The sequence below is a fragment of the Zootermopsis nevadensis genome, unplaced genomic scaffold (genome assembly GCF_977971745.1).
Source record: "Zootermopsis nevadensis isolate Lab colony 2312 unplaced genomic scaffold, Znev_1.0 Znev_ptg000008l, whole genome shotgun sequence".
Taxonomy (NCBI): Eukaryota; Metazoa; Arthropoda; class Insecta; order Blattodea; family Termopsidae; genus Zootermopsis; species Zootermopsis nevadensis.
Window position 1 is genome coordinate 14588566 of NW_028259140.1, and position 144179 is coordinate 14732744.

Sequence of the window (144179 nt, forward strand, 5' to 3'; positions counted from 1 at the left end):
AGGCAGGAAAGGAAAGGCAAGGCATGGCAAGGCAAGGCAAGGCAAGGAAAGGAAAGGCAGGGCAAGGCAAGGCAAGGCATGGCTAGGCAAGGCAAGAAAAGGCAAGGCGTAGCTGGGAAAGGCGTGGCTAAGTAAGGGAAGGCGTCGTTAGGCAAGGCAAGGCGTGGCTAGGCAAGGTAAGGTGTAGCAAGACAAGGCGTGGCTAGGCAAAGCAAGGCTAGGCAAGGCAAGGCAGTGCAATGCAGGGCAAGGTAGAGCAAGGCAAGGTAACGCAAAGCAAGGCAGGGCAGGGCACGTCAGGGGAGGGCAGGGTAGGGCAAGGCAGGACAGGGCAAGACAGAGTAAGGCATGTCATGGCAAGGCAGGGCAAGGCAAGGCAAGTAGAGGCAATGCGTGGCTAGGCAACGCAAGGCGTGGCTAGGCAAGCAACGCAAGGCGTCGCTAGTCAAGGCATGTCGTGGCTAGTCCAGGCAAGGCGAGGCTAGGGAAAGCAAGGCGTGGTTAGGCTAAGCAAGGCATGGCTAGGCAAGGCTAGGCGTTTCTAGGCAAGGTAAGGCTTGGCTCTGCAAGGCAAGGCGTGGCTAGGCAAAGCAAGGCGTGGCTAGGCAAAGCAAGGCGTGGCTAGGTAAGCCAAGGCGTGCCTAGGCAAGTCAAGGCGTGGATAGGCAAGGCAAGGCGTGGCTAAGCAAGGCAAGGCAAGGCAATGCAAGGCAAGGCAGGGCAAATCAAGGCAAGACAAAGAGAGGCAAAGCAAGGCAAGGCAAGGCAGGGCAAGGAAGGGCAATACAAGGAAAGACAATGGCCTTCAATTGACTTGCCTTGCCTTGTGTAGCCCTGCCCTGTTCACGATGACCTGCTATGCACTGCCGTGTATTGCCATGCCCCGCCTGAAATAACCTCCCCGGCCTCCCCTGTTCTGACTCGCCCTGCCCCGCCCTGCCCAGCTCTGCTCTGCCTTGTTCCGCCCTGCCTTCCCCTGATCTGCCTTGCCATGCCTTGCCCTGTCTTGCCTTGCCTTGCATTGCCCTTCTTTGCCCAGTTTTGCATTGCCTTGCCTTGCATTTCCTTGCTTTGCCTTGTCTTGCCCTGCCTTTTTTGCTTTGCCAAGCCACTACTTCCCTTACCTTTCCTAGCCACGCCTTGCCTTGCCTAACTACACCTTGCCTTGCATAACTACGCCTTGCCTAGCCACGACATGCCTTGCCTAGTTTCGCCTTGCCTTGCATAGTTACGCCTTGCCACGCCTTGCCTTGCCTTCTCTTGCCTTGCATTGCCATGCCCTGCCTTGCCTTGATTTGTCTTGCCTTGCCATGCCTTGCCTTGCCTTGCCTTGATTTTCGTTGCTCTGCCTTGCCCTGCCTTGCCTTGACTTGCCTAGCCTAGCAACGCCTTTCCTTGCCGAGCCAAGCCTTACCTTGCCTAGCCACGCCTTGCCTTGTCTAGCCACGCCTTTCCTTGCCTTGCCTTGCCTTGACCTGCCTTGCCTTTCCTGGCCTTGCCTTGAACTGACCCGCTTGTCCCGCCCTGCCCCGCCCTGACGCTACCTGCCCTGCCCTGTCCTGCCCTACACTCCCTTGCCTTGCCTAGCCTTGCCTTGCCTAGACTTGCCTTGCCTAGCCACGCCTTGCCTAGCCTTACCATGCGTTGCCTTGCCTTACCTAGCCTTGCCTTGCCTTACCTTGTTTTGCCTCGCCCTGCCCCAAAAGTCCCGCCCTGCCCTGCCCTGCAACGCCCTGAACGCCCTGCCCCGCCCTATTCTCCCCTGCCCTGCCTTGCCTTTCCTAGCCACTCCTTGCCTTGCCTAGCCACAACTTGCCTTGCCTAGCCACGCCTTGCCTTGTCAAACCTCGCCTTGCCTTGCCTGGGCACGCCTTGCCTTGACTTAACTTGCCTGCCTTACCCTGCCTTGCTTTGCCTAATCTTGCCTTGCCTTACCTTTCCCCGCCTTGACCTGCCCCGCCTGTACCGCCCTGCCCCGCCCTGCCCCGCCCTGCCCTCCCCTGAACTGCCTTGCCTTGCCTTGTCTTAACTTACCTTGCCCCGCCCTGTCATACCATGCTCTGCCTTACCTTGCCTTGCACTGCCTTGCATTGCCTTGCATTGACCTCCTTTGCCCTGCCTTGCCTTGTCTTGCTTTGCATTACCCTGCCCCTCCCTGCCCTGCTCTGGCCTGCCCTGTCCTGCCCTGCTCTGCCCTGCCCTGCCCTGCCCTGCCCTTTCCTACCCTGCCCTGCCCTTCCCTGACCTGCTCTGCCCTGCACAGCTTTGCCATGCCCTGCCCTGCCCTGCCCTGTGTTGCCCTGCCTTGAATTGCCTTGCCTTTCCTTGCTTTTCCCTGCCTTTCCCTGCCTTGCCCTGCCTTTCCCTGCCTTGCCCTGCCCTGCCCTGCCTTGCCCTGAATTGCCCTGCCTTGACCTGCCCTGCTCTGCCTTGCCCTGCATTACCCTGCTTTGCCCTCCTCTGCCCTGCCTTCCCTGCCCTGCCTTGTCCTGCCCTGCGTTGCCTTGCCTTGCCTTACATTGCCTTGCTTTCCCAAACCTTGCCTTGCCTTGCCTTATATTGCCTTACATTTCATTGCTCTTCTTTGCCTGCCTTGCCTTGCCTTGCTTATTTTCTTCTATGCCCTGCCCCGCCCCTCACCCCCATGCCCAGCCATGTCTTACCTTGGCCTGCCATGCCTTGCCTTGACCTAACCTGCCTTCACTGCCCTGCCCTGCAACGCCCTGCCCTCCCCTGACCTGCCTTGCCTTGCCTTACCTTAAATTGCCTTGCTTTACCTTGCCCCGCCCTGCCATCTCATGCTCTGCCTTACCTTGCCTTGCACTGCCTTGCATTCCCTTGCATTGCCCTTCTTTGCAATGCCTTGCCTTGCCTTGGTTTGCATTACTCTGCCCTGCCCTGCTCTGGGCTACCCTGCCCTGCCCTGCTCTGCCCTGCCCTGCGCTGCCCTGCCCTTACCTACAATGCTCTGCCCTTCCCTGACCTGCCCTGCCCTGCACTGTCTTGCCATGCCCTGCCCTGTCCTGCGTTGCCCTGCCTTGACTTGCCTTGTTTTCCCTTGCTTTTCCCTGCCTTTCCCTGCCTTGCCCTGCCTTTCCCTGCCTTGCCCTGACTTGCCCTGCCTTGCCCTGCCTTGTCCTGCCTTGCCCTGCCCTGCACTGCACTGCTCTGCCTTGCCCTGCCTTTGCCTGCGTTGCCCTGCTCTGACCTGCCCTGCCCTGCCCTGACTTGCCCAGCCCTGCGTTGCCTTGCCTTGCCTTGCGTTACATTGCCTTGCTTTCCCTTAAATTGCCTTGCCTTGCCTTACATTGCCTTACATTCCATTGCCCTTCTTTCCCTGCCTTGCCTTGCCTTCCTTTTTTTCTTCTATGCCCTGCCCCGCCCCTCACCCCCATGCCCTGCCCTGCCCTCTCCTGCCTTGCCCTGCCTTGCCTTGCCTAGCCACGCCTTACCTTGCCTAGCCACGCCTTGCTTCGCCTTGCCTTGCCCTGCCTTGCTCTGCCTTGCCCTGCCATGACCTGCCTTGCCCTGCCTTACTCTGCCTTGCTCTGACTTGCCCTGAACTGCCCTGTTCTGCCTTGCCCTGCCTTGCTCTGCCTTGCCCTGAACTGCCATGCCCTGCCCTGACTTGCCTTGTCTTGCCTTACCTTGCCTTGCCTTCCCTTACCTTGCCTTGCCTTCCTAGCCACGCCTTGTTTTGCCTAGCCACGCCTTGGCTTGCTTAGCCAAGCCATGCCTTGCCTATCTACGCCTTTCCTTGCCAAGCCACACCTTGACTTGCCTAGAAACGCCTTGTCTTGCCTAGCCACGCCTTGCCTTGAATTTCCTAGATACGCCTTGCCTTGCCTTGCCTTGCCTTGCCTGGCCTTGCCTTGCGATTCCTTACCTTGCCATTCCTTGCCTTGCCTTGTTTTACATTGCTTTGCCTGACCTTGCCTTGCCCTGCCTTGCCTTAACATGCCTTTCCTAGCCACATCTTGCCTTGCCTAGCCACGCCTTGCCTTGCCTATCCACGCCTTGCCTTGCCGAGTCACGCCTTGCATTGCCTTGCCTTGCCTTACCTAGCCACGCCTTGCTCTAAATAGCTCTCAATTCTGTATCAACGGACATCGGCGTGCAGCGATCACACAGTTCGTCGGGGATTCTCGCAGAAATAAAGATGTGTGAGAATATATACGATGCAATCTTATCTACAGACAGACTTGAGTTTTGATGGTTAGTTTGAAGACGACCTATTATATACATGTTTTATATTAAAAACATAATTCATTTGAGCTAATCATTCTTGATGTATCTCGAACAATGTTATCCTTTCAAAATTACATACAAACGTAAAAATACAAACAGTATTTTGTGCACACAGCTCTCAACGGAAAATTCAAAACATAAGTCCACCCGTATATTTCAGTTCATCCAAAAAAAATGTTTTACTTTAAATAAATATATATCTGACCCTACTGTATATGTTTATAATAATTGGAAACGTTTCCCGTCAACATGATGAAACTCCATTTCTGACAGTTTTTGGATGAACTGAAATATACGGGTTTACTAATGTCTTGAATATTGCGTAGTGATCTGTGACACCAAAATACTGTTTGTATATTTACGTTTGTATGTAATTTTGAAAGGATAACATTGTTCGAGGTATATCATGCTTGATTAGCTCAAATGAATTGTGTTTTTAATATATATTATGTATATGATAAGACGTCTTCAAACAACCATCAAAACTCAAGTCTGTCTATATATTCACACACATCATTATTTCTGCGATAATCCCCGACGAACTCTGTGGTCGCTGCACACCGATGTTCCTTGATATAGAATTGTGTGCTATTTAGAGCTGAAAACGCGTAATATGTAAACACAGTAATCTTCTTGTAACTTACATAATATTAATCGAACATAAGTGCTACTTGAAAGCAATTAATATCTATAATAAATATACATGTTTATAATAATTGGAAATATTTCCCTTCAACATTAAGAACCACAACTTCTAAAAGTTTCTATACTACCTGTAATGTACGGATGGTCTAATGTTTTGATTATTGCGATCAGAAAATTGTGCCACTTATTTGTGTTGGTATTTTAACGTTTATATGTTATTTTAAAGGATAACATTGTTCGAGGTATATCATGCTTCATTACCTCAAAAAAATGTGATTTTAATATAAAATATATTTTAGATAAGACGACATCAAAAAACCATCAAAACTCAGATTTGTCTGCAAATATCATTGCTTCGTATATAATCTCAAATATCCATGTAACTGAGATATTCTCAAACATTTCATGTGGTCGCTATAAGGATGAGTTCTTTGATAAAGAATTGTGAGTAATTCAGAGCTGAAAACGAATAGATTGACAACATACTATTTTGCTTGTATCTTAAATAATAATAAACGGAAAAAAGGTTCTCATTAAATAAATGTATATCTAACCCTAATGTATATGTTTATAAAAATTAAAAACATTTCCTGTCAACATTATGAAACTCCATTTCAGACTTTTCTTATACGATCTGAAATATACGGGTGGACAAATGTTAGAATTTCGCGTTGTGAGCTGTATCCGCAAAATAATGTTTGTAATATTAAGTTTGTATGTAATTTTGACAGGATAACATTGTTCGAGGTACATCATGCTTGATTAGCTCAAATGAATTGTGTTTTTAATATAAAACATGTATATGATAAGTCGTCATCAAACTAACCATCAAAACTCAAGTCTGTCTGTAGATAAGATTGGATCGAATATATTCACACACATCTTTATTACTGCGACGATCCCCGACGAACTCTGAGGTCGCTGCCCGCCGATGTTAGTTGATGCAGAATTGAGGGCTACTTAGAGCTAGGCGTGTTTAGACAAGACAAGGCGTAGCTAGGCAAAGCAAGGTGTGGCTAGGCAAGGCAAAGCGTGTCTAGGCAAGGCAAGGCGTTGCTAGGCAAGGCAAGGCAAAGCGTTTATAGGAAAGCAAGGTAATGCAAGGCAAGGCAAGGCGTGACTAGGCAAGGCAAGGCAAGGCGTGGCTAGGCAAGGCAAGGAAAGGAAATGCAAGGCAAAGGAAATGCAAGACAAGGCAAGGCAAGGCGAGGCTAGGCAAGGCAAGGAAAGGCTAGGCAAGGCAAAGCGTGGCTAGGCAATGCAAGGTTTGACTAGGCAAGGTAAGGCTTGGCTCGGCAAGTCAAGGCGTAGCTAGGCAAGGCAAGGCTTGGCTAGGCAAGGCAAGGCAAGGCAAGGCAAGGCAACGCGAGGCAATTCAAGCCAACGCAAGGTAAGGCTGGGCAGGGCAGGGCAGGGCAGGGTAGGGCATAGCAGGGTAAGGCTGGGCAAGACCGGGCAAGGCAGGGCAGGGCAAGGCAGGGCAGGGCAAGGCAGGGCAGTGCAGGGCAGGGAAGGTCATGATAGGGCAGTGTAGGGCAGGGCAGGGCAAGGCAGGGCAAGGAAGGGTAAGGCAGGGCAAGGCAAGGCAGGGCAGGGTAGGGCAGGGCAAAACAAGGCAAGGCAAGGCAGGCCAAGGCAAGGCAAGGCAGAGCATGGGATGGCAGGGCGGGGCAAGGCGGGACATGTCAGGGAAAGGTATGGCATCGCAAGGCAAGGCAGAGCAGGGGAGGGCAGGTTGGGGCAGAGCTGGGCAGGACGGTGCAGGGTGGGTCAGGCGGGGCAGGAAAATGCACGGCAGGGCATATCAGGTCATGAAGAATAGGGCAGGTCGGGGTTGGGCAAGGCAAGACAAGGCAATCGAAGGCTAGGCAGGGCAGGGGAGACCACTTCGGGGAAGGGCAGGACGTTTCAGGTCGGGGCAGGGGAGGTAGGGTAAGTCAAGTAAAGGCAATGCAAGGCTAGGCAAGGCAAGATAAGGCAAGGCATGGCAAGGCCAGGCAAGGCAAGGCCAGACAAGGCAAGCCAAGGCAAGGCATTGAAAATCAAGGCAAGGCAAGGTAAGGCGTGGCTAGGCAAGGAAATGCAAGGCAAAGCAAGGCGTGGCTAGGCAAGCCTAGGCAAGGTAAGGCGTAGCTATTCAAGGCAATTCGTGGAGTGGCTAGGCAAAGGCAAGGCGTGGCTAGGCAAGGCAAGGCGACGTTAGGCAAGGCAAGACGTGGCTAGGTAAGTCAATGCGTGGCTAGGCACGTCAAAGCGTGTCTAGGCAATGCAAGGCAAGGCAAGTTAAGGCGTGGCTAGGCAAGGCAAGACAAGGTAGGGAAAGGCAGGGCAAGGCGTGGCTTGGCTAGCCAAATCAAGGCGTGGCTATTCAAAGCAAGGCATGGTTAGGCAAGGCAAGGCAAGGCGGGGCTAGGCAAGGCAAGGCAAGGCGTGGCTAGGCAAGGCTTGGCTAGACAAGGCAAGGCAAGGCAAGGCAGGGCCGGGCAGGGCAAGGCAGGAAAGGCAAGGCAAGGCATGTCAAGGCAAGGCAAGGGAAGGCAAGGCAGTGCAAGGCAGGGCAGGGCAGGGCAGGGAAGGGCAAGACAGGGCACGGAAGGGCATGGCAGGGCAGAGAAAGGCAAGTCAAGGAAAGGCAGGGCAAGGCAAGGCAAGGCAAGTCGTGGCTAGGCAAGGCAAGTAAAGGCAAGGCGTGGCTAGTCAAGGCAAGGCGTGGCTGGGCAAGGCGTGGCTAGGTAAGGCAAGGCGGGGCTAGGCAAGGCGGGGCTAGGCAAGGCAAGGCAAGGCGTGGCTAGGCAAGGCTTGGCTAGACAAGGCAAGGCAAGGGAAGGCAGGGCCGGGCGGGGCAAGGCAGGAAAGGCAAGGCAAGGCATGGCAAGGCAAGGCAAGGCAAGGCAAGGCAAGGCAGTGCAAGGCAGGGCAGGGCAGGGCAGGGAAGGGCAGGACAGGGCACGGAAGGGCATGGCAGGGCAGAGAAAGGCAAGTCAAGGAAAGGCAGGGCAAGGCAAGGCAAGGCAAGTCGTGGCTAGGCAAGGCAAGAAAAGGAAAGGCGTGGCTAGTCAAGGCAAGGCGTGGCTGGGCAAGGCGTGGCTAGGTAAGGCAAGGCTTGGCAAGGCAAAGCAAGGCGTGGCTAGGCAAGGCAAGTTGTGGCTAGGCAAGGCAAGGCGAGGCAACGTAAGGCAGTGCAATGCAGGGAAAGGTAGAGCAAGGCAAGGCAAGGCAGCCTTGCATTGCCCTGACCTGCCCTGTCCTGCCCTGCCCTGCCTTGCCTTGCCTTGCCCTGCCTTGACTTGCCTTGCCTTGCACTTCATGACTTGCCTTGCCTTACCTTACCGTGCTCTCCCTGCCCTGCCCAGCCCTGAACTGCCTTGCCCTTCCCTGCTCTGCCCTGCTCTGCCTTGACCTTCCCTGACTTGCCCTGCCCTGCCTTGCCTTGCCCTGACCTGCCCTGCCTGCCTTTCCTTGCCTTGCCCTGCCTTTCCCTGCCTTGCTCTACCTTGCCCTCCAATGCCCTGCCCTGCCCTGCCTTGCCTTGCCTTGCCCTGCACTGCCCTGCCCTGCCTTGCCTTGCCTTACCCTGCCTTGCCCTGCCTTCCCTGCCTAGCCCTGCCTTGACCTGCCTTACCCTGCCTTGCCCTGCCTTGCCCTGCCCTGCCCTGCCCTGCTCTGCCCTGTCGTGCCTTGCTTTGCCCTGCCTTGCCTTACCTTGCCTTGCCTTGCCTTGCCTTGCCCTGCCTTGCCCTGCCTTGCCCTGCCATGCCCTGCCTTGCTCTGCTCTGCCTTGGCCTGCTTTGCCCTGCCCAGCTCTGCCCTACCGTGCCTTGCCTTGCCTTGCCTTGCCCTGCCTTTTCTTGCCTTGCCTTACCTTGCCTTGCCTTGGCTTGACTTGCCTTGCCTTGCCGTTCCTTGCCCTGCCTTGACCAGCCCTGCCCTGCCCTGCCCTGCCCTGCCCTGCCTTGCCTTGCCTTGCCATGCCTTGCCTTGCCTTGACTTGCCTTGCCTTGCCCTGTCCTGAACTGCCCTGCCCTCCTTGCGTTGCCTTGCCCGGCATTGCCGTGCCTAGCCGTGCCTTGCCCTGCCTTGTACTGCCCTGCCCTGCCGTGCCTTGCCTTGCCTTGCCCTGCCGTGCCTTGTCTTGCCTTGCCTTGCCTTGCCCTGCCCTGCCCTGCCCTGCCCTGCCCTGCCGTGCCCTGCCTTGGCCTGCCTTGCCATGCCTTGCCCTGCCTTGCCTGAATTGCCCTGCCTTGCCCTGCGTTGCCCTGCCTTGCCCTGCTTTACCCTGCCTTTCCATGCCTTGCCTTGCCTTGCCTTGCCTTGCTTTGCCTTGCCTTGTCTTGCCTTGCCTTGCCTTGCCTTGCCCTGCCCTGCCCTGCCCTGCCCTGCATTGCCCTGCCTTGCCATGCCTTGCCCTGCCTTGCCTGAATTGCCCTGCCTTGCCCTGCGTTGCCCTGCCTTGCCCTGCTTTACCCTGCCTTTCCATGCCTTGCCCTGCCTTGAATTGCCTTGCCTTGCCCTTCCTTACCTTGCCTTGTCTTGCCCTGTCTTGCCCTGCCCTGCCCAGCCCTGCCCTGCCCTGCCCTGCCCTGCCCTGCCCTGTCCTGCCCTGCCTTCCCTGTCTTGCCTTGCCTTTCCATGTATTGCCTTGTTTAGCCGTGCCTTCTCCTGCACTGGTCTGCCCTGCCCTGCTGTGCCTTGCCTTGCCTTGCTTTGCTTTACTTTGCCTTGCTTTGCCTTGCCTTGCCTTAAGTAGCTTTTGTTTGAAGTATTCAAGAATAATGTAACTTGAACATCTTCATTCTCTCTAAATAATGTACAAACGATAGAATACATACAGTATTTAGTGGTACAAAACGCTAAAATCGAAATATTATTTCACCCGTAATTTACAGGTATTAAAAATACTGACAGAAATTTTTTTTTAAGTATTTGAAGGGAAATGTTTCCAATTATTATAAAGATGTACGTTAGGGTTAGATAATCTTTGGTTTAAAGTATCACTTTCGTACGATTAATATTATTCAAGCTAGAAGCATGATTAATGTAGTGTCTTTTTATGAGTTTTCAGTTCTGAAATGCTCACGATTCTGTATCAACGAACATCGGCTTGCAGAGGGCACATATTATGTCGTGTATTACCACCTTAACAAAGATGTGGTCGAATATATACGATGCGTTGTTATAAACAGACAGAGTTGAGATTTGATGTTTGTGTGAAGATGTCTTATCTTATACATGTTTCATATTAATAACACAATTCGTTTGAATTATTCAAGAATAATGTAACTCGAACATTTTCATTCTCTCAAAATTATGTACAAACGATAGAATACATACAGTATTTAGTTGCATAGAACGCTAAAATCGAAATATTAGTTCACCGGTACTTTACAGGTATTAAAAACCCTGACAGAAATGGTTCTTTAAAAATTTGAAGGGAAATGTTTACAATTATTATAAACATGTACATTAGGGTAAGATACTCTTTGGTTTAAAGTATCACTTTTGTCCGATTAATATTATTCAAGCTACAAGCAGAATTAATGAGTTGTCATTTTAATTGTTTTCAGTGCTGAAATGCTTACGATTCTGTATCAACGAACATCGGCGTGCAGGAACCTCATTTTATATTGGGAATTATCGCATTAACAAGGTGTGTGTGAATATATACGATGCGTTGTTATAAACAGACAGACTTGAGGTTTGATGTTGTTTGAAGATGTCTTACCTTATATATGTTTTATTTTAAAAAAACTACTCTTTTGAGATTTTCGAGCATGATGTACCTCGAACCTTTTATCATACCATTATTAGTTAGACACGTTGAAATACAAACAGCATTTAGTGGCACACGGCTCAGATCGCAGAAATCAAAGTATTAATCCACACATACATTACAGGTCGTACAATAACTGTTAGAAATGATGATCCATCAAGTTGAACGGAAATGTTACCAATTATTATAAACATGTACATTGGGGTTAGATATTCATTTCTTTAAAATAGCACTTTTGTCCGATTAATAGTATTTAAGTTACAGTTATAAGTAATGTATTGTCATAAAACGAGATTTAACTCTGAATAGCACACAATTATGTATCAAATAACATCGGCGTGCAGCGACCACAGAGTTCGTCGGGAATCATCGCAACATCAAAGCTGTGTGTGAATATATACAATGCAAAGTTATTTACAGAGAGACTTGAGTTTTGATGGTTGTTTGAAGACGTCTTATCTTATAAATGTTTTATATTAAGAAAACTACTCTTTTGAGATTTTCGAGCATGATGTACCTAGAATCTTTTATCATACCTATATTAGTTAGACACGTTAAAATACAAATAGCATTTATTGGCACACGGATCAGATCGCAGAAATCAAAGTATTAATCCACACTTACATTACAGGTCGTATAAAGACTGTTAGAAATGGAGATCCATAAAGTTGAAGGGAAATGTTTCCAATTATTATGAACATTGTCATTAGGGTTAGATATTCATTTCTTTAAAGTAGCACTTTTGTCCGATTAATAGTATTTAAGTTACAGGCATAAGTATTGTATTGTCATAATACGAGTTTTCAGATCTGAATAGCAGACAATTCTGTATCAAATAACATCGGCGTGCAGCGACCACAGAGTTCGTCGGGGATCATCGCAACATCAAAGCTGTGTGTGAATATATACAATGCAAAGTAAATTATAGAGAGACTTGAGTTTTGATTGTTGTTTGAAGACGTCTTATCTTATATATGTTTTATATTAAAAAAAATACTCTTTTGAGATTTTCGAGTATGATGTTTCTCGAACCTCGTTATCATACTTAAATTAGTTAGACACGTTAAAATACAAACAGCATTTAGTGGCACACGGCTCAGAACGCAGAAATCAAAGAATTAATCCAACCATACATTTGTACGAATTACAAAGACTGTCAGAAATGATGATCCATAAAGTTAAAGGGAAATGTTTCCAATTATTATAAACATGTACATTAGGGTTAGATATTCATTTCTTTAAATTAGCACTTTTGTCCGATTAATAGTATTTAAGTTACAGGTATAAGTAATGTATTGTCATAATACGCGTTTTCAGCTCTGAATAGCTGACAATTCTTTATCAACGAACATCGGCATGCATCCCCCACCCACCCACTGCTTGAGAAGATATGGACAGAAGAGAAACTACCAGAGGACTGGAAACAGGGCCTGATTGTCAAGTTACCAAAGAAAGGGGATATTACCAATTGTAATAATTGGCGGGGCATAACTCTCATGTCAGTACCGAGTAAAGTGCTCTCAAAAATAATCCTAAATCGAATTAAAGAATCCGTGGAAGAAAAACTAAGGAAAGAGCAGGCAGGGTTCAGAAAACATCGAAGTTGTGTCGATCTTATCAACACACTCCGCATAATACTAGAGCAGAGTGCAGAATGGAGGAGTACTCTCTACCTTACGTTTATCGATTTTGACAAAGCGTTTGATTCGGTCAATAGGAGAGTGATGTGGAATACTGTGGAAGAATATGGAATACCATCAAAGATTACCAATATCATGAAAGAGATGTATGAAGCATATGAATGCAGAGTCTTGCACAATGGAAAACTCACTGAACATATCCAAACAAATGCTGGGGTGAGGCAGGGATGTATCTTGTCACCTACCTTATTCTTGCTGGTTTTGGATAGAATAATGAAGAAAGTTGTTGAAGGTGGCAGAAGAGGTATTCAATGGGGAAAACATGATAGGCTCGAAGACCTCGATTATGCAGATGATATCTGTCTGCTCTCGCAAAGTTTTCAGGATATGGACACAAAGCTAGCAAGATTGCAAAAGGAAGCAGAGATTGCAGGGTTAAAGATCAACATCCAAAAGACAAAGGAGATGAGAATTCGATCTGAAAATGAGACAAAACTAACAGTGCTTGGAGAGGAAGTGGAACAAGTGGACTCCTTTGTATATCTAGGCAGTATGGTCGGGAAAGATGGAGGGGCAGAAGAGGATGTAAAAAATCGGATCCGGAAGGCAAATGGAGCCTTCGTTCAACTGTATCCCGTTTGGCGAAACAAGAACATCTCGAGACGAACCAAGCTTAGACTGTTCAATAGCAATGTGAGGTCAGTTTTCCTCTATAGCTGTGAAACATGGAAGGTTACAAAAGCTATTGTTAACCGGTTACAAGTCTTAACCAAACGGTGTTTGCGAAAAATTATAAATGTGAGGTGGCCGGATATAATATCAAATGATGTCCTGTGGGAGATAACAAATCAACCACCGATTGACGAGCAAATTAAGGAAAGAAAGTGGAGGTGGATTGGCCACACATTGCACAAGCAACCTTGCCCTGCCTTGTCAGGGCAGGGCAGGGCAGAGCAAGGCAAGTCAAGGCAAGGCAGGGCAAGGCAAGGCAAGTCAAGGCAATGCGTGGCTAGGCAAGCAACGCAAGGAGTGGCTAGACAAGGCAAGGCTTGGCTAGGCCAGGCAAGGCGTGGCTAAGAAAAGCAAGGCGTGGTTAGACTAAGCAAGGCATGGCTAGGCAAGGCAAGAGGTTGGCTAGGCAAGGTAAGGCTTGGCTCTGCAAGGCAAGGCGTGGCTAGGCAAAGCAAGGCGTGCCTAGGTAAGTCAAGGCGTGGCTAGGGAAGTCAAGGCGTGGCTAGGCAAGGCAAGGCAAGGCAAGGCAAAGCAAGGCAAGGCAAGGCAGGGCAAGTCAAGGCAAGACAAAGCAAGACAAGGCAAGGAAAAGCAAAGCAAGGCAAGGCAAGGCAGGGCAAAGAAGGGCAATACAAGGAAAGGCAATGGCCTTGAATTGACTTGCCTTGCCTTGTGTTGCCCTGCCCTGTTCACGATGATCTGCTATTCACTGCCGTGTATTGCCATGCCCCGCCTGAACCACCCTCCCCGCCCTGCCCTGCTCTGCCCCGCCCTGCCCCGCCCTGTCCCGCCCTGCCCCGCCCTGCCCCGCCCTGCCCCGCCCTGCCCGCTCTGCCCCGCCCTGCCCCGCCCTGCCCCGCCCTGTCCCGCCTTGTAACGCTCTGATCTCCCCTGCCCTGCCGTGCCGTGCCCTGCACTGCCCTGCCCTGTTCACCATGACCTGCTATGTCCTGCCGTGTATTGCCATGCCCCGCCTGAACCTCCCTCCCCGCCCTGCCCTTCTCTGACTCGCCCTGCCCCTCCCTGCCCCTCCCTGCCCCGCCCTGCCCTGCCTTGTCCCGCCCTGCCCTCCCCTACGCTGCCTTGCCTTACCTTGCCCTGCTCTGCCCTGCCCAGCACTGCCCACCACAAGCCTGCCTTGGCTTGCCTTGCCTTGCCTTGCCTTGCCTTGCCTAGCCTTGTGTTGCCTTGCCTAGCCACACCTTGCCTTGCCTTGACTGGACTTGCCTTGCGTTTACTTTCCCTAGCCACGCTTTGCCTTGCTTAGCCACGCCTTGCCTTGCCTAGCAACGCCTTGTCTTGCTTAACTACGACTTGCCTTGCCTAGACACGCCTTGCATTGCCTTGCCTTGCCTTGACTTACCTTGCCTTGCCGTGCCTTGCCTTGCCTTACCTTGCCTTACATTGACTTGCCTTTGCTTGCCTTCTTTTGCATTGCCTGGCCTTGCCTTGCCTTGCCTTGCTTGCATTGCTTTGCCGTGCCTTGCCCTGCCTTGCATTGCCTTGCCCTGCCCTGCCCTGCCCTGCCCTGCACTGCCTTGCCCTGCCTTGCCCTGCCTTGCCCTGTCCTGCCTAGCCCTTTCTGCCTTGCCCTGCATAGCCTTGCTCTGCCCTGCCCTGCCTTGCCCTGCTCTGCGTTGCCTTGCCTTGCCTTGCCTTACATTGCCTTGCTTTCCCTTACCTTGCCTTGCCTTGCCTTACATTGCCTTACATTCCATTGCCCTTCTTTGTCTGTTTTGACTAGCCTTGCCTTGCCTTTTTTTTCTTCTATGCCCTGCCCCGCCCCTCACCCCCATGCCCTGCCATGTCTTAACTTTTCCTGCCATAACTTGCCTTGACTTAACCTGCCTTCACTGTCCTGCCCTGCCCTGCCTTGCCCTGCCCTGCCTTGAACTGCCTTGCCTTGCCTAGCCACGTCTTGCCTTGCCTAGACATGCCTTACCTTGCCAAGCCACGCATTGCTTCGCCTTGCCTTTCCCTGACTTGCCCTGCGTTTCCCTGCCTTGCCCTGCCTTGACCTGCCTTGCCCTGCCCTACCATGCCCTGCCCTGCCCTGCCCTGCTCTGACCTTCCCTACCCTGCCCTGCCTTGCCTTGTCTTGCCTTACCTTGCCTTGCTTTCCCTTACCTTGCCTTGCCTTCCTAGCCACGCCTTGTTTTGCCTAGCCACGCCTTGGCTTGCTTATCCACGCCTTGCCTTGCCTAGCTACGCCTTTCCTTGCCAAGCCACGCTTTGACTTGCCTAGCAACGCCTTGCCTTGCCTAGCCACGCCTTACCTTGCCTAGCCACGCCCTGAATTGCCTTGCCTAGCGACGCCTTGCCTTGCCTGGCTTTGCCTTGCGTTTCCTTACCTTGCCTTTCCTTGCCTTGCCCTGATTTACATTGCCCTGCCTTGCCTTGTCTTGCCTTCCCTAGCCACGCCTTGTCTTGCATAGCCACGCCTTGAATTGCCTTGCCTTGCCTTGCCTTGCATAGCCACGTCTTGCTTTGCCTAGCCACGCCTTAACTTTCATAGCCACGCCTTGCCTTGCCTAGCCAAGCCTTGCCTTGCCTTGCTTTGCCTTGCCTTGCCTTTCCTTGCCTTTCCTTGCCTTGCCTTGCCTAGCCACGCCTTGCCTTACCTAGCCACGCCTTGACATGCCGAGCCAAGCTTTACCTTGCCTAGCCACGCCTTTCCTTGCCTAGCCACGCCTTGCCTTGCCTAGTCACGCCTTGCCTTGCCTTGCCTAGCCACGTCTTGCCTTGCCATGCCTTGCCATGCCTTGTCTTGCCTTGCCTTGCCTTGCCTTGCCTAGCCACGCCTTGCCTTGCCTAGCCACGCATTGCTCTAAATAGCTCTCAATTCTGTATCAACAAATATCGGCGTGCAGCGACCACAGAGTTCGTCGGGGATTCTCGCAGAAATAAAAAGGTGTGAGAATATATACGATGCAATCTTATCTACAGACAGACTTCAGTTTTGATGGTTAGTTTGAAGACGTCTTATGATATACATGTTCTATATTAAAAACATAATTCATTTGAGCTAATCAGGCTTGATGTACCTCGAACAATGTTATCCTTTCAAAATTAAATACAAACGTAAAAATACAAACAGCACATTGTGCACACAGCTCACAACGGAAAATTCAAAACATTAGTCCACCCGTATATTTCAGGTCGTCCAAAATCTGTCGGAAATTGATTTTCGTAAAGTTGACTGGAAATGTTTCCAATTATTATAAACATATACGTTAGGGTTAGATATACAATTATTTAATGTAAAACTTCTTTCCGTTTAATATTATTTAAGTTACAGGCAAATAAGTGTGTTGTCAGTCTGCTCGTATTCAGCTCTGGATAACTCACAATTCTGTATCAATGAACATCGCTGTACAGTTACCACATGTTACGTTTGAGAATATCTAAGTTACAAAGATATGTAACATTATATACGATACAATGATATTTACAGACAAATTTGAGTTTTGAAGGTTTTTGATGATGACTTGTCATATACTTATGTTGATTTTAAATCAGATTTCTTTTGAGATAATGATGTATGATATACCACGATTAATGTTAACCTTTTAAAATAACATATAAACATTATAATACAAACAGATTTTAGTGGCACAAATATCAGATCGCAAAAATCAAAACATTAGACGATCCGTACTTTAGAGGTAGTACAAAAACTGTTGGAAGTTGTAGTTCATAAAATTGAAGGGAAATATTTCAAATTATTATAAATATACATATTTAGAATAGATACTAATTGCTTTCAAGTAGCACTTTTGTCTGATTAATATTATGTAAGTTATAAGCAGATTACTGTGTTGTCATAATATGAGTTTTCAACCCTAAATAGCACACAATTCTGTATCAACGAACATCGGCGTGCAGCGACCACAGAGTTCGTCGGGGATTATCGCAGAAATAAAGATGTGTGTGAATATATACGATATAATGTTATCTACAGACCTCCTTGAGTTTTATCATATACATGTTTTATATTAAAAACACAATTCATTTGTGCTAATCAAGCATTATGTACCTCACACATCTTAGTAACTGAGATATTCACAAACGTAACAAGTGGTCGCTGTTCGGCGCTGTTCGTAGTAACAGATTTGTGAGTTTTTCAGAGCTGAAATTAGTAGAATGACAACACATAATTTTCTGTAACTTAAATAATATTAAACGGAAAAATGTTTTACATTAAACAAATGTATACCTAACCCTACTGTATATGTTTATAATAATTGGAAACATTTCCCGTCAACGTTAGGAAACTCCATTTCTGACAGTTTTTGGACGAACTAAAATATGCAGGTGTACTAATGCTTTGAATATTGCGTTGTGAGCTGTGACACCAAAATTGTGGTTGTATGTAATTTTGAAAGGATAACATTGTTCGAGGTACATCATGCTTGATTAGATCTAATGAATTGTGTTTTTAATATAAAACGTGTATATGATAAGACGTCTTCAAACAACCATCAAACTTAAGTCTGTCCGTAGATAACATTGCATCGGGTATATTCAAACACATGTTTATTTCTGCGATAATCCCCTACGAACTCTGTGGTAGCTGCACGTCGATGTTCGTTGTTACAAAATTGTGTGCTATTCACTGCTAAAACCGCTTAATATGACAACACACTAATCTGCCTGTATCATACATAATATTATTCGGACAAATGTGCTACTTTAAAGCAATTAATTTCTATCCTAAATATACATGTTTATAATAAGTTGAAATATTTCCCTTCAACTTAATGAACCACAATTTCTAACAGTTATTGTCTACCTGTAATGTACGGATGGCCTAATGTTTTGATTTTTGCGATATGATATTTGTGCAATGTAATTCTGTTTGTATTTTAACGTTTATATAGTTATTTTGAAAGGATAACATTGTTCGAGTTATACCAAAAGAAATTTGATTCTAATATAAAATATGTTTTAGATAAGAAGTCATCAAAAAACTATCAAAACTCAGATTTATCTGTAAATATCATTGCATCGTATATTAACACACATATCTTTGTAACTGAGATATTCTCAAACATTTCTTATGGTCGCTGTTCGGCGGTGTTCGTAGTAACAGATTTGTGAGTTTTTCAGAGCTGAAAAGAGTAGAATGACAACACACTAATTTGCCTGTAACTTAAATAATATTAAACGGAAAAATGTTTTACATTAAATAAATGTATATCTAAACCTACTGTATATGTTTATAATAATTGGAAACATTTCCCGTCAACATTATGAAACTTCATATCTGACTGTTTTTGGATGAACTGAAATATACGGGTGTACTAATGATATGAATATTGCGTAGTAAGCTTTGACACCAAAATACTGTTTGTATTTTTACGTTTGTATGTAATTTTGGAAGGATAACATTGTTCGAGGTATGTCATGCTTGATTAGATCAAATGAAATGTGTTTTTAATATAAAACATGTATATGATAAGACGTCTTCAAACAACCATCAAAACTTAAGTTTGTCCGTAGATAACATTGCATCAGGTATATTCACACAGATGTTTATTTCTGCGATAATCCCCTACGAACTCTGTGGTAGCTGCACGTCGATTTTCGTTGATACAGAATTGTGTGCTATTCACTGCTAAAACCGCTTAATATGACAACACACTAATATGCCTGTATCTTACATAATATTATCTGGCCTAAAGTGCTACTTTAAAGCTATTAATATCTACCCTAAATATACTTGTTTATAATAAGTTGAAATATTTCCCTTCAACTTTATGAACCTCAAATTCTAGCAGTTATTGTCTACCTGTAATGTACGGATGGCCTAATGTTTTGATTTTTGCGTTATGATATTTGTGCAATGTAATTCTGTTTTTATTTTAACGTTTATGTGTTGTTTTGAAAGGATAACATTGTTCGAGATATATCATTCTTTATTACCTCAAAAGAAATGTGATTCTAATATAAAATATATATTAGATAAGACGTCATCTAAAAACCATCAAAACTTAAATTTGTCTGAAAAATTACATTGCATCGTATATAAACACACATATCTTTGTAACTGAGATATTCTCAAACTTTTCATGTGGTCGCTGTTTGGCTGTGTTCGTTGATAAAGAAATGTGATTTATTCAGAGCTGAAAACGAGTAGAATGACAACCACTAATTTGCCTGTAACTTAAATAATAATAAACGGAAAAAAGTTTCTCATTAAATAAATGTATATCTAACCCTAATGTATAGGTTTATAGAAATTGGAAACATTTCCTGTCAACATTATGAAACTCCAGTTCAGACTCTTTTTGGACGATCTGAAATATACGGGTGGACAAATGTTAGAATTTTGCGTTGTGAGTTGTGTCTACAAAATACTGTTTGAATTTTTACGTTTGTATGTAATTTTGAAAGGATAACATTGTTCGAGGTACATCATGCTTGATTAGCTCCAACGAATTGTGTTTTTAATATAAAACATGTATATGATAAGACGTCTTCAAACTAACCATCAAAACTCAAGTCTGTCTGTAGATAAGATTGCATCGTATATATTCACACACATCTTTATTTCTGCGATAATCCCCGACGAACTCTGTGGTCGCTGCACACCGATGTTCATTGATAATGAATTGTGTACTATACAGAGCTGAAAACGCATAATATGACAACTCACTAATCTGCCTGTAACTTGCATAATATTAATCGGAAAAAAGTGCTACTTGAAAGCAATTAGTATCTATCCTAAATATATATGTTTCTAATAATTTGAAATATTTTCCTTCAACTTTATGAACCACAACTTCTAACAATTTTTGTACTACCTCTAAAGTACGGATCGTCTAATGTTTTGATTTTTGCAATTTGATATTTGTTCCACTAAATTCTGTTGGTATTTTAACGTTTATATGTTATTTTAAAAGGATAACTTTGTTCGAGATATATCATACTATATTATCTCAAAAGAAATTTGATTTAAAAATTATAAAAGTATATGACAAGACGTCATCAAATACCATCAAAACTCAAATTTATCTGTAAATATCATTGCATCGCATATAATGTCACATATCTTTGTAACTTAAATATTCTCAAACGTAACATGTGATAGCTGTACGGCGATGTTCATTGATACAGAATTGTGGGTTTTCCAGAGCTGAAAACGATCAGACTGACAACAAACTAATTTTCCTGTAACTTAAATAATATTAAACGGAAAAAGGTTTTACATTAAATATATGTATATGTAACACTAACGTATATGTTTATGATAATTGGATACATTTCCCAACAACATTATGAAACTCTATTTCTGACAGTTTTTGGACGACCTGAAATATACGGAAGGACTAATATTTTGAATTTTCCGTTGTGAGCTGTGTCCACAAAATACTTTTTGTATTTTTCGTTTGTGTGTAATTTTGAAAGGATAACATTGTTCGAGGTACATCAAGACTAATTAGCTCAAATGAATTATGTTTTTAATATAAAACATGTATATGATAAGACATCTTCAAACTCAAGTCGGTCTGTAGATAACATTGCATCGTATATATTCACACACATCTTTATTTCTGCGAGAATCCCCGACGAACTCTGTGGTCGCTGCACACCGATGTTCGTTGATATTGTTTTGTGTACAATTCAGAGCTGAAAAAGCATAATATGACAACTCACTAATCTGCCTGTAACTTACATAATATTAATCGGACAAAAGTGCTACTTGAAAGCAATTAGTATCTATCCTAAATATATATGTTTATAATAATTTGAAATATTTCCCTTCAACTTTATGAACCACAAATTCTAACAGTTTTTATACAAACTGTAATGTACGGATGGTCTAATGTTTCGATTTTTGCGATCTGATATTTGTGCCACTATAATCTGTTTGTATTTTAACGTTTATGTTATTTAAAAGGATAGCATTGTTCGAGGTACATCATGCTTGATTAGCTCAAATGAATTATGTTTTTAATATAAAACATGTATATGATAAGACGTCTTCAAAGTAACCATCAAAACTGAAGTCTGTCTGTAGATAAGATTGCATCGATTATATTCACAAATATCTTTATTACTGCGAGAATCAACGACGAAAACTGTGGTCGCTGCACGCCGATGTTCGTTGATACAGAATTGAGTGCTATTTAGAGCAAGGCGTGGCTAGGCAAGGCAAGGCGTTGCAAGGCAAGGCAAGGCAAGGCGTGGCTAGGAAAGGCAAGGTAAGGCAAGGCATGGCAAGGCGTGGCTAGGCAAGGCAAGGCGTGGATAGGCAAGGCAAGGCGTGGCTAGGCAAGGCAAGGCAAGGCAAGGCAAGGCAAGGCAATGCAAGACAAGGAAATGCAAGACAAGGCAAGGCAAGGCAAGGCAAGGCAAGGCAAGGAGTGGCTAGGCAAGGCAAGGCGTGTCTAGGCGAGGCAAGGCGTGGCTAGGCAAGGCAAGGCAAGACAAGGAAAGGCAAGGCAAAGCAAAGCTAGCCAACGCAAGGCAAGGCATGGCAGGGCAGGGCAGGGCAGGTTAAGGCTGGGCAAGACAGGGCAAGGCAGGGCAGGGCAGGGCAGGGCAGGGCAGGTCGGGATAGGGCAGTGCAGGGCAGGGCAGGGCAGGGCAGGGCAGGGCAGGGCAACGCAGGGAAGGCAGGGTAAGGCAGGGCAAGGCAATGCAGTGCAGGGCAGTGTAAGGAAGGGCAGGTCAGTGGTTGGCAGTGCAGGGCAGGGCAGGGCAGGGCAGGGCAATGCAAGGCAAGGCAAGGCAAGGCGTGGCTAGGCAAGGCACAGAAATTCAGGGCATAGCACGGAAAGGCAAGGCAAGACAAGGCAAGTCAAGGCGTGGCTTGGCAAGGAAAGGCAAGGCAAGGCAAGGGAAGGCAAGGCAAGACAAGGCAAGGCAAGGCAAAGCAAGTCAAGGCCTGGCAAGGCAAGACAAGGCGTGACTAGGCAATGCATGGCGTGGCTAAGCAAGGCAAGGCAAGGCAAGGCAAGGCAAGGCAAGGCAATTCAAGGAAAAGCAAGGAAAGACAAGGCAAGGCAAGGCTTGGCTAGGGAAGGCAAGGCGTGGCTAGGCAATTTATGGCGTAGCTAGGCAAAGCAAGGCGTGGCTAGGCAAGACAAGGCAAGCAAGGCAAGGCAAGGCAAGGCAAGGCAAGGCGTGGCTAGGCAAGACAAGGCGTGGCTAGGCAAGGCAAGGCAAGGCAAGGCAAGGGAGGGCAAGACAAGGCAAGGCAAGGCAATGTAAGGCAGGGCAAGGCATGGCTAAGCAAGGCAGGGAGTGGCTAGGCAAGGCAAGGCGTGACTAGGCAAGGCAAGGCGTGGCTAGTGAAGGCAAAGTGCGGCAAGGCAAGGCAAGACAAAGCGTATCTAGGCAAGGCAAGGCAAGGCAAGGCAGGTTTGTGGTGGGCAGTGCTGGGCAGGGCAGAGCAGGGAGGGGCAGGCGGTGTAGGGCAAGGCAAGGAAAGGCAAGGCCAGCCTAGGCAAGGCAGGGCAAGGCAAGGAAAGGCAAGGCAGTTCAGCACAGGGCAGGGCAGGACAGGGCAGGGCAGGGGATGGCAGGGGAGGACAGAGCAGGGCAGGGCAGAGCAGGGTAGGGCAAGGCAAGGCAAGGCAAGGCATGGCAAGGCAAGCCAAGGCAAGGCAAGGCAAGTCAAGGCAAGGCAAGACAAGCCGTGGCTAGGCAAGACAAGGTGTGGCTAGGCAAGACAATGAAAGGCAAGGCAAGGCAAGGCAGGGCAAGGCAGGGCAGTTCAAGGCAGGGCAAGGCAAGGCAAGGCAAGGCAATGCGTGGCAGGGCAGTTCAGGGCGATTCAAGGCAGGGCAGGGCAAAGCAAAGCAAGGCAAGGCAAGGCAGGCCAAGGCAAGGCAAGGCAGGGCGGGGGAGGGCAGGGCTTGCAAGGTCAGGGAAAGGTAGGGCATGGCAAGGCAAGGCATAGCAGGGGTGGACAGGGTGGGGCAGGGCTGGGCAGGACGGTGCAGGGTGGGTCAGGCCGGGCAGGGAAATGCACGGCAGGGCATAGCAGGTCATTAAGAACAGGGCAGGTCGGAGCAAAGCAAGGCAAGGCAAGGCAAGGCAGGGCAGGGGAGACTAGGGCGGGGCAGGGCAGGGGAGGGCGTTTCAGGGTGGGGCAGGTGGCGTAGGGTAAGGCAAGTAAAGGCAAGGCAAGGCTATGCAAGGCAAGATAAGGCAAGGCAATTAAAGGCCAGGCAAGGCCAGCAAGGCAAGCCAAGGCAAGGCAATGAAAGGCAAATTCAAGGCAAGTCAAGGCAATGCAGGGCAAGGCAAGGCAATGAAAGGCGTGGCTAGGCAAGGCAAGGCAAGGCAAAAAAGGGCGTGGCTAGGCAAGGATTGGCAAGGCAACGCGTAGCTAGGCAAGGCAAGGCGAGTTTAGGCAAGGAAAGGCGTCGCTAGGCAAGGCAAGACGTGGCTAGGCAAGTCAATGCGTGACTAGGCTAGTCAAGGCGTGGCTAGGCAAGGCTAGGCAAGGCAAGGCGTGGCTAGGCAAGGCAAGGCAAGGCAAGTTAAGACATAGAAGAGCAAGGCAGGGCAAAGCAAGGCAATTGAAGGCAAGGCGTGGCGTGGCTAACCAAGGCAAGGCGTTGCTATTCAAAGCAAGGCTTGTCTAGGCAAGGCGTGGCTAGGCAAGGCAAGGCAAGGCGTGGCTAGGCAATGCAAGGCGGGGTTAGGTAGGGCAAGGCAAGGCAAGACGTGGATAGGCAAGGCGTAGCTATTCAAGGCAAGGCAAGGCAAGGCAGGTCCGGGCAGGGCAAGGGAAGGAAAGGCAATTCAAGGCATGGCAAGGCAAGGCAAGGCAAGGCAGGGCAAGGCAGGGCAAGGCAGGGCAAGGCAGGGCAAGGCAGGGCAAGGCAGGGCAAAGCAGGGTAGGTCAGGACAGGGCACGGAAATGCAGGGAAGGGCAGAGAAAGGCAAGTCAAGGAAAGGCAGGGCAAGTCAAGGCAAGGAAATGCAAGGCGTGGCTAGGTAAGGCAAGGCGTGGCTAGGCAATGCAAGGCGTAGATAGGCAAGACAAGGCGTGGCTAGGCATTGCAAGGCTAGGAAAGGCAAGGCAAGGCAAGTAAAGGCGTGGCTTGGCAAGGCAAAGCGTGGTTAGTATAGGCAAGGCGTGGCTATTCAAGGCAAGGTGTGGCTAGGCAAGGCAAAATTTGGCTATGCAAGTCAATGCAAGGCGTGGCTATGCAATGCAATATAAGGCAAAGCAAGGCAATTCAAGGCAAGCCAAAGGAAAGGCAAGGCAGGGCAGCAAAGGGCAGGGCAGGGCACGGCACGGCAGGTCAGGGCAGGGCAGGGTAGGGCAGAGCAGAGCAAGGCAGAGCAGGGCAGGGCAGGGCAGGGCAGAGTAGGATAGGCAAGGCAAGATAAGGCGTGGCTAGGCAAGGTAAGGTTTGGCTCTTCAAGGCAAGGCAAGTCAAGGCAAGGCAGGGCAAGGCAGGGCAAGGCAGGCAAGGAAAGTCAAGGCAAGGAAAGCAAGGCAAGGCAAGGCATGGCAAGGCAAGACTGGGCAAGGCAAGGCAGGGCATGGCAATGCAAGGCAAGGCAAGGCAAGGAAAGGCGTGGCAAGGCGTGGCTATGCAAGGCAAGGCGAATCTAGGCAAGGCAAGTCGTTGCTAGGCAAGGCGTGGCTATGCAAGGCAAGGCGTAGCTAGGCAACACAAGGAGTGGCTTGGAAGGCAAGGCAAAGCAGGGCAAGGCAAGGCAAGGCAAGGCAAGGCAAGGCAAGGCAAAGCAAAGCAAGGCAGGGCAAAGAAGGTTAAATAAGGAAAGGCAAGACAGGGCAAGGCAAGGCAAGGCAGAGCAGGGGAGGGCAGGGCGGGACAAGGCAGGGCAGGGCGGGGCAGGGCGAGTCAGAGCAGGACAGGGAGGGGAGGGTGGTTCAGGAGGGTCATGGCAATACACTTCCGTTCATAGCAGGTCATGGTGAACAGGGCAGGGCAGGGCTAGCGAAGGCAAGGCAATTCAAGGCAAGCCAAGACATGGCAAGGCAAGGCAGGGCACTCAATTCTGTATCAAAGAACATCGGCGTTTAGCGACCACAGAGTTCGTCGGGGATTATCGCAGAAATAAAGATGTGTGTGAATATATACGATGCAATCTTATCTACAGATAGACTTGAGTTTTGATAGTTGTTTGAAGACGTCTTATCGTATACATGTTTTAATATAAAAACACAATTCATTTGAGCTAATCAAGCATGATGTAACTCGAACACTGTTATCCTTTGAAAATTACATACAAACGTAAAAATACAAACAGTATTTTGTGGACATAGTTCACAACGCAAAATTCTAACATTAGTCCACCCGTATATTTCAGATCGTCCAAAAAATTCTGAAATGGAGATTCATAAAGTATGCAGGAAATGTTTCCAAGTTTTATAAACATACACATTAGGGTTAGATATACATTTTTTAATGAGAAACATTTTTCCGTTTATTATTATTTAAGTTACAGGAAAATTAGTGTGATGTCATTTTACTCGTTTTCAGCTCTTAATAACTCACAATTCTGTATGAACGGACACCGCCGAACATCGACCACATGTAACGTTTGAGAATATCTCAGTTACAACGATATGTGCAATTATATACGATGCAATGAAATTTTTCAATCATTTTTTAGCTTTGATGGATTTTTGATGACGTCCTATCTAATACACATTTTATATTATAATCACATTTCTTTTGAGGTAATAAAGCATGACATACCTCGAAAAATGGAATCCTTTTAAAATATATTATAAACGTTAAAATACCAACACAATTTAGTGGCACAAATTTCTGATCGCAAAAATCAAAACATTTGACCATACGTACATTACAGGTAATACACAAACTGTTAGAAGTTGTCGTTCATAAAATTGAAGGGAAATATTATTATCAACATGTTTATTTAGGATAGTTATTAATTGCTTTAACCCAGCACTTTTGTTCCATTAATATTATGTAAGTTTCAAGCAGATTACTGTGATGTCATTTTACTCGTTTTCAGCCTTGCCGAGCCACGCCTTGCCTTCCCTAGACACGCCTTGCCTTGCCTTTCATTGCCTTGCTTGCCTTGCCCTGCAATGCCTTGCCTAGCCTTGCCTTGCCTTACCATGTCTCGCCTTGACCTGCCTCGCCTGTCCCGCCCTGCCCTGCTCTGCAACGCCCTGAAAGCCCTGAATTGCCCTGCCCCGCCCTGCCCCGCCCTGCCCCGCCCTGCCCCGCCTTGCAATCCCCTGCCCTGCCTTGCCTTACCTTGTCTTGCCTTGCCTTGAATTGCTTTGCCATGTCTTGCCCTGCCCTGCCCTGCCCTGTTCTCCATGACTTGCTAAGCCCTGCCGTGCATTGCCCTGCCCCGCCTGAACCACCCTGGCCTGCCCTGACCTGCTTGCCCTGCCCTACCCTGCCCTGCCCTGCCGTGCCCTGCCCTAACTTGCCTTGCCTTCCTTTGCTTTGAGATGGCTTGCCTTGCCTTGCCTTGCCTTGCCATGCCTTGCCCTGCCTTGCCCTGCCTTGCCTTGCCTCGCCTTGCTTTTCCTAGCCACGCATTGCCTTGCCTAGCCACGCATTGCCTTACTTAGCCACGCCTTGCATAGCCACGCCTTGCCTTGACTAGCCACGCATTGTCTTGCCTAGCCACGTCTTGCCTTGCCTTGCCCTGCCTTTCCTTGACTTGCCTTTCTCTGCCCTGCCCTTCTCTTCCGTGCCATGTCCTGCCCAACCCTGCCCTGCCCTGCCTTGCCCTGCCTTGCCTTGTCTTGCCATGCCATGCCTTGCCTTGCCTTTCCTTGCCTTGCCCTGCCTTGCCTTGCCTTGCCTAGCCACACCTTGCCTAGCCACGCCTTGCCTTGCCTTGCCTATCCCCGCCTTGCCTTGCCTAGCCACGCGTCGCCTTGCCTTGCCTTGCTCTGTCCTACCCTGCCCTGCCTTGCCCTGCCCTGCCTTGCCCTGCCCTGCCCTGCTTTGTCTTGCCTTGCCTTGCCTTTCCCTACACTTTCCTGCCCTTCCTTGCCTTTCCCTGCCCTGCCCTGCCATGTCCTGCTCTGCCCTGCCCTGCCCTGCCTTGCCGTGCCCTGCCCTGCCCTGCCCTGCTCAGCCCTGCCCTGCCCTGATGTGCCCTGCCTTGTCGTAACGTGCCTTGCCTTGCCTTGCCTTACCTTGCCTTGCCTTGCTCTGTCCTGCCCTGCCCTGAATTGCCCTGGCCTGCTCTGCTTTGCCTTGCCTTGACTTGCCTTTTCCTGTCTTGCCCTGCCCTGTTCTGCCCTGCCCTGGTCATCCCTACCTTGCCTTGCCTTGCCTTGCCTTGCTCTGTGTTGCCTCGTCCTCCCCTGCTGTGCCCTGACCTTCCCTGCCCTGCTCTGCTCTGCCCTGCCTTGCCTTAACGTGCCTTGCCTTGCCTTGATTTGCCTTGCCTTGCCTTGCCCTGCTTTTCCCTGCCTTGCCATGCCTTGCGCTGCCTTGCCTTGCCCAGCCTTGCCCTGCCCTGCCCTGCCCTAATATGCCCTGCCCTGCCGTGCCCTGCCCTGCTCTGCCCTGCACTTCACTGCACTATCTTGCCCTTCCCTGCCCTGCCCTGTCTTCCCCTGCCCTGCCCTGCCCTACCCTACCCTACCCTGCCCTGCCCTACCCTGCCCTGCCCTGCCCTACCCTACCCTACCCTGCCCTGCCCTACCCTGCCCAGCAATGCACTGATCTGACCTGCCCTGCCGTGCCTCGCCTTGCCTCGACTTGCCCTGCCTCGCCTTGCCTTGCCTTGCCATGCCTTGCCTTGCCCTGCTTTGCCTTTCCCTGCCTTGCCCTGCCCTGCCGTGCCCTGGCCAGCCCTAAGTTGCCTTGCCTTGCCTTGCCTTGCCTTGCCTTGCCTTGCTCTGTCTTGCCTCGCCTTCCCCTGCTGTGCCCTGCCCTGCCCTGCCCTGCCTTGTCTTAACGTGCCTTGCCTTGCCTTGCCTTGATTTGCCTTGCCTTGCCTTGCCCTGCCTTTCCCTGCCTTGCCATGCCTTGCGCTGCCTTGCTTTGCCCTGCCCTGCCCCACTATGCCCTGACCTGCCACGCCCTGACCTGCCCTGCTATTCACTGCACTGTATTGCCCTGCCATGCCCTGTCTTCCCCTGCCCTGTCTTGCCCTGCCATGCCCTGTCTACACAGCACTGCCCTGCCTTGCCTTGCCTTGCCTTGCTTTGCCTTGCCTTGCCTTCGTTGCCTTGCCTTGCCTTGCCTTGCCTTGCCTTGCCTTGCCTTGCCTTGTCTTTCCTTGCCTTTCCTTGCCTTGCCTTGCCTAACCTTGACTTGCCTTGCCAAAAACTTATAATAAAATAATTTAAAGTTTCACAAACAAGTGTCTTAGCAATGGAGATATGCAGAAGGTTCCTTAGAAGGATTATAAAATGAGCAGAACATAAGGACGAAAAGAAAATCATTTGGACACCTATAAATAAGCATAATGTCCCAAAGATACAGATAAACAACAAAAATCTAGATACAAAAAGTAAGCAAATCTGCACGTGAAATAGAAGTGGCCAATTCATGCAAATTAACTTTTATCACCTGCATGCCTCGTTGTTGGCGTATTTAATCTGGCCTTGCTAGCAAACCTCTGAAGCTATCATGTATTTAAAAGCATTTTATAGCAAAATGATGGTGCATTTTTATTGGTTTCCCTGTACAACATTCCTTTATGATTGCCATCTCCATGTAATTACCAGTATTCACCGAATAACGGTTATTAAAGTGAAGCTGTCCAGCAGTGTATCATGGAGGCAGTTGGGCGTAAGGGAGGCAAAGCAGTAGATATGTATTTCTGTATTTTCCATAAAGGTTAACCATCTAAATCACCCTTAAATTAACTATGGGTTTGTATGGTCGTATGTTGAGCAATATAAGTTATCCCAAATATATACACTAAATGCACACCCTAAGTTTTTGATTTCGGAGATTTGATGAGCCATCTTGCATTTATGCTGATTAGATCACTGTTTGCCTAGAAGCAAAATTATCACGGCTGAAATGTTAAAACTTGCAAACCTACAACCACTAAAGGAAGTCAGTACAGGAGACAACGCAGAAAATTGTAAAGTGTCTCCTCTGGACAGTGCATGAATAGTCCGAAAATAAATCAGAATAGTACGTAGGTCTATTTTGTGAATCATCAGGTGCGGGCAGTGATTTTCTAGTGCCAAATGAGATATGGCAGCCTGATTTTTTCCATTTTGCATTGTTTCTTATAGTCCACTTCATAGACACAGTGTAAGATTGACATTATTATGAGATTTATTTTTAATTGTACTGTCATTTATTGTAATTTTGGTCTAAGAAGTGGGCCAGCATTTCTTAAAAATAAATAAGGAACCTGCCCACTTTTAACGTGACATAATAGTTCTAACAGTTCTCTTTATTTTAAAACTTACATTCACGATAGATTGTTTTGTACACCTTGTAAGAGGATACGAGAAGAAGAAGAAAAAGACGAAGAAGCATAGAAATGAAAATTAAGAAGTTATAATGAGAGTCGAGGTTTAGCTGCAGCTTCAGCCATATCAGTTAACTTGGTTCATGCATATAAATGGCATATATTAAGAAAACGTGACCAATGTGAAATTCAGATACTGATAATGGTTATACAGTGTGTTATTAGCAACTTGAAGTACAATGTTTACTAGAAGCTGAGAGTATTCACAACTAGTCATGGAATGAAAATTATGCTTTTAGATTAAGGAGCTTATATGACCCTTCCCAACCCCCAGTATATTTGAAGTTACTCTTCATGTTTCACCACATAGGATGGGCCATGCTATGGTGACAAGGGAATCAACTCATATATGGAAAGTACCTTTTAAGTAGTAGCAAGCTATCTTCTGCGTTGTAATGCCACATAAACTGGCAGAAAATTAGAGACATCTGAGAGGTGATCACTGTCTCCATCATAATGGAGATTATAATGGATGCAGCAATCACCTCTGAAACATCAGCAAACGGTTACCAGACAGCATGGCAAAGGCATCCAGAAGACACCATCCTTCATACTCGTAGCTGTGAGAACCTGATATCATGCCTTAGTAAATCTGTGCCTGTAATGTGAATTGCAGTGTGTGAGGTCAGCTGATAGACTCTAACTTAGGCTCTACTGAATATTCACATTCCATTACAACAGAAACAGTTACTTAATTTTCACGATCCTAATCTCTTTTTGACGTAAAAAAGTCTTTAAAATTGATTCCTGGTGTGGGGAGACAATCGTGCCCAAATGGGCGACAATTTCTGTCAAAGTAATTTCAAACTTCAATAACTCGGCTACAAATAGACATAGCGCCGCAATCTTAGTCTCGTTTGAACGAGAAAGGATGAACGTGTATGCCAGTACAATTCCGACATTTGTGGCGGAGGGAAGGGGCGAACTGCGCACGCGCAAATTGAACGCACGATTTTATACCTTCCGGATTCAACACGTGTCCATAAACGGGGTCATATCACACAGACTAATTATCCGATTCGAGTGAACAAAGTGGTGTTTTGAAGAGGAGTGTATATGTTACAACGCCAAGTGTTCATCTCAAAAACTCAAAAAGATACGAGGCTGTGAATTTGAAAAAGTTTGAAAATTTCCCGATTTTCTTGAAATGTCGCGATATATGAGGGCAAAGTACAACCAGAATTACTAACCTCTGGCACGATTGCGTTCAGCACAAAATTCTAAAGAAAATCACACCGAAAACGTCGGGCCCGGACCCAACATCAAAGCGCAGTACCGCCGCAATATAGGCAAGGTAAGGGAGCTCGGACAACTCAGGCGGCATCTGACGAGCCTGGGTCAAGTATTGATGAGAACTTTGTTGCTAATCAGACGTAGAGTGCAATGGAGGTCCACCCAGACCCTTCGGAACAACTTGGCAAACCCAATATGACGACGGGGCCCACAAATTGGACTTGTACCGGGTCTGACTACTACTTTAAAAAAACATTCTTAGGCAACGACTTTGGACATAAATGTGACATTTGTTTGATTTCAATATACTACACACGATTTACGGTTTTTACTGATTAGATATAATTTTATCAGTTTGATTTCAGAGACAAATAATTTCTTTAAAAACACAGCAGTAAAAGCGTTTCAGTGCAAAAGAATGTGCTTGCTTACATGTGATTTTCATAATTGGCTTCACAGAATATTTCTTTCGAGTCACATTCTCTGTAAGAAATCCACCAGGAAAGCACAATCACAGTATATTATGATCATAAAACTGGAACTGTTGACATTCGAATGAAGGTAGCTTCTCAAGAACAGACGGATACACATTTGAAAGATACTTGTGATCACAAGCCGATTACTGGGCTGTGTAAATGTGAGTACTTGCCGCGGACAGGAAGTAGTGTTGTGGATGAACATAGTAGTTACTGGCAATTTGTGCTTGTTGACATCAGCACACCCCATCGGAATGGTTCTAAAGATTCGACACACGGGTCCGAGGACATGCCTCTGCATGTCAGGAAAAATTATTATCTTAAGCGACACCATGAGTCAGGAGATGTCATGGTTGAGGGTGGAGATAACGTCACACCGATGTAAGTTCGTTTTGCGATCGAGTTCAAGGCACATCACTCACAAAATAAGAGATCAGCTGATGTGGTCAACTAACCTCATAATAAACTGATTAACTTTTTTGAGGGATTCAGTCTTTGATTAGGCAACGTAAGACCGGGTCAGCATAATCTAAACTTTTACAGACTAACAGAAGGACTTAGGTTACTGAAATGGTTAAAAAACTAATTTATGACGCTACAGAATTTCAATCAACACTCCTATAAATCCGTCTTTGAGGCTAGTTTAAATCATAGTTAGCTCCTTTTATTCCTCTTAGGAACATAGGACTGAGATAACAAATCAAAGCACCCGATAAAGATAAAAGAAAATAGACTCCCGATTATTCATGTTGGTTGTTGAATATATGTTCCCAGATAATCGAAATCCTGGATAATCTCCAAAATTGAATAGAAACACTAAAATCTAACAAATATTTAAGTTTATTTACAGACATAAAATGTCTATATAGTTAAAGATTTACTAGCAAAACTTTAAAATTTAATGCTGTATATACCAACAATTCTTAAAGGATCAGAATGGATAGCAATAACTTCCTTTTGTCATAAACGTTATGGCCACAACTGAATTATACCTCAAATTATGTAAGTGTTACGCTTTTTTTGGGCGAACTCCATAGGGAGACCGTATTATGTGCTGGCCATGTCTGTGCAGTTAATTCAACTCAGGAACAACTGGAGGAATTTGAATGATACTTGATGTGGAGTTTGGAGTTCGTTTTCGCTTTATACGGAAACTCACAATTATACGTTTAAATTTCTTACGAGCGGTGATAAGATGGCGGATGAGAAAATCGTAGGTTGGGCTCAGGAGCGGCTGCAGTGGGAATTTGTTTGTTGCAATGGCGTCATCTGTTTACTGTTATGGTGGTTACTACGGAAACAATGCTAAATAAAGACGTAAGCGGCGATCGTCCAAGATGTTCGTGTTTGTTAATACTGTATTTTATTTGGAAATGCTCAGGTTAGAACAGGTCACGACACGTTAGATTTGGCTGTGTTAATACGTGTTAGGTTAGGTTTCTCTAGATTCGGTTAGGGAAATAAGTTAGGATAGATGTTTGAATACGAATTTTAAATGTTTAAAAACCGAATGTGAAAATTATAAAATATTAAATTCAAGAGTTATAAAAATCAAAATTATTTTTTAACATTATAAATTTATAGGGCTTACAACATTAAAAAAATTACAAACTTTGAATTAATTTTAAGTTTATTTCATAGGACAAGGCTAATGTAATACCCCTAAATGCACGTAGCAAAGAACGAGTGAGGGTGTTATTTCCGAACTTCTTGCATTAATTTACTTACTTTGTTAAACGATATAAATTTTACAGCGATGTTTCTAAATTTACTTTTAATATTCGTTTAAAGCTATTCTCTACCAGGTACATCTGCTTTCAGAAGATCGGAATTATTCTGTAAATTTGTCAATAAATGTATCTGTAACGCGTGTTGAGGAGCGTTTTAAAATAATACACTGGCATTTATTCTTTCTGACAATGGCCAGACGCTGGGAGAATACCAAAATTCCTACACAACTACAGTCAAGACTATTCGGATTGGCAGCCGAGATCAACTCTTAGCAGCCTTATTTCAAACAGAGCTCGCGGAGACATCGTTGATGATAAGTGGAGTTCAGCGGGTAGAAAACCCCGCGGCTGATATACTAGACACGCGACCTCAAGAGCGACATAACCTTGTAATCCCACAGAAAGAAGTTGCTTCCGCATCTGACGTAAAGCGTGTGAACGAATAATCAAATCCCATCACCAGTACGCCAGCCACGTTGGAAATTCATTAAGGCAGACAACAAAACAAACGAAATTAATGACAGTGGGAACACAGACGGGCATCTTAATTTAAGCACAAGAAATTCAGAATTTATGCAACAAAAACTACTTGAATGCGGTTCATCTCTATTTGGAGATACGTATGACAACGACTTGATGGAAAATCCGATCAGTAATATAATTTAATTAGGACAGACATCTCAGGTCAGCGATTGGCCCGCCTTAAAATAACGAGAAGATAGCGGTAAAAAAATGTAAATACCCGACTGAGTCTAGACAACGCCGGGGGTTTTGTATGTAGAGGGTGAGGATTAATAGCCGCTGCTGAAGTCGTGCGGAACTAGCAGAAAATATATAGGTGTTCTTCTGACAGGTCGACGATGAAACCTGAGTACTCGGTTGTGGCAAATTCTCAAGACGATATAATATGTATCCTCATAGAGGTGAATACGAAGATGGCTGCCTTCTGGATTTTAGATGCTTGTAGTATAGTAAAAGTTTACAAAAGTTTCATAAATACTTGCTGACTACATGTGTAAGCCGTGGATGGAGGAAAAAGACTGTCAAGGGAAAGACCTTAAACGACAAAAGTGATAGTGGAACCACGGTTCCGGAGAATTAGACGTAAATACGTGTACAAGAAAAGCAAGTGTATATATATTGGCTTTATTCTAATTATTTACTTTATACATGTTTAAAATTTGTGTAAAGTTTGATTAAGACTATGCTTATTTAAACTGAATCAGTTACACTTAATATGGTAGATGAATGTAATGTAATGAAATATAATATAAGGTAAGGTAATGTAAGGTAAGATAATGTAAGGTAATATAATGTAAGGTACCGTACGGTAAGGTAAGGTAAGGTGAGGTAAGGCAAGGTAAGGTAAGGTAAGGAAAGTAAAGTAATGTAAGGTACTGTAAAGTAAGGTAAGGTAAGGTATTGTAAGGTATTGTAATGTAATGTAACTTAAGGTAAGGAAAGGTATATTATCTTACTTTAACTTACCTTACCTTACCTTACCTAAAATAACCTTCCATTACCTTACCTTAACTCACTTTACCATACCTAATCTTACATTACGTACTCTTAACTTATCTTACATTACCTTACCTTACCTAACCTTACCTTACATTACCTTACTTTATATTTCCTTACTTTACCTTACATTAACTTACCTTACCTTACCTATCCTTACATTACCTAACATCACCTTACATTACGTTAACTTACCTTAACTCAACTTACATTAACTTACTTCACCTCAACTTACCTTACCTTACCTTACATTACATTACGTAACCTACCTAATACAACCTAACCTAACCTAATCCAACCTAACCTAACCTAACCTAAATTATCTAACCTAACAAAAATTAACCTACCCTAACCTAACCTAACCTAACCTAATTTCACCTAACCAAACCTAATCTAACCTAACCAAAAGTAACCTAAACTATTCTAACCTAACCTAAACTAACCTAACATAAACTAACCTAACCTAACCTAACCTAAACTAACCTAGACTAACCTAACCTAATCTAACCTAACCTAGCCTAACCTAACCAAGCCTAACCTAAATTAATCTAACCTAACCTAGCCTAAACTAAAATAACCTAAATTAACCTAACTAACCTAACCTAACCTGACCTAACCTAACCTAAACTAACCTTACCTAAATTAAAATAACCTGTCCTAACCTAACCTAACCTAACCTAACCTAAAATAACATAACCTAACCTAACTAACCTAACCTAACCTAACCTAACCTAACCTAACCTAACCTAACCTAACCTAACCTAACCTAACCTAACCAAACCTAATCTAACCTAAAATAAACTAACCTAGCATAACCTAACCTAATCTAACCTAACCTAGCCTAACCTAACCAAGCCTAACCTAAATTAATCTAACCTAACCTAGCCTAAACTAAAATAACCTAAATTAACCTAACTAACCCAACCTAACCTGACTTAACCTAACCTAAACTAACCTTACCTAAATTAAAATAACCTATCCTAACCTAACCTAACCTAACCTAACCTAAAATAACATAACCTAACCTAACTAACCTAACCTAACCTAACCTAACATAACCTAACCTAACCTAACCTAACCAAAACTTATCTAACCTAACATAAACTAACCTAGCCTAACCTAACCTAATCTAACCTAACCTAGCCTAACCTAACCAAGCCTAACCTAACCTAACCTAACCTAACCTAGCATAAATTAAATAACCTAAATTAACCTAACTAACCTAACCTAACCTAACCTAACTTAACCTAAACTAAATTAAACTAACCTAAAGTAACCTATCCTAAACTAACCTAACCTTACTAACCTAACCTAACCTAACATAACCTAAGCTAACCTAATATAACCTAAGCTAACCAAATATAACCTAACCTAATTTAACCTAACCTAACATAACCAAACCTAAACTAAACTAACCTAACGTAACCTAACCTCAGCTAATCTAACATAAACTAACATAACCTAACCTAACCTAACCTAACCTAACCAAACCTAACCACACCTAACTTAACCTAACCTAACCTATCCCAAGCTAACCTAATATAACCAAAGCTAACCAAATATAACCTAACCTAACCTAACCTGATCTAACCTAACCTAACCTTACCTAACCAAACCTAACCTAAATTAACCTTACCTAACCTAACCTAACCCAAACTAAACTAAACTAACCTAACTTAACCTAACCTAACTAACCTAACCCAACCTAAACTAAACCTAACCTAACCTAACCTAATCTAACCTAACCTAACCTAACATAACCTAACCTAACTTAACCTAATCTAACCTAACTAGCATAACCTAACCTAACCTAACCCAACCTAAAATAAACCTAATCTAACCTAACATAACCTAACATAACCTAACCTAAAATAACCTAACCAAAACTAACAAAACTTAACCTATCCTAACTTAACATAAAATAAAATAAGCTAACCTAACCTAACCAAACTAACCTAACCAAACCTAAACTAAACCAAACCTTGCATAACATAACATAACCTAAACTAACCTAACCAAACCTAACCTAACTTAACCTAACTAACCTAACCCAACCTAAACTAAACCTAACCAAACCTAACCTAAAATAATCTAACCTAACCTTACCTAACCTAACCTAACCTAACCTAACCTAACTTAACCTAACCTAACCTAACATAAACTAACCTAACCTAACCTAACCTAACATAACCCAACCTAACCTAACCTAACCTAACCTAACTAATCTTACCTAACCTAACCTAACCTGAAAAAAACTAACCTAACCTAACCTAACCTAAAATAACTAACCTAACCTAACCTAAACTATATCTAACCTAACCTAACCTAACCTAACCTAATCTAACCTAAACTAACCTAACTTAACCTAACCTAAAATAACCTACCTTAACCTAATTTAACCTAAATAACCTAACCTAACCTAACGAAACTTAACCTAACCTAAACTAAACCAAATCTAACCTAACATAACCTAACATAACCTAACATAACATAACCTAACCTAACCTAACCTAACTAACCTAACCTAACCTAACCTTAACCTAAACTGGCCTAACCTAACATAACCTAACTTAATTAACCTAACCTAACCTATCCTAACCTAACCTATCCTAACCTGGCCTAACCAAGCCTAACCTAACCTAACCTAAACTAAACTAACCTAACCTAATATATCCTAAGAAAATCAAATATAACCTAACCTAACCTAACCTAACCTAACCTAACTTAACCTAAGTAACCTAATCTAACCTAACCTTACCTAACCTAACTTAAACTAACCGAACCTAAACTAACCTAACCTAACCTAACCTAATCTATCTAACCTAGCTTAACCTAACCTAACCTAATCTAACCTGGCCTAACCTAACCTAACCTAACCAAACCTAACCAAACCTACATAACCTAACCAAACCTAACCTAAACTAACCTAATATAGCCTAAGCTAACGAAATATAACCTAACCTAACCTAAACTAACCTAATTTAACCTAAACTATCCTAACCTAACCTAACCTAACCTCACCTTACTAAACTTAAACTAACCTTAACTAACCTAACTAACCTAACCTAACCTAACCTAAAATAACCTAACCTGGCCTAACCTAACCTAACCTAACCTAATCTAACCAAACCTAACCAAACCCAACCTAACCTATCCTAACCTAAGCTAACCTAATATAACCTAATCTAACAAAAATAACCTAACCTAACCTAACTTAACCTAACACAACCTAACCTAACCTAACCTAAACTAACTTAACTAACCTTACCTAACCTAACCTAACCTAACCTAAACTAACCTAACCTAACCTAACCTAACCTAACTAACCTAACCCAACCTAAACTAATCCTAACCTAATCTAACCTAACCTAACCTAATCTAACCTAACCTGACCTAACTTAACCTAACCTAACCTAACATAACCCAACCTAACCTAACTTAACCTAACCAAACCTAACCTAACCTAACTAACCTAACCTAAACTAACCTAGCTAACCTAACCTAACATATCCTAAGCTAACCTAATATAACCTAAGCTAACCAAATATAACCTAACCTAAACTAACCAAACCTAACCTAACCTAACCTAACTTAAAATAACCTAGCCTAACCTAACCTAACCTAACCTAACCTAACCTAACCTAACCTTATCTAACATAACCTAACCTAACCTAACCTAACGTAAAATAACCTAAACTAAACCTAACCTAACCTAACTAACCTAACCTAACCTAACCTAACCTAAGCTAACCTAATATAACCTAACCTAACCTAACCTAACCTAACCTAACCTAACCTAACCTAACCGAAACTAACCTAATCTAACCTAACCTAACCAAATCGAACCTAACCTAACCTAAACTAAACCTAACCTAACCTAACCTAACCTAACTAACCTAACCTAACCTAACCTAACCTAAGCTAACCTAATATAACGTAACGTAACCTAACCTAACCTAACCTTACCTATCATAACCTAACCTAACCTAACCTAACCTAAACAAAACTAAACCTAACCTAACCTAACTAACCTAACTTAACTTAACTCAAAATAACCTAACCTAAACCAACCTATCCTAACCTAACCTAACCTAAAATAACCTAACCAAACCTAACGTAACCTAACCTAACCAACGTAAGCGCGATCGGTCAACTCAGGCAGCATCTTGGAGCCTGGGTCAATTATTGATGTGAACTTCCCTCCTGACGAGATGGAGAGTGTATTGGAGGTAAACCCAGACCGTTCGAACCCACTTGGCAAACCCAATATTTCGACGGGGGCCACAAATTTGTCTTGTACCGGGGCCTACATGTACTTTAAAAAAACGTTGTTAGACAACGACTTTGGACATAAATGTGGCATTTCTTGGATTTCAATATACTACACACAATTTACGTTTTTATAGCAAAGATATAATTTTATCAGCTTGTTTCCAGAGACATATAATTTCTGTACAATCACTGCAGTAGAAGGTTTTCAGTGCAAATGAATGTGCTTGCTTACATGTGACTTACATAATTGGTTTCACAGAATATTTCTTTTGAGTCACCTTCTCTGGAAGAAATCCACCAGGAGCGCACAATCACAGTGAGTGACAACATGAAAGCTACATTATTTTCTCAGTAGTTTGTATCTGGTATATTCATTGCAAATTATAAAGTTAAGGAAGAGCTTTTTTGAAGTAAATACGTCTATATTTTAGTGTCAGTGTTATTCGGCAAAAATGTATTACCTAAAAGTGTTACGAAATAGTGTTACAAAAAAGTGTTCCGTTATAAGGAAACAAAAAAGTGTAACTTCAATGTTATGTTACTTAGGAAACCTCATCTGTTTACTCAGCAGTGTTGTCAGCTAACACAGACCCATTTTAAGCGTGGATAATTGAAGTTAAATAAGCAATGTCTTAATCAAATTTATCTAAATTATAAAGCACTTATGAAGGAAATATTTAGAATAATGCCAATATATAAACTTCCTCTCCGTATTGACATATTTACGTCAAATTCTACGGAACCGTTGTTCCACTATCACTTTTTGAGATTAAATTAAAATTTAGTTCATACAATGAGAAGTACAGCTGTGACAATTTTAAACTGACAACATTCAACTAAATTTCTTACGCACTTATGTGTTGCGCCAGTAACAATCAATATCATATCAAAACTATAAAAACCGTCCAAACAGATATCATCACAGAAATAAACAACTGTATTGGTTGAAACCATGGTAACTGTCAACTGGAAGTCTGTTTATATGCATATAGAAATTGGAAAATAGCGACATTGCTACTTCAGAGTGTAACAAACCTTTGCGAGTGAACTTTTCGCGTGTGTAGTGATCAGTGAGAGCAGAAAGACAGCAAGAGTTCAGGGTGAACAGAAAAATCGACGTTTCGGGAAACTACACATTCTTTGAAGTTCTTCAGGCTAACGACATATAAAATGTACACGCCAACACTGGTGGCGCTCCTGCGAACTTTTCAGTATATTATGATCATAAAACTGGAACTGTTGACATTCGAATGGAGGTAGCTTCTCAAGAACAGACGGATACACATTTGAAAGATACTTGTGATCACAAGCCGATTACTGGGCTGTGTAAATGTGAGTACTTGCCGCGGACAGGAAGTAGTGTTGTGGATGAACCTAGTAGTTACTGGCAATTTGTGCCTCTTGACATCAGCACACCCCATCGGAATGTTTCTAAAGATTCGACACACGGGTCCGAGGACATGCCTCTGCATGTCAGGAAAAATTATTTTCTTAAGCGACACCATGAGTCAGGAGATGTCATGGTTGAGGGTGGAGATAACGTCACACCGATGTAAGTTCGTTTTGCGATCGAGTTCAAGGCACATCACTGACAAAATAAGAGATCAGCTGATGTGGTCAACTAACCTCCCTATAAACTGATTAACTTTTTTGAGGGATTCAGTCTCTGATTAGGCAACGTAAGACCGGGTCAGCATAATCTAAACTTTTACAGACTAACAGAAGGATTTAGGTTACTGAAATTGTTAAAAAACTAATTTATGAGGCAACAGAATTTCAATCAACACTCCTATAAATCCGTTTTTGAGGCTAGTTTAAATCATAGTTAGCTCCTTTTATTCCTCTTAGGAACATAGGACTGAGATAACAAATCAAAGCACCCGATAAAGTTAAAGGAAAATAGACTCCCGATTATTCATGTTGGTTGTTGAATATATGTTCCCAGATAATCGAAATCCTGGATAATCTCCAAAATTGAATAGAAACACTAAAATCTAACAAATATTTAAGTTTATTTACAGACATAAAATGTCTATATAGTTAAAGATTTACTAGCAAAACTTTAAAATTTAATGCTGTATATACCAACAATTTTTAAAGGATCAGAATGGATAGCAATAACTTCCTTTTGTTATAAACGTTATGGCTACAACTGAATTATACCTCAAATTATGTAAGTGTTACGCTTTTTTTGGGCGAACTCCATAGGGAGACCGTATTATGTGCTGGCCATGTCTGTGCAGTTAATTCAACTCAGGAACAACTGGAGGAATTTGAATGATACTTGATGTGGAGTTTGGAGTTCGTTTTCGCTTTATACGGAAACTCACAATTATACGTTTAAATTTCTTACCAGCGGTGATAAGATGGCGGATGAGAAAATCGTAGGGTGGGCTCAGGAGCGGCTGCAGTGGGAATTTGTTTGTTGCAATGGCGTCATCTGTTTACTGTTATGGTGGTTACTACGGAAACAATGCTAAATAAAGACGTAAGCGGCGATCGTCCAAGATGTTCGTGTTTGTTAATACTGCATTTTATTTGGAAATGCTCAGGTTAGAACAGGTCACGACACGTTAGATTTGGCTGTGTTAATACGTGTTAGGTTAGGTTTCTCTAGATTCGGTTAGGGAAATAAGTTAGGATAGATGTTTGAATACGAATTTTAAATGTTTAAAAACCGAATGTGAAAATTATAAAATATTAAATTCAAGAGTTATAAAAATCAAAATTATTTTTTAATATTATAAATTTATAGGGCTTACAACATTAAAAAAATTACAAACTTTGAATTAATTTTAAGTTTATTTCATAGGACAAGGCTAATGTAATACCTCTAAATGCACGTTGCAAAGAACGAGTGAGGGTGTTATTTCCGAACTTCTTGCATTAATTTACTTACTTTGTTAAACGATATAAATTTTACAGCGATGTTTCTAAATTTACTTTTAATATTCGTTTAAAGCTATTCTCTATCAGGTACATCTGCTTTCAGAAGATTCGAATTATTCTGTAAATTTGTCAATAAATGTATCTGTAACCCGTGTTTAGATGGGTTTATTCTTTCTGACAATGGCCAGACGCTGGGAGAATACATAAATTCCTACACAGCTTCAGTCCAATACCATTCGGGATGGCAGCCGCGATCAACTCTTAGCAGTCTTATTTGAAATAGCGCTCTCGTGGACATCGTTGGGGATAAGTGCATCTCAGCGGGTTGTAAACCCCGCGGCTAATATACCAGACACGCGACCTCAAGAGCGTCGTAACCTAGTAATCCCACAGAAAGAAGTTGCTGCCGCATCTGACGTAAGGCTTATGGACGAATAATCTCAACCTATCACGTTGGAAATTTATGAAGACAGACAACCAACAAACGAAATTAATGACAGTGGGAACACAGACGGGCATCTTAATTTAAGCAGAAGAAATTCAAAATTTATGCAACAAAAACTACTTGAATGCATTTCATCTCTATTGGAGATACGTATGACAAGGACTTGATGGAAAATGCGATTAGTAATATGATTGATATAGGACAGAGTTCTCAGGTCCGCGATTGGCCCGTCTAAAAAAATAACGAGAAGATGGTGGTAAAAAAACGTAAATACCCGTCTGGGTCTGGACAACGCCGGGGGTTTTGTATGTAGAGGGTGAGGATTAATAGCCGCTGCTGAAGTCTTGCGGAACTAACAGAAAATATAAAGGTGTTCTTGTGACAGGTCAACGATGAAACCTGAGTACTCGGTTGTGGCAAATTCTCAAGACGATATAATTTGTATCCTCATAGAGGTGATTACGAAGATGGCTGCCTTCTGGATTTTAGATGCTTGTGGTCTAGTAAAAGTTTACAAAAGTTTCAGAAATACTTGCTGCCTCCATGTGTTAGCCGTGGATGGAGGAAACTGTCTGTCAAGGGAAAGACCTTAAACGACAAAAGTGATAGTGGAACCACGGTTCCGGAGAATTAGACGTAAATACGTCTACAAGGAAAGGAAGTGTATTTATTGGCTTTATTCTAAATATTTACTCTATACATGTTTTACATTTCAGTAAAGTTTGATTAAGACTTTACTTATTTAAACTGAATTAGTTGCGCTTAATATGGTAGATGAATGTAATGTAATGAAATATAATATAAGGTAAGGTAATGTAAGGTAATATAATGAAAGGCAATGTAATGTAAGGTAAGGTAAGGTTAGGTAAGGAAAAGTATTGTAATGTACGGTAAGGTAAGGTATTGTAAGGTATTGTATTGTAATGTAAGGTAAGGTAAGGAAAGGTATATTAACTTACCTTCCATTACGTTACGTTACTTTACCTCACCTTACATTATATTACATTAAGTTTCTCTACATATCCGTACCTTACCTTAACTCACTTTACCTTACCTTATCTTCCATTACCTTACCTTACGTAAACTTACCTTACATCAACTTACCTTACATTTCCTTACGTTACCTTACATTATATAATCTTACATTAACTTACCTTACCTTACCTTACCTTTCCTTACCTTACATACCTTACCATACTTTACTTTATCTCACCTTACCTTAACTTACTCACCTTACCTTACCTTACATTGCATTACCTTTCAATAACTTACCTTACCTTTCCTAACCTAACCTAACCTCACCTTACATTACCTCACCTTACCTTACCTTACCTTTCCTTACCTAACCTCACCTTACATTACCTTAACTTACCTTACCTCACCTTCCCTTACCTTCCCTTACCTCACCTTAACTTACCTTACCTTACCTTTCATTACATTACCTTACATTATCTTACTTTACCTTATCTTACCTTATCTTACTTTACATTACATTACCTCACCTTACCTTATCTTTCTTTACATTACATTACCTCACCTTACAATATATTACCTTACATTACCTTACCTTACTTTATCTTACCTAACCTTACATAATATATCATTACATTGCATTACTTTACATAACATTCAGCTACCCCAGACCCATCTAAAGTTAACTAATTCAATTTGGATATGCCTGGTTTTAATCAAACTTATCTCAATTGTAAAGCATAAATAATGAACTATTTTGATTAATGCAATTATATAAAGTCTCTTTCCTTATAGTCATATTTACGTCAAATTCTCCGGAAACGTGGTTCCACTGACAACTTTATGTAAACTAAAATTTATATGGGAATTATTCTATGTGCGTTTTTCTCTTCGTGAGCATTTGTCAGTGTGAACATTTCTCTCTGTGTATAGTTTTCATGTGAGCATTAATGACAGTGGGCGTTTTTGTGAGGAATTATCGTTTGGGCTTACTTAATTTGAGCACGTATCTGGTCACCGTTAAATACATCAAGGCCTTATAATACATTTCAAAATTTAATTGAAGGTATTGTCACAAAACTAATTTCTTATTATAGCATGATATTAAATTTGATATATTGTAGCAGTACAGTAAAATCAAGAAGTATGAAATGTAATCAGAAATTTAGTACAATTGCATTTGTGTAAATAAAGCATATGAGAAAAAGGAATTAGCCTTCTTAAATCAAAACTAAATCACTAAAATAAACGCAGTTCTAACATCAATTAAAATGTTTATAATATTGGCAACTTCTGCTCTATTTTTCGAAAAGAAGATCATGCTGTTACAAACTTTGCACGTAAAGTGGAACGCCCATTTTAGAATCAAGTATGAACAACACAATAAAGTTTACCCACTGACATATTTATGGGAATCCGTTTAAGTTTAGATTCGAATAGCAGAGGCGGTTCGGAATTTTGACAAAAAATAATTTTTATTAAAATTTTATAAGTTCTTATGTTGGCGACTTTGGAGTTATTTTCGTTCTTGCGCCGTGTTGTCTGTTATAAAGTCAGTGACGGTTCTGAAATACTAATCTATCTCAATCTGTCCTAACTTTACCTATACTAAGAAAATATAACACAGGGCATGGCAGGGCAGGGCAGGGCAAGGCAGGGCAAGGCTAGGCAAGGGAAGGCAAGGCAAGGCAAGGCAAGGGAAGGCAAGGGAAGGCAAGGCAAGGCAAGGCAAGGCAAGGCAAGGCAAGGTAAGGCAGGGCAGGGCAGGGCAGGGCAAGGCAGGGCAATTCAAAGCAAGGCAAGGCAAGTCAGGGCAGGGCAGGGCAGGGCATGCCAGGGCTAGGCAAGGCAGGACAAGGCAAGGCAAGGAAATGCAGGGCAAGTTAAGGCAGGGCAGCGGAGGGCAGGGCGGGGCAGGGCGGGACAGGGCAGAGCGTTCAGGGCGTTGAAGGGCAGGGCAGGGCGGGACAGGCGGGCCAGGTCAAGGCGAGACAAGGTAAGGTGAGGCAAGGAAAGGGAAGGCAAGGCAAGGAAACGCAAGGCGTGGCTAGGAAAGGCAAGGCAAGGCAGGGCATGGCAAAGCGTGGCTAGGCAAGGCAAGTTGTGGCTGGACAAGGCAAGGCGTGGCAGGGCAAGGCAAGGCAAGGCGTGGCTAGACAAGGCAAGGGAAGGTGTGGCTAGGCAAGGCAATTCAAGGCAAGGCAAGGCAATGCGTGGTTAGACAAGGCAAGGCGTGGCTAGGCAAGACAAGCCGTGGCTAGGCAAGGCAAGCCGTGGCTAGGCAAGTCAAGGCGTGGCTAGGCAAGGCAAAGCGTGGCTAGGCAAGGCAAGGAGTTTCTAGGCAAAGTAAGGCTTGGCTCGGCAAGGCAAATCGTGGCTAGGCAAGGCAAGGCGTGGCTAGGCAAGGCGTGGCTAGGCAAGGGAAGGCAAGGCAAGTAAAGGCAAGGCGAGGCACGGTATGGCATAGCAAGGTAAGGCGTGGCTAGACAAGCAAAGAAAGGCAAGGCAAGGCAAGGCAAGGCAGGGCAAGGCAGGGCAGGGCTTGGCAGCGCAAGGCAGGGTAGGTCAGGGCAGGGCAGAGCAGGGCAGGGCAGGTCAAGGCAGGGCAATTCAAGGCAACGCAAGGCAATTCAATGCAAGGCAAGGCAGGGTAAGACAAGGCAAGGCAAGGCAAGGCAAGGCAAGGCAGGGCAAGGCAAGGCAAGGCAAGGTAGGCTAAGGCAAGGCAAGGCGTGGCTAGGCAAGGTAAGGTGTGGCTAGGCAAGTCAAGGCTTGGCTAGGCAAGGCAAGGCAAAGCATGGCTAGGCAAGTCAAGGCAAAGCCAGGCAAGGCAAGCCAAGGCAGTTTGGTGGAGGGCACTGCGGGTCAGGGCAAGGCAGGGTGGGGCAGGGAGGGGCAGGGCAGAACAGTTCAATTAAGGACAGGGCAGTTGCATGGCAGGGCATTGCAGGGCAGGGAAAGTCACGGCAGGGCAAGGGAGGGCAAGTCAGAGCAAAGAAGGGCAAGGCACGGCAAGGCAAGGCATGGCAAGGCAAGGCAAGGCAGGACAAGGCAGGGCAAGGCAGGTCAATTCAGGGCAAGGCAGGGCAAGGCAGTGCAGAGCAGGACAGGTCAGAGCATGGCAAGGCAGGGCAGGGCTGGGCAGGACATGCAGGGCAGAACAAGGCAGGCAGGGCAGGACAGGGCAGGCAGGGCAGGGAAGGGCAGAGCAGGGCATGTCTAGGCAAGGCACGGCAAGTCAAGGCAAGGCAAGGTATTCAAGGCAGGGCAAGGCAGGTCAAGGCAGGGCAGGTAGGGAAAGGCAGGGCAAGGCAGGGCAAAACAGGGCAGGGCAAGGCAGAGCAGTGCAGTGCAGAGCAGTTCAGTGCAGGTCAGGGCAGTGCAGGGCAGGGCATTGCAGGGTAGAGCATTGAAGGGCAGGGAAAGGCACGGCAGGGCAAGGGAGGGCAAGTGTGAGTAAAGTAGAGCAAGGCAGGGCAAGGCAGGACAAGGCTGGGCAAGGCACGGTAAGGCAGTGCAAAGCAGGGCAAAGCAGGGCAGGACGGGACAGTGCAGATCAGGGTAGTTCAAGGCAGGACAGGGCAGTGCATGGCAGGGCATTGCAGGGCAGGGAAAGACAAGGCAGGGCAAGGGAGGGCAAGTCAGAGCAAAGAAGGGCAAGGCAGGGCAAGGCCTGGCAAGGCAAGGCAGAACAAGGCAGATCAACGCAGGGCAATTCAGGGCAAGGCAGGTCAAGGCAGGACAAGACAGTGCAGAGCAGGACATGACAGAGCATGGCAAGGCAGAGCAGGGCTGGGCAGGACATGCAGGGCAGGGCAGGGCAGAGCAGAGCATGACAATCCAGGCAGGGCAGGGCAAATCATAGCAGGCACGGCAGGGAACGGCAGGACACGTCAGGGCAAGTCAGGGCAGAACAGGGCAGGCAGGGCAGGGAAGGGCAGAGCAGGGCAGGGCTAGGCAAGGCACGGCACGGCAAGTCAAGGCAAGGCAAGGCAAGGCTATCAAGGCAGGGCAAGGAAGGTCAAGGCAGGGCAGGTAGGGAAAGGCAGGGCATGGCAGGGCAAAACAGGGCAGGGCAAATCAGAGCAGTGCAGTGCAGGGCAGGGCAGGGCAGGTCACGGCAGGGCACGGCAAGGCACGGCAATTCAAGGCAAGGAAAAGCAAGGCAAAGCAAAGCAAGGCAAGGAAGGGCCGGGCAGGGCAGAGCAGTGCAGGGCAGGCAGGTCAGAGCAAGTCAGGGCAGTGCAGGGAGGGGCAGTGCAGGGCAGGGCAGTGCAGGACAGTGCAGGGCAGGGCAAGCAATGCAGGGCAGGGCAGGGCAGAACAGGGCAGGGCAGGTAAGGGGAGGGTCATTGCAGGGCAGGTTAGGTTAAGGCAGGTCAGGGCTTGGCAGGTCAGGACATAGCAGGGAAGTGCAGGGCGGGGCAGAGCAGGGCAGTGCTGGTTATGGCAGGGCGGGGCAGTGCTGGGCAGGGCAAGTCAGGGCAGGCCAGGTTAGGGCAGGGCAGGTCAGGCAGGGCATTGCAGGGCAGGGCAGGTCAGGCAGGGCTCGGCAGGGAAGTGCAGAGCAAAGCAGGTCAAGACAAGGCAAAGCAGGGCAAGGCAGGGCAAGGCAGATCAAGGCAGGGAAAGGCAGGGCTAGGCAGGGTAAGGCAGAGCAGGGCAGGGCAGGTCAAGGCAAATCAGGGCATTGCAGTTCAGGGCAGGGCTGGACATTACAGGGCAGGGCAGGGCACGGCAGGGCAAGGCAGGGCAAGGCAAGTCAAGGCAAGGCAAGGCAAAGCAAGGCAATTACGGCAATTTAGGGCACGGCTGGGCAGGACATGGCAATTCAGTGCAGGGCAGGGCAGTGTAGTTCAGTGCCAGGCAGGGCAGGGAAGTGCAGAGCAGGGCAGGGCACGGCAAGGCAAGACAAGGCAAGGCAGGGCAAAACAGAGCAGGGCAGGGCATGGCAGGACATTGCAGGACATGGCTGGGCAGGGTAGGGCTGGGCAGTGGAAGGCAAGGCAAGGCACGGCAAAGCAAGGCAAGACAAGGCAAGGCAAAGCAAGGCAAAGTAAGGTAAGTTAAGGCATGGCATGGCAAGGCAATCAAAACAAGGCAGGGAATGTCAGGGCAGGGTAGATCTGGGCAGGGCAGGGTAGGGCAGAGCAGGGCAGGGCAAGGTAGGGCAGGGCAGAACAGGGCAGTTGCAAGGAAGGGCAAGGCAGGGAAAGGCAGATCATGGCAAGGCAAGGCAAGGCAAAGCAAGGCAGGGCAAAGCAATGTAAAGAAAAGGCAAGGCACAGAAGGGCACGGCATAGCAAGGCAGGACAGGGCAGTACAGAGAAGGGCAGGGCAGGGCAAGAAAGGCAAGCCAAGACAAGGCAAGGCAAAGCAAGTCAAGGCAAGGCATCGCAAGACAAGACAAGGCATAGCAAGTCAGGGCAGGCAGGGCAAGCGAAGCAAGGCAAGGCATGGCAAGTCAAGGGAAGGCAAGGCAAGGAAGGCAAGGAACTCAATTCAAGGCAAGGCAAGGCTAGGCCAGGCAAGGCAAGGCAAGGCAAGGGACGGCAAGGCAATGCAAGGCAAGGCAAGGCACGGCTTATGCAAGGCAAGGCAAGGAAGTCAAGGAACTCAAGGCAAGGCAAGGCCAGGCAAGGCAAGGCATAGCAATGCAAGGCATGGCTAGGCAAGGCAAGGCAAAGCAAGGCAAGTCAGGGCATGGCAGAGCATGGCAAGGCAGGGCACGGGAGGGCAAGGCAAGGGAAGGCAAGGCAAGGAAATGAAAGGCAGTGCGAGGCAAAGCAAGGTAGTGCAAGGCAAGGCAAGACAATTCAAGGCAAGGCAAAACAAGAAAAGGCAAGGCAAGGCAAGTCAAGGCAGGGCAGGGCAGGACAGGGCAGGGCAGGGCACGGCAGGGCAAGGGAAGGCAATGCAAGGTAAGTTAAGGCAAGGCAATGGAATGTAATGTAAGGTAAGTTAAGGTAACGTAATGTAATGTAATGTAAAGCAAGTCAATGCATGGCAAAGCAAGGCTAGGCAAGGCAATGTAATGTAATGTAATGTAAAGTAATATAATGTAATGTAAGTCAAAGCAACACATGGCAAAGCAAGTCAAATGAAGGCAATGAAAAGTAATGTAAGGTAACGTAAGGTAATGTAATTTAAGGTAACGCAAGGCAAATCAAGGCAATATAATGTAATGTAAGGTAACGTAAGGTAATGTAATGTAAGTTAAGGCAAGGCAACTCAAGACAAGGCAAGGCATGTCAAGTCAAGGCAAGTCAAGGCAAGGCAAGGCAAGGAATGGCAATGTAATGTAATGTAAGGTAACATAAAGCAATGTAATGTAAGGCAAGTCAAGGTAAGGCAAGGCAAGTCAAGGCAAGACAAGGCAATGTAATGTAATGTAAGGTAACGTAAGGTAATGTAATATAAGTGAAGACAAGGTAAGGCAAAGTAAGTCTAGGCAAGGAAAGGCAAGGAAAGCAAGGCAAGGCAAGGCAAGGAAATGCAATTCAAGGAAAGGCAATGTAATGTAATGTAAGGTAACGTAAGATAAAATAATGTAAGGCAAAATTTGGCAAGGCAAAGCAAGGCATGGTAAGGCAAGGCAAGGCAATGCAAGACAAGGTAATGCAAGGCAATGCAAGGCAAGGCAAAACAAGACAAGGCAAGGTAAGGCAAGGTTTAGGCAACGCAAGGCAAGGTAAGGCAGGGCAAGACAAGGTAAACAAGGCAAGAAAATGTAATTTAATGTAAGGTAAGTTAAGGTAATGTAATGTAAGGCAAGGCAAGTCAAGGCAAGGAAAGGCAATGCAATTCAATGTAATGTAATGTAAGTTAAGGTAAGGAAATATAATTTAATTCAAGTCAAGGCAAGTCAATTCAAGGCAAGGCAAGGCAAGTCAAGGAAAGGCAAGATAAGGCAAGGCAAGTCAAAGTAAGGCAAGGAAAGGCAAGGCAAGACAAGGCAAGGCAAGGCAAGTCAAGGCCAGGCAAGGCATGGCAAGGCAAGGCAAGGCAAGAAATTCAATTAATGGCAAGGCAAGGAAATGCAAGGCAAGGCATGGCAAGCAAGTCAAGGCAAGGCAAGGCAAATCAAGGTATTTTATTGTAATGTAATGTAACGTAATGTAAATTAAGGCAAGGCAGGGGAAGGCAAGGCTAGGCAAGACAAAGCAAGGCTAGGCAATGTAATGTAATGTAAAGTAACGTAAGGTCATGCAATGTCATGCAAGGCATTGCAAGGTAAGCCAAAGAAATATAAGGTAAAGTAACGTAAGGTAATGTAATCCAAGGCAAGGCAAAGCAAGGCAAGGCAAGACAAGGCATGCAAGGCTAGGCAATGCAAGGTAAGGCAAGGCAATGCGAATGTAATGTAATGTAAGGTAACGTAAGGTAAGGCAAAGGCAAAGCAAGGCAAGTCAAGGCAAGGCAAGAAAAGTCAAAGCAAGGTAAGACAAGTCAAAGCAAGATATGGCAAGGCAGGGCAAGGCAAGGCAAGGCAAGGCCAGACAACGCAAGGCATGACAAGGCAATTCAAGGCAAAGCAAGGCAAGACAAGGCAAGGCAATGTAATGTAATGTAAAGGAACGTAAGATAATATAATGTAAAGCAAGACAAGCCAAGGCAAGGCAAGGCAATGCAAGGCAATGTAATGTAATGTAAGGTAACGTAAGGTAATGTGATGCAAGGCAAGACAAGGTAAGGCAAGGCAAAGCAAGGCAAGGCAAAACAAGGCAATGTAATGTAAGGTAACGTAATGTAATATAATGAAAAGCAAGGCAAGTCAAGGCAAGGCAAGGCATGGCAAGGCAAGGCAAGGCAATGTAATGTAATGTAACGTAATTTAATATAATGTAAGGCAAGGCAACGCGCGGGAAGGCATAGAAAGGCAAGGCAGGGCAATGTAATGTAAAGTAAGGTAACGTAAGGTAATGTAATGTAAGACAACGCAAGGCAAGTCAAGGCATGGAAAGGCAAAGCAAGGCAAGGCAAGGCAATTTAATGTAAAATAAGGTAACGTAAGTTAATGTAATGTAAGGCAAGGCAAGTCAAGGTAATGTAATGTAATGTAACGTAAAGTAATGTAAAGTATGGCAAGGCAAGGAAAGGAAATGTAATGTATTCGAAAATCAATTTTTCAAAGGCATATATCTCGTGATCTGTAGGAATCTGACATACAAAACTTATGTCTGTATGAGATCACATTACATTGCCTTGCCTTGCCTTACATTACATTTCCTTACGATACCTTACATTACATTACATTGCCTTCCCTTGCCTTGCCTTACATTACATTACATTTCGTTACCTTACATTACATTACATTGCCTTACCTTGCCTTACATTACATTACATTACCTTACCTTCCCTTACATTTATTTACATTGCCTTGCCTTACATTTCATTACCTTAAATTACTTTAAATTACATTACATTGCCTTGCCTTGCCTTACATTATATTATCTTACTACCTTACATTACATTACATTGCCTTGCCTTACCTTACATTACATTACCTTATGTTACCTTACTTTAAATTACATTTCCTTGCCTTCCCTTGCCCTCCCTTGCCTTGCCTTGCCTTACATTACATTATATTACGTTATCTTACATTACATTTCCTTGCCTTACCTTGCCTTACATTACATTAACTTACGTTACCTTACATTACATTACATTGCCTTGCCTTGCCTTGCCTTGCCTTGCCTTGCCTTGCCTTGCCTTGCCTTGCCTTACCTTGCCTTGCCTTGCCTTGACTTGCCTTGACTTGCCTAGGATTGACTTGCCGTGCCTTAGATTACAGTATAGATTACTCAAGTATCCAACACCCGCCGATCTTGTATATTTTATATTTTCCAGTGTGGCTTAGAGTTTAATATGGTCTACATTGTCTATTTTAATGTAATAAAAAAATCAAGTTTAAATTACTACTTGGGACTCATTCCACTGAGAAATAGCTTGATTTTTTAAATTTGTGGTTACGTTGAACTTCGGTCAATGAGAAACAAATTTTTTAGGAATTTAAAACTTTACTTTGGTGACACGTCAGAAAATCTTTCTTACGTTTCTTGGCGATCCTATAACGAAAGAAGGATTTGAACAAGCATTGAAATCACTGAAAGACAAGAAAGCAACACGGATTGATGAGATTCTCATCAAGGCGGAATGAGAGAGACTGAAAAAGAGATTGTATGATCTGATCTGTGATATCTATGTACAAAGGAAAGTACCCGCAGATTTTGAAAAATGCATCATAGTTCCTATCCCAAAGAAAGCTGGTGCAAATACATGCGAGCCGTACCGCACACCAAGTATAGTAACGCCTGCATCCAAAATTATTACAACCATTATTCTTCGCAGGATGGAAAAGAAGATCGAACGTAGACTGACGGAAGACCAGTTTGGATTCTGGAAGGGCAGAGGCAGTTCTAGCTTTGAGATTAATTGTAGAGAAGGACAAGGAAACCTTTATTGCATATGTTGATGTTGAGAAAGCATTCGACAATGTTAAATGGGTGTTTAATGCTCATATACAGAATTCCCTTGATAAAGTCAGAGATGAAATCACTGTAGGAGTGAAGATACAAGGAGAGACGATTGCAATATTGGCAGAGAGTAAACAAGACCCCACAAATATTCTGAATAAGATGGAAGAGATTATGGGGAAGGAGTACAATATGAATATAAACAAAGGAAAATCTAAAGTTATGTCTTGCAACAAGGATGGAGACGCGCATGCACGAATATCTGTAAACAACCGGATGATAGAGGACATATTTGGGGAGTAAGATCACTAAGGATGTTCGAAGCAAGAGAGAGGTAGGCTGCAGAATCAACCAGGCAAAAAATCATTCAATATGAAGAAAAGGCTATTGACCTCGGATAATATCAGTATTGAGACTAGGAAGAGGTTATTAAAAACGTATGTCTGGAGTATTGAGTTGTATGGGAGCGAAAGTTGGATGATGGGGGCTGAAGAAAAGAAAAGATTGGTCTCCTTTAAGATGTGGTGTTATAGAAAAATATTGAAAATAAGATGGGTGGATAAAGTTACCAATGCTGAAATATGCAGAAGGATAGGTGCTTTAGCAATGTCAGAAGTTATTCCACTAACATGCACTTAATTATTCTTATTTCAGAGAAACAAACTGTCCCCACCTTCGAAGCTCAATCGTGACTTAAGAAACGTATAATCTATATCTGTTAGACATCGAGGGTCAAGCGTTTGAAGTTGTTTACTTTATAATTGAAGAACACGTTATAAGGTCTATAAAAATGCACACAGATACTAATCTCATCATGCAGGTAAGGTCTACAATGGCAGTTCAGTCCTTAGCTCTCTCTCTTTTTTATGTGTGTTCAATTCTCTACAAGTCTGATTAACCTAAGTGAGAGTTTTATCTTTTTCTTAATTCCCTTCAAAACGAAGCTGCGATTGCACTTTGAAACAGACAGACAAATTCATTAACCTTCATCGTTTGGAAATAGGCCGTTCGAACCCGTTTAGTACAGTTCTGCTGACTGGACTCCAGAGTTGATGGTTTGGTAGTATATTAATGAGGTGCATGACATACGTGATGTGCAATGGTAGCATGGCGCGATTTGTCTTCTTAATTCCATTCATTTTGTCCCTCTCAATGCTCAGTCTATAAATTGCTGATGGACGGGTACAGTGATCAGGCATGGGGTACTCCCTGTATACAAAGAGGACAAGTTGTCCTTGGCTGAACAACAAAAGTGCTCCACATAGCTTTTGCATTGCGTAATACCTATCAAGTGCAACAAAAAATAATTGAATGAAGTTTTCTCAGGGAATCAGCCATGTCAGGGGGTTGCACGAAACTGACATTTCTCAAAACATCGGTTTTCTTAGGGCCGTCTGACGCAGCTTATTTTCCAAGAAGACTTTATTGACTTTAGTGGCCATGAAAGTATAGATCCTACAAAAGAATCACTGGTTAATCATCATTTCTGACATCTTTATTTCACTCACAGCAAATTGTTGAAGAGACGAAGAACTTCAGGACAGATCTAAAAATGAAACTGAACGAAATGGGAACACGTACAGAAGAGCAGGAAGAATCTGCGGTAGAGGCCGTGAACGCGAGTTTACCAACCTCTGAAGCGTACGGCAGGTACATGAAGGAGGTGGAAGATATGAAGGCAGATGTGACGAAACTGAAGGAGAAAGTAAAGAATGAGGAACAAATTCTTAAATGCAATTTGACGAGACTGGAAGAAGATTGTGTGGATATTGTAGTAAAGATGCCTTTTGTTGAGGAGGAAGGAGAGCAATTGAAGGACAGTAGAGAAAACGTTCAGCTTATGACAGATCACATATCGAAAGTCAATGAAGAGGCACGTTCGTTCTTTCAAGAATATGATGCCAATTATGAAGACTCGGTACAGAAGTTGAAAGGTCAGCTGTCGGAACATAAGAAACAAAGGGAATCCAAGAAATAAAGTTAGTGTTTAAAAATCACTTAATTTGTAGGAGAGTATTCCACGTTTGGTACAATATTTAATTCTCCTGTGCTATTATAATCCTCTTTGGGCGAAACAAAATACTCGGCTCTTTCTCTGATCGCATTATGTCCTTTTGCTCATTGTTTTCTTTAATTTCCGCGTATTAAGTATTTACCGAGATTGTATTTCAGATTGAAACTTCAGAGACATTGCATGGGTTGGCATATATCTTATTCTACTGATGTTTTGGATGTGCTTATTGTCTCTGTCATCAGGGAGATAATGGAGGCAGTAAGCACCTTTGGAATGAATTACTTGTATGTGACTACGCGGTGAAATATCCCAGAACGCTGTCATTTTCATATTTGCCACTGTGAGCAACTGATATTTCTCTTGCCTTTGTGTTCAATATATTACTTATTGATACTGCCTGAACATTTAACGTATAATCTGTACTACTCAAAATTATGGACAAAAACAAATTTTATATTTCATTTTATAGCTCCTGCTCGTCTCGCCATGTGGATTGAAACATTTAGAGGAAAGTATGTCGTTGGGATCTCATCAAAACCTCTTGTCCTATCCCTATCTGTTTTATTATAATTTGGTGCGATTACTATAGTAACGCCATCTCAATACTTTCACTGTTCTTTTCGATTCTACTGTTCAGATTTGTTCTAAAATTATAGCAAATGCAATCAAAACATTTTAGAAAAGGAGAGTACAACTAATTTCAGGAAAGTGTCTGGCAGGAATGATACTTGTGTCTGTTTTGCTCACCAGATGTTTTGACTTGGTTATACTTTTCTCGGACAGATGTAATATTTGGAGGTCTAGGACAGGGATGGGGAACCTTTTCATGTTGGAAGGCCGCATTCAAGAAACTTCAATTAGACATACTTAAAAACGTACATTATTTTGTAAAAATCTAACTAGTATGTACTTAATAATTTCAAAAAATGAAAACTATTTGTTAATTTTAAAGTTAACTAATCTTTTAATGACTTTGTTGTGTCTGCTTTTTGTTGGAGAGCATTTGAATGTTTGGTTGCAGCATGGAGGTCCGCAGTTTCAGTTGATCCTCTAGATGGGTATCCGTCATTTGTGACCTTAAGGGCGTCTTGAAAAATGTATTAATAAAAATAAAAGGATTTGTTATGTAAATTTTGGATTCAGTCAAAAGGCCACATGTGGCCTTAAGGCTGCAGGTTACCGACCCCTGGTCTAGGAAGTATAACAAATTAAGCATACTCATCCTCTTTTATGAACAGACAATTTATTAATATAAGAATATAAATTATAATTACCTGAAACTAAGTTCGAATTGCTGGGTGATTATGAATTGTCCAATTGAGAGGTATATGCCGTTTGAAATATCGAATCGAAATGATACAGAGCTGAAATCGGCCATGCCAGAACAGTGTTCATGACAATGAATATCATCACCGCAAATTTTAACTGAAAGAAGAACGGCTGTATTACTCAGCATTTTTACGAAACAAAATACTTGTAAAACGTCTCCAAATGAAGATAATTTAAAAGCTAACACGACAGCAGTTACAGACCCAAGAAATGATTCTATATTTGTTTATGGAAATGGCTTATGCTTTTTGACGTAAATACGTCTGTACGGAAGGATCATTCGGGAAAACAGCGTTAGGAAAATGTGTAATATCCATATCAACAATGTGTAAATATGGCCGACAATGGTCAGCTTTTATATGAACTCCTGCTTGCATAACAATGCTTTACTCCTTTACCTAAGAAACTAATTGTTTATTCGGCATTGTTGTGTTACATTATTGCCGTCAACAATCCGCTTTCTTTATTGCGGAAAGAGCTTTGCTGTTAATCGGTTGTAGAAGAAGTGCGTCGTGGACTACGTAATTTTGTGCTGTTAAAAACGTTTTAGAATATCGCAATTACTTATCTTATATAAGAATTATTAAGAAATCTGTGATACTCCAATTTAGTTTTGGTTAAATTGATAATTGCGGGTGGACGTCGTGGTCTCTTACAACTGAACAAAGTTTGAGGTAAGGGATTCCTATTTATTATTAATGTTCATCACATTTAATGTTTTCTTCTGCATTTCTGAACTCGTGTAAGAGAATTAATCTTGTCTTCTTTTGACGTAAATACTCGTACGTCTATACGGAAGGGTCATTCGGGAAAACAGCGTTAGGAAAATGTGTAAGATTCATAACAAGAATGTGTTAATATGGCCGTCAATGGTCAGATTTTATATGAACTCCTGCGTGCGTAACAATGCTCTACCTAAGAAACTAATTGTTACGTCATCTGTTTACTCGGCATTGTTGTGTTATATTATCGCCGTCAACAATCCGCTTTCGTTATTGCGGAAAGAGCTTTGCTGTGAATCGCTTATAGAAGAAGTGCGTCGTAGAGTAGATAATTTTGTGCTGTTAAAATCCTTTTAGAACATCACAAGTTCTATTCGTATATAGAAATTATTAAGAAATCTGTGATACTCCATTTTAGATTTGATTAAATTCATCTTTTCCGGTGGACGTCGTGGTCTCTTACAATTGAACAAAGTTTGAGGTAAGGGATTCCTATTTATTATTAATGTTCATCACATTTAATGTTTTCTTCTGCATTTCTGAACTCGTGTAAGAGAATTAGACTTGTCTTCTTTTGACGTAAATACTCGTACGTCTATACGGAACGGTCATTCGGCAAACCTGCGTTAGTTACGAAGATGTGTAAGATCCAGCGCCGGGTCACCTTTAAATTTTAATTCCTCAGGAATGGTAAGAGTAAGGGTAATATAATCTGTTTGTAAAATGATCAGTAAATTAGGACCTTTAAGAATCTGTAATGTATTTTATTGTAATTATAATTGTTTATACATTTATTGTAATTTTAATGAACCAATGTGTACAATTTTCAATGCATCTGGCGCGTTAAGCGCCCGCCTCTCGAAAACCGTAAGAGATGGATCTGGACATATTGCGTACGAGATTTCCATATCTGTTTTCAGATTTTACATATCACAATCCGCTTGGTTACGGAGTACGTATTTACGTCAGATTCTCCAGAACCGTGGTTCCACTGTCATTTTTTCTGTTATAAGTCATCAAATTAGCTACTACAATGGTGAGTATTATATTTTGCTCATTTCAGATGTTTTAAGGAAGAAATTTTCGTTGTGTTCTTTGATTACAATGTTTTTCACGAATGGAATTGTGCTACCTCTTCTAAATACGTTATTACTCGTGATTAATAAAATGTAAGTTCTGGCATCGAATTAATGTGAAAGTATGAATATGAATTTTTAATTTTGTGTGATAATTTTGTTATGTAACCTAAATTTAATTAATCTTGCTTCCACGTGGTAGTTGCTGCATGTCAGCAATGCAGGAACTATTGCCACTGAGTTTTAAATTTTTTTTGTCAAGGCTTGAGTAAACGATGAAATTTCCTTGTTAGAAAAAGTTGAGTCTGGAATTAATTTGTTATGAACTTGGAACTATCAGTGAGGTTCTGTATGAAATGAGTTTACAATGTTGCTAAGAAGAGATTTGTGACCAGTGATGCATGAGTTGTATATATTTGTACATGCATTGATGTGGCATTGTCTGAAGAATCGCTGCTTCCATATGTGTGAGTTTTGAACTGTGGCTCTAAAACATTTAAGAAATTCATAAGCTCTTGTAATTTCATGTTTCACTTATTACATATGAAAGGTCAGGATCTTTCAATGTCTTGTCATGTGACAGGGTAGTCTGAAGTTGTGTTGTGTTTCAGCGTGAGTGTATTTCAATTCATGTTGGGCAAGCTGGCGTGCAGATGGGCAATGCATGCTGGGAATTGTACTGCCTGGAACATGGTATTCAGTCTGATGGTCAAATGCCATCAGACAAGACTCTTAGAGGTGGTGATGACAGTTTCAACACATTCTTCAGTGAAACTGGGGCAGGAAAGTATGTACCAAGGGCAATTTATGTGGACCTGGAGCCCACAGTAGTAGGTATGTTTATTTGAAATCTCATAAGTAAAGCAAAGGAGAATCCTGCTTAATTGTATTGGGAAATGCCTGTTGAAATGTAGCAGAGTGTAATGTTGATATGTTGAAATTGGACGTTGACTGGTGTGTTCACAGATGAAGTTCGCACTGGCATCTACAGTCAGCTATTTCACCCCGAGCAGCTGATTTCTGGAAAGGAAGACGCTGCTAACAACTATGCCCGAGGTCACTACACCATCGGCAAGGAGATCATTGACCTCGTTCTGGACCGCATCCGGAAGCTGGCCGACCAGTGCACCGGTCTTCAGGGTTTCCTGATCTTCCATTCGTTCGGGGGTGGCACTGGCTCAGGCTTTACGTCTCTGCTTATGGAAAAGCTGTCGGCTGACTACGGAAAGAAGAGCAAGCTGGAATTTGCAATCTACCCCGCACCTCAGACTTCAACAGCTGTTGTCGAGCCCTATAACTCCATTCTCACCACCCACGCCACGCTTGAACATTCTGACTGTGCTTTCATGGTTGACAATGAAGCCATTTTTGACATCTGCCAACGTAACCTGGTCATTGAACGCCCCACCTACACCAACCTGAACAGACTGATTGGCCAGGTTGTATCCTCGATTACCGCTTCTCTCCGGTTCGATGGCGCTCTGAACGTTGACCTGATTGAATTCCAGACTAACTTGGTGCCCTATCCCCGCATCCACTTCCCTCTGGTTACCTATGCCCCTGTAATCTCAGCTGAGAAGGCATACCATGAGCAGATTTCTGTAGCTGAAATCACAAATGCTTGCTTTGAGCCTGTCAACCAGATGGTGAAATGTGACCCAAGAAATGGAAAGTACATGGCGTGCTGCATGCTGTACAGAGGGGACGTCGTACCCAAGGACGTCAACGCTGCCATAGCGACCATCAAGACGAAGCGCACGGTCCAGTTCGTGGACTGGTGTCCAACCGGCTTCAAGGTTGGCATCAACTACCAGCCACCAACTGTTGTTCCAGGAGGGGACCTGGCAAAGGTACAGCGTGCCGTATGCATGTTGGCCAACACGACCGCCATTGCCGAGGCCTGGGCTCGCCTGGACTACAAGTTTGACCTCATGTACAATAAGCGTGCCTTTGTTCACTGGTACGTGGGTGAGGGTATGGAAGAAGGCGAGTTCTCAGAAGCTCGCGAGGATCTCGCAGCCCTGGAGAAGGATTACGAGGAGGTCGGCATGGATACTTTTGAAGGAGAAGAAGACAGTGCAGAGTACTAAATGTCAACTCCAGTTTCATTTTGGGATGTCAGTATTGTAAGAATTTTGTGTTTATCAAATAATGTTGCAACCTATTGATCAGGTGCTTCAGTTCATTATGAAAGCAATATTTTTTGTGCAATTTCTTTTACCTTCCATCTTTTCTCTACCGTCATTTAAGTTTCTCAAATACTTGTACCAAATGTTTTTTAACTGAAGTTGTGTTAATGTCTCGCAAGTTGGTTGAACTGATGGGTGAGATATATAATGTATTGGTTGGGATCCCTGAATGAAAGAGGCTGTTGGAAGACCTCAGGGAGATGGGAATCAATGGAGCAAACTGAATCTAGCTGGCTCAGGATGGAGTTAGGCAGGCTTTTGTGAACATGAATCTTTCAGGTGCAGTTAAATATGGCTGTAATTCTTCAACCATCAATGAGAAATTTTTCAAGTACTTGTATTAGACTGTTTTAGACTAATTAATAAAATAATTCTATTGGTTCTTTAATTTATTTAGCTCAAAAATGACTTGTGGGACGTTTTGTGTAGTCTAGTAGAAGTTTGACATTTCAGAAGTGCTTGTTGTTTCCTTTATCATGGCCAAACTAAGGCAAATGGTGAATTACAATTCAGAATTTGAATACTTTAACTTCGTGCTCATCCATATGTTTGGTCCCTATAAAAGTGTTGGTATTGCGAAAGAGTTATTAAGGTGTGAAGCTTTCTCTCAGGCAAAGCAAAGATTGTGGGTGGGGGTGTTTGAGAATGGGGTTTTGAGAAAACTGTTATTACAGTACATTTTCATAAACTTTATTTGAAGTTTCAATATAAGACTGCTTAGCATATATTCTTTATTTCATGCTTGTTTGAAACAACATTCACATGTTAATAAAACTGGTGGTAAACTCAATGAGATTTCAAAAAAATATTTGCGTGGTTACAAAAATGAAGCATATAGATGGATTATGATGGTCTGCTTGAAGATTGCGTTTGATACGGTCTGATAACGTGAGTAAAATGGTGGACAACTTCAGCTGGTGCACCTTCAGCATATATAGCGGTTCTGATAAAGTGTAGGTTTTGCATTCTGAATGTTCGTGACAAACGATATTTGACAGAGAAACTCGTGGTGGGAGTTTGCTTTTGCTTTGAAACATATATGTGTAGTGTCGTCTCTCGTTTGTATTCCCCGCTAGAGGTGGTGGCTGACCATGACGTATCTGGACACAATGCAAGACAATTTCTACTTACATTCAAAAACAATGTGAAAAACACCTATTACTATATTTATCTGACTAGAATATGAACTTCACTTATCAGCAGAGTGGAAATATAATTCTATTACTTGTTGAAAATGTACAAAGGTGGTTAGTTATGGCAGGATAAATGTTTATTGACTAGAAATAACATCCATGCCAGAGGCAGGATTTCAACTTTAGACAAGAAGGATCACACACGAATGTGAAAATATTTTTTTAATCATATGCAAGATTGTGGTAGGTCATTACCCGGGAACTCCAGAGCCCATTTCTGAGGCGCACAATCTGTGAGTATTAGGCCATCTAGTGCGACTGATGGAATCAGGCTGATTTCACCACCAGCTGAACTGATTGTCAGATCTGTACCAGTCTTCTTACTTTTCACCTGTTTGACTTCTTGTGGCAGGAATATTTCCAGCTGCAACAAACCATCTCGTAACACCATCTTTTACCCGCTCACTATAAATAATGTACAATTCAAATTCATTTGCCATGAGTAACATATAAAATTGTTGAAAGTGGCTCAACACTTCTGATTTGTATTGCAGAGATGCCCAGTTTAAAAATCTTATCTTGGACACTGAATTTCATGACCGATCTTTTCATTGTTTCCCCCCCCTCTAAATTTCCAGAGAGCACCAATAAGTATGGCAAGACTGCTCCTTTCAGATCCTCTCAACTTCACTGAATGGAGCTAACCTTTAACATCATTTGACATTAAATAATCATTGTATTTGATACAGCAGTTGTTAAATAACCTCTTAACTCATCCAGTAACAATCAAATTAAATATGTTTATTGTTAGAAATCAGGATACTGACATATGATAGTTGCAACAAATTAACAAATCTGTGATACTAAGACTGTCAGGTTCAGAATTACAAATATGAACGACTGAAATGTGCCAAAGTATCTCCACAAAACATTATGAAGAATAATGCAGCAGGTCTTTACCTTCTCAACTGTTTTATCCTCCAACTGGACAACTTTAGTGCAGTGGTTGTTGGTGTCAGCAACGTACAGCTGCTGACTGGCATGACTGACGCAAAGACCTGGTTCATTCAGCTGCAATCGACAGACACAAGAGTAGAAGCTTTTATACATACTGGTGGGGGGGGGGGCTTTCAATATTATGCCCAAAAATTACAATGAAAACATTTGATTATGACAAAATCTTCCATATTAGGGAACTGGGAACACAAATGATGATGCCGCAGCTCAGACGGTTAGTTGCGCTTCTTCACGCAAGCCTGGGTTTGCACCTAGATCAGTCCAAATGAGAATTTGTGGTGAACAAAGTAACACTGAGACACATTTTGCTCTGAGACCTTTGGTTTTCCCCTAAAAGTGTCACTCCACAGCTGCTCCATTTATTTATTTAGTGTTCTGTCTGACGACAGGTCCATATGAACATGATCCTTCCATCCTTTTCTCGGACTGGGACCTGTTCATATACGTTCTTGGCAGATGATCCAGAAGTGGTTTGCCATTGCCTTCTTCTGTGTGTGAATGGAGTAATTGTTGGGATGCCACGGAGGAAAACTCCGTGTTGCCTAGACCACGGCCTTGCCCAACACAAGTTATAAATTCGGGCACCGCCGGGAATCAAACCCAAGACCCCAGGATTACAAGGCCAGCGTTCTAACCGCTAGACCACCATGGCTTGTAGCTGCTCCATATTCTATCATATATCATCTAGGAACTAAACATAGGGCCCGTTACAGACTCAGTCCCACAGAGACATAGTCTCACCCCATCACATCAATAACAATAACAACAGCGGTATCCTCTTCATCTTACAATGATTATTTTCCTGCCTTTGAATAATTAAAATTACACAAGTTCTGATGACTGTTGCCTGTACAGCATCTGGAGTTTCATAACACCCAGTCTTATTGCCTGGCTCTCCTGATCCCATTACAGTTGTGCAGACACTACTCTATACATTCACAGCCTTTGGTTTGTGATTGTATGAGTCTGCAACGTACAGAATTTTGTTTACGTTTCACCAAGCAACACCCAGAGGCTGCTGTAGTTTTGCGTCAAACTGCTTTCCGTGTTTGTCCCCAAAATCAAACAGATTCTGAAAATCTCCAAAACATTTACCCCACTCAGTTTATATTTGATACACAGGGAAAAAGAAGGTGTGAATATCTTCACTCCTGCAAGAACTTCAAATCTCACAACAAATCAAATGTTTACTTAAAAGCATATTGAAGTATTTGAATTTTATTAAGTCCCACCATCCAGCATCAAACTGCATTACAAAGAGATTTTTTTTCATAAATCAGCTGTGACCTACAAAGGGACTTTTGTCACCCCCCACCACAGCCGACACCTTCCCATCTGTTAATGATATCTCTCGAATGCTGGAGCTCTCGCTGTCGGCAACCAAGACGATTTGCAGTTCGCTTGCTACGGTGAGACCCGATGGCTGCGCTAATCCAGCCGCGTGTGGGTACGAGTTGTTTCAATTTTCTTTACTGTTGCCTACAACAGCAGCACAAGCGGAATAACTTTGCTTTCAGTCAGGATAGTTGACATTTGAACATGAAACCTCCTGAATATAATGTAGGTCTGTTAACCTCTTGACCTTGATCTTTGAGGATCTCTGCTGCATTTTTTATAATGAACAGATATTAATAAGCTTAATACAGAATACTATAAGTTTCTACTTACTTGCCCTTCCACCATGTAGATTTATTGAGGAACAGCGCCCAGACCTGATGCACTCCTGCCACAGCAATTAGCAGTACATCTCTATCTGACTCTTCTAGAGTTTATGCCCCTGAAATCACAGTGCTAGACACCAGGCACAGATCCCATGGTGATGAGATCACCAGTTCTCTAAACTGCGCTCCACTGACAAGATCCAAACCTTCAACTCCTCTGCCAACGAGTGTTCTGACACGCAGTGTTTGCAAATTGATCTGAAATTGCAGTATGTGCAGATTTAAGAATGCACTGCTCAGAACGTCAAAGCCCAACTGATCTCAATTGTGTGGGATTTTCTTCATCAGTACATCCATTGTGAAACAAGCAGAACCCAATAAGCCCAATTTCCTCCTCATCAGACCAGACAGCTATTACTTACATTTGCTTTTGTTACGGCTTCACATTGGGTGTTCCAAACTTGTAGCTAGCAAACAGTCACAAAACAACATATAAAGATTCAGTGCTGTGTTTTCATCTTTCAATGCATGATACAGATGTGTGACTTCTATTGGTTGTGCAGCGAACTAGGAAGAAGGCCCTTCTGAGAGGTCATTAACAATTTTCGTGTGTTTTTGAAGGTAGCACTAAGTTATTACATTAGCCAGATCCTGCAATTAACTGGTTTAGGTAAAGGAAATTTGATGTTCTCTTGGTAGAGATAACTTATGGTAAATGGGGAAAAAAAAAAGAATTAAATAAAGGCTGATAAAATGGTATATATATTAAAGTTTGAAAGACAACATCAATTCAATATGGATTTAGAGTGTCTAGTTACCTCTCTGACAGCGTGGTTTTCTGTGTCTGCAACGTACAGCAAAGTTGGATGGTGAAACACCACCCCTTGAGGACTATTAAATTTAGCATCTTGAAAAGTACCAACTACGAAACCCGGTTTATCTCCACCAATCACATGCTATAAAATACAAATTTGATACAAAATTAACAAAGATATTGAATACATGTAGGCACTTGGAGGGGAGAGATGTTATAACTCCTACTCATACTTTACCTCGGCACTAGATGGGGTGAGTGGTCAGAATCACTCTCTGGCCGTGCTTTACCCCCTGGAAAGGACCCTGTACCCATTGGATAGGAGGCTGGGTGGGCCCCAGAGCTGGCCTGGACGCAGAGGCTAGAGGAAAAATCCTCTGCCCCCGTCGGGGATCGAACCTGTCGTCCAGTCTGTAGGCAGTCACTATACTGACTGAGCTACACCGGCTCTTATAATTTGAGTAACACTGTATTTATTTGTTGACCTCATTTACAGAATAAAATATTAATAGCAACTAAGAGGAATGAAAATTTGTGTGAAATTACTGATATCTTTAAAATTGAAGGGGATGGACAGACTCTGACTGGCACATAAAGGGCAGAGAGAAAACAGAAGGGCTGAATATTCGCATGTGTTGCTTCTCCATTCTGAAGCTCTTCTGTCAGAACTTGCTACTCTAGATGTGTCACACAAGAGATTCAAACATAAATTTTATTCATTCCTGTATTTAAAGTGCACATCTAGTAACTATATTTGCAGAAGCATTTTAAATGTGACACAGTAAAATTTTCAGAATGACTAAAGGCATTTTTTACTTTCATTTGGTGTGATGGAACTGCTCTTTCCATATGAGTGAAAGATATTGTAATTCTGAGAACTCTAGGTGTCGAAAGGAAGAACAGTACGTACCCAAATGTGAGACTCCTCCTTCAGTGAGTCATCAAGCATGCTCTGAGTGAACATGTGTCTGTTAAACAGGTTTTTCAGTTCATCGGAAAGAAGTCAGTTTCTGACTGTTCTGAGTAACGTCTGGGCAGGAATGATGTATCAATGTTGATCAATAACGAGATTGTCTTCACTTGCATCCTAACAACAATGTAGTTACATTACTGACCAATTGACTGGAAGTACGTCACAGGCAAAAATACGTAATGTTGTAAGTATCGACATTGCAGAATGTCATCGAAATCCATTCAAGAGCCATTTATCGCATGCATGAAACAGTCAACAAACGGGCGTTCACACTGATCTTGTAACCTCTAAATGAGAAGAGCTGTGGATGATGTCAAACATTAAGAGACATGGGGGAGAGAGCTTCTTCCTTGTGTGACAGGTACCCTTCAAGTATAAAAACAGTTTTAATTTCCTATGATTACCTCAGATTATCTTTGTAATTTATGTACAATCCTTTGAAGCTTGAATAAAATGAATTGAAGATGGACCATCCTCAAGTCTGGACTTCAACATACATAATGCTGGAACAGTTTCTGGTTCAGAAGAATGTCGTGGCGTCAGTATTAGATAACGTTGAAACCATCACACTGACTGATGATAAATGGAAGGTAGTTGAAGATCTGGTCATGGTGCTGGAGCCATTTAAGGTATGTGGAGATGTTTCTGTATTTTGTACTTTGCAGTCTAAGGGAAGTTTCATGCCAATGTATTAATAACTAGCAAGAAGTGAGCCATGATGATATATTGCCTGTATATTTACACCAAAGCAACTGAATTATAAGTCTGTGAAAATATCAGTGAATAAAATGATTATTTCATACCCACATTTTCTATAATTTGCAGGAACTTTACATTTCATTGCCCTTCAGTAGTTTCATTACTGTCTACTGTGATGCATTGCATACAAGATGGTTCATGAGATGATGCATGAAACCACTACAAACAACCCCCCTCCATAGCAATAAACGATATGAATTGCTCGGCAATGTAGCAGAAAAGTTGCTTTCAACCCCTATCACTGAGTAGTAATTTTAAAAGTGATGTCGCCATTGTTCTGTTGCGAGTGCTTCACTTTGTAACGCATGCTATTTTTATAAACGACTTGTATCACCTGTGTGCTTTGGTGCAAACACTGCTAACTGTAATGTATGGCATGCATTTGATAATTCTTAAAGTCATTTTGTAAAAGTGTCAGTTATAAAAGACATGCAAGTCAGATCCCAGAAGGATGTAATAGATGTGATTTTATATTTATTTAAGGGCCCAGGCTGCAACTGTTCCAGTCCTGAAAACAAAAATGTACAAAGTCCTGTGAAGACTAGTTGACTGGATTCCTGACATCATCAAATTCACCCTAAGCAACTTCTCTGGTAACCACTTCCATCTCTTAATTATGGTTATACATTTTGGTTAATATGTGTTTTCAGAAATACAATGATGTGAAAACTGAGCTCCAGAATATGTTACTAGGAAGTGGCTGAGTGTTAATTGAGAGCACATTATCTTGGACCAACTTAACTCTCACATACAGTATGCACATGCAATATGTCCTAATGCTGACGCAATGCACATAAAGATGGGGCCAGTGACATGAGGTTTCTGAAGAACACAGGTCAAGTTCATGGTTGAATTTTGGTTGTGATAACATGTGGGCCTTCAGCATTGCTCTTGAGGCAAACACAAACACAGGTGACACACAATTTGCCATTCAGCAGACTCTGAAGGATCCAGAAAGCCTCTAGTATTGAGTTCCTCGAATGACAAAAAACATTCACATCCAAAATATCCAGTTTCCTGTATGCATACATATACAGACAATAACAGTACAGATTCTTGGGCAGTGAGCTTCCAGGCTTTTTATAAAAATAAAGCATGTTACAAACATATTTCCAACTCAGTCCTCTGTTATGAAGATGGCGATATGCGTTCAACCCACGAACAAAGGACTAGTGGCTTTGTCATTACGCGCGATTCGAGCGGTTATTTACGTCTCGGAATGACATGTGTATCTTATACTGTAAAATACCCACAATATTAATGCATAAACGTAGTTTTTTCTTGTCCAAGTCACATACATTGGAATCATCACGCGGCAGCTTGGTGATACAGTAGCGACGATGGCAGCCACTCAGCATTGAGGAACACAAACGCGATACTTCGATATCCAGTTCGCGCATATTACAATTCTTAGAATGAAAGTACACCAGAAATGAATCCTAACCTACTCAACAGAAGTTAATCATTAATGCAGTCAATTTCTAGCGGTGTTCTTCCATTCACCTCCCCCCACCCGCACATAAGCATACTACCCCACAACACATCAAATGACAAAAAAAAAAAACAAGTATCAACGTACGTTGCAGCGTCTTAAAGGATAACCGAATTATAAAAGGGAAACATAACGTACACCTCAGGTTCCTTACTGCAATGAATATTCTGATTTAATACCTGGGTCCAAGGCGTACGAAGCGAAGCCACGCATCACCATACCACTGCTGCATAACTCACACAAAACAGACTACACGGTAGACCGACAAACCAACGAATAAGCTAAGTAAGCTGCTTCAGTAGGCCGCGTTCAGTACACTCTAAATAAAATACCGCCATGGTACATAAAAGGAAAGTCGATTTCACTACACTATGGCTTAGGCTCTCAGAGGGCTGTTACGCCTCGGATTATTACACATCACTAGAAAATTAACGCTGCAGAGAGTATTAGATAATTTTATCTTCTTCACTACTCTTCGGTCCTCTTCCAATTCTTCCACTCTTGACACATCACTCGATTCACCACTAACGCTGCTGCTGTCCACTAGATTATATTCAGTTATAATGTGTTCAGTAGTGTCTTCGATTATTTGTTCTAGTTTTTCAACATGCCGACATACATTTTCCCATTCTTCTTGCCTAATTTCTTCAAATCTGGCGACACAGATGCTCGACATCCTTAATTTTAAATGTTGTGTTCTTGCTTTCAACCCATTGTTTTAAATCTGCCCAAATAAGTTCAATGGGGTTTAAATCGGGATGGTGCAGCGGAAGTCTCAGTACAGTATGTTCTTTATCTGCTAAATCTGATCAGTCACATAACATTTGTGCTTTGACTTATTTAATTTGATTACATCGCACAGTTGAGCTTTCAACATGTCACAAAATGGGATGTTTCTTTCCAATAGCCAGGCTTTCATTTCATCCTTCTTTGAGTTAGATGTCGGTGGTTTGTCTGTCTTGAGTGTTGTGATATGAGGCATTATCAATGACCAGAAAGGAGATTGCAACGAACAGGTGTCATGTTGGTAACACAGCAGTCACAAGAAAACAATGTCAGGCTTCCACACTGCTGCACTGACACAGACTGTACTGACTAAGGGGAACAAGTTTGAAATTTTAATTGCACGTAAGTTACGAGTTGCTACTAGCCATCCTGAAAGCATTCATTTCACAACAACTAACGGACAACAGACACCAGGCTTTCATGTGTTCTAATGGGTATAGATTTAAGATTACCTCACAGTGGCACAGTGATTTAATCTAGAATATTATCACAACACCCTCGGAACACAGTACAGGCGCACTCACTACACGCTACTCTTAACTGCTCGATGTTTTCAATCTGTGTGTAGTAGTGAAACTCTGTGGCATGATATAAATCTGATGAAAAAACAATGTTCTACTTTAGCTCAAACATCCCCTGCTTCCTGGTGCAGACTTGATATGAATAATCACAATGCATTTGCAATGGACCAATGGAATGTTATCTGTTTCAAATATGTACCTCACATAGCAGGCATGTCTACTACATTCCAGCACTTAAAGAGAAACTCCTGAAGATTAGAAATTAAGGTTGAAGCATGTAGCGGCCCTCAACGAACAATGAGACTTACAAAAAAAGTTCTTGTGCTGCTGTAGTGTCAACCTCAGAAAAGAGTATCTCCTATCTCACTCCTTCTACTGAGTCGAAGAATTTACATCACCCAAATAGTCTCAACTATTATAAATACATGTAAGAAATAATGGTGATGGAAATTCATCATAATTGTTTTGCCGTAATACTGGACTTCCAAAAATCTGTAAATAGCATTATGTATTTATACCTGTACTAGAAACAAGTATTGCATTTGCACTATGAACTGTTCTAAATCCTTGAATTAGGCCTATGAAGGATCTATGGCAGGGGTGGCCAACCCAAATGATCTTTCGGGCCACTTTGGAAATGCATCATAACTCCGCGGGCCACATATAAAATTATATATCCCCATATTAGATTCAGATACACTATAGACATTTGGCACTTAAGAGTGAAACATAGAACCTGTTATATTAGATGTTCCAAGATGCACGCGCATCATGAGTTCGCAGAATATAGTTTAATTATTCTGCGAACTCATAACTGTAAACTCATGAATAAAACAGGCAATATCTGTCATATATTCGCAAGAATATTATTTTAAAATCAAAGTTAATTTTTTCTCATAATTTCGACAGATAATATTTGAATATATGGATGCACAAATAATGTATTTTTTTAATACATTGGTTTTCACTACTTTGGCCATTATAAAATAAATATATTTTGTAAAAGTGTGATGAATCTCGCGGGCCGGAAAAATGTCCAAGGCGGGCCACATGCGGCCCGCGGGCTGGTCACCCCTGATCTATGGAATGTAAATAAATTCTATGCAACTTATCAACCCTCAGTTACCTGCAGCTTCCCACAAACTTCCTATCAAAAGATTTAAAGAACCACATAATATTGGAAAGACTCATCTCTCTCACACTACAAACACATCAAATACATCCTATTGCTCATATACTTACACAATGCATGCCTAGTTCAGACAGAGATGAATCTTTTCCGGACACGAGGTTTCCTGTTCTGATATCAAGTGAGTCTGCCAACTGTTGCTGCACATACTCCACAGCATGTCAGCTCTCGATGAAAAGTCATGTTACCTCTGTAGTAAAGACAGACTCAAAACTGCAAAAAGACCCAAGTATTCTATCTGCTTGCAGGCACGCCTACCTGAAACGAAACCAAATACCGAAATAAACACTCGCATTGACAGACAAGTCGTAATTTTTTCTATGGAGGCAACCTACACTACATTCGTAACCTACTGACCAACTAAACCGACCTTCAATGCAATCAAAACGTCCTCCACACAAGTGAAAGACGACACACAGAAAATCAACACACGCACAAAGAACATGAAATTAACCTTCACGCCCTCGCAACATATGACAAAAGACCTGTATTGTACTCAGAATGCATTCTACGTTGACGCCGACCCAACAAATCAAACTAGGCACAATGACTACGCCATTTTTCTCGTACGCAGGAACGGCAACGTCTGAAAACAGTGAACAAATCCGGTCATCGCGGGAGCATGAGGGATATTTACCGATTATTCTATGCGCACCGTTACGATCTCTCCTGGCATCTACCGACAACAGGTCTGAAGTAGATGTCCATCCGAGCACACTCCATTGCACTGCCGTTTGAAATGCTACCTGAAATACCACACCACAGACTGTAAACTCATCAGCAGCAATAAGATTGCAATGGGGGAAACCAACCTCATCACTGGCAAGTCCCACATTTTCGATTATGGGAACATAGCTATTGTGTATCTCCTGATACACACTGTTTAGAAACTCACTCACGGTGATGATCACTAAACATTTCCATTAACTTCCGCTTTGACAACATCTCTTTACAGATTTCCATATACAAAATACCATAGTAAGTAATGTGCGGTAGGCGTGATATTCCAGATTATTATCAAAGGTTCCACATCACTACACAAATTACAGGATCAGGAAAAACAAACACTTGCACCAAACAAAATGACCTCAAGGATCCTCACTTTCTATTACATAAGACAACATTCATCATGTCGAAGATGGCTATGTTTTGGGTTGTTGCATCATGCAGTCTGGTAGAAGTTTATTCATCTCCCTGATGATGGAGGCAGCATGGACCTCTGAAACGTCGGTAAACTTCTACCAGACTACATGTTGCATGAACACAGAAGACAGCAATCTTCAAACTCGCCACCGTAAAAATTCAAATCCTATCAATCATGTACATTACATACACCATGAAGCACAGTTGGTCCTCAACCTAACCTCATTCCTATCGACAACCTATAAGTAATTAATTCTCAGTAAAAGTCTACTCTCCTCACTCTTGATACTAGTATCACTGGTCGCCATTATGACACCAACCAATTTCAGAAATCCATGTCTTTGACGGCGCCAACAACTCGTGAAAAACAAATAAATTCACATTCCATTTTGACAGTTGCTACGTTGAGGTCAAGTGCTTGAAAGACGGTGCTTTGCTTCACAGAAAGTATATAAGAATAACACAGAAATCTGACCAGATCAGCAAGTCTACAAGAAAACATCTCAAATCATGAGCAAACTCAGTGTTTGGATATGTTTAAAAACTTATGAGCTAAGACCTGGAATCAAAACTTCCAAGTGCGAGGAATGGTTCACTACAAACTTAAGAGAATAAATTATAAAAATGCTTGTTACTTTTCTGCTTTAAAATTACGTAATATCCATGGGAAAATAAGCAGTAAACATCTAATTTCAAACGTGACCACTTCTCTTCATAGGATAAGACTTGACTTCCTTCCCTGCTAATTACAGAAATGCTGCTAAGCACACAACACCAATGGCAAATATGACCTTGAGAAAAAAAACAGAAAAACATTTGTTGATCCCACAGAACGGAATAATGAACAATAAACAACAGAACCTGATTCCAATCAAAACTCCTCTTTGGGAACCACTTCCTTTGAAGTGATGTTATTCTTTAAACCCATTAAAGCACTGAAGTCATTGTATTACTATCTTCTTTCTGTTTATACGATCTTAAATTTCTGTACTTACACCAAATGGTTAATAACGTCTGCATGTTTGACACACGCACACACACCTCCCCCAAATTCTTCATGCTAAAAAATCTGACTGAAAGGCTATATAGATTATTCTTTGCCAAGCTAAGAAGACAACAGAACCATTTATGACGTATCAACTAACCATCCTGGCAAACACTGGCACAACCACATAAGTAGCACTGCTAGCAACATTACACAGGACAATGACAAGGTTTCGCCTGCTGTGCTCTGCATTTTTATACTTGGTTCCAACCCACCAAACCCACTCCTAATGCAAATTGCCCACAATACACCACAAGGAATATTCAGCCTCGTCATATGTCCTTATGGCTGAAGCCTGAGAACTCTCAACAGTGCCTGTCACTTGCATCACATGAAGCATCAACACCTGGTTCAGATGAATATCAAAGTTCAAAGCTCAAAACTCTCAGACTATCACCTCAATCAGTTATCTACTAGGCTTGTGATTTCTGTAACAAATTTGGGAAGCAAATCCAAATTAATAATGAATACCTAACCTCAAATGTACAAGCATTATAACTTACCGCCTTGCTCAGCACAGCAATCTCTCAAATTTACCACTAGCACACAAAATATTCTATCAGCTCCAATCACTGTGTGCCATACTCTCATACCAACGAAACTTAATTACAGGTAGCCCTCGATTTGCGCCTGTTCAATTTGCGCCGATTCAGAATAACGCCGATTTTCAAACCAGAAAAAAAAACCACACACACTATTATTTACAATGTTTCACGAACTGATTATTATACTAAATCGTAATTCTTACATCGCTAATTTTTAATAAAAATTATAAATACAGTCATATCTGCAATTACGTGTTTCGTTAACGCGAATTTGCTCCAATGAGATCAATGAATCGGTAAAAGCTGTGTGTGAAATGCAAACTTTTGCATATGTGAGTTTGCTCTTATGAAATTTGATTCATGACGCTTTAAATTTTCAAAGGAATAATTTAATCTCTGCGGAGGTACCGGGGTTATTTTTACTACGCGATTTTCTATAGGTCGGCGTCTTACATGAATGCAACTGTCGCATAACAGCAGAGATGACTGTACACATCAATCGCATGAAAGAATCGCAGTCAATCGCGGGGACCAACGAATTCCGATTGTAAGTGTATAAAATATATTTTTTAAATTCCCTTCAATTTATTTACGTTATTTCAGAGCTTTAAATGTAATGCCATTATATTACTCGTCAATGTTTGGGTGCTGGGAACGTGTGTCATTGACTTCCCATTGATTTACATTATAAAAGAGTTTCAATTTACGCCGATTCCGATTACGCCGGTTCGTCGAGGAACACATCCCCGGCGTAAATCGAGGGTTGCCTGTACTTACATTGTCACTGACTCACTTATTACTTTGTAACGAGTAAATATTAAACGCTAAAAAAAGCGCTAAACAAACCACACCCACACGTGTAACACCACCTTTAATTAACAAAATCATTTCAGAAACAGTCACTACTCACCTCCATTAACAATACCTAACCTTAAATTTCAATATGCTATGACCCATATATTCACTAGAAATCATAAATTCTCAAATGTACCACAATCACAACCTCCACTCAATGCACACACTCTCAAGTGTTCGAAAATGAAATTCGAGGTTTTCTAGGGAGCAAAAGTTTAAGACAAATCTGCGTCCTCAATCTTATACCCTGAAGATGGTGCCAGATGAAATACTGTCAACTTCCTGAGGAAGGAGCAGTTCCATGAAGTTACTTATTTGATTAACTGAATGGTTAAATTTTGATTAACAGGTATTTAATTTGTCTGTTAACCAGTTAGTATGAGTATAGGCGTCTTCCCGGATGTTACGCGGCGAAGTCTAGTAGAAACCGACTGAAAGGAGAAATCACACGCACTGATGGTGGAGGCAGCAAGCTCTTCTGAAACGTCGTTGAACTTCTATCAGACTACACGGCACATCATCCCAGAAGTCAGACTTCATCATCCCACGTCTAAGACATTCAAGAAGCAATACATGTGTGTACAACAACAGAGTTATGGTTCCCAACCAACGGCCCGCTGACGCCATACGGTACGAGAGCCATTCTAAAATGTATGCTTTTTCAAGAATCCTAAAGAGGATGCAGCTGATCGTAAAGTTTATCAACTTTAAATTCAAATTTAAATTATGTGACACACCAACCACTTGGTGCCAACTTCGAGACACAAACGTGCTGAGTGTGCACGAGTGCACCATTAAATATCACCTGCGTCTAAGGAGGCGTATGTCACGACGACGTATGGCGTCAGTTGGAGATTAAGGCCATCATGAGAGGGCTGGTATATAAGCTAGTGGAGGAGCTGTGTGCCTCATCCTCAGCTGGAAGCAACACCACCAAGATGTCTGCTGTTCAACTGCTCGTCGTCCTCTTCGTGGCTGCGACATCCTGCCACGACGTAGTAAGGTGAGTTCTAGAAGAAATGAAAATACTGTTAGAATTTAAACTGAGGGAATTAAGTGTTAAAAAAGCACTAGGCCAATGAAACTGAGAAGTTCAGACACACGTAGAACGAACTAAATACGGTGAGGGTATCTGACTACTACGCCGCCAGCACAACCTATCCGCTATGCACGATCACAGCGACAGAAGCTGCCTTTCGTAGTCCCAGCGGCACAGCCACCAGCCGACTTCGAGACACATTTACCTGAACACACTGAGAAATTACACGAACACCAGCGGGGAAAATCAGACCACGAGGTGATATTCAAATAGCGCAACCCCCTCCCGCATAAAGTTCAACAGCGTTATTGCTTAGATCAATCTTTCTATGTAAAAAATGAAATCCTGTGAAACATCACGGATTGATCTAGATTTCTCATCATTTAAAATGTCCAACAATTCTGACTATTTCCATCGTCAGGGCGACTGTTTGTCTGCAATTCGAAAGTCGGTACTTAGTAAGGTCTTCTACAAAGAAAGGGCAGGGATTTCCTTTCGGACGTAACCCTTTGCATGTTACGCACGACAAATATCGTTAGAAGTACTGACTTTTTCGATCTGGGTTTGTTAGGTAAATAAGATTAAAAAAATAAACATTAAAGCTAACTATTCGGGCTTTTCAATAGCGTAAAGTACATGTTACCATGAAAACACACGAACAGAATAAGGTTTTTAACAGAAGCAGAATGGAAAGTGTTAAATTCTACGATTACAGCAATCCAGCTGCTTTAAACATTTACTCAGAAAGAGAGCGAGGGGTGTTTCTCGGGCATGCCATAGTCTAATGGAGAAACACCATAAAAAGAGTATTTGTTATGAAAGTGTCGGGGAAGACAGTACGACATGAGTGGAAAAGAACTCACGGGAAACCGGGACATAGTTGGGAGAGCAATACAAAAAATGCGTCGTCAGAACGCGAGTTGGACTAAAGCAATGCACGCAGCTTCTAACTCTTGTGTTCTTGTTTTCTGTCTAAACAGGGTTCCTTTACAACAAGTAGTTTTTCGGGGCGCCGAAAAACACCAGATTATAGCAGCAGATGGCACCACCGAGGAAGTGATAATGGCCCCCAAAGTAAGTAGATAAAACGCGTAGCATCCACGGGGCAGAGCCCTTACTGAGAAGAGGACTGTCTTTTGTGTGGCCTCGTCTGTCATGTAGCCCTAAGTCGTGTTCCCGTGTCGTCAAGAGGACGCCACGGAATCCTGTCGCGAGACTGAATCGGGGTGGTCAAACTTTTCTCTGCCCTCAGGCCACAAATAATTTTCCCGCTCGACTGAGGTCCAAGGAACCCCCTCCTAGCAACGTTTGTAAAACCTGATCACCAAATTCAATTATCCTTTACAAAATTTATCCAGAAATGAAAAATTAACATGGCGTATGATCAAACACCGAAATGTGAACACATTGCAAGAATTTAACAGCAATTCATTTGTTTTTACCCTTCGACTTTTATTTCAGATCGGACTTCTGGGGCAGATCTACCTAGGGACTCCTCCCCAAGGGTTCAGGGTGCTGATGGACACGGGTTCGTCCGACCTGTACGTCGGGTCCGTCGAAATGTGCAAGTCGACTCCTCATTACTGCAGTACGTAGCCAAACTCGTTGAAACTCAGAACACAATCTTCGCAGCTCAGCGGCAAGTGACGCCCCATTCTGTCACGAGACAAATCTGTTGCCTCAGCAAATGCTGAAGATATTACTGATCTTTGCGATGGACATGCGTGTCTTCCGGCTGGGAACTGAATACACAGACACAATGAGTAACGCTGTGGCAAATTCCCCTCACTTACAAGAGTCCATTTTGAATTAATAATCATACCAAACGAATATTGTACGTTTGTACTTGTGATAAAATGAAGGGAGATTTAGTCGGGGACATTCAGAGTAAATACACACACTGGCAGATAATATTCTGTACTTTCTCATTCGGTTTCAAAGACGCTGTATCAACAAGAGTTATGTAATAATGAAATGAACTATTATATTTTTCGGAATTACAGAGAGAGAGACAAGAACGCGGTCGTAGGCTATTTTAAGTTTCTTTCCCAGATTTAGACCGGAATAACTCAGTAAAACTACGAACAACGTAAACACGGACCACGATTTTCCTCGGCAAATAAATTGTGAAAAGCATAGGACTTCAGAGTTGGGCTCTTTCTAGGTGACAGGCCCAAGTTTATCGTTAATACGCGTGTGTTTCTCTTGTGCTGCAGAGTACCACGACGTCTTCAGGGCGGACCTGTCAGACACGTACCACCTGGAGAAGCAGTACGGAAACATCTCCCTGTCGTACGCCGAGATAAAAGTGTACGGTCCTGTTGCCATGGATACGCTGACAGTGAGTATGGATCATCAACCCTCGTACTCAGTTCAGAAAATTCAGGCTCCAGTTGTTAACATGTTTGCATAGCAATTAAAGTGTTCATTGGTGAAAACGACAATTCTTTTGCGAAAAAAATAAATAAATAAATTAATCTCGCCATAATCAGTGTCATTAGCTATTTCACGGAGGTAAGAAGTTTTCGCTGCGGCCATAATGTGGACTGCGGTCTTCTGAGTTGTGACGCCGTCTAGTCCAACAGGTTTCGGAGAAATGCATTGCCTCGGCATTCCACCTTTGTCACCAGGTACAAGACTACAAGGCGTCACAATCTAGAAAGACAAATTTCCAAGATATTTAATTCACAAAAATGTTTCAATTTACCATAGAAGCGAATGTGACATGACATTATTATTGAAAAACGTAATTCTAGAAACATTTTCTGCAAGCACAAGCCTTCGAGAGAAAGAACGGCAACTTGTAAAGCGAACAAAAATACACAAGATACCCACGAACACAAATCACGAAGTGGCAACTGGGTATAAACATGTACGCTGTTCAGCTGTTTCACACAGCTCACAGGGCACATACAAGTCGTAATCCATGCGTTACAGGTGGGAGGAATCCGCATCCCAGACGTCTCATTCGTACCAGCGAACGGTTTCTACCAAGCCTACCACCTAAAAGCACCAGTTGACGGCATTTTGGGTCTGTCCTTCCAGGAAGGGTCCCAAGACCCCTCGCGGGCCACCCCCAACAACAACTTGATCCGGGAGCCTACGTTCTCGCTGTACATCAAGAAGTGAGTAGCCTCCGCATAAACTTGTGTTCGTGCAATGTCCATACGGTCACCCGAGCATACTCTAAGACTCGGAGGTACTTGTTGCTTCATGGTTGTATTAACAAGAGAAAATCTCTTATGCACTGTAAAGGGACGGTCAAGAGGGAAGCGAGCTGATCCTCGGTGGCTCGGACTCGAAGCTGTACATCGGGAACCTGAAATACGTAAACATCATCGCAAAGGATGAGTTAATGGTCGGAGTGGACAGGTAAAGTGGCAGCAGTCTACATGAGATCTGGGGTTCAGAGGGCAGGGGTGCTCTGGACCACGGTTCAATTCTCGCCTGTGTTTCAGTTTTGCGGTCGATGGCGTCGAAATCTCTGGAGCAGACAAGTACGACGCTGTCGTGGACACTGGTAGCACTGCCATCTACGTCCCTCGCCTCCTGTACTACCAACTGCCAAAACAACTCGCTGTGAACGGGGTACGTCGCAAGTGACTCAACCTCAAAAACAAAGTTCAACATAATTGGCACAGTAACTTAAATGAGGCCACGACCGCTTCCTTTCATTCCATTCCAATTTATTATTCAGTGCCATTCTCTCATTCGGCGCTATATGCTCTTAGATAATTAAAAGGTATCGTTAAATAAACTATAAATAATATAAACTTCTTAGAGTTGACAGCCTCCAGCCTACTGATTACATTACCCTAAATTACAATATAATTTGTATTGGCTTAACAACGTCGTGATTTCCACTTTGCTTGTCGTGTAGTCTGGACTAAGGATGTAAGAAATGCAACATGAATTTTAACTCAGACCTCTGTTTCTTCAGCAGCGGCAGCAGCTACCGTGTGATCAACTTCATGATCTTCCAAATCTAAACTTCAGACTCGGAGGCCATGACTTCTCGTTGGAAAGAGATTTCTACGTTTCCAGGGTGAGTTATGACACGCGACATCCAAGAGCCTCTATTTCTGGTTTCTTTAATTATATTAAAGTTTTGTCGCCTATATATTAGTAGCAGTACATGTAAATGTCATTTAATGAAGTTGGCACAGGATCGTGGCTACCAGGGAGAGTTATTAAAATATTCTACTTTACTAGTTTAACGTCAACATTAACTGTTATAGTACCAGCTGTTCAGAGACCTCCCAGTAGACTACAGAAAGTTGCGGAACAATCGTCTTATGTGTTGTGTATTTAAATATTTCTCGACAAGGAATCACCAAGCTTCCTTGTTCTCATACAGGGAGCGAGGATTTAATCTTTTCCACGCAGATTTTTATTTAAATAAATCTTCGTTGTCAGTATCTTTCCGCGGTGGTTTTGAAGTCACAAGACACGTGGTTATTGGTTCTGACGTAAACAGAACAATAAATGTACCTTAGGCATCCTTAAAATACGGGCAATTTGCTGACCTACTATCACTTTCTCAAAAAATAACTCTGCTCCATAGCGTGTGATAACATAAATAAGGATGGCGTACGTGTGGAGGATGCAAGAAATGCTCACACAATTTTAGTAAGAAAACCTCGAGGGAGGATAAAACTTAAAACAAACTTTGAAAACTTGGGTGAAGGTGTGGTCTGTTGTGAACACAGTAATGGACCTTGCACCAATGGCGGGGAATGTCTTGACCACTTTCTGAGCGGAAGTTCCAATACTCTGATCTGTTGATGCAGGACGAAAGTGGCTTCTGTCAGATCTTGGTGTTCCCCACAACGGACGACGAGGACCCGTTCGTGTTGGGAGCAGTCTTCCTGCGCAAGTACTACTCGGAGTTCAACATGAACGACATGACCATCGGCTTCGCGCCCGCTGTGTAGATCCTGCGTAACTCTAATAAAAGAGCTTGATGTGCACTGACTTTCAGAATTCTATTCATATAGTCGATACCCCCCCCCCCCAAAATTAGCTATGACCTGACCTCACACCCATCTTTACCACCGACCTTCAGACACCGGAATGAACACTATTTATTTATTCTGTAAGATGGACGCTGTAAAATTCTGAACTTTATAACTACCTTCATTCACGAACAACTCATTGCCATGTCACTTAAATTCACCTCCATCTGAAGCTGAAAACGATACCTTCCTTCATACAACTCAAGAAGCCGTAATGAAAATAACTTTTAACGCAATTTCTTCACATCCTTCCAGGCGCCAGACAAATGATTGCATGAATTACTACCGACAAGATTAAGTTTCTATGGAATTCAAGGCATACCTGAACAGTGGTTTAAATCATACCTTCATGACAGGGAACACCAAGTAGAAATAAAATCACCCGTTCCATAAAACAGCACCTACTCAAACCGGGGTGTTATAAAACATGGAGTTTGTCAAGATTCAGTATTGGTCCTATGCATTTCCTCGAACATGTCAATGATCCGCCTGCAACCATCAGCCCTCGGTCTGATGATACTAGTATTATTATTTCACATCCAGAAATCAACTACTTTCAAAATTGAATGAAGTGATTTTGAACTTAAACAAGGTAGAAAGCATTATAAACCTACGGCAGAATTTGTAATCTGTGGTGACATTAATGTTGATTTGAGCCGGGATAGCTCAGTCAGTACTGTGACTAGCTACGGGCTGGACGACCGGGGTTCGATCCCCGACGGGGGCAGAGGATTTTTCCTCTAGCCTCTGCGTCCAGATCGGTTCTGAGGCCCACCCAGGTTCCTATCCAATGGGTACCGGGGTCCTTTCCCGGGGGTAAAGCCGGCCGGGGCGTGATCCTGACCACTCACCCCCATCTAGTGCCGAGGTCAAGGAAGGGAGGAGCTATACCTCCTCTCACCCCAATCACTTTTTTCTCACAAATATGGCATTATTATAATTAAGAGCATTACAAAATATAACAAGGTTACAAATGCCTCTGTATTCACTTACAGTACCACATACAATATTGGTCAGACTTAAATCTCTCATAAGACAAGCACATCAAATACATCCTAATGCTCATGTACTTACACAACGCATGCCAAGTTCATGCAGAGATAAGTCCCTTGCGGACACGGGTTCCTCTTCTGATATCAAGTCAGTCTGCCAAGTGTTGCCACTGCTTCTATGGCAAGCTGTATGAAGGTCAGGTTACATACAGCATGCCGCTCAGAAGGATCATTCTATTTCTTGTAATCTGCTACTCCTAGAAAGACGAAATACATTCACATTCAAGAAATAAAGATTCCACCATACATGTATCACAGTCCTCTAAGAACATACAGTTTTACTTCACCACACAGTTAACACTTCTACCTGGTTAATGAGCACGCACCTTCCATTTTCACAAGACAGATTTTGTCATTCTCACTACCAACCCATTCATAAGTTATCACTTCAAATATAGGTCACGACTGTGAAACAAAAAAGTAAACTCCCTATCTCACAGATTCATACTGGAACCTTTCTTTTCTCCTCCACCCCCAACCGCAAAAAAAAAATTAGCTGTGGGGGGGCTGACATTATTCCACACCACATTATAATATTTTCACTAAAAACTCTGCAACTCCTTCCCACACACATCACATTAGCCCCATGCAACTTCTATTGCCACTGATTTGTTACTGCTACATATTTTGGTTTCACTGTGCTTTAAGGCCTTTCTTCTTTCCACAAATATAATGATATTCGAAATCTGATCACCGGGAAATATAACAACCAAGTTACAAGTGGCACTGTAATGATAAATAGCACCACATATTCTTGGACAGACTTAACTCTTTTACATGACAAGCACATCTAATAAATCATATTGCTCGTGTACTTACACGATGCATATCAAGTTCAGACAGAGATAAATCTATAGCAGACAGGAGGGCCCTTCATCACAGCCAAATTCCTGTTGCGATACCAAGTGTCTCACCCCACCACCCCCCCCCCCCCCGACACAAATGCATAAACAAACAGCATTCTGATGACGCAGGTGATTGAAAATGTACTTTTGTTCTGGGGGGCACAGCACTCAGGCACCATTGCTAAACTAGCATTACTTTAAATTAAAAATTTTGAAACACTTTCTTGTGTATTAAAATTGTGTGAGTCTTGTGGAAATGTCGGTGAATGAAATAGGAACCTAAAAGTCAGAACGAAATTACATGTTCAGTTGATGAGCGATATAAGTCTCCATTGTGACATGGATTAGACCCAGAAAGAGATAACAATTATGATTTCCATCTCAGTCTCCTTGAAAAGAGGGATCAGCCAACTTCAGAGGCATTACACTTCCATTCTCTACGCCAGAACTGCGAAACATGTGTCCCGCAGGCCGCGTGCTGCCCCCGAAAACATTTTCCCTAGTCCAGGGGTGACGGGGTCAACAGCCCCGGGGCCTTGAAAAATTATTTTTAAAATTAATCAAGTAAAATAAAACCTGACGTTATTTTTCAATAAGGGCAATGAAATTGAAATTATTTCTTATGTACCTTCTCATTATTTTAAAAATTATTTCCTTCTGATAAATATTAAATATTGATTCTTTAAATTTTTGACTGAATGTAACCAAATTATAAGTTCGAGTATTTTTTTAACTACCAACAATGTGTAAATATGGACCGACAATGGTCAGCTTTTACGTGAACACCTGCGTATATAACAATGCAAGAAAAGGCATTGGAATTTCCAAATCACACGTGCAACAATCTTGGCTGAGAATGCCGTAAGGATCTTTTCTCGTTTCTTATGCATGCAGTATAATAGCCTGAATGAACCGTATTGCACTCCATTCCTTTACCTAAGAAACTAATTGTTACGTCACAGTTTTCGTCGGCATTGTCTTAGTGCCGGGAGGACTGGCTTTCTCGAACCCTGAGAAGGCAGAAGCCCTGGCCGACAGCCTTGAGGTCCAGTTCCAGCCGGTAGACAACCCGTCGGACCTGGCTGCAATTGACATGGTTAACGAGGCGATGCGAGCATACGAGTATGCCCCTGCAAATGAACCAAAATTAACCAGTCCCTCGGAGGTCGCCCAGGCCATCAAGGGACTCAAGCTTGGCAAGGCTCCGGGCCCCAACGGTATACCGAACAGGGTCCTGAAACATCTCCCACGACACGCGGTAACCTTTCTCACGAAAGTGTTCAACGCGGTCCTTCGCAGGCAACACTTCCCCTCGGCATGGAAACACGCTCGCGTGGTGTCCATACTGAAGCCGGGGAAGGACCCCACGCTACCTTCTTCCTATAGACCCATCAGTCTTCTCGACACGGTCGGCAAACTCTGCGAGAAAATCCTACTAACGAGGGTCCTACACGAGGTCAATGAACGCGGGCTGCTGCGCAACAAGCAGTTTGGGTTTCGACCCAGACACAGCACGTCGTTGCAGCTGGCTCGCCTCGTCGAAAGGGTCAACAGAAACCTTGATGAGAAGCGGCTAACCGGCGCGGTTTTCCTGGACGTGGCCAAAGCCTTCGACACAGTCTGGGTCCAAGGCCTCCTATACAAACTGACCGTCCTCAACTTCCCGTCGTACTTGGTAAAAACCATCTCTTCCTACCTCGCTGACCGGACATTCCAGACATCCTTCCAGTCGGCCACGTCCACACGTCGCACCATGCGGGCTGGAGTTGTGCAGGGCGGAATTCTCTCCCCTGTGCTCTTCAGTCTGTATGTCAACGACATACCCACACCGTCCCGCCACGTCGAGTTAGCACAATACGCGGACGACACGGCTCTAGTAGTCACGTCCCGTAGCCCAACGCTTCTCGTCAGGTATCTGGAGACCTACCTCAGTAGACTTGAGCTCTGGCTCAGGGCCTGGAGGATTGCTATCAACGTCTCGAAGAGCACCGCGGTTCTCTTCGTCTCGGCGAGAAGACACATCCAACAGCCCCGAGCAGTGCAGTTCCTCGGACAGCCGATCCAATGGGTCAAAACAGCGCAGTATCTGGGGGTAACCCTTGACGCCGGGCTTACTTGGTCGGCGCACGTCAACCAAGTGGGAAAGAAGGCGGCGCAACGATTAGGTGTGCTAGGCCCGCTCATCAATACGAGAAGTGGCCTGTCCATCAGGAACGTTGTGCTGCTCTATAAGCAGCTCATCCGTCCCATGATGGATTACGCATGCCCGATCTGGAGGTCAGCTGCCCGCAGCCACGTCCGGAAGCTGCAAGTTCTGCAATCCAAGTGTCTTCGCATTGTTACTAACGCGCCCTGGTACGTTAGTAACAGGCAAATACATGAGGATCTGGGGGTCCCTTTCTTTGCCGACCACATCAGAGCACTGACTGAGAGGTTTGACTCGAGGTTAGCTGGTGTGGGGAACCCCTTAGTTCGGCAACTCGGGAGGCACTCGTGCCGAACGAGGGCTGCCAGAGGTCGCCCAAGGGCAACCGAGGGCGACTGATGTTCAGCAGGCCAGCCGATGCCGTCCCCAAAAGACGGCCAAGTCAGCACAACGAGTGGTTAGACTACTCGGCTACCCTGACTGAGGTTTTCCGTGCTTTCCTCAGTTGTAAGGCGAATGCCAGGGTATACCGTTAATAGGGGCACGGCCCGCCACCCTTCCCCCCGATCATGGAGGCCATCAGCTGAAGTGATCTTCCCCCCATGCCGCAGAGGCCTTCAGCCGAAACGGCCTCTCCCTCTCTGGGTTCATACCCCAGAGACCCAACCAACCACGCCCGCTCCCGCCACGACGAATCCCCGTTAGCGTTAGCAAAATTTCTGTTTTTTATATTAAGACCGTTTACCATTTCCAGCAATGCGCCTTGAGCGCAGGAATGGTTTCACCTAGGTAGGGACGATGCTTGCGCTTGCGCAGGCCTCCGCCCTCAGTTAGCCTTTTGGTTGGTTGGTTGGTTGCTTTCGTCATTGCGTAAAGAGCTTTGCTGTGAATCGCTTGTAGAAGAAGTGTGTCGTAGAGTAGACAATTTTGTGCTGTTAAAATCGTTTTAGAATATCGCAATTACTTATCTTATATAATAATTATTAAGAAATCTGTGATACTCCAATTTAGTTTTGATTAAATTGATAATTGCCGGTGGACATCGTGCTCTCTTACTACTGAAGAAATTTTGAGGTAAGGGATTCCTATTTATTATTATTGTTATTATTATTTGCAATTGTTTTTGTAATTGTCTGTGGTATCGTGATTGTTGATGTGCAATCGTTAAACATTCACATGCCAGCAACGCCATATGGAAGATCTCGTTGAATCTAGAGGACTCTACTTCTGTAATGTTGGCTACCGGAGAAATTCTGTAGCCACCTTAGTCCTTAAGGGATATTAGCAGCTGGTTCTTTTTATGTCATGTTATTGGCAACGCCCGATTGTCTGATTTTATTTGTGCTGTCACGAATACTAAACAATTTGAGGTAGAATTGCCATTGAACTGTTTTCTAGAGCACGAGTTTGTTGTACTCCAAATACCTTCTGCATTTATGGTAAATATTTCAACTTTACAGCAATACGAAAAAATCTCTTGAATTAATTTCGTAAATCTTTAAACCGGAAGACGGTCTAAAAAATATTTAACAACTGCAAATAATCACTGCTTGCAGTGCAACCCATAAACACAGAACGCAGCGTTAAAGTTGCTAAAGCTGATGGTTCATGCACGAAATGTCGTGAAAACTAAGAAGTTTTCCTTGAGTTCAGTGCGTAACAGTAGCCATAGTCGCTTGTTGCTTTTCGGTTTTAAACGACGATGAACCAACTGACAAGTGTGAAATCTTCATATTAACTGCTGGCATCGAAGTGAAGGAACGTAAATTCTGTTTCTCGGAATTAAAATCGTAGAAGGTCAGTGTTCGTGATCCTGCTTTGATAAAAGCACCGGAAAATCTTTTTGATAGATCCGTGACATGATTTATTTAGACTAGACACATTTGAAATTTAATTCGGTAACGACTATTTCGATAAAGATAAACACAGAAGTTTTACTTGGCGCTAGTAGAAAGTTGGGGATGAGTGAGGTTTTCCGAACTTGTCCTCAGTTTTAAGGCAAATAAAAGAGTATAGTTCAAAAGGAAATCAAATCATTGAGGCCTTCAGCTGACGTAAGCGACTTATGGGTTCAAATTCCAGACAACTCTCCAACCAAAATCCTTTCATGAAGGACAAGTTGCCTCACGCGATAATTCTCATCAACAGCAACAGACCGTCAAGGCTTTCGCCGCGACCAAATCCTCGTTTTAGTTATGAGGCTCATTTACCATTTCCAGCAATGCGTTTCTTACGCATGAATGGTGTTTTCTTAAGAGAAACTCAGATCTGTGACCTTATATCCTGTAATTTCCTCTCCAAAAAGAAAGAATTTTGCCTTGGCGTCTTTCTCTTAACGCGGTTGCGTTCCTGTCAACAGAAACCAATTTTCTTGTCAGGAGTCGAACCCAGTGTCGAGGCCTCCGTTTCCGTAATATCCTCTTCGAGGCAAAAAACTCTGATCATGGCGCCATTGTTCTCTCTCGATTGGTTTCGGAGTTAAAGTGACCGCCCTTAAAGGAAATCGAACCCAGGACACCTTTCCCAGGTTTCTGACCTTCCTGTGTTCTCTTATTTGTCTTATGGAATAATCGAGCCATGTTTCTTCTTCACGGGCCACAAGTGAACGAGTAAAGAAACGTCAACCCTCAATTTCGAGTTTACAAATGGCCGGTAGACTCTGCGGTATTTACTAAGGGGAAATACGACAGTTTCTTACAAATTCATCTTCTGGGTCTCAGACAGTTTTCGGGCTTGTGACTTTAGTCAATCGAATCATTTCCCAGGAACAAGAACAGAATTTGCCTTAGCGCCATTCTACCCTAGTGCTTGATGTCCGAACAACAGAAAATATATTTCCCGGGATTCGAACGAAGGAAACATTTCCTCTGACCTAGAGGCGATGGGCTCAACAGCGCTCGGGCCCCTCAAAAATAATCTTTAAAATTAATCAAGTAAAATGAAACCGGGCGTTATTTTAAAATGAGGGCGAATGAAATTGCAGTTTTTTCTTCACGTCTCTTTCGAATATTTTTAAATTTATTCTCTTCTTACAGGAAAAGTACTTATTATTAATTATTGACTTCTTGCATTTATGATTGAATGTAACCTAATTATAAGTTATATTAATTCTCTTTGTATTTTTTAACTACCAGCAATGTGTAAATATGGACCGACAATGGTCAGCTTTTATGTGAACTCATGCGTGCATTGTTATGTTACCTAAGAAACTAATTGTTACGTCATCTGTTTACACTGCATTGTTGTGTTTCATTATTGCCGTCAACAATCGTTTTTCGTTATTGCGGAAAGAGCTGAGCTGTGAATCGCTTGTAGAAGAAGTGCGTCGTAGAGTAGACAATTTTGTGCTGTTAAAGACGTTTTAGAATATCGCAATTACTTATCTTATATAAGAATTATTAAGAAATCTGTGATACTCCATTTACTTTTGATTAAATTGATAATTGCCAGCGGACATCGAGGTCTCTTACAATTGAACAAAGTTTGAGGTAAGGGATTCCTATTTATTATTATTGTTCATCACATTTCATGTTTTCATCTGCATTTGTGAACTCGTGTACGAGAATTAGGCTTGTCTTCTTTTTAACACAATTTCAAGTAATATTAGATTGACTTCTGTTTGTTCACGGGAACATTTATAATAAAAGAATATTCCAGTAGGCAATTAACATTTTACAATTTTAAAGGAATAAAAAGTTTTTTGGGCCCAGAATCATAATAAAAATATGTGAATGCTAAGAAGTGGGGTTTGCATTCTGAACAACAATTTCAACACTTTACGTCCCTTGATACATCGACATTTTAAAGCGTTTTAGGGAAATGTGAAGAATTTTAATTTCGGTTTTACAAGCCTAATTATCGACGAATCTCCCTCTTATTATCTCCCTACAACAGCAGATTAAATCCGGGGAATGTTTGCTATTATTGAGTGCAAAGAATTTATGGGTGCAAAACGTGGTCTTTCACTTTGAGGGAGGAAGATAGACTGAGGGTCTCTGAGAAAAGAGTGTTGAGGAAGATGTTTGGACCCAAATCGGGAGTGGGGCAGATAATAGAGAAAATGCATGACGAGCTCCTCACCCGATGTTGTTAGAGGGGGTGGGCTGGGGTGGGCTGTTTACAAGACCTGAAGGGAGGAGTCCTCTGGGAAGACCTCGGCGTAGGTGGGAGGATAACATTAAGATGGGTCTTAGGGAGATGAGACTCGATGGAGCGAACTGGATGCAACTGGCTCAGGATAGACCCCGGTGGCGGGATTTTGTGCACACGGTGATGAACCTTCTGGTTCAGTAAAGGAAGTGGACTATTCTTTGACGAGCTGAGTACCAATCGACTTTCCATAGAATATCTTTCACATTGCAGTTTGTGAGTAGCGTGATCTAGGCCTGATCTACGCATGCGTTAGAACAAATTAGAGCTTTTGTGACTGTTCCCAACTGTAATTCTCGCGTTCGTTTGATAAACTTAAATGACGTACTGTGCTCGTGGTTTATATAAATGTGTAACTTAGGCAGGAAAGTCCTTAATCAAGTAAGCTCTTACGCACTTTTAGTTCTACAGAGAGAGAAAAACTCGAAAATTTTATGCTTATGAAAAGTGTAACCTTCTTTTTCCAAAATTTATTTCTTAACTGTCTCGTTCTGCATCAAAGGTCACGCAATTTCTATGGCATATTCTTGTCGTGATTTTTTAAAATCGATTCACCAGAGTAGAGGCATCTAAGACATTATAGATTACATTGATATTTTATAAGCAAGGTCTACGTAGTTTACATATAAGAAGATTTAAATTTATGCGAGTAATGACAAACACGCGGCATGACTTAATATTGCCTAAATCAGTCACACCTTCAGGGTGATTAAGCCAAGAAGAGGGAGATGGGCGGGGCATGTGGAGTGCATGAATGGGGTGAGAGGTGTTCACTGGATATTTTTGGAAAGCCTGAGGAGAAGAGGTCGCTGGGGATACCTAGATGTAGATGGGAGGATAATATCAGGCGGGATCTGTGGGAGAAAGGTTGTTGAAGGAGACTGGATTTTGTTGGCCCAGGACAGTGTCCGGTGGAGGGCTCTGTTAGTTCCATGTTGAAACTTCGCTTTCGGTAAGCCATCTAGTTACTTAGTTAGTTAGTTATATCAGTCACATTTAGAGCTTTGTCATTTTGTATTGAATCTCAACAGGCATTTCTATAAAAGAAGGAAACAAACTCAGCTTTAGAATCTAACAGTAGCCTAGGTAATCTAATATCTCGCCTTTATGAAACATGAAGATTCATGTCCGTGTATAAAAGACCCCGCCTCTAAGCCACATACTGAAGCAGATGAAGTCAATTCACACATTCATTCTGCACCTCTAAGACCCATTTTAATATTATCCCAGCAATTCATTTTACTCTCAAGTGACCTTTTCTTTCAGGTCTTCCGATAAAAAAGTTGTAGTACTTGCCTCTGTCATGTGTACTACATGCCCAGCCCATCTAATCACGCTTTATCTGACAGCCTACAATTTATTAATTAGTGAAGAGATCTATAAAGCTCCATATTATACAATTTTTCCCATTCCCTTGACAGTAACTCTCTCGCAGGACCAGATATTCTTCTCAGTATCGTGTTCCCTCTCAGTCACTCTCAGTTGATGTGCACACGTGTCAGTATGAAGAAATATCTGTAACAGCGATGGACTGTCTTTTCAGGAGATGGAGTCAAACCAAATTCTGACCGAAGCATCGGTCCGCCTGAACGAGCTAAGAGAGAAGAAACTCTTGTGTGACGCGGTGTTGAGGTTGGAGGACGGCGGCGTCTTCCGAGTCCACAGAGTGATTCTGTCGATGCGCAGCGAATATTTCAGGTTTGTTCATTTACTGACGTAGTTGATTAACACGTGAAATAAGGACATGATAAAAGTCAGTTCGTATGTGAAATGTTTTATTCCCTTTGATGCAGAAACCTGTATTTTTTATACGGCTGATTGTCTTTTGTTATTTGTTCATTGTCATGAAATCTTATGGCGGTGAGGAAGAAGAAGAAGAATGTCTTCTGGACGTTGCGCCTTAGAAACTGAGTGGCATTTCAGACGTACTTACTGCCTTCTTTCCTTGATGATGGAGGCAGTAAGCACCTATGAAACGTCCGATAATTTCTACGAGACAACATCCCAGAAGACGTACGTGGTTTTTGTACTAATTTTTAAGTGCGGTTGTACCGAGGTGACATTCAATCGATCTGGAGGGAGGAATAGAATCCATGTCCAAAACGTCTTCGTCTTAATACATAAAGACGACCGACAAGGTCCAGAAGAAAGTGGTAATGCACCTTCGTCACGCCATTGTCCAGGAACATTGAAAGCTGCTGTGTGTTGCTCTGTCTGAAATATAATAAACTGTAACAAAGAACCTCGCGAGAAATGTTTCATTATTACGAGAAACTCGATCGATAATTTGTGCATACGTTAATTTGCATGTGTTTTAAATAAAGATGCGGCGAGTTCTTGAAATGTGAAATGAATTAAACCGTGAACCATTGTTTCAGTTTTCCAAGAGACGTTTCTCACGTCTTGTTGCGAGCTATGCCCGTCTTCCAGTTTCCGACAATCAAATCTTTCCGTTTGTCCTGCGCTGCAAATCCCTTAATTTGTAATAGGAAATTGTTTGGTGGTTGGTGATCACTTTTTAAAGGCCGCTAGAAAAATCGGCTTTTCTTTTAAGTTGTTTATTGTCGGTTAAATTGTTTTGACAGAGCAAATAGATGTCATATTACGAACTGATCAATCAGTGGAATGTACAGCCCGCGATGTATGTTGAAATATTTGCGTTGGCTTTAAAATATCTGTAATAGTTGTTATAAGCTCAGACATCTCTTGAAGGAGTCAAGGTTATGTAAGAAACGAGGTGACCATTCTATAGTACAAATGCTCGCTGATTGCTTTCCGATTTTTAAGTTATATTCTGTTAAGTCTACGCCCGCTCTTGAACCTGTCGCAGTTAATCCGGTCCCATTCGTATTTATTCTGAGAGATCTTTAAGTCTCCTTGCAACAAAAATTCATCCACCACATTGATAAAAGAATGAGCCGGGAGAGCTCAGTCAGTATAGTGACTAACTAAGGGCTGGACGATCGGGGTTCGATCCCCGACGGGGGCAGAAGATTTTTTCCTCTAGCCTCAGCGTCAAGACCGGTTCTGGGGCCCACCCAGCCTCCTCTACAATGGGAACCGGGGTCCTTTCCCGAGGGTAAAGCAGGCCGGGGCGTGATGCTGACCACTCACCCCCATCTAGTGCCGAGGTCGAGAAAGAGTAGGAGCTATACCTGCTCTCCTCCAAGCGCCTACATGGCGTATAGTGGGACAAACTTTACTTTACTTTACTTTTACATTGACAAAAGGATACTTTTATTTGGCTAAGTTTGTCATAGAAACTGAAGGTTTATGCGCATGACTTGTAATTTTCTGCTCGCCGTTTCTCCAAATCGACGTTTCAGGACCCTCTTCACGACATCTCTGCACACCAGTGAGGAAACTGATGTTCTCCTCCACGGAGTCAGCTCAGACATGATGACCCTGATACTGGATTATGTTTATTCTCGCGAGGTGGACATCCGCTCCGACAATGTGCGTCAGCTGCTCGAAACGGCTGAGTACTTGTGTATTACGGACGTTTCTAAACTCTGCTGCAACTTCCTCATGGACGTGATGGCCATCGACAACTGTATCGGCATCATGAAGTTCGCAAGGTAATTGATGTTCATTTGTCATTTGTTGTGACGCCAGGCTTCGTCGCTGGAGCCAATCACCTTTACTCAAGACAGCAGTCGAGTGCCGGGTCGGAGATTAAAGCCTCTGACTGAGGACTGGGCAAATTATAAAGCCTTGTAGGTCAGGGTTTATGGCGGGTTATTATTAACGTCCCTGAAATTTAAATGATCTGATTTAACTGCGTATGTTTTGATCGTCATTATGACCAGCAGATGACCTATTGCAGGGTCATAATTAAATATGTCTTCCTCTCGAATTCCTTTCCTTCTTTCTTTCATTCTCTGCGGCATTCCTTGCTTCTGACATATCCCTCCCAGCATCAAAATCAACATTCATCTCCACATTTTTCTGCATACAGCAAAACCTCTGTTAACCGAGCCTCGATTATCCGATTCCCGCATTTCAACCAGATTGTTTGCGATTGGTTTCCACCGTCGAGAGTGGTTCAAACTATGTCCACGCGGTACAGCTCATTGATCTAACCTCATCCCAGATTTTGATGATTATTATGAACACTTCAAGACATTTGTAGAATTGGTTATTATAAGGCAAAGACAAGAAACAACCCGCTGGTCCCAGTAGAAGCTGAACCCTTACTCCTTCTCGTACAGGACAACATAGCAAGCAAATCAACTGACATCGACAGAATCACACCAGAACCTCCAGTTCACGCGATGGACAGAATTACTGATAAATTAACTTTTTTAGTACAGGGACTCCCTTGAACAGCGCCCACGAGTGAATTTTGTCGTCGGCTTGTGCGTGCAAAACGCCCGCATCATCCGCCGACGAGAAAAATCTGTATTGAGTCTCTATTTATTTGTTCAATCCAATGACCGTACGCCATGCTCTTGTTTCAACCTATAACCTTATCACGAGGACGAGCAGGCATTGCCTGGGAACCTTCAGAGCCGAGAACTTTCTATTTTGGATCGGATAAACGGAGCATCCATCGTCGTTGCCTCTCCACGTGTCTGCTCGCAGTCTCGCTCATTCGGGCTTCAAATGGCTAAGGTAAAAACTGCAGGCGAAATACTGTGGTGTGTTAACACTTCAGAATTCAGTTCTTGCTGCAGTGGTTCAATGTGTCAGAGTTCGATGAAGATAGATTCTAAGGCAGCTCTTACGCTGATTTTGCAGGCGTTTCTTCATCGCCGACCTTGAGACTCGTACCCTTAGCTTCGTTCTGCGCCAATTCGTGGAAGTGTCTCAGCAGAGAGAAGAACTCCTGGAACTGCCTCCAGAGGAGCTGCAAGCGATAATCGAGTCCGATGAACTGGCCGTGGAGGACGAGAGAGTTGTGTGGGAGTGCATTCTCCGGTGGATCAACCACGACCCGGACAACAGGAAAGGTCACATCGCGTACCTTTTAAGGGCGTCAGACTTGGACGACTTGATGCAAAGTTTTTCAAGGAGGTGGTCAGTATGCCCCTGAAATCGTGGATGTTTATGGAAAGTGAAGCCCGGGTTTTCAATTCCATATTCACATGTGTTCGTAACTAATTAATGCAAATCAGGAGCCTTTTTCTTCGTCACGTGTAAGACCGTCTGTCTGTCTGTCCGCAGTTTCAGCTCCAGAACGTCTAGACGGATGCTCATTAGATTTAATACTAACAAGTTTTAACAGAATCTGTTGACATATTCCAATTCTGGTTAAAATCTTACAATAACAACGTGTAAAACTACACAATGATTTTAATGCCTTCTACTGTGCAAAATTTTCTGCGTAAGAAATCCCCAGATTAACTTAGTTGCCATGGTTACAGTAACTACCTGTGGAATGCCGCTGGTAACAGGCTCGCATGTGTATATGTGTGTGTGTGTGCAAAACAAATGCTCGATTGGACCTTTTATACAGATATGTTTGAATTAATAATCGTCTTTTATTCATCGTCTGCGCTACAATCTTTTATTACAGTCTCAGCGTTAATTAAGATCAGTTCAACTACAGCATTCCACCGTTAACTCCATTCAATCGTCCACTCAGATTGAATAGAAAAATCCTCCAACAGGTAAATCACGTCTTCCGGCGCAGCGTTCAACTTAACCAAAGATCCTACTGCCATAAGAAGCGTGTCTTAGCTGCTATAATAATTTCACGTATCTCCGACGATGAACACTTAGCATGATAATCTTCAGCTGATTGACCACATAGGGACAACAGATATCCGAACAGTGCAGCAAGAAGGCTTCGTTCTACTTCCAAGTGTAAATTACCCCAGGGGCTTCAAACTCACAGACAGATTTAACATCCTAATATTTTAAACGTAATCTCACGAAGCAGCCATATTCCTTCTTCCATTTCATCATGCGCTTTACACCAAGAGAAAAATGTTTCTAGTCAAGGTCAAATACCCTGTGATTTCAGTCACTCACCTCTTAAGATTACGCGTGAAACAATTGGACGGGTTCATGAAAATGTTATCTGCTTCAAATGTCTTTACAACTTATCATTCCTATATACTAATTTCCAACACTTAAAGAGAACCACCTGATGATGACCAAATAAGGTCGAAACATGCAATGGCTCTTAATAGAATCGAGCCCATGATCACACGCGGTTGTGTTGACGGGCCTTCCGCCCAACCATCAACATGCAGAAGGTTGCCACCCTTGAAACTCGAAGCAACTAATTGTCATAATTTTCTTTAGATGCTACGTAATTTCGACTATTAATTAAAGTTATCGAATCAAAAAGAATGTGCATCTCGTACGGGAGAGACGAGAAATAAATTACAATTTTGAATGTAAATCAAAATGCAGCCATTACTGAAGGATTTAGATTTCGGTTGAAACACATTTCAATACTTTTCTTTAAGATCGATTTAACCTTGATTTCGCTTCTCTCCACAACCCGTGCATGTGTTAAGAGCGTCGTTACACAAACCAAAAAACATGTTATCCTGTATATACCATAGTCTATTTCGGTGATTTCAGAACCAAATTATGTGTGTATTTCTTGTCTCCTCTGCAATGGAACATGGCAACCCTTCCTAAAAGCTCATAAGGTACACATTGAACTATTCAACAGGTTTTATATCACCCGTACGTGATGGAAAATGTTGCGTGCAGACCCGTGATCTCGGAGATGCTCAAATTCCTGGACGACGTGGAAAGGTTGACGAAGGAAGAAAACGAAATCGTGACACCAAGGATTGCCCGCCCTCGAATTCGACACGACATTCTATTTGCTATTGGTGGGAAGCGGGACGGAACGCCGTCAGATGTGATCGAAGCGTACGACGCACGTGCTGACCGGTGGACTGTGGTGAGTTGCACGCATTTCTACTCTTACCGTGCCTTGTTAAATGACGCCTCTGGGAAAACTACTTTTCCTTATTTTACTAAGGAATTGTTTATTTAAGCTTATTCATGGACGTACTGCCTCCATCTTTGCGTCGATAAAACCCAAAACACCAACATCTGTCCTTGCCATCGTACGAACCTAAAATGTCAGCTGTTGATCAGAAATTAATTCTACGTTTGTCTGTCGAAATTGACGAGAGCTTCTCTTCGGGTCTTCCTGTTTCCACCTTCGCTCCAAGTTAATTTCTCACGGTCTTTGTCGAGTGTCTCCCACCAGAGGGTAGCAATTTCGGTCCACTGTTGGGGGTTGCACCCCTGCGCCGGTGGTTGGTCGCCTGAACTCTAATGTAAGGACTTCACTTCAATAGACCGTTTGACCCAAAGAAATGTAAAGCCATGACCTGTCCTTCCTGTGCAGGTGGAGGGGGTCGACTCGATCGGTCAGCGAATGGCCCATGGCACGGCAGTGGTCGGATTCGACATTTACGTCATCGGTGGTTTTGACGGCTGGGATTCATTAGGCTCATGTTTCTGCTTCAACGCTGTTACGAAGACATGCCGCGAGGTGGCGCCTACGCATGTCCGAAGGTAAGATGCAGATCGGTAACTAAGGATCTCATTGGAGCAGAGTCCTTCTTAAAAAGCTGATAGTCGCTGTCTTAGTCAAGATATAAATGCGGGCAGGTTCTGTAAAATTGTACCACTCACATAAAGGAGGACTTTTGCGACAATTTTGGTTTTAAGAATATGATTTGATTGTTAATTTGAATTATGATGTAACATTGACGAGCGAACAATTGCAATCTACGAGAGTTTTTGCATCTGAATCAGCAATAAATGAGCATAGCAGAGCGCGTACTTTTTATCTTTTCAGATGGGGTTTAAGTGTGGCAGTTCTGCGAGGTGCAGTGTACGCCATGGGCGGTAAAGTTAGAGAGCATTATCACAGAACTGCTGAAAGATACGACCGCAAGACAAATCAGTGGTCTATGATCGCTCCCATGAACACAGAGCGATGCTATGCAAGTGCGGCTGTACTGAATGGTACGTAAATCCTGTGAAACAGAAATTTGTGAATTAGTGCAGAAGGCTGTCTGTCCGCTTGTAAGAACGCGAGATTGGTTGAAGGAATCGCGGGATTTGAGGTTCTCACGGCGGGGAGTACGAAGATGGCTGTCGTTTGGCTTCCGCCGACGTTTCAGACGAACCTTATGCCTTCATCTTCAAGGCATTCCTCGTCGCTCTTGATCTTAGTTTCCCTCACTCCATCGTCCCATATTCTTTTATTATCTCTTCTTTTATCCGTGCTACGGACTTCGTTATTTCACAGACTGCAACGGCTTGAAGTTCTGAGTGCGTGATGGTTTCTTCTGCTCTCGTAAGCTGTCCCTGTGCGTCGTCTTCTGCCTTTTTAGTGTGCACTAGGAGTGAATGCAAACAACCATCAAACTATCAAAATGGCTCTCAAATAATACGGATGTAATATGTTTTTGAGACAGTTAATAATCTCACGTAAATAGCGCATTGTATTATAAATGTAGAACACCTTTTAGCAGTTCGTACCGTACATCTCTGGTACCAAATTTAATAAAACTCTTTCACAGAAGATTTCCATTATGCATTTAAGCACTTTATGTTGTTTGTATTAAATTTTATGATTTAAACAATTTTCCTCCGACACGCCGATGGTCTGCTTTCGAAACAAAGAAACAGATGCACAGAGACGGCCGTGTCTGTGCAGTTTCTGTGACTCGAAGGGGGACTTAATAGATTTTCAAATTTAAGCAGGGATTGTCCCATGTCTGTGCTCTGCATGGACCAGTTATAACGCCTCTGCCTACACCAAATGTGAGTAAAGTTCGTGTCATATGGCTAATTTGTTTTTGCAGACAAAATTTACGTCGCTGGTGGATATGATGGTATGAATTATCTAAACTCGGTGGAAGTTTATGACCCGGACACCAACCGATGGACGTTCGTCGCACCAATGCTTTCTCGACGTGCCTTCCATTCTTGCGTCGCGTTCCACGGCTGTCTGTACGCCCTGGGTGAGAACTCTGGACATTCTGAGTGATGCTCTTCTATATCCTTCTTACAGAATTTGCTATTGCGAAATGTTTTCCTGGTTTTCTTTGAGTGACTGAGATTTTATGAACAGCATTTTTCTCCTATCATTACAGAGTTAATTTGTCCGTAATTTTAACCCCAATTCGTGGTTTCGATTAAATTCTCCAAAAAGAACACTTAACTAACTAACTAACTAACTAACTAACTAACTAACTAACTGACAACGCATAATCTCTTGTGGTATCTCAAGTAACGTAAGCCCCATTTTTCACAGAGTCCCAGTTTTAAAGGTAAATATTTTGTTCATGTAGCAAGGAAATTTCAGTTTGCCTCTGTTATCCCCAAAAAGCCGGCGGGTTAAAGCAGTCCCTTCGCAGTCTTTGCTTTTCGTCACTTGTCTGTGTAACGCCGTTTTGAAGAGTGCTTCTTGTGATGTTGTTGAACTCAATTTTCTCACGCAGTTTCATGAAGTAGACAACAGATGTCAGGCGCAATTTCCTGATGCTACAAGTACGAAAATAAAATTGTGGCTGTTCCTGGTACTAAAACTGACAATGCAAGAGGGAATGAATTTTCTTTGTTGTATTTAATTCATTCGTTCCTTTTACGGAATCACCAATTTTAAGAGCGTAAATCCGTTTGTAAGACGGTCGGAGTGTGAAGCATCGAAGTTACGGGAAATACAAACATCTAGAAATTTGTAACTGGTAATCTTGAAGAGAAGATACCACTTGTGATACATTGGAGTAAAAGGAAGGATAATATTAAAATGTTTTAAGTAACTAGAGTATGTGAGATGAGGTCAACTACGGACTTTTGTGAATAAGGTAATGAATCGTGTGGCTCCATAAAGGCCAAACATTTCGTGGCCAGGTCTCAGACTAATAAATATCAAGAAGGGCAACGCTGAGTGGGGTTAGAAGAAGTTCCCTTTGGCAGCTTTTTTATATCCTGTGACCTGTTACGGAATGTGTGTGTGTGTGCAGGGGGACACAACAACACATCACGCAGGCTCAGAACAGAAAAGTACGACCATGTAGAAGACACGTGGACCGAGATCCCTGACATGAACTTCTATTCATATAGACTCGACGCAGAAGTGATCGACGACAAGATCTTCGTCATCAGTGGAAAGTATATCGAGCACCACTTCGTCTCCCACGTCGCATGTTTCAATGACAAGGAAAATCGATGGTTTGTTTCTTTGTACGATTGTTCAGGGCTGTATAATCACAAACTGTAACTTTCGAAAAGCTCTAGGAAGTGAATCATTTCCGGTCAAGGTATCCGCGATGTTGCGGATGCTGCGCCATGTAGTGTCGTAGAAACTGACCGACGTTTCAGAGGTTCTTACTGCTTACTCAGGGCCTTGAATAAACGCGCGAAAGGTGGCTGAGAGGGGTAGAATGAGAGCAGGCAGGGCGATGTTGCGGTCAAGCTGATTGGTTAAATCAGAGGGCGAATGACTAGGAATGCTAATCAGACTTAAGCTGTAACTGCATTAATAAAAAGCTCTTTGCCTAAATTTCTTTGATCAGTGGCTCTCTCTTGGGCAGGAAGTGTCTGGCGTTCAGCACATCAGCATCGCCATAATCTTTCGCTTTCATCGAAGTCTTAGGCCAGTTTCAGGTTTAACGATGCCTATCCATCTCATGTTCCCATTTCTGATGGACGTTTATTTTAAAATTGCTGTCTCTTGGCGTGTCTGACCATGCAGTCTCCTACCATCTGTTAACGGAGTGAGTAAGGAGCTCCAAACACATCCCAGAAGACAAATTTCTTCATACTTGTTTGTGCAAGAGCCAGAAATCCCACAGAAATTAATTTAATTTTGATTTGTGTCTGTCTTACGTGTAGCAGAATCTCTCCAAATCTATTTTTGGTGGGACAAAGAATTTTTGAAAATATATTTTTAAAAGAGGGAAATGTTGTCAAGGGCTCATGTCTCTAACAAGACGTGCTTATATCTGCAAAGAAAGTGTGTGGTTAAATTTATTATTCTGACCTAAGCTAATGGCTTAATGAAATGTACCAAACAAAGCTTGCACAGAACACAAGTCATTTGACAGCCTTTTAAAATAGTGGTAACCTCTCCCTCCACTTCGATGTAATAAAATATATTACGTTATAATAGCACGTTGGCCGGTGTTCTATGCGCATGAGCAAAAGAAAGATCACGTGTGAACTGTTCTGAAATATTGTGTGGCAATCGTGCATTGAATTCCGATTGGGGGAACTTTTGTTAAGGTTTTCTGGAAACAAATTATAAGCAACGACATTTCGGTGGAAGCTGTGCCCTTAGCTTCAAGCAGTTTCCCATTAAACCCAAAGGCAGAGCCAGGCCATCAGCCATGGATATTTTTAGGTCAACACATTTTACGACTCACAAAGATAATTCTTTTATTCTTATTCTACATTGAAATCTCTGATATTTTAGGTACCCGAAAGAAAAAGTAAATATATTTTTAAGAAAATGGATAATTTCTCTACATAAATGCACTGACATTCAAATTACATTTCTGTTGAATTTATATTAAATAAATTATTTATGGTAGAAGACGAATTCCTTCGTGAGTTACATCATCGCATGTAGAGCTACATATTTTCTGTAACTGTGTCCGCGAAATCTGATAAAAATTGTCAAGAGTGTAGATAATACTGATGGAAGATGGAAGATTGTTTATTTTTACTTTTAACATTTCAAATTGCAGGCACGAGGTGGCAGGCATGAATGTTAGTAGAAGAAAGATGTCGACTTGTGTCATCAAGAACCAACCGAATGCAAGCGAGTACTCCTACAAACACAGAGACAAATTAATGGAGGAGAAACGTAAGAAAATGTTAGATTCAAACCCAGTAGCTAGGCCGGCGCTAGTGTTGTTACAACGTTTCTTACTTTGGTGGGCAGAGAGGGTTAAAGGTTTTCTCAGGATACCTTGACATATGTCAGTCGGTGGGCGAGGACCTCCGACTTTCAGGGAATATACGGAGAGGTCTTAATTGGAGCGGCGCTCGCGGGAGGCCAGCGAAGTCGCTGATCTGGTGCAATTCTTGACGACACAGTTGTTGTTGTTGTTGTTGTTGAAATCACTCAATTTATTCACGAATTGAGACCCACTGATGCAAAGACACAATTATGTTGATATTCAGGCAGTGCAATGAATCGGCTGTTTATGTACTGAAACTTTGCGAACAGAACACGTCTGCACGACTTGAAGTCCAACACAACACAAGCGCGCTATCACAGTAACTGGTCTTAAATTTTGAATTGAATGCGGCGATCCGATTCGTCCCCCAAAATCACCCCAAAACGTTGGAAACGCTCCGAAAAGCCACATTCGAATTTCATTGGTCCCAATCATAGTGAGGCGTCTGTTCTAGGGCAAACGTCATTCTATATCTGGAAAGGCTTAAGTTTTCGCCTCGTAAAAAACTTTTACGAGGCGAAAGCTTTGTGAGTGTCACGGAAGCTCTCGAGGAAAGACGTTCAAGAAACTGATTGTCGCTACTCTCTTCAAATTTAATACATTAATCAATGCCAAAATTCATAAAATCAATCAGATTTGGATGAAGTAAGGCGTTCCAAATATAATCTCTTCGCGCCTCCTTCGTTTGTATAAACAGGATTAACATGCCAAAGCCTGGTTTACCCCTCATCTCAAGGTTCAGCCCGTCAGGGAATCGAACTACGAACCTGGACTGGCACAGGAAAATAAGTAGTTTGCAGTTGATTACAACCATGACGAACACATTAACTTTAATTACTTTCCTTAAGAAAATAATGTAGAAAATTAGGAATTGGTGCAGGAGCTACAGAAAAATCAAATAAAGAGAAATATTGTTTGCGGCAAAGAAGGAAAAATTATTTCGCCTCGTTGTTTTCTGCTCAAGAAGACTTATTGAAATTATTTATTTTACAGACGTTCAAATTTATCTAAAATATTATCATTCATCAATATACAGCAGTTCCTCTTTACGTCTTGCATTAAATGAATCCAGTTGTGGCGACATGTTTCGAGTTACAAAATGTCATTATGAAGGCAAGAGACTGTGAATTTTGTATCGATTTCTGATCTACGTGTGATATTTAAAAAAGATGCAAATGTACGTTTGGCTGAGTTCCTCCAATATACCGCGTAATTGTGCCATGTGCCTGAGGAAGAACCAACTGTAATCGTCTAGCCATGAGGTCGAGCTCGGACTACGACCACCCATCAAGGATGAAGAAATGTTTCCGTTTTCAATGCATTCGCTCCCGCACATGTCGCGAAGGGTCACTGTCATCTGTCCTTTCGAAAAATCCACATCCAAGAAGTTCGAAACTTCTTTCAACTGGTCATTGTAGGATTTCACCCCTGGGAGGTCGGACCCCTATTAATTGGGTTTATGCAAAAGTAGGCATAAGTGACCTAGCGTCACCGCGCGATGTAAACTGTCAAGAGTTGAGCTCGGGTATCGAACCGACCAATCAGAGACTTGAATTTAAAATATTCCACCAATCAGAAAACTAAGAGAAGTCCAACCAATGATGTTACAAAATCTCAGATTTCGGAATGAGTGGGAGAAAGTAATATATTTGAGACGCAGATTTCTTTTGAGAGGAGTCGGCAGTTGTCAGTAGTTGCAAGTTGAAACGGTATCACGGACTCATCGGTGTATTACATTAACTTTGACCAATATCGCGCGGAGAATTTAAATCAGCAGTCACCTGAAAATAAATAACTAAAGTCTCAGCTGAGGGATCTTTAATTAAACCCCGTGAACCCAGGAAAAGAGTCCATAAATCCCTTCATCGAACCCAATCCCACCTTGGCAACAATCTACAAAGAAGAAGAGAACGGTTTCACAACCTCTTCAAATTCCGTGAAGAAACAGGCGATGCTTTCAGTCAACAGATGTATTTATTTATTCACGGTATTTTGTAAGGTACTTTTACGTATTTTAATGAATGAGCACAAAATATTACCACAAAATACACAAAACTAGGAACTTAAATTTAGTTAAGGTACAGACAGATTAATAGAAAAATGTGACAGCTCTAATCAAACGGGGAACTCGAGGCATGTCTCCCAGATAAACTCAAATACAGAATCAGCTTAACAGATCATAAGCCGGGCCTGAAAGAAGACTTCACGCCTTATAACTGCGTGGTACCTGGACAATACCTCACCAGAATGCGCCACTAACCAAGACTTTGTTAACATAACACATCATTTATTCCCGCCCGAGTCCATTGTGTTACAAGACTGCAGATTCAGAAGAACAGACTTTCAAATTAAGGAACAAGCTACACTTTCCGTGCAATCTTTTAACTTTAAAATATAGAAGAGCGAGATGAGATGTTTCTTTATACCACAAAGAAACGACGACAACATCAACAGCCATCTGTTTCTAGGATGTCACCAGAGATGGCAGTGCGAGCAGAGCGCGCTCATTTCAAATCGTTTGAAAGATAATTAGGGTCCCGTGATTCTCCCACCCACTCATTTCCCCTGATATTAGACACTGAGATTCTGATCGTTTCTGACGGATATTAGAAGTAAATTTAAGAATTTGTTTCACCTCTTCCCTTTGGCTGATTGTAAAAGTATTCGGAATATTCTAATTACTTGAAAAAGAAGAAATCAATGACTTAATATCGAATTTAGACAATCGGAACCCCAGTGTTCTTGGACAGTGACTTCAGAAGAATATTTGAAAGAAGGATGATTAGAGAAATGCCTGGTCCCATAAGGACGATCGGTAGACCACGTAAGAGAAGTAGACATGAGCCTAAGGAGGATTCGAGAATCGTGGGAAAACAAATTGGTATAAAGGGGCTAAGGACCACCAAGAATGTAGGGAATATGCACTGAAAGCCAAGGACCTCAAATCCCCAAGGGCTTGAATCGAAGAAGAATGTTGTCGAATGGCAGGAAGATTAAATGAATCAGTTTGTATTGAACACATTATCCGTTTAATTTCATTGTGAAAGAAAGATTTTTAGCAGTATTTTGTTCATATATAATAGCTTTAAAAATATTTTGAATATTATCCTTCTCATGGTAAATGAGAGGATATTTCGGTTTTATAAATAACAATAACTTATTAAACAAGGAGTATATACAATTCTTTTAAACTTAAGTAAATAATGCTCTGGGATAAAGTCACATGTGAGAAACTGCTAGTCGCTGAGTTGGTCGAGAGCTTCCTGCAAGCCGTGAAACATGAAGACACATTTTGTTTTTTTAGGAGGAAATTAAGTGTTGCAAATTCTCACTCTTTATCGTCAGTCTTCCGACTGGTTTGATGCGGACCCCCATTTTCGTCCATCTTGCGCCAATATCTTCATTTCCACATATATTTTACAGCCCTCAACCCCAAAAATTCCAATATTTGTCTTCCCTTACAAATTTTCCCTTCAGCTGTTCCTTGCATTACCAAATTAACCAATCCTGGTTGCCTCAGGATGTGTCTCGCCATCCCATCTCTTCTTCTCGTAAGATTTTTCCATAGACTTCTTCCTTCGCCTGTCCTGGCTTCCATGGACACGTGTCACAATAAGACGACTTTTCTCTCCTGCCTAATTCTCCTGTTATCGGGTACACAAAGTCTTGCCAGGAAAACTAGGATAGGAATAATGCAAGGAAGAAGGCTTGAATGATATGCTGACACTGTTTGCTAGCCTCAGTTTGACTCCAGATCACGCAAAAAATTCGTAAATTACGTGGCGGACTCAGTCCGACATCCGGTCGCAAAGGGTTAAAGATTATGACCTTGCAAAAATAGTGACAGGAGGAGTTTCATGGCCCTTGGGTCGAAAAGGGAAACAATTCTTTCCCGAGCGAGGAAAAAGTTTGGACCACCCTGATTTAGTCAATTGTTTAGAAGTGCTTTTTGTGCCTCTAACAAATGTAACGCAAACCTTCACTTCTGCCTGTAGAAATGTAAGCCAAATTATAATCTGAGAGCACAAAAATCGAAGAAGACTCTACTTCTCATGCCCTAAAATGTAACTCCAGCAAAATCCTGAAACATATTTTAAAAGTATCAGTAAATAGTTCTAGCAATGTTTCTGGTCCAATACGAAGGGCAAAGCCATAGGTGGTTACTATGTTTTGTGCCCGGTTCAAAATCTCAAACGAAATGTTATTTTAGAGTTGCGTGTGCCTGTATGCAGAACAATGTCCGTTTCTTTCGTACGTCATTAAGTTTTTAAATTTTTTTAGCCTTCTGTATAAATAATTGCGAAAACCGTGGAGATTAAACAGTATGACAAATATTTAGTTTATATGAAGTACCTTTATCTGGAAATAATAATTCAATAAATATGGATAACAATTTAAATTACGAAAGCAGTTGCAATTTCACACGGATATGAAGACACAAGCTAATGAGACCACGAATCTGTGATAAAAAATATCTCACTAATATTAATACACTTGTGAACCAAGATCAAACTTGCTTTTAAAATGTCGTGGCATATTTACGATCGCGTCGCGGCACACAGGTTGAGAAACTCTACAACGAAGCGCCAATACCGGCGATGCCTTTGAGGCACGGAATCTCCAGCCACTGAAGAAGGACTAGTTTTCCAGCCCAATTTGACTCGCGCTCCACACTTTAATAACTACAGTCTCCATTATGCACTGCACTGAAGTCGACTTCAGAAAACAACAAAAACAAATGCACACAGCTCTTCGCGTGATGCCAAAATTAACCTCATTTTAATGCACTGTCTTAATGAGTAAATGTCAATATTGATCTTATTGATATTTCAGCGCTGCTCCTCGTGTCGGTTCATGGATGCGTGCATCAGATGAATACCTCCACGAAAATAGTTCTTCCAGACAGAACGAGCCCAAAGTACAGGTTAGCAAAAGTACGCGCGAGGCATTGAACAATAACTACAAACGTGCAGAGAGAATCGATCTCCGGATTCTGTTTTCGCTCAGCCAAGTCCCCAAGTTCGTTGTTTAAAGAAGCCCTACGTCTTGTACTTTGGCGGAGTTTTCGGATGGAACGCAGTAAATTCAAAATAATTCACAAGTTTTCATTCCCCCTGAACATTAACCTAATTTTAAAATTTTTATCGCATCAAATATCATGAACAGTGACAGTATAATAGCAGTCAGTGAAGTGACCGGCTACGGATTGGACGACCGGTGTTCGTATTCTGGTCGCCATCTTGCACGAATCAGCCCTTGGACTCACTGAGACTCGTATGCAGGGAGTTCAGGAAAAAACAAACTGTTAAGCGGACACAGCGTGAAGCTTAGTACAAACGGCCACGTATTGCGGCAGCATTGAGTGTATGTGGATCGCTCGTAATTCAGGGATAGAATAAATTTACGTTTTTGCGTCACTCACCTGTTTCTTCGCGTGATACTGCAAATAACTCCAGTGTCAGGAACATGTCACCCACAAAATGCTCCAACCTTTCCTAATAGAAAGTGAACACACCAAAATACATATTTTTGACATCAAGAAACTTAAAATTGCTTGCGTATATAACACCTGCAGTACGTTTTTCAAAGCACCTGGGCTCTTCCAAAAATATTAATGATCAGACAAGAGAAATCACTCGTTAAACACATCGCACATGCATAGACGGATACGCGCATTAAACCACCAGCTCCTCCACTGCGCCAAACCAGACTGACATAGGCCGGTCGGTGCACGCTGAGTGGAAGAGAAGTCGACTCACGAAATATTCCGAAGCTGGCCGACTTTTGCCGAAACAAATATATATGCTGCACATACACGGAGTGTAAGGTAAAGGCGCGTTCTCACGAATCAAGTTTAATTGACCGATTATAGTTGATCAACAAAAGTTGAATATGACTTGAATCAGTTTTTGTTCACACATTTCAATAGAAACTGAACAACAGTTTCAGTTAAAAATGGCGTCGAATGCAGTTGTGCGTGAAATTGTATGGATAGTAACTTATGATAAAGTTCTAAGAATTTTAGCATCACACTTTCAGACCACTTAAGGCTGATTTTTGTGATTAAAAACAAAACACATGCACGAGTGGCGTGACCAGTTGAAAGCGAAGTTGACAGTCAACTGAAGTTCACACGTTTCAAGACAGGATTCAACTTGAAAGCAAATGGCGGATGACTCATCACTTGAACGATAAAGTTTGACTGGGTCAAACTTTTCTTGATCCACTAAAAAGTTGATAAACTTTATTGAAACAAAGATTCTCACTACAGATTTCATTCAACTTTTATTAATCAACTATAATCGGTCAATTAAACTTGATTCGTGAGAACGCGCCTTAAAGAGGTCCCACGAAATTTTGGCCTTTGGAATATTCAAGATGAAGGCTGAGAGCGAGTCACTTGTACGATAGGAGAATGTTTCGTCTGCTTCTAGGAAGGACGAGGAGCATTTCGGATTGAAGGCCCAAACCAAACAAATTCACTGACCTTGGCACCTCAAGAACATACACAGATCCGCCGGCCAAAAACTAATTGCGCCCACTAGACTTGGGGGGGGGGGGTACAGCTCCTGGTTATTCCTGACATAGGCACTAAATGGGACGAGTGGACAGCACTAATTTAACAGGGGGCGGGTGGGATGGACCCAAGAGCCGGTCTGGACGCAGAGACTGGAGAAAAAGAAATCCTCTGGCCCCGTCGGGGATCGAACCCCAGTCCTCCAGCCTGGGCTACTCACAACACTGACTGAGGTGTCCCAGTTCATTCCATTAGGTATCCAGAACTTATTTTTGTTAAATGTAGTTAAAATTCACTAATCCACACAAAATCTAAACATTTACATAAATGTTAATGACTCAATCGCACTAAATCTTCACGACCGCAGTTTTCCACATACAGTGAACTGTTTGTTTCATGCAGGACACAAGATCTTCTGCCTGGCAAATGAAGCCTGTTTTATGGTTAATAAACATGGTGCCTCCAAAATTTAATTTCTGTGAATGCTAATTGGTATATTAACAACCATTTGAAATTGAATGTTTCCTCAAAGCATCCTGCTAAAGAGGATGTTCCCGCAGGTTTCGCCAAATTGGTTTGTGGCGTTGGGATACTTCTCTTTGTTAATGTTTAATGTCAAATGATTGACTAGTTTGTTTAAAAATACTTTCGGTTGGAAACTACTTGTTTTAGTCGAGCTTAGAAACAAGTGCAAAAATGGCGGAGTCATATTTGCGGCAACAGATTGAATGCCTACGGCAGAATTGAGTAATTTACGTTCGCAGATGATAACAGGGCGCTCAACAGCGGCTAAAGATCTTTCATTCCAAAATGGGGAGGTTCAGGAAAGTCAGTCACAGTAAATGAGATTTTTTGAAACCGTAGACAGTACAGCACGTGTTGGAAATTGGAGTGAATCAGAAAAGATTCAAATCACAACACTAAAATTTACCGACACGGCCAATGCATTTTATAGTGGAAGTTTGGAACTTCACGCACCGGATATTACGTGGGAAAATTTAAGGCTCATTTTCGAAATCGTTTTAGGGATGTCCGAAACGACCAATTTCACTTTGTCTAATTGCAAACGGCGAGACAAAGAGAGGACGAAACACCGCAGGAATTCGCGGATCGTTGTCGTTCATTGGCGCAAAAGTAGAGGACCCCGTATTACAACAGTGTCATTAAGAGCAGGCACAAAGGATGCTACTAGCAGCTTTTATATCAGGCTTAATTGGGAATCCAGGAACGAAACATTTTATTCGGGTTCAGGAATTCAGTGTGAAAAATGTAACAAGCACGGACACACATGGCAACGGCGCCGCGCTCATTTCAGACCGATTGAAACAAGATCCACCACAAGCAAGCAATTCAGCCACAGGCCAAGTCAGCATCCGACATATCCCGCTAGGACTAGAAATGCGCAGTCTCGGTGCTACGAATGCAACAAACTAGGGCATTATGCCAGAGATTGTTATCAGCAAACTTTCAAAAGTCAATTTCAAAAACGAAACCTGCCACCGAAATCCAATCAGCCGGAAACACAAACTCCAAAGTTTCCTATAGCAGTGGCCCCACTAAATAAAGTTTTTTAGGGGGGCTGGTCGAGTTTTAAAACGCAACCAGTTTAGTGTCTTACCCAAGTCATTTGTTTACTCGGCATTGTTGTGTTGGTACAACAATGCCGAGTAAACAAATATAAGGTAACATTGTTTAATGACGTCATTTCTTGACGACAAATTGGTTGACGACAACGGCGAATCAGAAATTTTTATAGTAGAGAGTATTATTTCCAGATAAAGGTATTTCATATAAACTAAATAATTGTCATATAGGTTTTCGCAATTATTTATACAGAAGGCTACAAAAATTTAAAAACCTAATGACGTATGAAAGAAACGGACATACAGGCACACCCAACTTTAAAATAACATTTCGTTTGAGATTTTGAACCGGGCACAAAACATAGTGACCACCTATGGCTTTGCCCTTCGTATTGGACCAGAAACATTGCTAGAACTACTTACTGATACTTTTTAAAATATGTTTGAGGATTTTGCTGGAGTTACATTTTAGGGCATGAGAAGTAGAGTCTTCTTCGATTTTTCGTACTTTCAGATTATAATTTGGCTTACAGTTCTACAGGCAGAAGTGAAGGTTTGCGTGATTTTTGTTAGATGCACAAAAGCACTTCTAAACAATTGAGTAAATCAGGGTGGTCCAAACTTTTTCCTCGCTCGGGAAAGAATTGTTTCCCTTTTCGACCCAAGTGCCATGAAACTCCTCCTGTCACTATTTTTGCAAGGTCATAATTTTTTAACCCTTTGCGGCCGGATGTCGGACTGAGTCCGCCACGTAATTTACGAAGTTTTCACTTGATCTGGAGTCAAACTGAGACTAGCAAACAGTGTCAGCATATCATTCAAGCCTTCTTCCTTGCATTATTCCTATTCTAGTTTTCCTGGCAAGACTTTGTGTACCTGATAACAGGAGAATTAGGCAGGAGAGAAAAGTCGTCTTATTGTGACACGTGTCCATGGAAGCCAGGACAGGCGAAGGAAGAAGTCTATGGAAAAATCTTACGAGAAGAAGAGATGGGATGGTTGGACACGTCCTGAGGCAACCAGGATTGGTTAATTTGGTGTAATGGAAGGAATTGTTGAAGGGAAGAATTGTAAGGGGAGACAATTATTGGAATTTTTGAGGTTGTGGGCTGTAAAATATATGTGAAAATGAAGAGATTGGCGCAAGATGGACGAAAATGGGGGTCCGCATCAAACCAGTCGGAAGACTGACGATAAAGAGAGAGAATTTTGCAACACTTTATTTCCTCCTAAAAAAAACAAAATGTGTCTTCATGTTTCACGGCATGCAGGAAGCTCTCGACCAACTCAGCGACTAGCAGTTTCTCACATGTGACTTTATCCCAGAGCATTATTTACTGAAGTTTAAAGGAAATTTTTAAACTCTTTCTTTAATAAGTTATTGTTACTTATAAAAGGGAAGTACCCTCTCACTTACCATGAGAAGGCTACTATTCAAAATATTTTTAAAGCTATTATATATGCACAAAATAGTGTTTAAAATCCTTGTATCACAATATAATTGAACGGACAATGTGTTCAATACAAGCCACGACCACTTCCCTCCGCATCTTTACAACTGATTCATTTAATCTTCCTGTCATTCGACAACATTCTTCCTCAATTCCAGCCCTAGGGTCGTTGAGGACCTTGACTTTCAGTGCATTTTCCCTACATTCCTGGTGGTCCTTAGCCACTTTATATAAATTTCTTTTCAAACGATTCTCGAATCCTCTTCAGCCTCATCTCTACGTCTCTTACGTGGTCTACCGCGAATTCCTTCTTCCATATATCCACGCCATCTTTCAGAGGTTTTATAAATTTCACAATATATTACATCCTCTATCTACCTATGAGTTTTTTCCAGGTTTCTCCATCTTTTATGGGACCACGGATTTTTCTAATCATCCTTCTTTCAAACATTCTAAGGGCCTTTATTTCTTCTCAAGTCACTGTCCAAGAACACTGGGGTTCCGATTGTCTAAATTCGATATTAAGTCATTGATTTCTTCTTTTTCAAGTAATTAGAATATTCCGTATACTTTTACAATCAGCCAAAGTGAAGCGGTGAACCAAATTCTTAAATTTACTTCCAATATTCGTCAGAAACGATCAGAATCTCAGTGTCTAATAACAGGGGAAATGAGTGGGTGGGAGAATCACGGGACCCGAATTATCTTTCAGACGATTTGAAATGAGCGCGCTCTGCTCGCACTGCCATCTCTGGTGACATCGTAGAAACAGATGGCGGTTGATGTTGTCGACGTTTCTTTGTGGTATAAATAAACATCTCGTCTCGCTCTTCTATGTATTAAAGTTAAAACATTGCACGGAATTTGTAGCTTGTTCCTTAATTTGAAAGTCTGTTCTTCTGAATCTGCAGTCTTTTGACACAATGGACTCGGGCGGGAATAAATGATGTGTTATGTTAACAAAGTCTTGGTTAGTGGCGCATTCTGGTGAGGTATTGTCCAGGTACCACGCATTTATAAGGCGTGAAGTCTTCTTTCAGGCCCGGCTTATGATCTGTTAAGCTGATTCTGTATTTGAGTTTATCTCGGAGACATGCCACGAGTTCCCCGTTTGATTAGAGCTGTCACATTTTTCTATTAATCTGTCTGTACCTTAACTAAATTTAAGTTCCTAGTTTTGTGTATTTTGTGGTAATATTTTGTGCTTATCATTAAAATACTTAAAAGTACCTTACAAAATACCGTGAATAAATAAATACATCTGTTAACTGAAAGCATCGCCTGTTTCTTCACAGCATTTGAAGAGGTTGTGAAACCGTTCCCTTCTTCTTTGTAGATTGTTGCCAAGGTGGGATTGGGTTCGATGAAGGGATTTATGGACTCTTTTCCTGGGTTCACGGGGTTTAATTAAAGATCCCTCAGCTGAGGCTTTAGTTATTTATTTTCAGGTGATTGCTGATTTAAATTCTCCGCGCGATATTGGTCAAAGTTAATGTAATACACCGATGAGTCCGTGATACCGTTTCAACTTGCAACTACTGACAACTGCCGACTCCTCTCAAAAGAAGTCTGCGTCTCAAATATATTAATTTCTCCCACTTATTCCGAAATCTGAGATTTTGTAACATCATTGGTTCGACTTCCCGCTTAGTTTTGTGATTGGTGAAATATTTTAAATTTAAGTTTGATTGGTCGGTTCGATACCCGAGCTCAACTCTTGACAGTTTACATCGCGTGGTAACGCTAGGCCACTTATGCCTACTTTTGCATAAACCCAATTAATAGGGGTCCGACCTCCTAGGGGTTAAATCCTACAATGGCCAGTTGAAAGAAGTTTCGAACTTCTTGGATGTGGATTTTTGGAAAGGACAGATGACAGTGACCCTTCGCGACATGTGCGGGAGTGAATGCATTGAAAACGGAAACATTGCTTCATCCTTGATGGGTGGTCGTGGTCCGAGCTCGACCTCATGGCTAGACGATTACAGTTGGTTCTTCCTCAGGCACATGGCACAATTACGCGGTATATTGGAGCAACTCAGCCAAATGTAATTTTGTATTTTTTTAAAAATATGACACGTAGGTCAGAAATCAATACAAAATTCACAGTCTGTTGCCTTCATAATGACGTTTCTCTAAACGATGTTCATGAAGCAAGAACATTTAATCATGACGGTTTCGTAACTCGAAACATGTCGCCACAAGTGGATTCATTTAATACAAGACGTAAAGAGAAACTGTTATGTGTTAATGAATGGTAATATTTTAGACAAAATTAAACGTCTTTAAAATAATTAATTTCAATAAGACTTCTTGAGCAGAAAATAACGAGGAGAAATAATTTTTCCTTCTTTGCTGCAAACAATATTTCTCTTTATTTGATTTTCTGTAGCTCCTACACCAATTCCTAATTTTCTACATTATTTTCGTAAGGAAAGTAATTAAAATTAATGTGGTCGTCGTGGTTGTAATCAACTGCAAACTACTGATTTTCCTGTGCCAGTCCAGGTTCGTAGTTCGAAGCCCGAACGGGTTGAAAGTTAAGATGAAAAGGGTAAACCAGGCTTTGGCTTATTAATCCGGTTTATACAAACGAAGGAGGCGCGAAGAGATTATATTTTGAACGCCTTACGTCATCCAAATGTGATTGATTTTATGAATTTTGGCTTTGACAATTTGTTGGATTGGAAGAGAGTGGCGACAATCAGTCGCTTGAACGTCTTTCCTCGAGACCTTCCGTGACAGTCACAAAGCTTTCGCCTCGTAAAAGTTGTTTACAAGGCGAAAACTTAAGCCTTTCCAGATATAGAATGTCGTTTGCCCTAGAACAGTCTCCTCACTGCGATTGGGACCAATGAAATTCGAATATGGGACGAATCGGATCGCCGCATTCAATTCAAAATTTAAGAACAGTTACTGTGATAGCGCGCTTGTGTTGTGTTGTACTTCAAGTCGTACATAAACAGCCGATTCATTGCAATGCCTGAATATCAACAAAATTGTGTCTCAATTCGTGATTAAATTGAGTGATTTCAACAGCAACTGTGTCTTCAAGAATTACACCAGCTCAGCGACTTCGCTGCCCTCCCGCGAGCGCCGCTCCAATTAAGGCCTCTCCGTGTATTCCTTGAGAGTCGGAGATATTCGCCCACCGACTGACCCTATGTCAAGGTAAAGTAAAGTAAAGTAAAGTTTGTCCCACTATACGCCATGTAGGCGTTTGGGGGAGAGGAGGTATAGCTCCTCTCTTCCTTGACCTCGGCACTAGATGGGGTGAGTGGTCAGCATCACGCATCGGCCGGCTTTACCCCCGGGAAAGGATCCCGGTACCCATTGTAGAGGAGGCTGGGTGGGCCCCAGATCCGGTCTGGACGCAAAGGCTAGAGGAAAAATCCTCTGCCCCCGTCGGGTATCGAACCCCGGTCGCCCAGTCCGTAGCCAGTCACTATACTGACTGAGCCGGATCCGCGCACCGAAGTAACAAACGTCTTAACCGCACCAGCGCCGGCCTAGCTACTGGGTTTGAACCCGGGGCTACATCAGCGGAAGGACGAGTGTGTGTGGATGGACGGTTATTTTCCAAATCTAACATTCTTTTACGTTTCGCCTCTTTCTTTTTAGAGTTTCTTCTTCTTCTTCTTCTACGTTTCTTCTCCTTTTCTTGCATTTCTCCTCCATGAATTTGTCTCTGTGTTTGTAGGCGTAATCGCTTGCATTCGGTAGGTTCTCGATGACACAAGTCGACATCTCGTTTCTACAAATATTCATGTCTGCCGCCTGGTACCTACAATTTGAATATTAAAAGTGAAATCAAACCCTTTTTCATCGTCCATTAGTATAATCTACACTCAAGACAATTTTCACCACATTTCTCTGACAAAATTACAGAAAATATGTATGGAGTTCTAAAATATCAGAGATTTCAATGTAGGAATAAGAATAAAAGAATTATCTTTGGGAGTCGTAAAATGTGTTGACCTAAAAATATCCATGTCTGATGGATTGGCTCTGCCTTTGGGTTTAATGGGAAACTGCTTGAAGCTGAGGGCACAGCTTCCACCGAAATGTCGTTGCTTGTATTTTGTTTCCAGAAAACCTTAACAAAAGATCCCCCAATCGGAATTCAATGCACGATTGCCACACAATATTTCAGAACAGTTCACACGTGTTCTTTCTTTCACTCATGCACATAAAACCCCGGCCAACGTCCTGTTATAACGTAAAACATTTTATTACATCGAAGTGGAGGGAGAGGTTATGACTATTTTAAAAGGCTGTGAAATGACTTGTGTTCTGCGCTAACTACGTTTGGTACACTTCATTAAGCCACTGACTTCGGTCAGAATAATAAATTTAATCACACGCTTTCTTTGGAGATAAACACGTCTTGTTTGAGACATGCGTCAATGACAATATTTCCCTCTTTCAGGAATATGTTTAAAAAAAAATTTGTCCCACCAAAAGTAGTTCTGGAGAGGTTCTGCTACACGTAAGACAGACACAAACCAAAATTAAATGAATTTCCGTGGGATTTATGGCTCTTGCACAAACAAATATGAAGAAATTTGTATTCTGAGATGTTTTTGGAGCTGCTTACTCACTCCGTCAACGGATGGCAGGAGACTGCGTGGTCAAACACGCCAAGGAACAGCCATTTTGAAATAAACTTCCATCAGAAAAGGGGACATGGGATGGATAGGCATCGTTAAACCAGAAACTGGCCTAACACTTTGATGAAAGCCGAACACTATGGTGATGCTGATGTGCTGAACGCCAGACACTTCCTGCCCGAGAGAGTGCCACTGATCAAAGACACTTGGTCAAAGAGCTTCTTATTGATGCAGTCACAGCTTACGTCTGATTAGCATTCCTAGTCATTAGCCCTCTGATTTAACCAATCAGCTTGACCGCAACGTCGCCCCGACTCCTTTCATTCTACACCCTTAACCTTCCATTTTTCGCGCGCTTATTCGAGGCTCTGAGTAAGCAGTAAGAACCTCTGAAACGTCGGTCACTATAAGGTGCTGCATCCTCAAGATCGCGGATACATTGACCGGAAATAATTCACTTTCTAGAGCTTTTCGAAAATTACAGTTTGTGATTATACAGCCCTGAACAACCAAACAAAGAATCAAACAAACAAACAATCAAACAAACCATTGATTTTCCTTGCCATCGAAATATGCGACCCACTCGTTATAACATCCACCGATTACGAAGATCGTGTCGTCCATCACTTCTGCGTTTAATTGATATTCATAGAAGTTCATGGCAGGGATCTCGGTCCACGTGTCTTCTGCAGGGTCGTACTTTTCGGTACTGAGATCGGATGATGTCTTGTTGCGTCCTCCTGCACACACACACATTCCGTAAAAGGTCACAGGATATAAAGAAGCTGCCAAAGGGAACTTTTTCTAACCCCACTCAGCGGGGCCCTTCTTGATATTTATTACTCTATCACCTGGCCACGAAATGTTTAGCCTTTATGAAGCCACAAGATTCATTACCTTATTCACAAAAGTCGGTATTTGACCTCATCTTACATATTCTAAATCCTTAAAAACATTTTAATAGTATCCTTCCTTTTACGCCAATGTGTCACAAGTGATATCTTCTCTTCAAGATTACCAATTACAAATTTCTAGATGTTTGTATTTCCCGAAACTTCAATTCTTCTTACAAACGGATTTACGCTCTTAAAATTGTTAATTCCGTAAACGGAACGAATGAATTAAATACAACAAACAAAATTCATTCCCTCTTGCATTGTCAGCTTTAGTACCAGGAACAGCTACAATTTTATTTTCGTACTTGTAGCATCAGGAAATTGCGCCTGACATCTGTTGTCTACTTCATGAAACTGCGTGAGAAAGTAGCCTTAAATATCAACACAAGATGGCGTTACACAAACAAGTGACGAATATGAAAGACTGCGAAGGGACTGCTTTAAACCACCGGTTTTTTGGAGATAACAGAATGGCAAACTGAAATTTCCTTGCTACAAGAACGAAATATTTACCTTTAAACCTGGGACTCTGTCAAAAATGGGGCATACGTTACTTTGGATACCACAAGAGATTATACAATGTTAGTTAGTTAGTTAAGTGTTCTTTGTGGAGAATGCAATCGAAATCACGAATCGGGGTTATAATTACTTACAAACTCCGTAATGACAGAAGAAAAATTCTGTTCATAAAATCTCAGTCACTCTAAAAAACCAGGAAAACATTTCACAATAACAAGTTCTGTAAAAAGGATAGAGGAGCATCAATCAGGATGTCCAGAGTTCTCACCCAGGGCGTACAGACAGCCGTGGAACGCGACGCAAGTAAAATAGTCACGTCGAGAAAGCATTGGTGCGACGAACGTCCATCGGTTGTTGTCCGGGTCATAAACTTCCACCGAGTTTAGATAATTCATACCATCATATCCACCAGCGACGTAAATTTTGTCTGCAAAAACAAATTAGCCATATGACACGAACTGTACTCACATTTGATGTAGGCAGAGGCGTTAAAACTGGTCCATACAGAGCACAGACATGGGACAATCCCTACTTAAATTTGAAAATCTATTAAGTCCCCCTTGGAGTCACAGAAACTGCACAGACACTGCCGTCTCTGTTCATCTGTTTCTTTGTTTCGAAAGCAGACCATCGGTGTGTCGGAGGAAAATTGTTTAAATCATAAAATTTAATACAAACAACATAAAGTGCTTAAATGCATAATGGAAATCTTCTGTGAAAGAGTTTTATTAAATTTGGTACCAGAGATGTACGGTACGAGCATCTAAAATGTGCTCTACATTTATAATACAATGCGCTATTTACGTGAGATTATTAACTGTCTCAAAAACATATTACATCCGTATTATTTGAGAGCCATTTTGATAGTTTGAGGGTTGTTTGCATTCACTCCGAGTGCACACTAAAAAGGCAGAAGACGACGCACAGGGACAGCTTACGAGAGCAGAAGAAACCATCACGCACTCAGAACTTCAAGCTGTTGCAGTCTGTGAAATAACGAAGTACGTAGCACGGATAAAAGAAGAGATAATAAAAGAATATGGGACGATGGAGTGAGGGAAACAACGATCAAGAGCGAGGAGGAATGCCTTGATGATGAAGGCATAAGGTTCGTCTGAAACGTCGGCGGAAGCCAAACGACAGCCATCTTCGTACTCCCCGCCGTTAGAAACCTCTAATCCCGCGATTCCTTCAACCAATCTCGCGTTGTCACACGCGGACAGACAGACAGACAGACGCCTCGCCTTCTCAATTAATTCACAAATTTCTGTTTCACAGGATTTACGTACCATTCAGTGCAGCCGCTCTTGCATAGTGTCGCTCTGTGTTCATGGGAGCGATTACTGACCACTGGTCCGTCTCGCAGTCGTATCTTTCAGCCGTTCTGTGATATACATTACCAGAGAAACCGCCGATGGCGTACACTGCACCTCGCAGAAATGCCACACTTAAACCCCATCTGAAACGATAAAAGTACACGCTCTGCTATGCTCATTTATTTCTGATGGAGATTCATTTCCTCTCGCTGAACGCAATTGTTCGCTCGTCATTGTTAAATCATAATTCAAATGAATTAACAAGCAAATCGCATTCTTAAAACAAAAGTTGTCGCAAAATCCTCCTACCTATTCATACTTTAAACGATGCTCCTGAATGTGAGTGGTAAAATTTTACATCCAATGCCCAGATTTATATCTTGACTAAGAGAGCGACTATCAGCTTTTGAAGAAGGAATCTGTTCCAAGGAGTTCCTTAGTTACCGATCTGCAACTTACCTTCGGGCATTCATAGGCGCCACCTCGCGGCATGTCTTCGTAACAGCGTTGAAGCAGAAACATGAGCCTAATGAATACCAGCCGGCAAAACCACCGATGACGTAAATGTCGAATCCGACCACTGCCGTGCCATGGCTGGCTCGCGGACTAATCCAGTCGACCCCCTCCACCTGCACAGGAAGGATAGGTTAAGTTCTTATGTTTCTTTGGGTCATTCGCTCTACTGAAGTGAAGTCCTTACATTAGAGTCCAAGCGACCAACCACCGGAGCAGAGGTGCATCCCCAACAGTGGACTGAAATTGCTACTCCGTGGAGGGAGGCACTCGACAAAGACCGTGAGAAATTAACTTGGAGCGAAGGTGGAAACAGGAAGACCCGAAGAGAAGCTCTCGTTAAGTTCGACAGGCAAACGTAGAATTAATTTCTGATCAACAGCTGACATTTCAGGTTCGTGCGATGGCAAAGACAGATGTTGGTGTTTTGGGTTTTATCGACGCAAAGCTGGAGGCAGTATGTCCCCCACCCCACCCCAGGCGTTACCCCGCAGATCGCCGACATCGACACTGATCAGTGCGTCATTCATTACGTTGAAATCCACTGACGATTAACGATGACTAAAATCAGCAGACAGGTTGCCATGACAGGTGAAGTAGGACGCTTATTGTAAGCGGTATTTAAGGAAAACTTCACATCCATCGTCGATTCCTATTAGAAATTACATTGTACACGAGACTTAGCACGTGTGTAATTTATTTATTTATTCTTTTGACGTAAATACCTCTATGAGGAAGGGTCATTCGGCAAGAAATTGTTACGAAAAAGTGTTACGAAAAAAGGGAAACGAAAAAGTGAAACTTCTTTCTATGTTACCTAGGAAACCTCATCTCTTTACTCAGCATTGTTGTTTCCTAGGAAACGTCATCTGTTTACTCGGTTTTGTTGTTACCTATAAAACATTACATTACATTACCTTACATTACTTTACATTACATTACATTCATCTACCACAGACCCATCTTAAGCGTAACTAATTCAAGTTAAATAAGCAAAGTCTTAATCAAACTTATCTCAATTGTAAAGAGAGGTATAAAGGAGATATTTAGAATAAAGCCAATATATAAACTTCCTTTCCGTAAAGACGTATTTTCGTCAAATTCTCCGGAACCTTGGTTCCACTGTCACTTTTTAATTCATGTCTTTGAAGCTTTTCTTAAAAAAGTGTTCAGTGCAATGGAAATAAACGAACACGAAATAAAGAGGCTAAGAGCTGCTTGTAATTAAGCTTAAATAAACGATTACTTAGTAAAAATAAACAAAAAGGAGGAAAAGTAGTTTTTCTTGGAGGCGTCATTTAACAAGGCACAGTAAGAGTAGAAAGGAGTGCAACTCACCACAGTCCACCGGTCTGCTCGTGCGTCGTACGCTTCGATCACATCTGACGGCTCTCCGTCGCAACGCCCACCAACAGCAAACAGAATGTCCTGTGGGATACGCGGGTAGGCAATCCTTGGTGTCACGAAGTCCGGTTGTATCTTCTTCAAATTTTTCACGTCGTCCAGGAATGTGAGCGTCTCCGAGATCACGGGTCTACACGCCTCATTGTCCGACACGTACGGGTGGTTTGATACCTGTTTAACAGTTCAATGTGGACCTTATGAACATTTAGGAAGGGATTCTATGTTCCATTGTAGAGGAGACAAGAAATTCACACATAATTTGGTTGGGAACTCACCGAAATAAACTATGCTATATACAGAAAATATGTTTTTGACGTAAATACATCTATATTTTAGGGTCAGTGTCATTCGGCAAAAATGTGTTACGAAAAAGTGTTAGGAAAAAGGGAAATGGAAAAGTGTAACTTCATTGTTATGTTTCTTAGAAACGTCATCTGTTTACTTAGCATTATTACCTATCAAACATTACATTACCTTACCTTACATTACATTACCTTACCTTACCTTAACTTACCTTACCTTATATTACTTTACATTACATTCAGCTAACACAGTCCCGTTTTAATCGTAACTAATTGAAGTTGAATAAGAAATGTCTTACTCAAAACTTAATCAGTTGTAAAGCATGTATAAAGGAAATATCTAGAATAAAGCCAATATATAAACTTCCTTTCCGTATAGACGTATTTACGTCAAATTCTTCGGAACCGTGGTTTCATTAACAACTTTTTTGGTTTATGTAACGACGGTCTTAACAAATGCACAGGTTGTGGAGAGAAGCGAAATCAAAGTTAAATCGATCTTAGAGAAAAATATTCAAATGTGTTTCAACCGAAAGGTAAATACTTCATTAAGAGTTACATTTTGTGTTACATTTAAAAATTAATTTATTTCTCGTCTCTCCCGTGCGAGTTGCACGCTGCGATCACAACAATCTTTTTGATTCGATAACTTTAATCAATTGTCAAAATTACGTAGCATCGAAAGGAAATTATGACAATTAGTTGCTTCGAGATTCAAGTGAGGCAACCTTCTGCATGTTGATGGTTGGGTGGAAGGCCCGTCAACAGAGCAGCGTGTGATTATGGGCTAAATGTCTATTAAGAGCCATTGCATGTTTCGACCTTAATTGGTCATCATCAGGTTGTTCTCTTTAAGTGTTCGAAACTAGTAGATACGAATGCTAAACTGTAAAGACACTTGAAGCAGTTAACATTTTCATGAATCCGTGCATTTGTTTCACAAATATTCGTAAGGGCTGAAATCACAGGGCATTTGACCTAGGACAGAAATATTTTTTCTCTAGGGTTAAAGCACGTGCTGAAATGGAAGAAAGTATATCATAAGTTGTGTGGCTGTTTCGTGAGATGACGGTTAAAATCTTTGAATGTTAAAGTCGTCTATGAGTTTGAAGCCCCTGGGGTAATTTACTCTTGGAAGTAGAACGAAGCCTTCTTGCTGGACTGTTCGGATATCTGTTGTCCCTATGTGGTCAATCAGCTGAAGATTATCATGCTAAGTGTTCATCGTCGGAGATACGTGAAATTGTTATAGCAGCTAAGACACGCTTCTTATGGCAGTAGGATCTTTGGTTAAGTCGAACGCTGCGCCGGATGACGTGATTTACCTGTTGGAGTATTTTCCTATTCAATCTGAGTGGACGATTGAATGTGGTTAACGGTGGAATGCCGTAGTTGAACTTATCTTAATTAACGCTGAGACTGTAATAAAAGTTTGTAGCGCAGACGATGAATAAAAGACGATTATTAACTCTACACACATATCTGCATAAAATGACGAATCGAGTATTTGTTTGCGAGTGTGTTACCAACGGCATTCCACAGGTAGTTATTGTAACCATGGAAACTAAGGCAATCTGTGGATTTCTTACGCAGGAACGTTTGCGCGAAATAAGGCATTTAAATCATTGTATAATTTTCACGTTATTATTGTAAGATCTAAAACAGAATTGGAATATGTCAACAGATTCTGTTAAAACTTGTTAGTATTAAATCTAATGAGCATCCGTCTAGACGTTTTGGAGCTGAAACTGCGGACAGACAGACAGACGGTCTTACACGTGACGAAGAAAAAGGCTCCTGATTTGCATTAATTAGTTACGAACACATGTGAATATGGAATTTAAAATGTGGGCTTTACTTCCCATGAGCATCCACGATTTCAGGGGCATACTGACCACCTCCTTGAAAAACTTTGCATCAAGTCGTCCAAGTCTGACGCCCTTCAAAAAGCCCGCGATGTGACCTTTCCTGTTGTCCGGGTCGTGGTTGATCCACCGCAGAATGCACTCCCACACAACTTTCTCGTCCCTCACGTTTAGTTCCCCGGCCTCGATTATCGCTTGCAGCTCCTCTACAGGCAGTTCCAGCAGTTCTTTGCTCTGCTGAGACAGTTCCACGAAGTGGCGCAGAACGAAGCGACGAGCACGAGTCTCAAGGACGGCGAGGGAGTGAAACCTGCGACAGGGAAGGTAACGTTGACACAATTAAACACTACAGCAAGAACTGGATTCTCAAGCATTTGCACACCACAGTATTTCGCCTGCAGTTTCTACCTTAGCCCTTTGAAGCCCGAATGAACGAGACTGAGAGCAGACTAGTGGAGAGACAACGATGGTGGTAGCTCCGTTTAACCGGGACAAAATAGAAAGTTTTCGGCTCTGAAGGTACCCAGGCAATGCCCGCTGGTCCTCGCGATAAGGTTATAGGTTAAAACAAGAGCATTGCGTACGCAAGTGAAGCAGGCAGTGAGATGAGGAGTGTAGAATTTTGAATTCTGGCCTTAACTTTGGCGAAACGACGTTTTGGTAACTGCGTGTGTTTATTCCGTGAAACCTCGTGTAACCGGACTAATTGGGGGAAACCACGGGTCGAATGAGCGGGGTAAAGGGGAACGTCGTCATGGAATTGAACAAATAAGTAGAGACTCAATACAGATTTTCCTCGGCGACGGATGATGCGGGCGTGTCGAACGCACAAGCCGACGGCTAAAGTCACTCGTGAGTGCAACTCGAGGGAGTCCCTGTTTTAAAATAGTGAATTTATCAGTAATTCTCTCCATCGCATGAACTGGAGGTTCTGGTGTGATTCTGCCGATGTCAGTTGATTTGCTTGCTATGTTGTTCTGAACAAGGAGGAGTAAGGGTTCATCATCTACGGGAACCAGCGGGTTGTTTCTTGTCTTTGCCCGATATTAATCATTTCTCTAAATGTCTAGAAGTGTTCATAATAATCATGAAAATCTGGGGTGAGGTTATATCAATGAACTGTACCGCGTGGACATCACTTTAAATAATTTCGCCGGTGGAATCCAATCGCAAAGAATCTGGTTGAAATGCGGGAATCGGATAATCGAGGCTCGGTTAACAGAGGTTTTCCCGTATGCAGAAATTTGTGGGGCTGAATGTTGATTTTGATATTGGGAGGATTATGTATGAAGGAACAAATTTCGCAGAGAAAGAAAGAAACAAAGAAAGAAGAATAGGAATTCGAGTGGATTTGATTATGACTCTGCAATAGATCGCGATTAACGTTCTATATGGTGAAATTATTCATCTGCTTGTCATAATGACGCTCAAAACATACGCAGTTAAATCAGACCTGCCCCGACCTACAACGCTCAGTCCTCAGTCAGAGTCTATAATCTCCGACCCGGCACTCGGCTGCTCTCTTGAGTAAAACTATTTCGCTCCAGCAATGAAAGCTGGCGAAACAGCAAATGACAAATGAACATCAATTACCTTGCGAACTGCTGGATGCTGATACACTTGTCGACGTTTATCTCGTCCTTGAGGAAGTCGCAGCACAGTTTAGAAACGTCCGTAATACACAAGGATTCAGCCGTCTCGAGCAGCTGACGCGCGTTGTCGGAGCGGATGTCCACCTCGCGAAAATAAACATAATCCAGTATCTGGGTCATCATGTCTGAGCTGACTCCGTGGAGGAGAACATTAGTCTCCTCACTGGTGTGGAGTGTTGTCGTGAAGAGAATCCTGAAACGTCGATTTGGAGAAACGGCGAGCAGAAAATTACAAGTCATGCGCATAAACTTTAAGTTTGTATGACTCATGTAGCCAAATAAAAGTATTATTTTGTCAACGTGGTGGATGAATTTTTCTTACCTGAAGACTTCAAAAATTCCCAGAATGAGTCCGAATGGGATCAGATTAACTGCGAGTGGGTGAAGTGCTTGAGTAGTCTTACCAGAATTTATCTTACAAATCGGAAAGCAAGCAGCGAGCATTTGTACTATAGAATGTCACCTCGTCTCTTACTTACCCTTGACTCCTTCAAGAGAAATCTGAGGTTATAACAATTATTACAGAAATTATAAAGCCAAACAATATTTCAATATACATCGGGTGCTGTACATTGCACTGATTGATCAGATTGTGATATGAAATCTATTTGCTCTGTCAAAAAAATTTCCCGACAATAAATAACTTAAAACAAAAGCCGATGTTTCCACGCGGATTATAAAAAGTCATCACCAACCAAGTAACATTTCCCTATTACTAATTAAGGGATTTGCAGAGCAAGACAAACGGAAATATTTGATTGTCGGAAAACTGAAAGAGGGGCACAGCTCTTAACAAGACGTGAGATACGTCTCTTGGAAAAAAGAAAAAATGGCTCACCCTTATAATTCATTTTTAATTTCGAGAATCCAGGGCATTTTTATTTTAAAAAAAGCAGATTAAAGTATGCACAAATTCTCGAAAGATTCTCTCCTAACAATGATATATGTATTCATCGTCCTGATGACGGAGGCAGTATGACCACCGAAACGCTGGTTAACATCGACCAGACTACACAGCGCAACAACCCAGAAGACAGAAATCTTCATACTCATCGCCCTGATGATGGAGGCAGTATGACCTCTGAAACGTTGGTAAACATCGACCAGACTACACAGCGCAACAACCCAGAAGACAGAAATCTTCATATTAGTCGCCTGATGACGGAGGCAGTATGACCTCTGAAACGTTGGTTAACATCGACCAGACTACACAGCGCAACAACCCAGAAGACAGAAATCTTGATACTCATCGCCCTGATACGGAGGCAGTATGACCTCCGAAACGTTGGTTAACATCGACCAGACTACACAGCGCAACAACCCAGAAGACAAAAATCTTGATACTCATCGCCCTGATGACGGAGGCAGTATGACCTCTTAAACGTTGGTAAACATCGACCAGACTACACAGCGCAACAACCCAGAAGACAGAAATCTTCATACTCATCGCCCTGATGATGGAGGCAGTATGACCTCTGAAACGTTGGTAAACATCGACCAGACTACACAGCGCAACAACCCTGAAGACAGAAATATTCATACTCATCGCCCTGATGATGGAGGCAGTATGACCTCTGAAACGTTGGTAAACATCGACCAGACTACACAGCGCAACAACCCAGAAGACAGAAATCTTCATACTCTGATGATGGAGGCAGTATGACCTCTGAAACGTTGGTTAACATCGACCAGACTACACAGCGCAACAACCCAGAAGACAGAAATCTTCATACTCTGATGACGGAGGCAGTATGACCTCTGAAACTTTGGTTAACATCGACCAGACTACACAGCGCAACAACCCAGAAGACAGAAATCTTCATACTCATCGCCCTGATGAAGGAAGAAGTATGACCTCTGAAACGTTTGTTAACATCGACCAGGCTACACAGCGCAACAAACCTGAAGACAGAAATCTTCATACTAATCGCCCTGATGAAGGAGGAAGTATGACCTCTGAAACGTCGGTTCACATTGACCAGACTACACAGCGCAATAACCCAGAAAACAGAAATCTTCAGACTCACCGCTGTGAAAACATCAAGTCTTACATGTATTGCGAAGTTCCTTCTCACAGTTTATTATATTTAAGACAGCAGCTCTCAATGTTCCGGGCAGTACCAAATTTCTTCTGGACTTTGTCGGTCGTCTTTAAGTATTAAAACCAAGACGTTTTGGAAATGGATTGTTTCTATTTCTCCCTCCAGATCGAATGACTGTCACCTTAGTACAACTGCACTTAAAAATTAGTACAAAGAACCACCCATGTCTTCTGGGATGTTGCGTCGTGTTGTCTCGTAGTAATTATCTTACGTTTCAGACGTGCTTACTGCCTCTATCAAGGAAATAAAGCAGGAAGTACGTCTGAAATGCCACTCAGTTTCTACGGCGCAACGTCCAGAAGACAATAGTGTTCTTGGTCACCGCCGTGAGATTTCATGACAACGAACAAATAACAAAAGACAATCAGCCGTATAAAAATACAGGTTTCTGCAACGAAGGGGATAAAACATTTCACATACGAATTGACGTCTTTTGTGTCCTAATTTCACGTGTTAATCAACCACGTCAGTAAATGAACAAACCTGAAATATTCGCTGCGCATCGACAGAATCACTCTGTGGACTCGGAAGACGCCGCCGTCGTCCGACCTCAGCACCGCATCACACAAGAGGTTCTCCTCTCTCAGCTTATTCAGACTGAGCAATGCATTGGTGCACGTGAACCTGCCGCCGACATGAAAACAGCTGCGACTTTGGTTTGACTCCATCTCCTGAAAAACAGTCGATCGCTGTTACAGGTTTTTATTCATACTGACGCGTGTGCACATCAACTGAGAGTGACTGAGAGGAAACACGATACTGAGAAGAATATTTGGTCCTGCGAGAGATTTACTGACAAGGGAATGGCGAAAACTGCGTAATATGGAGCTTTATAGATCTCTTCACTAATTAATAAATTGTAGGCTGTCAGATCGAGGATGACGAGATGGGCGGGGCATGTAGAACACATGCAGAGACAAGAAGTGCAACTTTTTAATCGGAAGACCTGAAAAGAAAAGGTCACTTGAGAGTCCCATGCGTTGCTAGGATAATATTAAAAATGGATCTTAGAGGGTGGAGAATGAAGGTGTGGATTGTGTACATCTGTTTGTGAATGTGGCTTAGAGGCGGGGTCTTGTAAACACGGACATGAAACTTAAAGTTTCATAAAAGTCGAGATATTTGATTACCTGGGATACTGTTAGATTCTCAAGCAGGCCTTCTGCTCTATGGACTCAGTTTGTTTCTTTGTTGTAGAATACCTGTTGAGATTCAATACAAAATGACAAAGCTTTAAATGTGACTAATCTAACTAACTAACTAACTAACTAGACGGCTTACGGAATACGAAGTTTCTTCACCCAACCAACCAAAGCCCTCCATCAGACCCTACCCTGGGCCAACAAACTCCAGTCTCCTTCAACTCCTATCTCCCATAGATCCCGCCTGAAATTATCCTCCCATCTACGTCTAGGTCTACCCAGCGACCTTTTCTCCTCAGGCTTTCCAAAAATATCCGGTGCATACCTCTCACCCCATCCATGCACTCCACATGCCCCGCCCATCTCCCTCTTCTTGGCTTAATCACCCTGAAGGTGTGACTGATTTAGGCAATATTAAGTCATGCCGCGTGTTTGTCATTACTCGCATAATTTAAATCTTCTTATATGTAAACTACGTAGACATTACGTATAAAATATCAATGTAATCCATAAAGTCTTAGATGCTTCTGCTCTGGTGAACTGATTTTAAAAAATTACGAAAAGAATATGCCAGAGAAAATGCGTGACCTTTGATGCTGAACCAGGCAGTTAAGAAATAAATTTTGGAAAAAGAAGGTTACACCTTTTCATAAGCAAAAATTTTCGAGTTCTTCTCTGTCTGTAGAACTACAAATGCTTAAGAGGTTACATGACTAAGGACGTTCCTGTCTAAGTTACACGTTTATATAATCCACGAGTACAATACGTCATTTAAATTTATCAAATGAACGCGAGAATTACAGTTGGGAACAGTCACAAAAGCTCTAATTTGTTCTAACGCATGCGCAGATCAGGCCTAAATCACGCTACTCACACACTGAAATGTACAAGATATTCTGTGAAAAGTCGATTGGTACTCGGCTCGTCAAAGAATAGTCCACTTCCTTTACTGAACCAGAAGATTCTTCATCGTGTGCACAAAATCCCGCCACCGGGGTCTATCCTGAGCCAGTTGCATCCAGTTCGCTCCATCAAGTCCCATCTTCCTAAGATCCATGTTAATGTTATCCTCCCACCTACGCCGAGGTCTTCCCAGAGGTCTCCTCCCTTCAGGTCTTGTAAACACCCCTCCCCAGCCCACCACCTCTAACAACATCGGGTGAGGAACTCGTCATGCATTTTCTCTGTTATCTGTCCCACTCCCGATTTGGGTCCAAACATCTTTCTCAACACTCTGTTCTCAGAGACCCTCAGTCTATCTTCCTCCCTCAACGTGAAAGACCACGTTTTGCACCCATAAATTCTTTGCACTCAATAATAGCAAACATTCCCCGGATTTAATCTGCTGATGGAGAGAGAATCGTCGATAATTAGGCTTGTAAAACCGAAATTAAAATTATTCACGTATCCCTAAAACGCTTTAAAATGTCGATGTATCAAGAGACGTAAAGTGTTGGAATTATTGTTCAGAATGCAAACCCCACTTCTTAGCATTCATATATTTTTATTAAGATTCTGGGCTACGAAACTCATTATTATTCTTTTAAAATTGTAAAATATTAATTGCCTATTGAAATATTCTTTTATTATCAATGTTCCCGTGAACAAACAGAAGTCAATCTGATATTACTTGAAATTGTGTTAAAAAGAAGACAAGTCTAATTCTCTTACACGAGTTCACAAATGCAGATGAAAACATTAAATGTGATGAACAATATTAATAAATAGGAATCCCTTACCTCAAACTTTGTTCAATTGTAAGAGACCACGACGTCCACCCGCAATGACCAATTTAATCAAAATAAAATGGGAGAGTGTTGAGGGCAGTTTCACAGATTTCTTAATAATTCTTATATAAGATAAGAAATTGTGATATTCTGAAAAGATTTTAACAGCACAAAATTGTCTACTCTACGACGCACTTCTTCTACAACCGATTCACAGCTGAGCTCTTTCCGCAATAACGGAAGCGGATTGTTGCCGGCAATAATGAAACACAACAATGCAGAGTAAACAGCTGACGTAACAATTAGTTTCATAGGTAACATAACCATTGTTGTCGATCCATATTTACACATTGTTTGTATGGATCTACACATTTTCCGAATGACCCTACCGTATAGACGTATTTACGTCAATATTTACGTCAAAAGAAGACAAGCCTAATTCTCTTACACGAGTTCAGAAATGCAGACGAAAACATTAAATGTGATGAACAATAATAATAACAATAGGAATCCCTTACCTCAAACTTTGTTCAATTGTAAGAGACCACGATATCCACCGGCAATTATCAATTTAATCAAAACTAAATTGGAGTTTCACAGATTTCCTAATAATTCTTATATAAGATAAGTAATTGCGATATTCTAAAAGGATTTTACCAGCACAAAATTGTCTACTCTACGACGCACTTCTTCTACAAGCGATTCACAGCAAAGCTCTTTCCGCAATAACGAAAGCGGATTGTTGACGACAATAATGAATCACAACAATGCCGAGTAAACAGATGACGTAATAATTAGTTTCTTGGGTAAAGGAATGGAGTGCAATAAGGTTCATTCAGGCTATTACACTGCATGCATAAGAAACTAGAAAGAGCCTTATGGCATGCCGAACCAATATTATTGCAGTGAGCTACATAATAATACCGCTGGGGTTAATGTTTTCAGTACTGACAGTAAATATTTCCTTATTTCCTACCCTCCCCCTTCCACTGTGATCCCCTTCCTTAACATTAACTTCTGACGGACGTGGAACGAACAGATTCGTCCCGACTACCATGGTCTTTGAAAAGTCTTAACGTTAATACAGCAGATTCCGATTAATTGGGGTAGGCATTTATTTGGGACAAATCTTAAAATAACAAGCCTTTCTTTATTCTTTACGTGGAACTTCGCGTAATTGGGGCGGACGCTTAATATTTACCTATGAGCCCAACGGTGTTTGCAGTTATTTTTCCTTGGAAGGCAGAATTATTATTTAATAAGATTCAGTCTCAAAAGTGCGCCTTGATGACATATATACAGTTTGGCTCGTGAGACACGTCCCTATTTAAGAATAAAATCAAATAATCCGTTCCTAATAGGAAATTTATAATTTAGATTTTCAACTTGACAACACATACACGTCTGTCCAAATAACTGCACTTTATAATATATCTACACAACGACGTTTAGACTATTCAGACATCTGTAGGCTCAACTTAAATATTAATGATAGAGCATCAGAATATAACTGAGGATGAAGACAGTGTGTTCCTCTTACCTACAAGTTCACACAGCGTTGTAGCATAAAAGGCTTAATACGTTTACAGCGAATTTTAATATTTTGGGTTTAATTTTAGCAGAATCTCTGTAGAGTGCCTTGTGAGTTCGCTTTGTCCGTCTGTACGCGTATAAAAGTTAAAGAACGGCAGAATGAATTTTCGTGATATTTGGTACAGACGTTTTGCTATTGGAGGGAAGTCAAAATACATACATTTTAAAATTCTGTAACTAGTAAGACCAAAATAATTCGTTTTTTGTTTCAAAGAACCCGACGCCACAAAAATAATGTGACTAACTTAATGGAGCCAAGGCCGATTACATAATTTTGTGTTGCAGGGAAGCTGATACCGGTGGGACGTCGCTTTCTTGGTTCTACCCGACATGCTAGCTAGGTTTGTAGAAAATTTTGAAACATCGATCAACATTATTACTTTATTAAGTCAGCTGCTGATAGCAGAACGATGGAAAAAAGTCCACATAGTGAATAACTTTAAGTGTAATCCACCATCGTCACAACTTATCAGTAAACCAAACATATTCACCAAGACACGAACCCAGGAGTTTCCGGCTTTGACATCTTACGCCACGTAATACCTACGCCAAAACAATCAAATACGCGTGAATGTTGCTTCATCTGACCTTAAAATATGCTTCCGGATTACGTTCATGTTCAAACACAAAAGATCAAATGCGAACATAACACAGTATTAGTTAAACATAAGGTTTATTTTAGTTACCTCTCCTTGCTGATGTCTTCCTGCCATGAGACGACGGTGCAGAGAAGCAGCTGACAGCCGACCACTGTCCACCGTTGTATCGCGCGGAGTAATTTCGTATTCCAGAGCTGTACATCACGTCCTATAAATTTGGTCCTCCCACAGTGATTCATACACTTGCCCCATCTGACGGCCATATAAAATTTCCCTGTACACAATTCTTCCTTTCACATTTTCGTTTTGAGTTTTTCTACTTGTTCCTATTGCGTAATTTTGTAACATCTGTATATAAGATACTGATTCGTAGTGCGTCGGCAAAGAACAAGGTACAGCCAACATGTCTCAAAGACGCGTGTACCGACGTTCTGACTGCCACCTCTCGGCCCACGGCAGAAACACAATGGCGACGATAAACAAAAAATGTCTGCACACTGAAAAAGAGAGTCGGACAAAATAAGGTTAGAACACGCACACATCACCTTAATCAATGAAATACATTGGACAAGAGGCAGCTCTTTAGCAAACAGTACGTTTCAAATGGACGGTGTTGACTTTGCTTATACATTACAGACTGTTCAATGTGCTCTGTATATAATTTACAATGCAAAATGTCTCCAAACCTATTGATGTTATAAAGTCTTCACCAACTAAAATATGTTATTCTACACAACTTGTAAGTTCATAAATTATTTGTTCTTAGACATACCTTAGGTTACTGTTCCGTCTTTGCGCTGGTTCGTATTCTTTGACCATACAATTTTTGTTTGCTAATGACCCTTCTATCTCATAGTATCTGTTTCTCAGAATTTATAGTTTTAACAATAGTAATACAGACGTTGTGTAGTGATACAATCTAATTGACATAACCTTCCAAAAGCTCTGCCTTGAGAAATCAATAGTATTCACCACACGTTCTATTGTAACAGTAGACAGCCACACTGATTTGCAACGTGACCAGGTACCACTTAAAATCAATAGAGTGCACCACCATACAACATGGAAACGAGAGCGCATGGAACTAGGAGAACGGACGATATTCGGCGACTTTACTTATAGGCTGTATCAAACAATAAAATATATTAACATGAACGGTTAATAATACGAATAACAAATACATTACACCAAAAGTCTGTCGAAATATAATTAAAAGTTGATTAGACTTTAGCACTAATAAATTTCGTGACCAATAAACGCGCCACACACACACACACACAGTTTAATCAAAATGATCACGCATCCAAGTAACGTGTAACAGAAAGTTGGGTTTCTTGTCAGACCTGAACTCGGATACATATCAAATGGACTCCCAAACGATAGCATGGTACGAGGTGCGATCGGAAAGTTTCCAGACTGTGTCAGTAGAGGGCGAACCGGATGTAGTACGAGCTTCTGCCGCTAGGGGGTGCGGCCTACATTCATAGTGAATCAGTGTGCCAGCCGGCATCATCGAATTAGCATTTGTTTCTTAGTTATGGGCGTTTTGGTAGTGCATTACACCGACCCTCCTGCGATTTCGGAATGGCGGATTTTCATGAACAAATCAAATTTTGCCAAAGACTCGCCAAAACGGCTACGGAAACCTATGAAATGCTAAAGCAAGCATTTGGGGAGTCCGCAATGGGTCGTGCACAAACTTTTGTGTGGCATTCACGTTTTGAAAATGGCCGAAACTCTGTCGATGATGACGAGCGTTCTGGACGACCATCTTCGAGCACAACGCCCGAAAATGTTACGAAGATTCGGCAGGCCATTCACGAAGATCGACGTCGTACCATCAACGACTTGTGCGACATTGTTGGGATAGGCTATGGGACCTGTCAGCTGATTCTAAAGGAAGAACTCCACATGCGACGCATCATGACAACGCGCCAGTACACACCGCCCTCAAAGTTCGGCAGTTTTTGGCCTCAAACACCATGGCCGTCATCCCGCACCCTCCTTATTCGCCGTGTGACTTTTTCCTCTTCCCAAAGATGAAAATTCAGCTAAAGGGAAGGAGATTTGAGACGATAGAAGGGATTCAGGCAGAATCGCAGATGGTGCTGGACAGGCTGACAAAGAAAGATTTCCAGGGATGCTTCCAGGCTTGGCAGCGGCGCTGGGATCGTTGTGTTCACTCCCAGGGGAACTACTTCGAGGGTGATGGATGAATTTAATACCTGAGATAAGTGTACGGGTTTTTTATATATATATATATATATATATATATATATATATATATATAGGCGCAGTCTGGAAACTTTCCGATCGCACCTCGTACCATGCTATCATTTGGGAGTCCATTTGATATGTATCCGAGTTCAGGCCTGACAAGAAACCCAACTTTCTGTTACAAGTATCAAGGAACTAAATGAACTAACATCCGACATCTTCCTATCCCACTGCATCTAGAGTAATATATTTGCCAAGTTTGTGTTTACCTTTTAATACAGTGACCTACCATTCAGAGTTAGAACACGTTATGCGATGGAAGACCAGGGGCTCCAAAATATTTAATCTCTTGCTATAAGTAGCTATCAAGCGATTGAATCAACAAATTTACGTGTAGCTGTCCCACTGTGTAAAAAAATGCATTTGCTATGGAATTCAGATCCAACCTGGTACAGAGTAAGAACCAAGATGATTGAGTGACTAGGCATTTATTGTTTGAGTATGATGTTAAATTGGGGGCAGGGGCTCCAGATTACGTCACATACCTCAGTGAATGTGGACTTCAAATTCTTGCACACGTTTCATTAATTTGGGTCAGGTAATGGGATTTGGTAGAAAAACCTCTCGTGTTGCTTTCGATCTCATTCTTCTTCTTCTTCTTTATGTTAACTTTATCATAATTCTTTCCTCATTTCTTCAGCAGAGTCCTCAGAATGAACATGAACTTAAGCATGGTGGGGGACATCCCAATTCCTGTGATGTATGCAGTAAAACATTCCATTGGCCAAGTGGCCTAAAGAGACATCAACGCACACATAGTGGAGAGTATCCTTGTACCTGTGACGTGTGTAATAAATCATTCAGTCAGTGGAGTCATCTGAAGACACATTAAAGCATGTAACATGGATAGTGTCCATGTTTCTGTGTGTACGTGCACTAAACAGAGTGATCTCGAGAACCATTAATATATGAATTGGTGTTTTTCCTGTCGTGTGTGTAATACGTCGTTTCATTGTCAGGGTACTCAGTGGAGACGTAATTGTATACACAGCATCCGTATCACGTGATTTCTGCTTTGAGTTTCTGAACAAATGTCATCTGATATATGTGTAAGAACATGTTCTGGAATTGGTGTAACGTGTTGCAAAAGAGGAATTGGTAGAAATGAACAGATCTAAGAATGTCAGTAAAACTCGTCAACATTCACAGCCTAAGATCTGTGATAAATTTATTAAGAAGGATTTCCAATGAAGACTGGAAGTAAGACTTAAGTAATGTTAATTACTTTCTTTCCTTCCTCCCTCAGCCGACTTTGGTTTGAACGATGTACGAGGTTTTGTGTTTGAACTCGGTACACAAAACTAATAGCACAGAGTAATTAACGTTGTCAGTCAATATGTTTGTTTGACAATGCTGAATTTAGTGCTTTCAGACGTTGTTATGAAGGTGTTAACTTTTACTATACTCTTAACTTGTGGTTTTACCAGTGGTGACCCCTCCATAAGAGCTGCAGAGTTGCAGCACCCCTTATAATTTTTCGAAAATTGGAAGAAGAAAAAATTTTTTTTGTGTTTATATAATTTGCAACACTTTATTTCCTCTGTGTCATTATTTTAATATTTCCGGCTGCAAGGATTTCAGCGCGGCTGGCCGGTCTAAAGTTGCGAGCGCAGTTTGAGGTGGAGTGAGGGGCAGATCACTGTTACAGCGCGAATCAGAGCTGCGGTCCCCGCAGCCGGCTTATGGTAAAATTGTCTTTTACTGAAAAAAATTATGTAGGAAATCATGGCCTCCGTCTTCAGGACTTACAAATAATTAAAATATCAACGAGTTTTCCCCTGATGTAAATTTACTTTTCATTTATTTATGTCGTTTTGTGTTGAAAAACTATTCTGATATTTCCGCTTTGCGCAGTACTCAGACTCAGGAGCCGCCACTGGCTTTTACTTTGTTGTTAATAGGACAGCGCTTCTTTTATTGAGTTATATTCCTCTGTGCATAAAATGTTGTTAATCTTGATAAAATTATTTATGGTGTTATCTTTATTGTTAAACACAATAGTATTAATAGTTTATAAGAAAAATGTAAGTGCGTAATTTTACCCAGGGCCTTGGCCAAAAATAACACTGGGAATTTTATATTGTTCATGTATTTTTAAAGAATGCCCATAGGAAGATTAATTGTTTATGTAACAGACATTTCTTCATACTCTAGACAGTACATAAAGCACGTAGTTGTACATTCAGAGGTCGCAGTCAATGTGTTAAACTGATTTTTATTTATAGTATGTCATTTTGGGTCCATATCCTCTGCGGAGGAACCCAAGTTATCTGACAGTTGAACGCAAACATCATTTCTTGTTGAAGATGACTGTCTTCTGGGTGTGGTCTGGTAGAAGTTTGTCGACAATTGCTGATTCTACCCTGAAGATGGAGGCAGCAAGCAAATGTGAAACTCTTGCCGCCTCTTTCCAGACTACATGACGTGGTCGTCTAATACTTGCTACTCTGAGAACCTGAAATATGACGTTGAGTACGCAGCAGAAAATAGGTAATTAATGAAGTTGAGAAACATTGCGTGTGATTATACATACAATGCGATATTTGCTGTGTTAGTATCTTTGTAGGAGTGATGTAACATCTAGAGTAACGCAGTTGCACTTTCATTAAGTGAATGCTAAGTCCAGTTCAGAATCACAAAGAACAGGTTCTAAAAGTATTTCATGCTGGAATGTAGGACCTGTTCGTCTGTTAGTTTTGTATTTGGTTTAAGCTGTTGCAACAAAGTTTTTTAGGAAACGTGAAAGGAAGAGACCACTTTGAAGATCTAGATGTAGATGGATCTTAATGAAGCAAGGTGGGAGTTTTGAGTCTGAATTCATCTGGCTCAGGATGTGGTCCATTGGTGAACATGGTTATGGTTTTTCTTTGTTATTTTTCTGATACTAGAGCAACAACAATTTTGAGGCATCGCGACAGTGGGAAAGGACATGGTGGGTCCTGGACTCTAAACCGGCGAAATTTGAATTCCAAGCAGGAAACCTATGGATCAAATCACGATTTCTGGATTGAGGTGCAAATTTACTACAGACCTCTCAGGATAAACTTATGGTCTTTCTTTTGTATATTCCACGGTCCTTTGTGACGACGCTGATGCTAGTGGCTGGGTTGATGAGTGTCGAACGACGTGTCGGTGAATGAGTAATGAATTGGAAATGGTGTGGAAGGAAGTGGTCGTGGCTTAATTAAAACCGGCTTACAGTCACGGCATTTGCCACGGGAAAACTCAGTGTGGCCTGTTTCTGGAACCTCCACCGGTACGGAGCAGAAATACTAAGTCTGAGAAAAGTCTCGGTTAATTCTCATTTCGGATAGCAGATTCTCTGCGTGTGACTGGAAACTTCAAGTCATGACTCACAAACTGTCTTTCTATTTAGTCAGCTAACGCGGAGACTAATTCTGTAGAGCATAAATCTTCCTGAGATCATTGTAATGGAGAAGTGTTTTATTTCAGGTAGCAGCTGTATTTGTGAGCATTATTTAGAGGAGTCTCGGGATTCAAAGTGTGAATAGTCGATAAACTGGGTACGTACACAGACCTTGGACCTGTGCGAATTTCAAGGTCTGACCTTTGATATTTCAGTTCCCTTGGCAGTGTAAATTACGGAGCGCTGTCTATCCTGGACTCAGTGCGGTAGAAGTTTACTCATTTCAGAGGTCCTTGCTGAATCCATCATTAGGGCAATGCTGCCTCCATTATCACCCTGATGATTGGGGCAGCAAGGACCTCTGAAATATCGGTAAAATTCTACCAGACTGCAAGGCACAACAACCCAGAAGACAGCCATCCTCAGATTCCCTGCAGTGAAAAGCTTAAATCTTGCAAAGGTTAAAATTGTCCCTGGCACTTAATGAAGTGCCACGCCATGCAGATTTATTGTGAAGATAATTAAAAGATGCAAAGTTTGGGTCACCTCTCAGAAATGATCCATTCAATCTGTTATTTGATTCAAAAGTTACTGCAGGAGACAACACATGAACAGATGAATACTTTGATATAAAATCATAAATTTATCTTTCGTTGTAAAATTTGTAAAGTAACCAAACTTCCTTCAGCATCTATGGAAAACATAAAGAAATTCTGGAATGATCACTCATACAGACTACGGATTGATGTCTACTTACTGTTTTTATTTCCAAGTGAGCCAAGCTAGAGCTGGCTCTGGTGTTTGAGACGGCGGACGGTGCGTATGCGTGCGGGGAGGTTAAGCTTGTTAGAGGGGGAACTGATGCGTACCAACCTTTCTCGCCAGAACACAGAAAGAAGTCAGTGAGACACTCTCTCTCAGCTGGTCAGTAGCTGCAGGTCGGTCGACAACCCCACTCCGGCTGGGTACGCCCTGTGAGGTGGTATTGTATTTTATTGTAGTAGTTGCCTGTCCTGTTGTTTTGTTGTTAGTTGACGGGGCAACTGCCGTGTGGTTGATATTTTTGGTCCCTCGGGGTGGTCCCAGCCGAAGGAGACGTAGGGGTATTACCAATAGTGAGGCTGTTGTGTGGGCTTTGATTGTATCTAAATATTTTTAATCAAGATTTTGTTGGTAATAGTTTCGTGTTTTCAGTGGCCCAAGTAATATATATATATGGCATTCATATAAAGTACTGCATTGATGTGGCGTTTGTTTGAAGTAATTAAATTCATTGCCTATTGGATGTATGTGCGTTTGAATACCTTATTGTCTGGGGCGTGGGCCAAGCGAACCTACGACACATAGAACTCGACACCTCCTTCCCAGTTCGACTGCGGTGGGGAGGGTGGATCAATAGAATATTTCTTATTAGTGGTTTGTGTTTCCACCAGGGTAGATCTCTATCTCTCTCTAAGTGTTTGTCTCGCGTCTGTATCGGCTACGGCGATGCACCGATCTGAACATGGCTAGAGCCACAAAGCAACCGAAGCTGACACCCTCATAGCACACAATTCTGACTTCTGATCTTTAAGCTATAATTTGGAAAGTTAAATAAGTAATTTACCGGCCTCCACTGTAATGGCTTAAATTTTGATGAATTTAAATCCGGAGCGCTGCATGAGAAGCATGAAGTGGCAACTTGGAACTTGGAAACCAGCTCAGAATTTGCTTAAAGACAGAGGAAAACTAAGAAAACTTGTGTCGACATGTGGTTTAAATAATATTTAAGAATTCAGTCCGTACCGCGAAGAAAACAACTCTTCACCATTACAAAGATCAAGTGGTTAATGCTGTTTAAGAAAATAATCGATGTTTACACTTAGAATCGTGATAAACACGCAAACCAAATTGGTTCAAAGGGTTAATAAGATGAAGTGTTACAGAATATAAACATGACAGCCGATAAAATGGATTATGCCCAAAAGACTGTCTTTGTTGAAGTTTCCCTGCGTTTCTAATGTCGTTCCTGGCATCGCTTCGACCTATCGATATCGGATGTTTAGGTTAGAACGCTAGAGGCGGCAGTCGATACAACTACTTACTGCAAACGAACGTGCTCTTCGGAAATAGAAATAGCGTGGCTGTTATGATCGACGTCAGGTTCCTCCGACATGTAACAGTCCTGCAGGCTCGTCGGATGGCGTCTTGATGCGTCACGAACAATCAGCTGTTTTTACAGCGCGCACAGAATATCTTTAAATGTATGTCAGCAATTTTCTGTGTTTTCCTCAAGACACTGGCAGAAATCGTGAGCAGCCTGTTACTAAATTTGCCGAACTATGCACTGTCCAGTACAGGCAGACACAAAACTCGCCTCGTTCCATTCTGATTTAATATATAATTTTGAAATGAATAAAAAAAATCACGTACTATTAAAACCAACTCCTCATGTGTTCATTTTCATGTAAGAGCGCCGAAAATACATGACAGATTTCGAAGAGATTCGGTATTACAATCCTACATTACGTTCTGCTTTAAGTACACGTTACTTGGACGCGTGATCATTTTGATTAAACTGTGTGTGTGTGTGTGTGGCGCGTTTATTGGTCACGAAAGTTATTAGTGCTAAAGTCTAATCAACTTTTAATTATATTTCGACAGACTTTTGGTGTAATGTATTTGTTATTCGTAATAGAACGTGTAATGAATACTATTGATTTCTCAAGGCAGAACTTTTGGAAGGTTATGTCAATTAGATTGTATCACTACACAGCGGCTGTATTACTATTGTTAAAACCATAAATTCTGTGAAACAGATACTATGAGATAGAAGGGTCATTAGCAAAAGAAATTTGTATGGTCAAAGAATACGAACCAGCGCAAATAACAGAAGGAATGTCTAAGAACAAATAATTTATGTACTTAGAAGTTGTGTAGAATAACATATTTTAGTCGGTGAAGACTTTATAAAATCAAAAGGTTATGAGACATTTTACATTGTAAATTATATACAACCTACATTAAAATTATAATAGACAATCTTGATTTAAACTGCTTGCGGGCAATTCTCTCTGGCTTCTTACTTACTTAGTTGTCAGAAATGTAATTCATTCTGTAACATATCTTGTGCTTAATATCTGTTGCCCGTTCATTTGAAGTTATCAGCCTTTATATACGAACCCAGAAAACGTTTTACAAAAACATTAAATACGTGTGGCAAGGCAAGACTCAGCGCTCCACTCTCGTTGCGCACATGCGATATCACGGGCAACAATGATCGGACTTACATTGTTGACAAAACAGGACAGCAGTTCTTTATTTCTTGCAACAAATAGACGCCACTTCATTTTAAATTAAAGATAAGAATATATTTTGTTGCTTTCACGTTAGAAACGTAAAATAGATCCATTTTATTATTTTACGTAAATACGTCTATAACGGAAGGGTCATTCGGCAAAACAGCGTTAGGTAAATTTGTAAGATCCATACCAACAATGTGTAAATATGGACCGACAACAATGGTCAGTTCCTATATGAACTCCTGCGTTCGTAACAATGCTTTACACCTTTACCTAATAAACTACTCGGCATTGTTGTGTTTCATTATCGCCGTCAACAATCCGCTTTCGTTATTACGTAAAGAGCTTTGCTGTGAATCGGTTCTACAAGAAGTGCGTCGTAGAGCAGATAATTTTGTGCTGGTAAAAACCTTTTAGAATATCGCAAGTTCTTATCTTATATAAGAATTATTAAGAAATCTGTGAAACTGCCCTCAACTCTCTGCATTTTATTTTTGATTAAATTGATAATTGCTGGTGGACATCGAGGTCTCTTACAACTGAACAAAGTTTGAGGTTAGGGATTCCTATTTTTTATTATTATTGTTATTATTTGCAATTGTTTCTCTAATTGTCTGTAGTAACTTGAGGGTTGATGTGTAATCATTAAACATTCACATGCCAGCAACTCCATATCTCGTTGAATCTAGAGGACTCTACTTCTGTAATGTTGGCTACCGGAGGAATTCTGTAGCCACCTTCGTCCTTAATTGAGGATAGCAGCTGGTTATTTTTATGTCATGATATTGGCAACGGCCGATTGTCTGATTTTATTTGTGCTGTCACGAATACTAAACAATTTGAGGTAGAATTGCCATTGAACTGTTTTCTACAGCACGAGTTTGTTGTACTCCAAATACATTCTGCATTTATGGTAAATATTTCAACTTTACAGCAATACGAAAAAATCTCTTGAATTAATTTCGTAAATCTTTAAATCGGAAGGGAAGAGAGGAGCTATACCTCCACTCACCCCAAACGCCTACATGGCGTATAGTGGGACAAACTTTACTAACTTACTTAAATCGGAAGACGGTCTAAGAAATATTTAAGAACTCCTAATAATCACTGTTTACAGTGCAACCCATTAACACAGAATGGAGCGTTAAGACTTGCTAAAGCTTGCACGGACTACCACTCTGTTCGAAGTGTCGTGAACACTAAGAAATTTCCTTGAGTTCAGTGCGTAACAGTAGCCATAGTCGCTTGTTGCTTTTCACTTTTTAACGATGATGAACCAATTGACAAGTGTGAAATCTTCATATCAACTGCTGGCGTCACATTGAGGGAACGTAAATTCTGTTTCTCGGAATTAAAATCGTAGATCCCGCTTTGATCAAAAGCGCCGGAAAAACTTTTTGATAGATCTCAGACATGATTTATTTGGACTAGACACATTTGAAATTTAATTTGGTAACGACTATTTCGATAAAGAAGAACAAAGGAGTTTTACTTGGCGCTAATAGAAATTTGGGGATGATGAGGTTTTTCGAGCTTTTCCTCAGTTGTAAGGCAAATACAAGAGTATAGTTCAAAAGGATGACGGCCCGCCAAACCCCAAATCATTAAGGCCTTCAGCTGACGTGAACCTCCCCCCCTCGCCCAATTCGCAGACCGTCAAGTCTTCCGACGCGACCAAACCCTCCTTCCAGTGATGAGGCTCATTTACCATTTCCAGCAATGCGTTTCTTACGCATGAATGGTGGTTTCTTAAGACAGACTCGGGTCTGTGACCTTAGATCCTGTAACTTCCTCTCCGAAACGAAAGAATTTTGCCTTGGCGTCGTTCTCTTAACGCGGTTGCGTTCCTGTCAACAGAAACCATTCTTCTTGTCAGGAGTCGAGGCCTCCGTTTCCGTAATCTCCTCTTCGAAGCAGAGAAACTCTGATCCTGGCGTCGTTGTTCTGTCTCGCTTAGATTCGGAGTTAATAGAACCGCCCTTGCCGGAAATCGAACTCAGGACACTTTCCCCAGACCTTCCTGTGTTCTCTCATTTGTCTTGAGGAATAATCGCGCCACGTACCTTCTTCACGAGCCACAAGCGAACGAGTAAAGAAACGTCAACCCTCAATTTCGAGTCTATCCATGGCCGGTAGACTCTGCGGTATTCACTAAGGAGGAAATACGACAGTTTCTTACAAATTCATCTTCTGGGTCTCATACAGTTTTCGGGCTCGTGGCCTTAGTCAGTCGAATCATTTCCCAGGAACAAGAACAGAATTTGCCTTAGCGCCATTCGTCCCTAGTGGTCGCTGTCCGAACAACAGAAAACATCTTTGCCGGGGTTCGAAGGAAGGAAACATTTTCTCTGACCCAGCGCCCGGCCCACTCAAAAATCAATTTTTAAAATTAATCAATTATACTGAAACCGGGCGTTATTTTTAAATAAGGGCAATGAAATTGCAATCTTCTCATTATTTTTAAACGTGTTCTCTTCTTATAGCGAAATTACTTAGTATTAATTATTGAATGTAACCAAATTATAAGTTAGAGTAATTCACTTTTGACGTGAATACGTCTATATTTTAGGGTCAGTGTCATTCGGCAAAAATGTAACGAGAAAGTTTAACGTCATTGTTATGTTACCTGGGAAACGTCAAACCTCATTATTTTGTTACCTAGGAGACGTCATCTGTTTATCAACAAATAAACAATAATGGTTACCTAAGGAACATCTATTTACTCGGAATTTTTGTTACCAAGGAAACGTCATCTGTTTACTCGGCATTGTTGTGTTTCATTATTGTCGTCAAAAACCGACTCGTTATTGCGTAAAGAGCTTTGCTGTGACTCGCTTGTAGAATAAGTGCGTCGTAGAGTAGACAATTTTGTGCTGTTAAAATCCTTTTAGAATATCACAAGTACTTATCTTATATAAGAATTATTAAGAAATCTGTGATACTCTCTCCGTTATATTTTAGATTAGATCGATCATTGCCAGCGGACATCGAGGTCTCTTACAATTGAACAAAGTTTGAGGTAAGGGATTCTTATTTATTATTATTATTGTTCATCACATTTCATATTATCATCTGCATTTGTGAACTCGTGTAAGAGAATTAGGCTTGTCTTCTTTCTAACACAATTTTAAGTACTATTAGATTGACTTCTGTTTGTTCATTGATAGTGAAAGGATATTCCAGAATGAAATTATCATCTTAAAGGAATAAAACGTGTTTCATAGATCAGGATCTTAACAAAAATATGTGGATCGTAAGAAGTGGGGTTTGTACTCTGAATAATAATTCTAACACTTCACACCTCTTGATATATCGACATTATTAAAGCGTTTTAGGGAACTCTGAAGAAATTTTATTTCGGTTTTAAAAACATAATTATCGATTAATCTCCCTCCCATTATCAGCAAATTAAATCCGGGGAATGTTTGCTGTTATTGAGTGCAAAGTATTTATGGGTGCAAAACGTGGTCTTTCACTTTGAGGGAGGAACTTAGACTGAGGGGCTCTGAGAACAGAGTGTTGAGGAAGCTGTTTGGACCCAAAACGGGAGTGGGACAGATAATGGAGAAAATGCATGACGAGCTCCTCACCCGATGTTGTTAGGGTGAGTTGAGTGTTTACAAGGCCTGAAGGGAGGAGACCTCTTTGAAGACCTCGGCGTCAGTGGTAGGATAACATTAAGATGGATCTTAGGGAGATGGGACTCGATGGAGCGAACTGGATGCAACTGGCTCGGGATAGACCCCGGTGGCGGGCTTTTGTGAACACGATGATGAACCTTCTGGTTCAGTAAAGGAAGTGGACTATTCTTTGACGAGCCGAGTACCAATCGACTTTTTATAGAATATCTTGCACATTGCAGTGTGTGAGTGGCGTGATTTGGGCTTGATCTACGCACGCGGTAGAACAAATTAAGAGTTTTCGTGACTGTTCCCAACTGTAATTCTCGCGTTCATTTTATAAATTTAAGTGACGTATTGCGCTCATGGTTTATATAAATGTGTAACTTAGGCAGGAAAGTCCTTATTCATGTAAGCTCTTACGCACTTTTAGTTCTACAGAGCGAGAAGAACTCGAAAATTTTATGCTTATGGAAAGGTGTAGCCTTCTTTTTCAAAAATTTATTTAACTGCCTGGTCCTGCATCAAAGGTCACGCAATTTCTATGGCATATTTTTTTTTTATAATTTTTTAAAATCGATTCACCAGAGTAGAGACATCTAAGACTTTATGGATTACATTGATGTTTTTATACGTAATGTCTACGTAGTTTACATATAAGAAGCTTTCAATTTATGCGCGTAATGACAAACACTTGACATGCCTTATTGACTGAATCAGTCACGTCTTCAGGGTGATTAAGCCAAGAAGAGTGAGATTGGCGGGGCATGTGGAATGCATCATCCTTGATCTGACAGCCTACAATTTATTAATTAGTGAAGATATGTATAAAGTTCCATATTACGCAATTTTCACCATTCCCTTGTCAGTAACTCTCTCGCAGGACCAGATATTCTTCTCAGTATCGTGTTTCTACTCAGTCACTCTCAGTTGATGTGCACACGAGTCGGTATGAAGAAAAACCTTTAACAGCGATCGACTATTTTTCAGGAGATGGAGTCAAACCAAAGTCTCAGCTGTTCTCAAGTAGGCGGCAGGTGCAAGTGGACCGATGCATTGGTTCCTCTGAACAAGGTGAGAGAGAGGAACCTCTTTTGTGACGCGGTGTTGAGGTTGGACGACGGCGGCGTCTTTCCAGTCCACAGATTGATTCTGTCGATGGACAGCGAATATTTCAGGTTTGTTCATTTACTGACGTGGTTGATTAACACGTGAAGTAAGGACATGATAGACGTCAATTCGTTTGTGAAATGTTTTACCCCCTTGGTTCCGCAGTGGCCGCGTGGTCTGAGGCGTGGGCCTTGTGCCGCTCGGACACTGGGACCGTGGGTTCGAATCCAACTCAAGGCGTGGATGTTTGTCCGCGTTCTTCTTTGATGTGCTGTCCTGTGTACAGGTAGAGGCCTTTCGACGGGCCGATCCCTCATCCAAGGAGTCCTACCGAATGTCTATAGATCGAGCCAACGAGAAATTGGGACCCGCAGTGCTCAGGCACTTGAAAAACGTATCGTTCCCAGTATCCCAGTTTATCCCCTTTGTTGCAGAAACCTGCATTGTTACACGGCTTAATGTCTTTTGTTATTTGTTCATTGTCATGAAATCTCACGGCGCCGTAGAAACTGATTGGCATTTCAGACGTACTTACTGCCTTATTTCCCTGATGATGGGGGCAGTAAGCACGTCTGAAACGTCCGATAATTTCTACGACGCAACATCCCAGAAGACGTACGTGGTCTTTTGTATTAACGTTTAAGTGCGGTTGTACCAAGGTGACAGTCAGTCGATCTGGAGGGAGAATTAGAATCCATTTCCAAAACGTCTTGCGTTTAATACATAAAGATGACCGACAAAGTCCAGAAGAAAGTTGGTAATGCCCGGAACACTGAAAGCTGCTGTGTGTTGCTCTGTCTGAAATAAACTATAACAAAAGATCTTCGCGAGAAATGTT

The 144179-nt window shown here is 42.4% G+C and overlaps 7 protein-coding genes and 1 long non-coding RNA gene across 11 annotated transcripts in view; 5 read left to right on the forward strand and 3 right to left on the reverse strand.

The window, feature by feature from the left end:
• The first annotated feature begins 39691 nt into the window (after positions 1 to 39691).
• LOC147874489 (uncharacterized) lies at positions 39692 to 55631 on the forward strand. 2 transcript variants are annotated; one of them, XM_087345234.1, is made up of 4 exons: positions 39692 to 40036; positions 53141 to 53306; positions 53997 to 54465; positions 54970 to 55631. In XM_087345234.1, the coding sequence occupies exons 2-3, from the start codon at positions 53277 to 53279 to the stop codon at positions 54462 to 54464; spliced, it is 498 nt and encodes a 165-aa protein (XP_087201360.1). In that variant the 5' UTR covers positions 39692 to 40036; positions 53141 to 53276; the 3' UTR covers position 54465; positions 54970 to 55631. The 2 variants fall into 2 exon arrangements, with proteins under 2 accessions (XP_087201360.1, XP_087201361.1); XM_087345235.1 differs by having other exon boundaries at positions 55522 to 55631.
• A 665-nt stretch (positions 55632 to 56296) lies between these two features.
• Positions 56297 to 60204, forward strand: LOC110840751 (tubulin alpha-1 chain). The gene is made up of 4 exons (XM_087345231.1): positions 56297 to 56503; positions 57472 to 57587; positions 58239 to 58461; positions 58594 to 60204. Exons 2-4 carry the CDS (start codon positions 57585 to 57587, stop codon positions 59715 to 59717), a joined length of 1350 nt encoding a protein of 449 aa, XP_087201357.1. The 5' UTR covers positions 56297 to 56503; positions 57472 to 57584; the 3' UTR covers positions 59718 to 60204.
• Positions 60205 to 60490: 286 nt separating this feature from the next.
• Positions 60491 to 70894, reverse strand: LOC110839603 (NHL repeat-containing protein 2). The gene is given in 12 exon segments (XM_087345371.1): positions 60491 to 60916; positions 61205 to 61373; positions 61910 to 62020; positions 62715 to 63038; positions 63258 to 63476; positions 63631 to 63885; positions 64050 to 64094; positions 64446 to 64583; positions 65352 to 65528; positions 65819 to 66681; positions 70215 to 70419; positions 70799 to 70894. Coding segments are annotated over 9 exon segments (1557 nt in total). The 5' UTR covers positions 65391 to 65528; positions 65819 to 66681; positions 70215 to 70419; positions 70799 to 70894; the 3' UTR covers positions 60491 to 60659.
• Positions 70895 to 74601: 3707 nt separating this feature from the next.
• LOC110840453 (lysosomal aspartic protease) lies at positions 74602 to 79763 on the forward strand. Of its 2 annotated transcripts, none has more exons than XM_087345232.1 (9): positions 74602 to 74752; positions 75769 to 75862; positions 76250 to 76376; positions 77005 to 77129; positions 77726 to 77913; positions 78044 to 78160; positions 78247 to 78376; positions 78729 to 78833; positions 79579 to 79763. In XM_087345232.1, exons 1-9 carry the CDS (start codon positions 74616 to 74618, stop codon positions 79720 to 79722), a joined length of 1167 nt encoding a protein of 388 aa, XP_087201358.1. In that variant the 5' UTR covers positions 74602 to 74615; the 3' UTR covers positions 79723 to 79763. The 2 variants fall into 2 exon arrangements, with proteins under 2 accessions (XP_087201358.1, XP_087201359.1); XM_087345233.1 differs by having other exon boundaries at positions 78732 to 78833.
• Positions 79764 to 92942: 13179 nt separating this feature from the next.
• LOC147874490 (uncharacterized) lies at positions 92943 to 100813 on the forward strand. Its single transcript, XM_087345230.1, has 7 exons — positions 92943 to 93014; positions 94627 to 94863; positions 95320 to 95489; positions 95776 to 95945; positions 96791 to 96949; positions 97955 to 98162; positions 99680 to 100813. The coding sequence occupies exons 2-7, from the start codon at positions 94648 to 94650 to the stop codon at positions 99906 to 99908; spliced, it is 1152 nt and encodes a 383-aa protein (XP_087201356.1). The 5' UTR covers positions 92943 to 93014; positions 94627 to 94647; the 3' UTR covers positions 99909 to 100813.
• A 9956-nt stretch (positions 100814 to 110769) lies between these two features.
• On the reverse strand, positions 110770 to 130728 carry LOC147874491 (kelch-like protein 10). The gene is made up of 11 exons (XM_087345236.1): positions 130459 to 130728; positions 129774 to 130183; positions 125109 to 125296; positions 122465 to 122716; positions 120902 to 121181; positions 118639 to 118875; positions 117247 to 117416; positions 116761 to 116930; positions 115740 to 115898; positions 114604 to 114796; positions 110770 to 113230 (listed from the first exon to the last, which is right to left on the reverse strand). The coding sequence occupies exons 2-11, from the start codon at positions 129798 to 129800 to the stop codon at positions 113032 to 113034; spliced, it is 1875 nt and encodes a 624-aa protein (XP_087201362.1). The 5' UTR covers positions 129801 to 130183; positions 130459 to 130728; the 3' UTR covers positions 110770 to 113031.
• A 3430-nt stretch (positions 130729 to 134158) lies between these two features.
• LOC147874492 (uncharacterized) lies at positions 134159 to 136698 on the reverse strand. The gene is made up of 2 exons (XR_015534198.1): positions 136088 to 136698; positions 134159 to 134418 (listed from the first exon to the last, which is right to left on the reverse strand). It is a non-coding gene; the product is annotated as an uncharacterized LOC147874492 (long non-coding RNA).
• Positions 136699 to 138954: 2256 nt separating this feature from the next.
• The window catches only part of LOC147874493 (kelch-like protein 10), an 18374-nt gene continuing 13149 nt past the window's right edge, over positions 138955 to 144179 (forward strand). The window contains exons 1-3 of one of the 2 annotated variants that reach the window (XM_087345238.1): positions 138955 to 139013; positions 141573 to 141630; positions 143222 to 143409. In XM_087345238.1, the coding sequence (XP_087201364.1) occupies positions 143225 to 143409 (185 nt within the window). In that variant the 5' untranslated portion in view covers positions 138955 to 139013; positions 141573 to 141630; positions 143222 to 143224. Of the gene's footprint in view, positions 139014 to 141431; positions 141631 to 143221; positions 143410 to 144179 lie in introns of those variants that run through there. The other variant, XM_087345237.1, reaches the window with a different exon arrangement.

What these genes read in the sequence shown, in the direction of transcription:
- LOC147874489 (XM_087345234.1), top strand. Translation starts at nt 53,277, where the DNA reads ATGCACACAGATACTAATCTCATCATGCAG. An exon ending in ATACTAATCTCATCATGCAG is followed by an intron (nt 53,307 to 53,996) that starts GTAAGGTCTACA and finishes TTTCACTCACAG; the next exon opens with CAAATTGTTGAAGAGACGAA.
- LOC110840751 (XM_087345231.1), top strand. An exon ending in CCTGGAGCCCACAGTAGTAG is followed by an intron (nt 58,462 to 58,593) that starts GTATGTTTATTT and finishes GTGTGTTCACAG; the next exon opens with ATGAAGTTCGCACTGGCATC.
- LOC110840453 (XM_087345232.1), top strand. Translation starts at nt 74,616, where the DNA reads ATGAGAGGGCTGGTATATAAGCTAGTGGAGGAGCTGTGTGCCTCATCC. An exon ending in TCCTGCCACGACGTAGTAAG is followed by an intron (nt 74,753 to 75,768) that starts GTGAGTTCTAGA and finishes CTGTCTAAACAG; the next exon opens with GGTTCCTTTACAACAAGTAG. An exon ending in GAGATTTCTACGTTTCCAGG is followed by an intron (nt 78,834 to 79,578) that starts GTGAGTTATGAC and finishes CTGTTGATGCAG; the next exon opens with GACGAAAGTGGCTTCTGTCA.
- LOC147874490 (XM_087345230.1), top strand. Translation starts at nt 94,648, where the DNA reads ATGGAAAATGTTGCGTGCAGACCCGTGATCTCGGAGATGCTCAAATTC. An exon ending in GTGCTGACCGGTGGACTGTG is followed by an intron (nt 94,864 to 95,319) that starts GTGAGTTGCACG and finishes CTTCCTGTGCAG; the next exon opens with GTGGAGGGGGTCGACTCGAT. An exon ending in AATGACAAGGAAAATCGATG is followed by an intron (nt 98,163 to 99,679) that starts GTTTGTTTCTTT and finishes TTCAAATTGCAG; the next exon opens with GCACGAGGTGGCAGGCATGA.
- LOC147874491 (XM_087345236.1), bottom strand. Translation starts at nt 129,800, where the DNA reads ATGGCAGGAAGACATCAGCAAGGAGAG. An exon ending in GAAGACATCAGCAAGGAGAG is followed by an intron (nt 125,297 to 129,773) that starts GTAACTAAAATA and finishes ACTGTTTTTCAG; the next exon opens with GAGATGGAGTCAAACCAAAG. An exon ending in AAGAGCGGCTGCACTGAATG is followed by an intron (nt 115,899 to 116,760) that starts GTACGTAAATCC and finishes TTGTTTTTGCAG; the next exon opens with ACAAAATTTACGTCGCTGGT.